Below are 111,148 nucleotides of genomic sequence, written 5' to 3'. Positions count from 1 at the left end.
TCCCTCTTTCCCACAGAAACTCCCCGTATAGAATCCCTACAGTGCAGAAGGAGGCCATTCGGCCCATCGAGCCTGCACAGACAGCAATTCCACCCAAGCCCTATCACCGTAACTCTACATATTTACCCTGCGAATCCCCCTGACACTAAGGCCACCTGATCCCGTCAGAATCCGGGCCGGTGAGGCTCGCAAAACGGACATCTCCATTGGCCTCAGGTGGGGTTTTACAAGCCCTTAGAGTCTAATTCTACCGTGCCGCCCACCACGGGAATCGGAGCGGGCAAGGGGTGGACAATGGGAAGGCCCATTGACCTAGGGTGGGATTTTCCAGTCTCAGGTCAAGCGAGACCATAAAATCCCGCCCCAGGAGACAATTTACCATGGTCAATCCACTTAACCTACACACCTTTCCCAGGGGGAAACTGGAGCACCCGGAGGAAACCCACGCAGGCATGGGGAGAACGTGCAGACTCTGCACAGTGATCCAAGCCGGGAATCGAACTCGGGTCCCTGGCGCTGTGAGGCAGCAGTGCTAACCACTGTGCCGCCATGCCACTCCATGCTATTGTTCTTTAATATGTTTGCGTATCATTCTCTGGCACAACAGGACCCGGATTCGATTCCCATCTTGGGTGACTATCTGTGCGGAGTCAGCACGTTCTCCCCGTGTCTGCGTGGGTTTCCTCCAGATGCTCAGGTTTCATCCCACAGTCCGAAAGATGTGCTGGTTAGGCGCATTGACCATGCTAAATCATAGAATCCCTACAGCGCAGAAGGAGGCCATTCGGCCCATCGACAGCAATCCCACCCCTGCTAATCTCCCCTGACACTAAGGGGCAATTTAGCATGCACAATCTACCTAACCCGCACATCTTTGGACAGTGGGAGGAAACCGGCACACCCAGAGGAAACCCAGGCAGGCATGGGGAGAATGTGCAAACTCCACACCAACAGTGACCCAAACCGGGAATCGAACCCAGGTCCCTGGCGCTGTGAGGTAGCAGTGCTAACCACTGTGCCACCGTGCCGCCCTTCTTCTTATGCAAACTATAGCGTCACTATAAATCAATGGCAGTTCCTGGCTGCCGTGTTTCTGGATTGAAGCCGTATAAAATAGTATAATCCTTAATCAGGGTACAGTAGTGCTGAGATGGCTCAATAGACTTAGCAGATGGGGGCTTGACTTTGAGTCACTGGTGAGTCACTCTCCCGAACGCCATCCAGTAAAAATACTATTAAAAGAAACAGCATTTTTTTAAAAAGGGATGGCTCACAACTGCACATGATTAACTGCATTTTAAAAAAAACATACCACGGTACAGTAACTCTGTAATTTATTTGATGTCAGCGACCACAAACTGAGTCACATGCAGTATGATGGAGTGAGGTTTACTATACTCACTGTGGGAGCCACTTCATCAACCCAGGGAGGGGTTTGCAACTGGAGTCTGAGTAACACACACAGTGGCACTTTGATTCATCGAATGGCTGATGGGGTAAGGGGGAAATTGGCAATGTAGCAATCTTAATTCCACTCATTGGAGTCAGCCCTGACAGCTGGAATGGAAAGGATGTGCTGGCAGCAGCCTCACTCTGGCCAACCCTTTCAGTCAGAGCTGGGAGCAGGAAGTGTCTCCAGTCTGTTCCTCCCTCTTGGCTAGAGTAACATACACAGCGCGCTGTCCGTACCTCCCCGGCAGCTGGAGTACCTCTGATTGCACAGCCCCCTTTCCCCAGAAAGCGATACACTGCTTTTGTGACTTTGGCATTCCTAACAAGTTGGGACTGGACAGTTCCGACAATAGGGGCAGCACAGTAGTTAGCACTGCTGCCTCACAGTGCCAGGGACCCAGGTTCGATTCCGGCCTTGGGTGACTGTCTGTGTGGAGTCTGCACATTGAATCATAGAGTCCCTATAGTACAGAAGGAGGCCGTTTGGCCCATCGACCACAATCCCACCCAGGCCCTATCCCCGTAACCCTACGTATTTACCCTGCTAGTCTTTTGATCAGTATGGACTCTGGATTTGTGTCCCAGGCTCTGTGTCAAAGGAGAGCTGGTGCCAGAAGAAAATGTGACAAAGCTGTTTTCCTGTCACACTTTATTTATTAGTGTCACAAATAAGGCTTACATTAACACTGTAATGAAGTTACTGTGAAAATCCCCTAGTCGCCACACTCTGGCACCTCTTTGGTCAATGCACCTAACCAGCACGTCTTCCGGAATGTGGGAGGAAACCGGAGCACCCGGAGGAAACCCATGCAGACATGGTTGACAATGTGCAAACTCCACACAGACAATGACCCGAGGCTGGAATTGAACCCGGGTCCCTGGGGCTGTGGAGCAGCAGTGCTAACCGCTGCGCCACTGTGCCGCCCCACAGTCTTCCCGTGTCTGCATGGGTTTCCTCCGGGTCCTCCGGTTTCCTCCCATAGTCCAAAGATGTGCATGTTGGGTGGATTGGCTATGCTAAATTGCCCTTTAATGTCCCAAGTTATGTAGGTTAGGAGGATTAATGGGCTAAATATGTGGGCATATGAGGATAGGACCTGAGTAAGATGCTCTGTCGGAGGGTCAGTGCAAACCTCGATGGGCCAAATGGCCTCCATCTGTACTGTAGGGATTCTATGATTCTATAATGATGCCCAGCAATCTAACCCAGCATGACCCAAGTTTTCAGCTTGTGGAAGAGCTGGGAATGGGGTGGGGATCTCTTGATCTTGTCAGCAAATGGGAATTCACCATGAATATCGATACCGGCCTTGACCTTCGCACGAGTACCACCACCTTCAGCAATAAACAACAGGAGGGTAAATAAACCTCTTCCAGGCCAGCTCCTTCCAATTGTTGCCTTTAGGCCCATTAGCATCTCTAACTAGCCTCTCATTCCCATTTATTTGACATCCCTGGAATCAGAAGCAGCAGCACCAACAGGAGCAGGTAGGGGACAAAGGCTTTGATGTGGCTAAAGGGATCCAAGGGGTATGGAGTGATAGCGGGAGTGTGATACTGAACGTGCCTGATCAACCATGATCATACTGAATGGTGATACAGGCTTGAAGGGCCGAATGGCCTACTCCTGCACCTATTTTTTATGTTCCTATGAGCAGGTAGGACACAAAGGTGCCTAGGTCCCACTACCATGTCATCGGGAGGTGGGATGCAATCACAGTCTTTACTGGTTGGGGTAAGGGGAGATGATGGCCCAGTGGTATTATTGCTAGGCTATTAATGGAGAAACTCAGCTAATGTTCTGGGGACCCAAGTTCAAAGCCCACCATGGCGGAAATTGAATTCAATTTTTAAAAATCTGGAATTAAGAATCAGCACTGTAACCAGTACCCCTCTGAAATGTGCACAGAATACCTGGAGTTGTTCCCAAAGGGTTTGAGGAACTTTCTAATACTGCGCCATGTTGCTCCAGTGTAATCAGTAACCAGTAGATAATCAATAACTAACCAATAGCAGGTGGTTAGCCTCAAATGAGGCATTTGGCACTTCTGAAGTTGTCACAGAATTCCAAATGCAAACACCAGAATCTGAAAGTTGGATTCTTTATTCTTATCTAGCTGAGATACGTTCATATGGTTCGGCAAACCTGGCACTTAATAAAAACCGAGCCTGTCATTACCTCAATATCTTTTGGATCATTCAGGCCAGGCAACATTCCTGTATCTGAACTGAATCATGGGGCTGAAGTTACCCTGCAGGAGAGTTTGGGTTTGCAGAGGAGGTGGCATGGTGATGCTATAAGTGACGCAACTGAAAGGGTCATGAAGTCAGCTCCAACCTGTTCACCTTAGTTAGGTCTTGTGCAACTAACATCCTCAGGAGAAGTAGGTTGGCAACCAATCTTTTGTTAATCACTCAATTACTCAAGTCCAAATATGTGCGGGTTAGGTTGATTGGCCATGATAAATTGCTCCTTAATGTCAGGGAGATTAGGAGGTTAAATATGTAGGCTTACATGGATAGGACAGGACCTAGGTGGGATTGTGGTCGGTGCTGGCTCAATGGGCCAAATGGCCTCCTTCTGCACTGTAGTTCTATGATTCTATGAATTACACACACTTATAACTTTGATGCTTAGCCCATGGATTTCCTGGGTTTGTATATAACTCACCAGTGAAAGCTAAAGTATCAGAGAATTATAGAATCCTTGCAGTGAAGAAGAGGCCATTCAGCCCATCGGGACTGCCTCTCTGACAGAGTGTTTTACTCTCCCCCGCTGTAACCCCATACATTTCCTGTGGCTAATCCATTTAAGTTACACATCTTGGGACACTATGGGTCAATTTAGCATGGCCAATCCAACCCAACCTGCACATCTTTGGACTGTGGGAGGCAACCGGAGCGCCCGGAGGAAACCCACGCAGACACGAGGAGAACGTGCAAACTCTACACGGACAGTGACCCGAGGCTGGAATCGAACCCGGGTCCCTGGTGTTGTGAGGCAGCAGGGCTAACCACTGTGCCGCCGTGCCACCCAGAAGTTGAGGAAAAAATGGAAAAAGATGATAGAGGAAACATTTGGCTAGTTCAGCTTGTTGGGCTAACACCCAGGGCCAGACTTGGTCCCATTTGAAACAAGAAAATGCTGGAAAAACTCAGCAGGTCTGCAAACATCTATTAGGAGAGAAGCAGAGTTAACGACCGGGATTTTCCAACCTTGCCCGCGGTTGGGAATCTCCAGTCTCGCCGCTGTGCATGGAGATTTGGCTGAACGCCAAATTGTCTGTTCTTGCTGGCAGCGGGGGTGGGGCGCGCAAGATCAGAGAATTCAGGCCAATGTTTCAAGTCCTTAGACTCTTGGTCAGAACTGAAGGGAGGGAGATAGCGTTCGACTGTAGAAACCGCAACAAAGGTAGCAAGGTTAAGAACAGAAGGTGTATAGCCTGGTGTGAGAAGGGGTGGGGGGAGGAAGTGGTGGATGGTGGGGATGCATTGAATATTCAGTTCTGACGAAGAGTATAAGGCCTTGAAATGTGGGGTGGGATTTTCCCGTCCCACCAGTCACGGGAATTGTCGTGGGCAGGACACAGACCATGCAAAGGTCTGTTGACTCGGGTGGGATTTTCCAGGCTTGGGGTGAGGGAGGCTGGAAAATCCCGCCCATTAACTCTGTTTCTCTCCTGCCCGACCTGCTGTTCCTGTTTCGATTCCAGCATCCGCAGGATTGGGTGCATTGACTCTTTGATCAGGACCTCAGTTTGAATTGGAGAAATACAGATTTTAGGCCGGAAGTAGAACGACGGAATCCTGGAGATGCAGCAGGCACCTGGGTCAGTCCGGAGATGGACACCAATGAGGTTTGGCTCAGATCTCAGGCGTCACGGTGTCATTTTGCAGAACTTTGTCTTGCAAAGTGACCTCCTTTCAGAGCCCTGGAAGATGAAGACACCGAAAGGTAGCTTCAGGATGAGCAAGAAGGGCATCGACCTGAACTGGGGCCTAGTGGACAAACCGTTGCCAGCTCGAATCATTGAGTCATTGAGTCCCTGCAGTGCAGAAAGAGGTCATTCGGCCCATCAAGCCTGCTCCCGACAACAATCCCATGCAGGCCCTAACCCCATAACCCCAAATAGTCCCCCTGACACTAAGGGGCAATTTAGCATTCCCAATCCACCTAACCCGCACATCTTTCGGACTGTGGGAGGAAACCGGAGAATCCGGAGGAAACTAGAATACTTGGTAATATGCAACCACAGTAAGAAGTCTCACAACACCAGGTTAAAATCCAACAGGTTTATTTGGTAGCACAAACTTTCGGAGTGTCTCTCCTTCTTCAGGTGAGTGAGGACTTGTGTTCACAAACAGGGCATATACAAACACAAACTCAATTTACAAGATAATGGTTAGAATGCGAGTCTTTACAGGTAATCAAGTCTTAAAGGTACAGACAATGTGAGCAGAGAGAGGTTTAAGCTCAGGTTAAAGAGATGTGTATTGTCTCCAGCCAGGACAGTTAGTGAGATTTTGCAAGCCCAGGCAAGTCATGGGGGCTACAGATAGTGTGACATGAACCCAAGATCCCGGTTGAGGCCGTCCTCATGTGTGCGGAACTTGGCTATCAGTTTCTGCTCAGCGATTCTGCGTTGTCATGTATCATGAAAGCTGCCTTGGAGAATGCTTACCCGAAGATATGCAACCAACCCAGGCCTAACTCAGCATCCCAGGACCTCCAAGCAATAAAAGGATAACACAGAAAAAGAGGAACATGAGGATACTGCCATTGGGACAGGATGGCGTGACAGAGTTTGTTCTCCTGTACAGGGAGCAATAAGCCAGAGATTCATAAACCTCGCCTCGGCTCACGATACAACAAAGCTCCCACTTCTTCACCCTTATCAAAGGCACCGATCAGACTCCCGGTCACTGCAGAATTTAAACCATATTTCACTTAGGAAACCCTCCCGACAAGGAGGAAAAGAAGAAGCATCAAGATGCCCATCAACAGGGTATCTTGGGGAGAGATACAACCCTCCTCCTCCCAACAAAACAAGGGAAACCTTCTAGGATTAACTGTAACAAATCAGAGCTGATATCAACACCCCACCCACTGCAAAGATCAAAGAGCTTCAGGATTATCCAATATACACCAGATGTATCATAGAATCCCTACAGTGCAAAAGGAGGCCATTCGGCCCATCTGCACTGACCACAATCTCACTCAGGCCCCAATCCCACCCAGGCCTCATTCCCGTAACCCCACATATTTACCCCACTAATCCCTCTGACACTGGGGTCAATTTAGCATGGCCAATCAACCTAAGCCACAGAGCTTTCAGACTGTGAGAGGAAACCGGAGCACCCGGAGGAAACCTACGCAGACTCGGGGAGAACGTGCAAACTCCACACAGACAGTGACCCGAGGCTGGAATTGAACCCGAGTCCCTGGCGCTGTGAGGCACAAGTGCTAACCACTGTGCCACCGTGCTTAATCTCCCAGCATGCACTTTGACAGGAAGGATACCAGGAAAAGAACATCACAACCTCACAAAGAGCAGGACACTGCCCAACTCCTCTCCCCTCTTCCCCCCCCCCCAGCACCCGCCCCCCCCCCCACCCCACCCACACCCCCTGCCAAGAATATCATCACTCTTATACATTGAGCAAAGCAAACTATTCCTTTATTTATGTATTCCAGAGGCACCGCTTAGGCCTGGTTATCAACATGATTTGATCCATTTCCCCACATCAGAAAAACCTTAACAACAGGATAATGTACCTAACATTCCATGGACCAACTAATCAAGTAACCACTGCCACTACCCGCACTGCCAAGTCAAAATAGAAGACCAGCCTAACAAGTCTCGATAGTCAAGGATTAATAAGCTATGCCCGGGTGTGTCCCAGTACATTTTCCCCCCCATTCCAACAACACCAGAGACACCAAAAACACAACCCCAATATTTGTAAAAACAGTGGATTCTCCTCACCCATAACAAAGTCTTAAGGCCACACCAACCATCTCTGTACCAGACCCCCCCCCCCCCCCACCAGCCTACCCTGCCCCTACTCATCTAATCTCAAAACTAAAGTGAATGGTTCTAAAAGTTGTACACCCTCGGTGTAAAGGTAAGGATTACAGTACATAGGAAAAACAAACCAGGTAAATACCACACAGCCCTCAGCTCACACAACCAACTCAGTACCCTCCCCGGGGAAAGGAAAGACACAACCTATGGCCTCCCTCGTTCCACCACCAGAGCAGGCCGGTGGATGAATAACATCAAAAAGCGAAAATAGACAACGCTGATAACAGGCGGCAAACACCCTTGTACTCATGCATCATACTCGGTTGTCAGGATAAAAGACAGGTGGCATGGTGGTACAGTGGTTAACACTGCTGCCTCATAATGCCAGGGACCCAGGTTCGATTCCCGACTTGGGTCACTGTGTGGAGCTTGCACATTCTCCCCGTGTCTGTGTGGGTTTCCTCCGGGTGCTCTGGTTTCCACCCACAGTCCTAAAGACATGCTGGTTAGGTGCATTGTCCATGCTAAATTCTCCCTCAGTGTACCCGAATTGTGCTACCTATTTATTAATTGTTTAGTTTATTTTTCACTTAGTTACAAATTTTATGACTTGCTTTATTTACTATTTGAATACAATTCAAATGAATTTTGTGGCATTTATTTCCTCTTTTGCATTTTTTTACTAACTAATAAAAAGTCAAAAGAAAAATAATGGGAGGCAGAGACATGATTGGCAGTCAGAATCTTTTTCTCAGAGTTGAAATGTCCAATACTAGGGGGCATGCACTTAAGGTGAGAGGGGGAAAGTTCAAAGGAGATGTGAAGGGCAAGTTTTTTACACAGAGAGGTGCCTGGAACCTGCTGCCAGGGCTGGTGGTGGAGGCAGATATGATAGGGGCGTTTAAAGAGCTTTTAAGGGGTGTCTTGACAAATACATGAATAGGATGGGAATGGAGGGATATGGTCCCCGGAAGGATAGGGGGTTTTAGTTCAGATGGGCAGCTTGGTCGGTGCAAGCTTGGAGGGTCGAAGGGCCTGGTCCTGTGCTGTAACTTTCTTTGCTCTTTGTTCTAGATAATCACATGAATATGCAAGGAACAGAGGGATATGGACTTAGGGCAGGCAGAAGGGATTAGTTGAATTTAGCGTAATGTTCAGCACAACACCATGGGCTAAAGGGCCTGTTCCTGTGCTGTACTGTTCTATGTTCTATCTTTTGAGATTACAGCTTTATTTCTGAAACTTTCACCAATACCACTGCACACTTAAATTCAGAGAAAAGAGGTCAGCGTAGAAGAGAATCAAGGGTGCCATTTTCCCTGAGGCTGGCCTTGAAACCAGTTCGCTCCTGTCAAGCGCCCGAAGGATCAGGTTAAGGTTGGGACATGGTGAGAAGGCAGGGAGGTTGGAGGGAGTAAGTTACTCTTCTCAATTTAACCGACAACACCCTCCCCTCCCCCACCACCCCTGTCAGATTTCCGAAATTGTAAAATAAAACAAGAATCCCAATCAGGCTGCTTTAAATTTGGATCATATTATAGGGACACCGTAGACACAACACCCAATCCAACACTCCTGTTGTTTCACAGAGATAACCACTTGTCAAGCCCTGGGCGGCACGGTGACGCTGCTTCCCCACAGCGCCAGGGACCCAGGTTCGATTCCGGCCTTGGGTGAGTGTCTGCGTGGAGTTTGCTAGTTCTCCCCATGTCTGCGTGGGTTTTATCGGGTGCTCCAGTTTCCTCCCACACTCCAAAGATGAGCAGAGCAGGTTAGATGGATTGGCCATGCTAAGTTGCCCCTTAGTGTCCAGAGATGAGCAGGTTAGATGGATTGACCATGATAAATTGCCCCTTAGTGCCCCAAGGTGTGCAGGTTAGGTGGATGGGCCATGCTAAATTGCCCCTTAGTGTCCCAAGATGTGTAGGTTACATAGATTGGCAGTGCTAAATTGCCCCTTAGTGTCCCAAGATGTGTAGGTTAGGTGGATTAGCCATGGGAAATCCATGGGATTACGGGGATAGGGTGGAGGGGAGGGCCTGATTGGGATGCTCTTTCGGAGGGATGGTGCAGACTAGATGGACCGGATGGCCTCTTTCTGCACTGTAGGGATTCTATGGTTCCGGTCCATACTGCCGCACTGATCCCTCTCCCTCATCAATTTACCCCCACCTGAAACCAATTTAAGCTGGAATGTCTGTTGCATTCTTCCCCCATTAACTCCCTTTGCCTTCCTCTTTCAGAAATCGCGCAGGTAGTTTATCCCCCGATCAACCCCCCCTCTCAACTTCCTCTCTCGATTACTGGTGGCACGCTCCTCCTCCATTACCCAAAGCACTGCTTCGAGTTCCTTTGCTTCTAGCTCAGTTTTCAGTTCCTTCACCTTTCCCTCGATTCACTTCCGTGCGTTCAAATTCCCTTTTCCCGCCTACTTCAGTTGCTCTCATCTCCCTTTCGCTGCCACCCATTCCTGCATTTTCCCTCTCCTCGTGCACTCTGCCCCTTCCCTATCCATGCACGTGGCCCCCCTCCCCCTGTCCATTGCTATGAATTTTGCCCATTTAGTTCCCATCGACAAACATTCTACCAACTCCCTGCACAATGTATTCCATTCCTCCCTACACTTTTGCTGTCTCTCACCCATTATCTTGCCCTTGCATTGTCTCCCTGTGGGGGAAACGCCCTGTCAATTGTCTGAGCTGTGTCTTTAAGAAAAGAATCTCATCTTAAAGGTGTCTAAGGAAATGAAGATGGCAGTTAAACAGAATGCGAGCAAGTGATTGTGAAATTGATACTCATTAAAACCAAGGCAGCTTATATAACAGAACATTTTTTACCTGTGTTAAGGACTTGGCTCGTGGACAGTTTAGTAATGGGATATGAATATGTTCCGACTTGGGTGGTCCTGTTGAATGCGGACCCTGTCTTAAAGAAACAATTGAGATTGCATGCCTAGGCATCTATGTTTCATTAGCTTAGGGGTCCTCCAGGTTACTTGTATGGCTGTCAGATATTATTGACACGATGGGAGGGGAAGTCTTCTGAGAAGTCACCCAGACTAGTCAACTGAATGGAAAATGGCATTTCCTTGAATTTGCAGTCTATAAGAAGTTTGTTAGCACATTTGATGAGACCTTTTATTTTTATGAGTTTCAGATTCAGACACTGGGAAGTTCCGAAGAACAAAGGGACCTTGGGGAGTTTGTCTATAGATCTCTGAAGGCGGGAAGGCAGGTAAATAGGGTGGTGAAAAAGGCATGTGGCACACTCGCCTTTATCAATCGGGGTATAGATTACAAAAGCAGAGAGGTCATGATGGAGTTGTATAGAACTTTGGTGAGGCCACAGCTGGAGTATTGTGCGCAGTTCTGGTCGCCACATTATTGGAAGGACGTGAACGCACTGGGGGGTGGGGGGAGTGGGTGCAGAGGCGATTCACCAGGATGCTGCCTGGGATGGAATATTTAAGTTATGAAGAGAGACTGGATAGGCTTGGGTTGTTTTCTCTGCAGCAGAGAAGACTGAGGGGCGACTTGATTGAGGCGTTCAAGATTATGAGAGACATGGTCAGAGTGGATAGGGAGCAGCTTTTTCCCTCAGTTGAAAGGTCAGTTATGAGGGGACACAAGTTAAAAGTGAGAGGTGGGAGGTTTAGGGGAGATTTGGGGAAAATCTTTTTTACCCAAAGGGTGGTGACAGTCTGGAATGCGCTGCCTGGGAGGGGGGTGGAGGCGGGATGCCTCACATCCTTTAAAGAGTATCTGGATGAGTACTTGGCACGTCATAACATTCAAGGCTATGGGCCAAGTGCTGGCAACTGGGATTAAGTGGGCAGGTCAGGGCCTTTCATGCATCGGTGCAAACTCGATGGGCCGAAGGGCCTCTTCTGCACTGTAGTATTCTGTGATTCATTTAATTTGTCAAAGATTTTTTTGCCTTCGTTGGACATGGGGTGGAAAGAAGATTCCACGGCTATATCAGCCAGTTACAAGCAAACATAAGTGCATTAATTATTTCTATCAGTCGTCTGACATCAAGGAAGATGGGAACTAAATGTCAACTAGCACAACTAAAGCCACTTGTGTGTAAGATGGGTTTAGCCAGAGCAGAGTGGAACAGGGAACTGCCACCAAATAAAGTTAAAAGTTAAGTTAAAGTTTATTTATTAGTTACAAGTAGGTTTACATTAACACTGCAATGAAGTTGCTGTGAAAATCCCCTAGTCGCCACACTTTGGTGCCTGCTCGGGTACACTGAGGCAAAATTTAGCATGGTCAATGCACCTAACCAGCATGTCTTGGAATGTGGGAGGAAACCCATGCAGACATGGGGAGAACATGCAGACTCCACACAGACAGTGACCCAATCCGGGAATCGAACAGGGGTCCCTGGCCCTGTGAGGCAGCAGTGCTAACCACTGTGCCACCCCAAATAAACTCATCGCCCCAAATAAACTGGAGCTATTATCCTAGAGGTGGAGAAGATAAACTCAATCATACGCTTGAAAACTCACACATTTTATGGGGAATTTAAAATGTTGATTCCAATTTAGCACTATAAAATGGCAGCTTGACATAAAAATGTTTTGCATTGTTTCCAATATGTACAGAGTAAATAATACGTTCTTTGGTCTTTTTAAATTGGGAAGCAGCCAGATTAGCCACCTGCCTTTACAGAGATTATGAATCGAGGTCACTCTCAGATGAGGATGATTATTTTTTCAGAAGCACAATAAACAATTGAAGTCATTTTCTTTAAAAATACTGACTATCAGCCGAACAGGCCAGTCAGCCACCTTTGGACACAAGGGAATGAGTTCCTTTGTTGGATCCCTCTCCCAGCATTTTGAGACAGAGGAAGATCAACACCTAACATTGGATTTGTGAGTATAATATCAATATTTGTTTAAAGATCCAAGATTTGCTGATAAGGTGGATTGAAAAATCGCATTAATTTTTACATTATTAGCATGTTACAATTAGCTTTAGTTACTATTTATAATCCTTACGTATAAGAAGGAACTTTCAATAAAAGACACGTATTAATGAAGCATATATTAGAGGATTGCATTCAATTCTGGCTGCCACATCACACAAAGGATGTGGAGGCTTTGGGGAGGATGCAGAAGAGGGTTACCAGGATGCTGCCAGGATTAGAGGACATGAGTTACAAGGAGAGGCTGGACAAGCACAGTGGTTAGCACTGCTGCTTCACAGCTCCAGGGACCTGGGTTCGATTCCCGGCTCGGGTCACTGTCTGTGTGGAGTTTGCACATTCTTCTCGTGCCTGCGTGGGTTTCCTCCGGGTGCTCCGGTTTCCTCCCACAGTCCAAAGATGTGTGGGTTAGGTTGATTGGCCATGCTAAAAATTGCCCTTAGTGTCCTGAGATGTGTAGGTTAGAGGGATTAGTGGGTAAATATGGAGGGATATGGGGGTAGGGCCTGGGTGGGATTGTGGTCGGTGCAGACTCGATGGGCTGAATGGCCTCTTTCTGTACTGTAGGGTTTCTATGATTCTATGAAACTAGGGTTATTTTCTCTGGAGCAACGGAGGCTGAGGGGAGACCTGTTAGAAGTCTACAAAATGATGAGAGACATCGATAGGGTTGACAGTCAGAATCTCTTTCGTAGAGTTGAAATATCTAATACTAGGGGGCATGCACTTAAAGGTGAGAGGGGGAAAGTTCAAAAGAGAGGTGAGGAGCATTTATTTTACACAGAGAGTGGTCAGCGTCTGGAACGCGCTGCCAGGGGTGGTGGTGCAGGCAGATGCAATATGAGCATTTAAGGGGCTTTTAGATAAGCACATGAATATGCAAGGAATAGAGGGATATGGACCAAGGGCAGGCAGAAGGGATTAGTTTAAATTGGCGTCATGTTCAGCACAATATTGTGGGCCGAAAGGCCCGTTCCTGTGCTGTACTGTTCTATGTTCTAGAGGGTTGTATTATATATTATCTCAGGGATCCACATATTCACAGAACTCTAGGAGTTTGAGTTAGACTCCTATGGGTTGGTATTGGTAAACTAGCAAAAAAGTTTGGTCTGCTAAGACATAGCTTGATGTCTGTCCCTTCCGAAGATTACTTGTTAGCTTGGAGACTCTTGGGGAGAAGAACTTTTATTTGAAGATCCAGCCCAAGACTAATGTTTGTTTAAATACCTAGAAATGTCTTTCAGTTGAGACTTTAAGCTAGCAATAAATTTGAGGGAATAGATTTAGTCCGCTTGGGGGGGGGGTGAGGGGTGGTAAAGATAGTAGAACCATTAACACACTTAAATGATAAGGTTCTTAAGAAACTTTACTGACCACCAGCACGCTGACTGCAACCTATTCAATAAACTGGCTGTCTAAGGCTGTTTCCTTGTCAGCTGTTTAAGAAATGTAATCCTAGATTATCCGATTGATTCATATCAATCTCAGACACTGATCTCAACTATAACTTAATCACCAAAGACCTCATTAATGCTGCATTATGGTGACTAAGCTGCTTTTGAAAACTCTGCTTTCCAGTTTTATAAGTAACGTTATCTATTATTTATTGTCCAAATTGCTATTACCCAGTTATATCTACCAATTATCTGTGTTCTTAATTTTGAAGTTTAAGTAATGGTAATTGTAATTTTTGAGACAATAAAATTGTTAGGACATGGGTTTGCTGTCAAACCTCTTTGATTTGGCATGGCGAGGTTAATTAGTTCACTCAATAGCCTGTGGGCATCTTAATTGAGGATCAGTAGATGAACACATATTCAGTCAGAACCGGGTGGAGTTCAGGCAGTTTGGTGAGCCAAATTTAAGCATCAGTAACCTTGGGCGTATGTTGGGCAGCGAACTTCAGACAAGCCCTTAATGAGGAGTTAATCTGATGCCATTAAATTGACATATATTTCTCAGGTTACTGAAGTCCAGTGTTCTTATAACCGATGAATTTATCCCATATTAACTCTTTTCTTTCCAGCACCTGTGCTCTCTTTCCCCTTACTTGATTTGATTTGATTTATTATTGTCACGTGTATTGGGATACAATGAAAAGTATTGTTTCTTGCGCGCTTTACAGACAAAGCATACCATTCACAGGGAAGGAAATGAGAGAGTGCAGAATGTAGAATTACAGTCATAGCTAGGGTGTAGAAATATATCAGATTAATATAAGGTAGGTCCATTCAAAAGTGTGATAGCAGTGGGGAAGAAGCTGTTCTTGAGTTAGTTAATACATGACCTCAGACTTTTGTATCTTTTATCCGATGGGAGAAGGTGGAAGAGAGTATGTCTGAGGTGCGTTGGGTTCTTGATTATGCTGGCTGCTTTTCCAAGGCCTTAATCCACTCGTGCTTTCTCCCCATTGTTTTTGCCTTGCAGCCTCTCACTCCCCCTCGTTAATATGTGCCGGTATTTTACGATTTCACTCGGGTGAGGCTCGTAAAATCCCGCCCGAGGCCAACGGAGAATTCCGTTCTGCGAGCCTCACCCGCCCCGCGGTAAAATTCCAGCTATGGTGCTCATATCCATCTCCATCACACAACGGATACGCTGCTAAAACTTATACATTTATTTGCTCGCTTCAGTGCAGCTGTTTTCTGCAGAGTTTAAATTAGTTTTTCATGAGTGGCATGTGCTTCTGTGAATTCTCTTTTGTTGCTGCCTGACATTTTAATGAACAAAGAACAAAGAAAATTGCAGCACAGGACCCTACGGCCCTCCAAGCCTTCACCGACCATGCTGCCCGACTGAACTAAAACCCCCTACCCTTCTGGGGACCATATCCCTCTATTCCCATCCTATTCATGTATTTGTCAAGACGCCCCTTAAAAGTCACTATCGTATCTGCTTCCACGACCTCCCCCGGCAACGAGTTCCAGGCACCCACCACCCTCTGTGTAAAGAACTTGCCTCGTACATCTCCTTTAAACCTTGCCCCTCACACCTTAAACCTATGCCCCCTAATAATTGGCTCTTCCACCCTGGGAAAAAGCTTCTGACTATCCACTCTGTCCATGCCCCTCATAATCTTGTAGACTTCTATCAGGTCGGCCCTCAACTTCCGTCGTTCCAGTGAGAACAAACCAAGTTTCTCCAAAATCTCCTCAGAGCTAATGCCTTCCATACCAGGCAACATCCTGGTAAATCTTTTCTGTACCCTCTCCAAAGCCTCCACATCCTTCTGGTAGTGTGGCGACCAAAATTGAACACTATATTCCAAGTGCGCCCTAACTAAGGTTCTATAAACATGACTTGCTAGTTTTTAAACTCAATGCCTCTGCTGATGAAGGCAAGCATGCCGTATGCAACCGTAATGGTTTGTGTACCTAAGACAGTGATTTGGAAACTGCACCAGAATATTGTTTCTGCCACAATGCGAACTCATTAGGATGTCAAGCATTCAGAATCAATTACTTTGAAAAATGCCCGATTATAACCAGATGTTGTGTATTTGTACTATGACCAAGTGCCTTCTTTTAAGCCACTTTCTTTTTATTCTGTAAGGACTTCATTCTGTGAATGCTTATCGTCTCGCTCCCTACCTGTTTGTCTCTGTCGGACTTGGGAATAATGTGCCCTTAGCTCGTACCCAGTTATTCATGGAAGTTAGAACCATACAGGAAAGGGTCTTGCAATTTACTCATTCATATTACGTGGAATTGCATGGCTATATGGAGCCAAAGGATTTTGCTACAATGAGATGTTCGAGGGTGACTGCTGTATTGAAGAATTTACACTTTATGTGAAGGTTTGGGTTTAGAGATCATAGCAGTGGTGACAAAGCTGGTTGAAAACCGGAAACTCTAGGTGGATACATTGAGTTCTGAGGCCACTGTCGTTGAAGAGTCCTTTGAGTGAAACCTCTTCAGATGGCATTCTCCAAAGTAAAGCAGTCTCAGTGAAGCTTGCAAGACGTAATCCTCACTGGTATCAGGTCAACTTTAATCCCTGGTACCTTCTGTGCAGAGGTCATAGGGTTTTACAGCACAGAAAGAGGCACCTCAGCCCCATGTCTACAGCAGCCATCGAGCACTTATCAATCCTAATCCCATTTTCCAGCACTTGGTCCGTATCCTTGTATGCCATGGCGTTTAAAGTGCTCATCTAAATGCTTCTTATTATCGTGAGGATTCCCATCTCTACCATCCTTCCAGGCAGTGAGTTCCAGATTCCCACCACCCTCTGGAATGTTTCCTCAAATCCCCTCTAAAGTGTGGCGGCTAGGGGATTTTCACAGAAGCTTCATTGCAGTGTTAATGTAAGCCTACTTGTGACCAATAAATAAACTTTTTTAAAAACTTTAAATCTCCTTAAAGTTTATTTATTAGTCACAAGTAAGGCTTACATTAACAGTGCAATGAAGTTATTGTGAAAATCCCCTAGTTGCCACAGTTTGGCACCTGTTCGGGTCAATGCACATACCCAGCACGTCTTTCAGATTGTGGGAGGAAACCGGAGCAACTGGAGCAAACCCATGTGCAGACTCCGCACAGACAGTGACCCAAGCCGGGAATCGAACCCAGATCCCTGGCGCTGTGAGGCAGCAGTGCTAACCACTGTGCCACCGTGCCGCCCACGTTGTTCATTTTGTTTAAACATTTCCTTGTGTTCCCTTGGCCCAGGAAAGGAATCCAAAGGCCCTGGATTTCCCTATCCTGTCCCTGACCGCCATCATCTGCCTACCCTTCCCAACAGCCCCATCCACACACAACTCCCCAACACCTACCAGACTGCTGGAGAAAATCCGCACCTTTCCCCAGGTTCAACCTCACGCCACGTTCTCCCCTCATGCCAATTCTCCATGGAATTGGGACAGGGTTCCAGCAAGACTTGGGACGGGTTTGTCAAAACAAAATCCCAGAATTAAAATGGCCTCCTGTTGGCAAGCTTGATGCTCATTCCATGGGCCAGTGCTCACCCTCACTCCACCCCCAGCACCCATTTAACATGGGGGGGAGGGTGGGATTATCCGGCCACGCTTGTCCCAAAACTGGAAAATCGGGTGGACGGGGCAGTAAAATTCACCTGGGGATCTTTTCTTGCTCACTGAGGAAACGATCAAGTCTTATTGGTAACTCAGTAGAACACTTGTGTTTGTAACCACTCACCTCATGTCTTGTAGCTAGCAGAGGTTTTTCAAGGGCAATTCGACGCTTAACCAAGTATCTATTGAATCAGCACCTGCTACATCCAATGTACCTTCAGGGATACCCTGTATTACTATGGTGACTCCTTGCAGCAGATGACACTGTTCTTCTACGTGAGGTAGATGTGCACCTTGGTCTATAGGCAAGGCTGCTGGGATAATGGGAGGAACAGACAACTCCTTTGTAACACCATCCCATTTCTATTTGTTTTTCTTTGTTCAGCGGTGGGGGGAAACCACTAAAAATAAACTCCATACTTCATCTACCTTGAGAACTCAACCCACCAAGTTTTTGATTTGATTATTTATTGTCACATGTATTAGTATACAGTGAAAAGTATTGTTTCTTGCATGCTATACAGACAAAGCATACCGAACATAGGGAAGGAAAGGAGAGAGTGCAGAATGTAGTGTTACCGTCATAGCTAGGGTGTAGAGAAAGATCAACATAAGATATGGTAGGTCCATTCAAAAGTCTGACGGCAGCAGAGAAGAAGCTGTTCTTGAGTCGGTTGGTACGTGACCTCAGACTTTTGTATCTTTTTCCCAACGGAAGAAGTTGAAAGAGAGTAAGTCTGGGGTGCGTCGGGTCCTTGATTATGCTGGCTGCTTTTCCAAGGCAGCAGGAAGTATAGACAGAGTCAATGGATGGGAGGTTGGTTTGCGTGATGGACTGGGCTTCATTCACGACCCTTTGTAGTTTCTTGCCATCTTGGGCAGAGCAGGAGCCATACCAAACTGTGATACAACCAGAAAGAATGCTTTCTATGCTGCATTTGTAAAAGTTGGTGAATCGTAACTGACATGCCAAATTTCCTTAGTCTTCTGAGAAAGTAGAGGCGTTGGTGGGCTTTCTTAATTATGTTGTTGGCATGGGGGGATCAGGACAGGTTGTTGGTGATCTGGACACCTAAAAACTTGAAGCTCTCGACCATTTTTACTTCGTCCCCATTGATATAGACAGGGGCAAGTGATAAACCCGATGGCTTTAATACCTCAAGAATGCCCTCCCCTGCTTCCATTCCTCTACCTATCCAGTCCCATCACCCTCTGAACTCTCTGCACTCCCCCAATTCTGTTCTACCAAGCATTCCGCACTCTAATCGCTCCGCCCACATAGCCATGCTTCAGCTGCCTCACCTCTAGGCTCTAGAGTTCCCTCTCTTAATTTCTCATCCTCTCCCCTTTAAGATGGTCTTTAAAACTTACCTCACCTGCCCTAAGGTAGCACAGCTGCCTCATAGCGCACAGGGACCTGGGTTCGATTCCTGGGTCACTGTCTGTGCGGAGTCTGCACGTTCTTCCCATATCTGCGTGGGTTTCCTCCGGGTGCTCCGGTTTCCTCCCACAGCCCGAGAGACGTGCTGGTTGGGTGCATTGGCCATGCTAAATTCACCCTCAGTGTACCCGAACAGGCGCCGGAGTGTGGCGACTAGGGGATTTTGCAGTGTTAATGTAAGCCTACGTGTGACACTAATAATTAGATAAATAAATATTTTTCAATGTGGCTCGCTGTTGCATCCTGTCTGATAATAATCCTGTGAACCACCTTGGAGGATTTGCTACGTTGAAGGTGCTATATAAATATAAGTTATTATTGTTTATTAAAGGGTGTGATTTACTGGCACCAACAGGCTACTCAAGGCTGCTTCATTATGCCCTCATTTATACTTCCTTCGAATCTCTCTTGCTTTCTGTGTCAGCGAGAGAGAGAGAGAGAGCCACTGCAGGCAACCACGGGCAGGAGTTTCCACCCTTGCCTGTGCCTTACTGTACTTGGATGGCTGAAAGGAATTCTAATTCGAAAACACTGAGGTGTTTGGAACAGAAAGCAGTCAGTTTTCAAACCAGCCAATTCCGACCCAGATGAACATAGCTTTGTCTCTACACAACAAAGCATTAGCAGTAACTCATGAACCGTTTGTTTTAAATCAACACGTTTCGCAAGGTAATCACACCAATTAAACAAACACAGATGCTCCACAGTTTTTGAGTTCTTCGGGGTTTTGTTAACAGCATCTGGATTGAGGTTTCACAGGTGGAGGCATTGCCAAGTCTAGGAGATTACACTGCCAGGAAATGAGTCATCTTTTCCTTTGGGCTAGAAGGCTTTCAGTATTGAGAGTCAGAAACCTATACCACCTCTCTTTGTGTGCATGCAAACACACAGACCTACATCTGTTACAGCAGCTTCAGTTTCCCACATCAACATAGAGGGGCCCAATTTTAACTCTTACATCGGTCTTTTGCTTTTGAATGCGTTAAAATTTGGACTGAGTATTTTGATTTGATTTATTGTGTCACATTTATTAGCAAACAGTGAAAAGTATTGTTTCTTGCACGCTATACAGACAAAGCATACCGTTCATAGAGAAGGAAAGGAGAGGGTGCGGAATGTAGTGTTACCGTCATAACTAGGGTATAGAGAAAGATCAACTTAATGCAAGGTAGGTCCATTCAAAAGTCTGACGGCAGCAGGGAAGAAGCTGTTCTTGAGTCAGTTGGTACGTGACCTCAGACTTTTGTATCTTTTTCCCAACGGAAGAAGGCGGAAGAGAGTATGTCCAGGGTGCATGGGGTCCTTAATTATGCTGGCTGCTTTGCCGAGGCAACGGGAAATGTAGACAGAGTCAATGGATGTGAGGCTCGTTTGTGTGATGGATTGGGCTGCATTCACGACCTTTTGTAGTTTCTTACGGTCTTGGGCAGAGCAGGAGCCATACCAAGCTGTGATACTCCCTTTTGTAGCCATGTTGTGGAGATGCTGGCGTTGGACTGGGGTGGGCACAGAAAGAAGTCTCACAACACCAGGTTAAAGTCCAACAGGTTTATTCGGAATCACAAGCTTTCAGCGCGCTGCTCCTTCGTCCCTTTTGTAGGGCAGCATTTAGAATGCCAGACAGTGCTTTAAGTGTGAGACAAATGGGTGAATTTTCCTATCCCGCCCACCAAGGGAATCGTAGTGGACGGGACACGGACCGTGCGAAGGTTGGGTGACCTCGGGTGGGGTTTTCTGGGCTTGGGGCTGGAAATTCCCGCCCAATGAGTTAAGGTTACCCAGCTGGGTTGCAAACACGACATCGACCTCGATTCCAGTCGGAAGCGAGGAATTGGGCGTGGTAGGATGCTGGTCGATATCTTCCCAGAGGCAACCAGTTAAGAAGCTACCTCGGGGAGCCCCATCCAGTTAAGCACGGCAAGTAGATCAGGCAAGATGGAGGCCTGAGCGGTGATCCTGCAGCGCTGTATTGCTGGCAGTCACACCAGATAGGAGGCTTCCTCTGGTTACCTGCTGGGCCCAAGCCTCAGCACGGAGACCGTCCACCATCAGGAAGCACCTTTATCTATCCCTCCATTGTCCCATTAATGGGACTAATTGGTTACCTGTCACTGGGAGCTCAACCACTTTGACCCCGCCTCTGGCAAGATCACACAGAGACCAGGAACACGTGTTGTGGCCAAACCAGCGGGACATTTTCCAACTTTGCTCCTGGTCACATGTCCTAACCCACTTCGCAGGGACTTGGAAAATCCACAATGAGAGATTGGCCTGGATTTCCGCCCAGTCGGGTTGATTCGAACATCCATTAAAATTGGGTTGGACCCAATTCTGGTATTCCCAATCCCATTCCCGGGCTGGGTGATTTTTGAGAATTCCTTTTAAGGGTGCAGGTTGGGTCCTGTCAAGAGTCGGCATCCGGCACTCCTGACCAGGCTGGCTCCATCGTGGAGATACGCATTTCCCACAATTTTCATGATGTCAGGATAGGTTACTAAAGAGTTAAGGTGCATTCCTCCTCAGAGGGGTTGTGAACCCCAATGTGTATCAGGGAATCTTTTAAAAGGTAAGTTAAAATGTTGTCCCTCGTGTTTCCTATATCAAGTTACAGCCTCCCACCCACCAGATATGTCCCCTCATGATGTATGTCAAGTTCTACCCTTCCACCTACCCCCTTAGGCCCCTCATGCCCCTATACCAAGTTCACAGGATCATAGATAATAGAATCCCTACAGTGCAGAAGGAGGCCAATCAGCCCATTGAGCCTGCGCCAACAACAATTCCACCCATATCCCCATAGTCCCACATATTTACCCTGCTAGTCTCCCTGATACTAAGGGGCAATTTTAGCATGGCCAATCTGTCTAACCCGTACACCTTTGGACTGTGGGAGCAAACCGGAGCACCCAGAGGAAACCCACGCAGACATGGGGAGAGTGTGCAAACTCTACACAGTCACCTAAGGCCTGAATTGAACCCGGGTCCCTGATGCGGTGAGGCAGCAGTGCTAACCACTGTGCCACCATGCCACATGCATGCCTATTGTTCTACTGTAAACTTTCTAGAACAAATTAGCCCCGGATGGGAGCGGGACTGATGTATGAGGAGAGATCGACTAGGTTAGGATTGTTTTCGCTGGAGTTCAGACAAATGAGGGGAGATTTCATAGAGACTTATAAAATTCTAACAGGACTAGACAGGGTAGATGCAGGGAGGATATCCCGATGGTGGGGGAATCCAGAACCAGGGGTCGCAGTCTGAGGATTCAGGGTAGACCATTTAGAACAGAGGTGAGGAGATATTTCTTCACCCAAAGAGTGGTGAGCCTGTGGAATTCATTACCACAGGAAGTAGTTGATGCTAAAATATTGAATGTATTCAAGAGGCGGCTGGACATAGCACTTGGGGCAAATAGGATCAAAGGTTATGGGGAGAAAGCAGGATTAGGCTATTGAGTTGGACGATCAGCCATGATCGTGATGAATGGCGGAGCAGGCTCGAAGGGCCAAATGGCCTCCTCTTGTTCCTATTTTCTATGTTTCTATAATGGATGTGTGATAACTGTGATTAAAAAGAAAAATCCATTGATAACTTTCTCCCATGCTTGACATAAAAGCTTTCACTGCAAGCCTCAAGTGTCCATCATCCAGGTCCTTTGATGTTTCATAAGCCACAAACCACAAGCCCTTGAAACCACTTAAACTGTATCAGCAAACATTCTGAAATTGACCGCAGAGATCGGAGAGCCTAAGCTGTCAATCAAACCATGTTTCCTCTGGGGAGCAGGTATTCTAGTATTCTAATAACTGCCTTGATTCTCAGCCAAGCATGCATAATGAGGCTTGGCTGATAGCCCAGTCATCAATTCCAATACAAGAATACCTGTGCCACACACACAGCAGCCAGAAGGAGGAGGGCAATGACACAGCACTGGTTAAGTGAGCACGTCACTTGATCTGACACTTGTAGCCACCAGTAAAAATAATGGGATTGCACGTAATTTTGAGGCAATTACAGAGTTGGGATCAGCACATGGTGTGTCATCCAGGCACGGGTGGACAGTGACCAGGCCGAGTAAAAAGGATGCTTCTTTTGCCAGCTCACCAGATGGCAAGTATGCGGACAAGTTGACGATTTGATTGATTTTTTCTTGAGGAGGTAACCAGGTGTGTGGATGAGGGTAGTGTAGGTGATGTAGTTTATATGGATTTCAGCAAAACCTTTGACAAGGTCCCATATGGGAAAGTTATAAAGAAGGCAAAAGTACACGGGATAGAGAGTAATTGATAAAGTGGTTTCAGAATAGGCTCAGCTGTAGGAGACAGAGAGTGATGACAGAATAATGTTTTACTGACTGGAAGCCAGTGTCCAGTGGGGTACCACAGGGATCTGTGCTAGGCCCCCTATTATTCATCATTTATATAAATGACATAGAAGGGGAATTTCACAGTAACTTCATTGCAGTCTTAATGTAAGCCTTACTTGTGACTAATAAATAATAAATAAATAAAATGACGATGTAGAGGGTAGGATTTGTACATTTGCAGATGACAAAGATTGGTTAACAGTGGGGTTGAGTGTCTTGGGCTTCAAGTAGAAATAGATGGAATGATCATTTGGGCAGATAAGTGGCAGGTGGAATTTAACCCAGAAAATATGAAGTGATACATTTTGGAAAGAGTAATTTGACAAGGAAGTACTCAATGAATGGTAGGACGCTAGGAAGTTCTGAGCAACAAAGGGACTTTGGTGTGTTTGTCCATAGATCCCTGAAGACAGAAGGGTATGTTAGTAGGATGGTGAAAAAGACAGATACGACACTTGACTTTATCAATCGAGGCATAGATTACAAAGGGCATCACGTTAGAGTTGTAAAGAACTTTGGTGAGTCCACAGCTGGAGTACTGTGCACAGTTCTGGTCGCCACATTATAGGAAGGATGTCATTGCACTGGAGGGAATGCAGAGGAGATTCACCAGGATGCTGCCTGGGATGGAATATTTAAGTTATGAAAAGAGGTGGGGTAGGCTTATGTTGTTTTCATTGGAGCAGAGAAGACTGAGGAGCGGCCTGATGCAGTTGTGATTATGAGGAACTTGGACAGAGTGGATAAGGAGCAGCTGATCCCTGTAGTTGAAGGGTCAGTCACAACCCTTCAAGGTTCAAGGTGAGGGGTAGAAGGTTTAGGGGGGGATTTGAGGAAAAACATTTTTATCCAGGGGCGTGGTGACAGTCTGGAATGCGCTGCCTAAGTCAGTAGAGATTGCAAGTTGTGTATATTTTATGAACAGGGTAATAGCTTGGAGCGAGTTACAGAGCTGGAGCACAATGCAGTAATTCCAGACCTGGAGATTTTGTTACCACCAGCTATTTACCAGGACTTTTGACAATGCAAAGGTGGCATTTTACACCCACTTGCGCTTTTCTTCAGTGTAAAGGCAGCCAAGCCAGTCATCTGGGACAGCGACTGTGTGAGTGTAAGAGATTAGACTGATTCCAGGTTGTCATATAAGAAGAGATTAAATCGGTTAGGATTATATTCACTGGAGTTTAGAAGAGTGAGAGGGGATCACATAGAAACTTATAAAATTCTAACAGGGTTAGACAGGGTAGATTCAGAAAGAATGGGCCCGATTCTCCCATTGCGACCTGCAACTTTTCTGGCGTGTAGGGTTGGGAGATGCCCGTGTTGGCCATTTCGCGGTTCCCCACGAATATTTACAATCCGCGCGCATCTCCCAACCAGGAGACAATGGCACTGCCGGGAACGCGCAGAAGTCCCGCGGGAAGCGAGGTTAATAATTTGAATATATTTTAAATGTAATTTAAATGTCATTTCAATGTGATTATCCATTCTGTGCCAGCCCCGAAAGCATCTCCCACCCCGCCAAGAGTACTTCATTCCGGTGGGGTTCCACGTTCGGGGAACTAGCGGGAGCCCGGGCCGGAATGAAGGGGGGGCCAATCGGAGCCCCCCAGGGGGTTGGGATGCGGCGGGGGGGGGGGGGGGGGTGCCCCCTTGGCATGGGCACCCTGGCAGTCCCAGCCTGTGCCTGCTGGCACTTCACAAGGGGCAAAGTGTCCATGCCCAGGGGGCACCTTGGCACTGCCCACCGGGTATTGGGCCTATTCAAGATGGGGCCTAGGGACGATTGGTAGCGGTCTCCCCTTGTTTGCATGCATTTCCTCCGGGTGCTCTGGTTTCCTCCCACAGTCCGAAAAACGCATTGGCCATGCTAAATTCTCCCTCAGTGTACCCGAACAGGCTCCGGAGTGTGGCGACGAGGGGATTTTCACAGTAACTTCATTGCAGTGTTAATAAACTGACGTCAAATGGCCACCAACGAGAGTGCTTACACTACAAAAGGCTCTTCCCCCAAGCTTCAAAAGAATCCAGCTTCCGTTACCTCATGTGTTGGAAGTGTTGGCTTCCAAAATAAGTGCTTTGGAGTAGATGGATATTGTATATTAAAGAGTAAGAAAATCCTGTGTATTGAAGATCATATTGGACAGTGCAAATCCCTGTGAGAAACGAAACTTAAAAAAGACACAGAAGAGGGTTCTATTAAATGATGATCATTGCAAATTAGTGTTCAAAATGTACTCCCTGGGTGAAAGTACAGAAAGAAAATCTTGGGCAATGTAACTCTGGAAATTGATTCTCCAGAGTGTAGTACAAATTAACTCAACCTGACTTTGTTTCACACATTTGGCAATCCCATAACGTCAAGATCTTGTCAAGAAAAACCATTGCGTAACTGACTGCACATCGTTTTGGCCAATAGTGAAATGGTCATGGCCTCAAATCTCTCTGTGACTACGGCGATCATAACTTACAATGATTTGTCAGAAATGATAGGGAGATTGCAGGTTGCGTATATTTTATGAACAGGGTAATAGTTAGCTTGGAGCGAGTTACAGAGCTGGAGCACAATGCAGTTATTCCAGATCTGGAGATTTTGTTACCACCAGCTATTTACCAGGACTTTTGACAATGCAAAGGTGGCATTTTACACCCACTTGCGCTTTTCTTCAGAGTAAAGGCAGCCAAGCTAGTCATCTGGGACAGTGACTGTGTTAGTGTAAGAGATTAGGCTGATTCCAGGTCTGTCATTTAAGAGAGTAAATCGGTTCGGATTATATTCACTGGGGTTTAGAAGAGTGAGAGGGGATCACATAGAAACTTATAAAATTCTAACAGGATTAGACAGGGTAGATTCAGAAAGAATGTTCCCAATGGTGGGGGAATCCAGAACTAGGGGTCATAGTTTGAAGTTAAGGGGTAAACCTTTTAATACTGAGGTGAGGAGAAATTTCTTCACCCAGAGGGTGGTGAATGTGTGGAAGGGGGGAGGGGGGGGGGGGTCAGGATATTGAATTTGATGATCAGCCATGATCAAAATGAATGGCAGAGCAGGCTCGAAGGGCCGAATGGCCTCCTCCTGCTTCTAGTTTCTATTTCTAAGAATGGTACTGGCACATATTTACAAACTGTGGATGGAGTTTTCCTCTGCCAAAAAAAACATCCGGGAGGGCTGATTTATGCCATCAGACTGGTGGCATGAAAGAGCTGGCAAGTTTGGCTCCATAGAGGTCAGGAAGCCATTTTAAAGATGGCGCCACAACTGGCACAAAAAATAAACTTCCACCACTGACATGGAGGACCCCCCCACAAGCATCAATCGAACCCCGCCCCCACAAACACTGAAGTGACTCCACCCCCCACACAAGCATGAGGGTGACCTCTCCACGACACAAATATAGGGGTGAACCCTCCTCACTCGCAAGCATAGTGGGGAACCCTCCCCCGCCCCCCCCAACAATGCAAGCATCAGGGCGAATCAGGGTGATCCCACCCCCACCCCTCCAGACATCTGGACACTCCCCCCCCTCCCCCGACACACACACAGGTATTGGGGCATGTGCCTCCTTCACAGGCAACAGAACTCACCCCCCTGCCCCACCACACGTAAGGGGAACCTCTCCCAATGGGGCACCCCAGAGGGACCAGTTAGGCAGAGACAGGGGGCTATGTCCCACACCACCAGGAGGTTATATTTACCCGTGTGCCCCTGCGGTGGTCTTCACATTGGGTTTTGATTTGGAAAACCGGGTGGTGATTGGTACCGTCATGGTGGCACGCCGGTGGGTGGGACGATATGTTGAGGGTGGAAGTAGCAGTGTTATTCTAATTTATTATAAAATATGCAAATCACACTGACACCATTCCTGGGCATGGGCCTGATCCCATCATCGGTGAGGGGCTGGGAAGATCGCCTCAGCAAATCTTGGCGGCACAAATCCCGTTTTGGCCTCTGGCGCGATTTAGCGGCCATTACGGGATTATGCCCACTGATGGTGTGGTCGCTAAATCGTGGCCTGCGTGTCGGCAGAAGGAGGGGGAGATAAAAGGGAGAAAATTAAGTGATGATAAAAACAAATGGATGTTGAGTTGGAGGATTCTCAATAAGTTATGAATACACGGGAACACCATCATCTCTGCAAGTTCCCCGCCAAGCCCCTCACCATCCTGGCTTGGAAATATATGGCCGTTCCTTCACAGTTGCTGGGTCAAAATCCTGGAATTCCCTCCCTAACAGCCCACAGCACGTGGACTGCAGCGTTTCAAGAAGGCAGCTCACGGTAGCACAGTGGTTAGCACTGCTGCTTCACAGCTCCAGGGTCCCGGGTTCGATTCCCGGCTCGGGTCACTGTCTGTGTGGAGTTTGCGCATTCTCCTTGTGTCTGCGTGGGTTTCCTCCGGGTGCGCCGGTTTCCTCCCACAGTCCAAAGATGTGCGGGTTAGGTTGATTGGCCAGGTTAAAAATTGCCCCTTAGAGTTCTGGGATGCGTGGATTAGCGGGTAAATTAGCGGGTAAAAAAAAGGGATTAACGGGTAGGGCCTGGGTGGGATTGTGGTCGGTGCAGACTCGATGGGCCGAATGGCCTCCTTCTGCACTGTAGGGTTTCTATGATTCTTTCTATGATCCACCTTCTCAAAAGGCAACTAGGGATGGACAATAAATACTGGCCTAGCCAGCGACGCCCATGTCGCACGAATGAATAAAAAAAAAATTCCTGAGGAGAGGGAGGGGGTAATGAATAAAGTTCATATGGGGACAGGTAAGGAAAATGGCAAGAGATTGTAACCTTGGCAAACAGGATCCACTGCATGAGAACATTTTGTTAAACCACCAATTTTCTTTATTTTATTTTTCCACTATATTCAAGCCTTGTTTCCTGAAACAGGCCAAAGCATGCACTTATCTGAAGCCTGGGGGCTCCATTGTTTTAATTTTCTTATCTTACTTTCTTTTTATTTTTGCAGCCACAATTGCACGGTTTCTTTTCAGGGGGTTGGGGGGCACAGTATGTGCCCGCATTAAGCTGAGTGCAACCAATCAGGCGCGGCGTGTTGGGAAGGGTTCGACGCATCCCCATGCATTTCTCCTGATCTATGAAGAGTGAGTTGGCCTTCACACCAATGTCGTACTCCAGGACTGACTTGGTTTGCACCAGCAGTTGCAGTGCATTCTGCGCCTCTTGTAGACGTTGTTTCAATGTCTGTATGGTTGCGTCGATGGTATAAACTTCACAGACCAACCTGCAGAGAGCAAAGAGAATCACTTATTACAAGCTGCATTCGAAGAGCCAGCCCCACTGGGTGGGATTTTTCAGTCTCTCTCCCCACAAGGCCAAAAGTCCCCACTGTAATAAGTCTTCGGAGGCAGAAGTCCAGCCCTTCACCAAAATCCCTTTATTTACAATTCCAACAGCAGTACGCAGAGTGCTATCAGTCAACAGTCTACCTTCGGGAGTGCCAGAGGAACTGACACTCCTGTTTAAATACAAGGAAAAGATTCCCTGATCAATTTACTCCTCAATCAGGGAGTTCATATTCCAATAGGCCAACCTCAATGGCCTGATTGAAGTCATTACCCCGCCCAACGCCAGCGGCCCTTTGCATAGTCCGCCCCCCTGCCCACTGCGATTCCCTTGGCACGCGGGATGGGAAAATCCCACCCACTATCTGTTTTGGGGAAGGAGGTATAAAGGTCTAGGGACGGGATTTCCCAGCCCCGCTTGCTAGTGGGATCTTCCCATTCCCCCCACCCCGAGGTCAAGGGGATTTAAATGTATCACTCCATCCACCATGGGAAAATGTGTCAGGGTGGAGCTTGAAGGTCTCGGCACGTTTAATCTTACTCTGGGAGATCTGGTAAATTTGATGCTCTGTGGAAACATTAAAAAAATGTGTTCATAAAACACCTTTCCCAACCTCAGGCCATCCCAGGACAGTCACTGATGTAGCAATTATGGCAGCCAATTTGCACACAGCAAGATCCTACAGGAAGCAGCAATGTGATAACGGCTCATAGCTGTTCATGTGATGTTGTGTGAGGGATAATTATTAGCCTGGACACTGGACACTGTCATTTATATTAATGATTTGGATGAGAATATAGGGGGCATGGTTAGTAAGTTTGCAGATGACACTAAGATTGGTGGCATAGTGGACAGTGAAGAAAGTTATCCCCAATTGCAACGGAATCTTGATCAATTGGGCCAGTGGGCTGACGAATGGCAGATGGAGTTTAATTTAGACAAATGCGAGGTGATGCATTTTGGTAGATTGAACCAGGGCAGGACTTACTCAATTAATGGTAGGGCATTGGGGAGAGTTACAGAACAAAGAGATCTAGGGGTACATGTTCATAGCTCCTTGAAAGTGGAGTCACAGGTAGACAGAGTGGTGAAGAAGGCATTCGGCATGCTTGGTTTCATCGGTCAGAACATTGAATACAGGGGTTGGGACGTCTTGTTGAAGTTGTACGAGACATTGGTAAGGCCACACTTGGAATACTGTGTGCAATTCTGGTCACCCTATTATAGAAAGGATATTATTAAACTAGAAAGAGTGCAGAAAAGATTTACTAGGATGCCGGGACTTGATGGATTGAGTTATAAGGAGAGGCTGAATAGACTGGGACTTTTTTCTCTGGAGCATAGGAGGCTGAGGGGTGACCTTATAAAATAATGAGGGGCATAGACAAGGTCGATACTCAATATATTTTCCTAAAGGTAGGGGAGTCTAAACTAGAGGCCATAGGTTTAAGGTGAGAGGGGAGAGATACAAAAGTGTCCAGAGGGGCAATCTTTTCACACAGAGGGTGGTGAGTGTCTGGAACAAGCTGCCAGAGGTAGTAGTAGAGGCGGGTACAATTTTATATTTTAAAAAGCATTTAGATAGTTACATGGGTAAGATGGGTATGGAGGGATATGGGCCAAATGCAGACAGTTGGGATTAGCTCAGGGGTTTAAAAAAAAGGGGCGGCATGGACAAGTTGGGCCGAAGGGCCTGTTTCCATGCTGTAAACCTCTATGACTCTGTGACTCTATGAGAGGGCCCCTGCTCTGGTTCAAAGTTGTCCTGTGGGAATGTTTACATCTGCCTCAGAGATGTAAATGATAGAGCCTCAACCTGCCATCTACTTTGAAGGACGCCACCAGCAATGAAAAACCATTAGGACTGTCAGCCTTCTGGAGTGGGGCCTGAACTCACAACCTTCTGGCTCAGAGGTGAAAGTGCTGCCACTGAGTCATGATAAAAAGCAGCAACTATAGCAGACAGGGTTACATCATGAGAGCCTTGATGCTCTGACCCATGCTCACTTGAATGCAGCTCCCTAGACAGGATATTCAGGAACCCTGAATTGGATGTCAGTATATTACATAAGCGCCGGAATTCTACCGCTCTGCCCTTCCACGGAACCGGAGTGGGGAAACTGGTGCACCTGGAGGAAACCCACGCAGACACGGGGAGAAGGTGGGTGGCACGGTGGCACAGTGGTTAACACTGCTGCCTCACAGCGCCAGGGACCCCGGCTTCGATTCCCGGCTTGGGTCACTGTCTGTGTGGAGTTTGCACATTCTCCCCATGTCTGCATGGGTTTCCTCTGTGTGTTCTGATTTCCTCCCACAGTCCACAGATGTGCGTGTTAGGTTGATTGGCCATGCTAAATTGCTCTTTAAAGTTGGGGGGCTAGCTAGGGTAAATATGGGGATAGGGCCTGGGTGGGATTGTGCCGACTCGATGGGCTGAATGGCCTCCTTCTACACTGTAGAGATTCTATGAACGTGCAAACTCCACACAGACAGTGACCCAAGTCCAGTTCGAACCCGGGTCCCTGACGCTGTGAGGCAGCAGTGCTAACCATTGTGCCACCGTTTTCTTGCCAGATAATCCAGCAAAAAAAATCTGCAGGTGAGGCATGACGAGGGAATTCCTAATTGGGGTGATAATACGGTGGGGAGTCTTGTAATTATATTTATATGTATGCAAATTAGGTTTCCAACTTTCCTTGATGGGAACCTCATTATATCATTAGCAAAGGGCAGGGAAAATTAGAAAGTGAGATCTCGCCGGCAACATTCTTGTTCTTTAACTCGACGCGGCATATTGCACCCATGTCACCGTTCACACTGACAGGCACAAAATCCCCGGCCCTTGTTTTTATACGAGGGTTGTATCAAGACTATCAGCTAATGGCCAACTTTGTCAAAAATAACATCCAGAGATTCTCCTGGCCATCTGAGATAGGTTCTTGATTGGTCAGGAGATCAAAGGTTACGGGGAAAAGGCAGGAGAATCGGATTGAGAAACATATCAACCATGATCAAATGGCAGAGCAGACTCGATGGGCCGAATGGCCTAATTCTGCTCCTACATCTTATGGTCTCTTTGTTCATTCTAGAAAAGAAGCACCTTGGAGGCCTAAAGCAAAGGTTTATTAGATTGGTCCCTGGGATGAGGGGTTACCCCCTGGTGAGCAGCTGAGTAAATGGCATCCATATTCTCTGGAGTTTGGAGATCAGAGGTGATCGCATCGAACCATGCAAGATTCTGAAGGGGTTTGACAGCACAGATACTGAGGGATTGTTTACCCTGGTTGGGGAATCTAGAATACTGGGACATGGTCACAGGGTAAGAGGCCAATCCTTTAGGACTGAGATGAGGAGAAGTTTCTTCACTCAAAGATGGTTGTGAATCTTTGGAATTCTTGACCCCAGAGGATTGTGGATGCCCCATCATTGAACATATTTAGTTTTTTAAAATTAATGTCACAAGTAGGCTTGCGTTAACATTGCAATGATGTTACTGTGAAAATCCACATGAGATTTTTGGTCTCAGGGAATCAGGGATCTGAGGAACAGGTAGGAAAGTGGAATTGAAGCCAAAGATCAGCCATGATCGTGTAAGGAAGCACTGCTGCCTCATAGTGCCAGGGACCCAGGTTCAATTCCTGGCTTGGGTCACTGTCTGTCCAGAGTTTGCCCATTCTCCCCGTGTCTGCGTGGGTTTCCTCCGGGTGCTCTGGTTTCCTCCCTCAGTCTGAAAGACGTGCTGGTTAGGTGCATTGGCCATGCTAAATTCTCCCTTAGTGTACCCAAACAGGCACCGGAGTGTGGCGGCTAGGGGGTTTTCACAGTAACTTCATTGCAGTGTTAATGTAAGCCTACTTGTGACACTAATAAACAAACTTAAATGGCGAAGCAGGCTAGATGAGCCTAACGATGCACTCCTGCCCCGATTGCTGCTGTTCGCCTACCTAATGAGAGGGAAAGTTGCCGGTAGACCTTTCTTAGATATTCCCAAGCAGCGATGGCTGGGTACTCACCTTCAAGGTCCACCCTCAGCTGGCACAGGAGTTTTTGTGCCTTCACCAGAATACTATCTAAGGGGGATATCACTTGTGGGTCACAATTATGTAAGATCGCTCAATCCCAGGGTAATATCTGAACGTGAAGGGTTGCAGTGAAGGCCATTTCTCTGAAATAAAAATAACTTGCATCTGGGTGGGAAGGTGGCACAGTGGTTGGCACTGCTGCCTCACAGCGCCAGGGACCCAGGTTCAATTCTGGCCTCGGATCGCTATCTGTGTAGAGTTTGCACATTCTCCTCGTGTCTGCGTGGGTTTCCTCTGGTTTCCTCCCACTCTCCAAAGATATGCGAGTTAGGTTGATTGGCCATGCTAAATTGCCTTTAGTGTCGGGGGATTAGCTAGGGTAAATACATGGGGTTACGGGGATAGGGTGGGATTGTGGCCATGCTAAATCCTCCCTCAGCGTACCCGAACAGGTGCCGGAGTGTGGCGGCTAGGGGGTTTTCACAGTAATTTCATGGCAGTGTTAATGTAAGCCTACTTGTGACACTAACAAACAAACTTAAATGGTGAAGCAGGCTGGATGAGCCTAATGATGCACTCCTGCAGGGAAGGATAATTTAGAAATGGTAATGACGCATGGATCGCACAGTCCATTGGCATTGAACTGTGATGAACAATCAGTTCTGAATGTTGGATATTTCAAGATTCTGGATTATCGCAGACTCGATTGGCCAAATGGCCTCCTTCTGCACTGTATGTATGTATGATTCTATGAAGTGCTTTCCTCCAAATCAACAAAGTGGTAATTGGTGTTTTCCATTCAGTGTTTGTGGTTTAATTCCCTCAACACTTCATCCCTCTGGACACATATTTCTGCGTGTTTGTGACTCATCCATTTTCCTCTGCTGTAAAAGTGCCAGCAAAGGAAGTGTCCAATTTTGGGATTTGAGATTTGGCCAAAGTGGAGGGATCACATCATTGTGCTGCAGAGTAACTGCTCCTTTCTCTCCCATTTGGGTTGACATCTCTTACTGTTAATGAGGGATAAAGATTCTGAGCCATTGTGTCCTTGGCTAAAGCGATAATCCAGAATCTTGAAATATCCAACATTCAGAACTGATTGTTCATCACAGTTCAGTGCCAATGGACTGTGTGATCCATGCGTCATTACCATTTCTAAATTACCCTTCCCTGTCACTGATCATTTTAGTCAATCTCTACTTGCAGCCAATTCTAATGCAGACCATTGTGGTACAACTAATTCTTGTCTAGCCATCACTAGGTGTGGTACAGACCTCCACCCGACAGCAAGTTCCATCAAGCCTTTCCTAGTCAATTCTACTTCAACCCACATCATGCGATTCTAATTCTAACAGATTGTAATTCTGGGGTAGCGCAGTGGTTAGCACTGCTGCCTCACAGCGAAAGGGACCCAGGCTCGATTCTAGGCTTGGGTCACTCTCTGTGTGGAGTTTGCATGTTCTCCCAGTGTCTGCGTGGGTTTCCTCCGGGTGCTCCAGTTTCCTCCCACACTCCAAAGATGAGTGGGTTAGGTTGATTGGCCATAGTAAATTGCCCCTTAGTGTCAGGGGGATCAGCAGGGTAGATAAATGGGGTTACAGGGATAAGGTAAAAGCAAATCACTGCAGATGCTGGAATCTGAAATCAAAAGAGAAAATGCTGGAAAATCTGAGCAGGTCTGGCAGCATCTGTAAGGAGAGAAAAGAGCTGACATTTCGAGTCCCGATAACCCTTTGTCAAAGCTTTGACAATTTTAGTCAACCTCTACTTGCAGCCAATTCTAATCTAGACCATTGTGGTACAGCCAATTCCTGCCTCGCCATCACTAGGTTACAGGGATAGGGCCTGGATGGAATTGTTGTTGGTGCAGACTCGATGGGCTGAATGGCCTCCTTCTGCACTGTAGGGATTCTATGATCATAGCCACTCCTGATTTGCAAACAGATTTTTTTCTGTGATCATACCCCACCTATCAAATCCATTGTTTAGTCCAGCCCTCCATATTTCTCAGTTAATTCTAGTCTAGTCTAATGATGGTTGAATCACTTTATATGTTGACTAAAAATGCATCCTATCTGGAGTCCAGCAAACAGGGTTAGAAGGAGGTGCAGGAAGCTGTAGAAAATCCTCCTCATTTATGGTCACACTTTAAAGTAAAGTCTATTTATTAGTCACAAGTAAGACTTACATTAACACTGCAATGAAGTTACTGTGAAATTCCCCTAGTCACCACACTCTGGCTCCTATTCGGGTCAATGCACCTAACCAGCACATCTTTCAGAATGTGGGAGGAAACCAGAGCACCTGGAGAAAACCCACACAGACACGGGGCGAACGTGCAGACTTCGTACAGACAGTGACCCAAGCCAGGAATTAAACCCAGGTCCCTGGCGCGATGAAGCAGCAGTGCTAACCACTTTGCTACCTTTAGACCCTCCTCCACTCACATTGTCTGTACCTTTAAGACTTGATTACCTGTAAAGACTCGCATTCCAACCATTATTTTGTAAATTGAGTTTGTGTCTTTATATGCCCTGTTTGTGAACTGAAATCCCACTCACCTGATGAAGGAGCAGCGCTCCAAAAGCTAGTGGCTTGTGCTTCCAAATAAACCTGTTGGACTTTAACCTGGTGTTGTGAGACTTCTTACTATCTTTAGAAGATCAGACAGTGTAAATGGATTAAACAAACACAACCTGCATTGAATGTTGGTCTCCTAACTTTTCATTGCTGGCTGGGAATAGATTGGGGAGAGCTACTGGAACATGCTAGTTTGTCACACATGTTAATGTCACTTTGAAGAAGCAGATTAATCACCTCTGCCTTGCTGACAAGTGTTAATTGCCAAGTACAGATAGTTGACAGATAATATTGATTACCCGCCTGCAACATTGAGGCAGAGCTAATTGTCTGTCCAATTAAAGCCTTCTGTAAATTGAGGCGTTCACAGTTTTGCCTTGTTCTGAAATGGAACAGTCGGCTGGAAACAGCTTTCTGGGAAACGAGACTAATACATCATTTAAGACACCTTTCTGTTGCTAAAGGGGTGGCTAATTTCTTAGCTGGGCTAGGCACCTGAGCAGTGAGAAATGAATGGACAACTGTTAGTTGGCAGCTCACTACACCTTCCCGATATAGATGCCACCACTGACAGGTATTAAAATAGGAGAACATCTAGGACTTCAAGATAAGAAAGAACACAAGTTATTCCTATGTAATATTAAAATTATGAAGACCTTTAGCTCTTAAGGTCAGCATGCGTTAGAAAGAAGGATGGGATTATCGTGGTAGAATTTGTGCTTTGTTTCTCTGGCTTTCCAGAGCAGTTAATTAGGCAGCAGTAACATAACCGGAGTATATGTGCTGGGGTCACTGTAAGTGGGAAGTCACAGGAAGATATTGACTGGCTTTAAGCAATTGACTTTCTTGTTTAAACCTCCCAACTCATTCCATCACTTCTGACACTACACTCAGCTCCTTTGTAAGGAGAAACAATGAAGAGGAAAAGAAGATTCAAGAAAAGAGAAAAAGAAAAAAGAACAGCATAAAGCTGGTGAAGGCTTTTGCTGCCATGGACCATTCATCATTAAGTTGACTTGCCTTCCCAAAGGTGTGATTAATAGTCTGATAGTGCTTAAACTCCCCCTGCATAGCAACAGGCAGACAACCCTCATCAGTGTGTACACCCCTACCAAGACCAATTCTCATCAGTGTGTACACACCTACCAAGACCAATTCTCATCAGTGTGTACACCCCTACCAAGACCAATTCTCATCAGTGTATATACACCTAACACCAGTTCTCATCAGAGTGTATGCCCCGACCAAGACCAATTCTCATCAGTGTGTACACCCCTAACAAGACCAATTCTCATCAGTGTGTACACCCCTACCAAGACCAATTCTCATCAGTGTATATACACCTAACACCAGTTCTCATCAGAGTGTATGCCCCGACCAAGACCAATTCTCATCAGTGTGTACACCCCTAACAACACCAATTCTCATCAGTGTGTACACACCTAACACCACCAATTCTCATCAGTGTGTACACCCCTACCAAGACCAATTCTCATCAGTGTGTACACCCCTAACAAGACCAATTCGCATCAGTGTGTACACACCTAAACAACACCAACTCTCATCAGTGTGTACACACCTAAACAACACCAATTCTCATCAGTGTGTACACACCTAAACAACACCAACTCTCATCAGTGTGTACACCCCTACCAAGACCAATTCTCATCAGTGTCTACACCCCTACCAAGACCAATTTTCCTCACTGTGTACACCCTGAACAAGACCAACTCTCATCAGTGTGTACATGCCTACCAAGACCAATTCTTATTAGTGTGTAAATGCCTACCAAGACCAACTGTCATCAGTGTGTACACCTCGAACAAGACCAACCCTGACAAAGTCAAGAATAAATTCTACAATGATTGCTGCTGTGTCAAAGTCAGACAAACTAATCATTCTAAGGTAAGATTTGCATAGGCACAGTCACGGCTACCAAAAGATGGACCTCCGAAAGGCACCCTCCGTGTTCGAGTGAAGGTAAGTGTCCAGGTGAAGGCAGCAGAGTGGTGAAGCTGATTGGCAGTTGCAGGTAAGATTTGCATAGGCGCGGTCCCTGCTACCAGAATGTGGTCTGTAGAGGAGCTGTTGTAAAGGGACAGTTAAACCCCAAACACTACTTCAGTGTTTCCCTTCCTACCTCCTCCTCTAACCAAAAAAAAGTCGTTGGGAGGACCACAAGCAAGGGAAAGGCGAGTTGAGAATCTTTTATCCTTTTATCTGTATAAGGTCAGTTTAGCAGCTAGGGCAGTGGTATGCTCCTCCTGCCAGATGTGGGAAATTAGGGAGCAATCTAATCTCCCTGACAACTTTGTCTGCAGGAAGTGTGTCCAGTTGCAGCTCCTCACAGACCGCATTGTTCGGTTGGAGCGGTAAGTGGATGCACTGCGGAGCATTCAGGAGGCAGAGAGTGTGATAGACACGAGTTACAGGGAGGTTGTCACACCACAGGTTCAGACAGGTTGATGGGTGACCGCCAGGAGAGGCAGGCAGGTAGTGCAGGAGTCTCCTGTGGCTATTCCCCTTTCAAACAGGTATACCGTTTTGGATACTGTTGAGGGAGATAGCCTGTCAGGGGGAGATACCAGCAGCAGCCAGGCCTGTGGCACCACACCTGGTTCTGCTGTAGAGCAGGGTCGGGCAAAAAGCAAGCGAGCAGTAGTAATACGGGACTCGCTAGTTTGAGGCTCAGGCAGGTGTTTCTGTGGCCGCGATCGAGACTCCAGGATGGTGTGTTGACTCCTTGCTGCCAGTGTCAAGGACGTCTCTGAGCGGTTGCAGGACATTAAGGGGGAGGGTGAGCAGCCAGAGGTCATTGTACATATTGGCACCAACAACATAGGTAGGAAAAGGGATGAGGTCCTGAAGGGTGAATATAGAGAGTTAGGCAGAAGGCTAAAGTGCAGGACCTCAAAGGTAGTAATTTCTGGACCACTCCCAGTACTACGTGCTAGTGAGAGTTGGAATAGGAAGATTAGGCAGATAAATGTGTGGCTTGAGAGTTGGTGCAGAGGGCAGGGATTTAGATTTTTGGATCATTGGGATCTCTTCTGGGGAAGGGGTGACCTGTTCAAGAGGGACGGGTTACACCTGAACTGGAGGGAGATTAATATCTGGCGGGGAGATTTGCTAGAGCCACTTGGGAGGGTTTGAACTAGTTTGGCAGGGGGGTGGGACCCAAAGCAATAGGGAGACAGAAGAGAAGGTTGAGGACAGCACAGAAGTTAAAGAGAGCACATTACGTGGTAAAGGCAGTGTCAGTAATCCTAGTACCAGACAGATCAGGCAAAAGCAAGACAGAGAGCAAAGGAAGTCCAGATTAAACTGCATTTATTTCAATGCAAGAGGCCCGACGGGCAAGGCAGATAAACCCAGGGTATGGATGGATACATGGGACTGGGATATTATAGCAATTACCGAAACATGGCTAAGGGAGGGACAGGACTGGCAGCTCAATGTTCCAGGGTACAGATGCTATAGGAAAGATAGAACAGGAGGTAAGAGAGGAGGGGGAGTTGCACTTTTGATTGGGGAAAACATCACGGCAGTACTGAGAGGGGATATATCCAAGGGTTCGGCCATTGAGTCTATATGGGTAGAACTGTGAAATAAGAAGGGGGAAATCACTTTGTTAGGGTTGTACTATAGGCCCCCAAATAGTCAGCAGGAAATTGAGGAGAAATATATAAGGAGATTACAGATAGCTCCAAGAATAATAGAGTGGTAATAGTAGGGGATTTTAACCTTCCCAACATTAACTGGACAGACATAGTATTAGAGGGTTGGATGGAGAGAAATTTGTTGAGTGTATTCAGGAGGAATTTCTCATTCAGTATGTGGATGGCCCGACTAGAGAGGGGGCAAAACTTGACCTCCTCTTGGGAAATAAGAAAGGGCAGGTGACAGAAGTGTTAGTGAGGGATCACTTTGGGACCAGGGACCATAATTCTATTAGTTTTAAGATAGCTATGGAGAATGATAGGTCTGGCCCAAAAGTTAAAATTCTAAATTGGGGCAAGGCCAATTTTGATGGCATCAGGCAGGAACTTTCAAAAGTTAATCGGGGGAGTCTGTGGGAAGGCAAAGGGACATCTGGTAAGTGGGAGGCTTTCAAAACCAGTGTTCAGGGTAAGCACATTCCTCTTAGAGTGAAGGGCAAGGTTGGTAGAAGTAGAAGGCTGGATGACTCGGGATATTGAGGCCCTGGTCAAGAAGAAGAAGGAGGTACATCACATGCATAGGCAGCTGGGATCAAGTGAATCCCTTGAAGAGTATAGGGGGTGTAGGAGTAGAGTTAAGAGAGAAATCAGGAGGGCAAAAAGGGGACACGAGATTGTTTTGGCAGATAAGGCAAAGGAGAATCCAAAGAGCTTCTACAAATACATAAAGGGCAAAAGAGTAACAAGGGAGAAAGTAGGGCCTCTTAAGGATCAACAAGGTCATCAATGTGCGGATCCACAAGAGATGGGCGAGATCCTAAATGAATATTTCTCATCAGAATTTACTATTGAGAAAAGCATGAATGTTAGGGAAATAAATAGTGATGTCTTGAGGAGTGTACATATTACAGAGAAGGAGGTGCTGGAAGTCTTAAAGCGTATCAAGGTAGATAAATCCCCGGGACCTGATAAAGTGATTCCCAGGACATTGTGGGAGGCTAGGGAGGAAATTGCAGGTCCCCTAGCAGAGATATTTGAATCATCAATAGTTACAGATGAGGTGCCTAAAGATTGGAGGGTGGCAAATGTTGTGCCTTTGTTTAAAAAGGGCTGCAGAGAAATACAGGCTGGTGAGCTTCACATCTGTGATGGGTAAGTTGTTGGAAGGTATTTTGAGAGACAGGATCTACAGGCATTTAGAGACACAAGGACTGATTAGGGACAGTCAGCATGGCTTTGTGAGTGGAAAATCATGTCTCACAAATTTGGTTGAGTTTTTTGAAGGAGTAATCAAGAAGGTAGATGACAGCAGTGCAGTTGATGTTGTCTACATGGACTTTAGCAAGGCCTTTGACAAGGTACCGCATGGTAGGTTGTTGCATAAGGTTAAATCTCATGGGATCCAGGGTGAGGTAGCTAATGGATACAAAATTGGCTTGATGACAGAAGCCAGAGGGTGGTTGTAGAGGGTTGTTTTTCAAATTGGAGACCTGTGACCAGCGGTGTGCCTCAGGGATCAGTGCTGGGTCCACTGTTATTTGTCATTTATATTAATGATTTGGATGAGAATATAGGAGGCATGGTTAGTAAGTTTGCAGATGACACCAAGATTGATGGCATAGTGGACAGTGAAGAAGATTATCTCGGATTGCAACGGGATCTTGATCAGTTGGGCCAGTGGGCTGATGAATGACAGATGAAGTTTAATTTAGATAAATGCGAGGTGATGCATTTTGGTAGATTGAACCAGGGCAGGACTTACTCAATTAATGGTAGGGCATTGGGGAGAGTTACAGAACAAAGAGATCTAGGGGTACATGTTCATAGCTCCTTGAAAGTGGAGTCACAGGTGGACAGAGTGGTGAAGAAGGCATTCAGCATGCTTGGTTTCATTGGTCAGAACATTGAATACAGGAGTTGGGACGTCTTGTTGAAGTTATACAAGACATTGGTAAGGCCACACTTGGAATACTGTGTACAGTTCTGGTCACCCTATTATAGAAAGGATATTATTAAACTAGAAAGAGTGCTGAAAAGATTTACTAGGATGCTCCTGGGACTTGATGGTTTGAGTTATAAGGAGAGGCTGGATAGACTAAGACTTTTTTATCTGGAGTGTAGGAAGCTGAGGGGTGATCTTATAGAGGTCTATAAAATAATGAGGGCACAGATCAGCTAGATAATCAGTATCTTTTCCCAAAGGTAGGGGAGTCTAAACTAGAGGGCATAGGTTTAAGGTGAGAGGGGAGAGATATAAAAGTGTCCAGAGGGGCAATTTTTTCACACAGAGGGTGGTGAGTGTCTGGAATGAGCTGCCAGAGGCAGTAGTAGAGGCGGGTACAATTTTGTCTTTTAAAAAGCATTTAGACAGTTACATGGATAAGATGGGTATAGAGGGATATGGGCCAAATGCGGGCAATTGGGACTAGCTTCGGGGGTTTAAAAAAAAAGGGCGGCATGGACAAGTTAGGCCAAAGGGCCTGTTTCCATGCTGTAAACCTCTATGACTCTGTGACTCTATGATAATATTCTTGGTGACTTCACTGCAAGAGTTGGCAAATATCACCAGGCATGGGAAGGGGTCATTGAGAAACACAAGGTTGGCAACTGTACCAGCAATGATCTTTTCTTGCTGGAGACATGTGCTGAACATGAGTTCTTAATCACCAACACAGCTTTCCATCTTCCTAATTGCAATAAACTGTCTTGGATGCGCTCCCAGTCCCATACATTAGCATCTAATTGACTGTGTCATCACTGGGCAGAGGGACAGGCAGGATGTGTGTGAAATGAAAGCTGTGTTAGGCACTGGCTGCTGAACTGTCTTATCATATCAAAGCTCAAGACCTATCCCATTAGGGCCCCCCCCCCACCCCCCGCCCCCCGAAGGGCCAGAGGTGCCTCCAATGCCTCAAGACAGTCACAAAGAAAACTCTCCGAGGAACTGTGTACAGCGAAACAGTGACTGTGTGCTCACTGCCTTAAGGATGACTGAGCACCCTTCAGGGATACAGAGCACTCCACTGCTTATGAGGCCTTTGGCCCTAACCCTCGTCAGCATCAAGATTGCTTTGGTCAAAATAATTCGGCAATCCAGAAACTACTGGAGGAAAAACATTGGCCAGAATTTTTGGCACGCCCGCCACGGGAATTGGAGCGGATGAAGGGCAGAGCACGGGAAGGTCTGTTGACCGAAGCAGGATTTTACAGTTTTGGGATGAACGAGGCCATAAAATTCCGACCATTGCCTCTGCCAGGCTTACTTCAATAACAAGTCATCATTATCCAAGCATGCTGCCAAATGAAGCATCCATAGGACTGTCCAGAGCAAGCTCAGAGAGATGCAAGATTCTTGGCTGAATCCCAAAGAAGATCAACTCTACTCATAAGCAGATCATAAAGAGATTTTATGATCCTCTGAAGTCTGTCTACAGGCCCCAGTCTACTAGAGTCTCACTATACTTGGTGCCAATGGGTCAACACTGCTCACAGATGAAGTTCTAGAAAGATGGGCAGAGCACGTTAAACACATCCTCAATCGGTCTTCATCCATCAATAAAGAAACAATAAACAAGCTGCTTCAGTTTGCTATCAACTGTACTCTTGATCATCTTCCCACACCGTTAGAAACAAGAAAAGCTATCAAACAAACTCTTGTCTAGTGGAACTGATGCTCTCCCCAACTGAGGTCCACAAGGTTGGAAGTCAATGCCTCGTCAGGAAGCTCACTCAACTCTCCCAATCTCTGTGAGGACAAAGCACCATCCCGGAATCATACAATGATGCCTCCATCGCACTTGGAGAGATCCAGGAAAAATGCCAAGAACAAAACATGGACTTCTGCACCACATTCGTTGGTCTGACCAAGGCCTTTGACACAGTCAGCCATGAGGGCCTTTGGAAGGTAATAGAGAAATCCAACTGCCCTGGGAAATTCATCACAACGGCACGACTGTTTCATGATGGCAGATTCGCACATGTCCTGGATGGTGAGTCTTCGGACCCATTCCCTGTGACTAACAGAGTCAAGCAGGGCTGCATGCTAATATCAACACTCTTCAGCATGGTTTTCTCTGCCATGTTCCCTAACGTCTTACATGAAGGTGAACTTGTCATCAAAAATCAGATATCGCTTGGACAGGAATCCCCTTTAGGAGGAGGCGATGGCCTAGTGATATTATCGCTAGACTATTAATCCAGAAACTCAGCTAAAGTTCTGGGGACCCGGGTTCAAATCCCGCTGCGGCAGATGTTGGAATTTGAATTCAATAAAAAAAATATGGAATGAAGAATCCACTGATAACCATGAAACCCTTGTCGATTGTCAGAAAAACCCATCCGGTTCACTAATGTCCTTTCGGGAAGGAAATCTGCCGTCCTTACCTGGTCTGGCCCACATGTGACTCCAGAACTACAACAATGTGGTTGACTTTCAACTGCCCTCCAAGGGCAACTAGGGATGGGCAATAAATGCTGGCCAGCCAGCATCGCCCATGTCCCACGAATGAATAAAAAATAATGAATCCATTCAATCTGAGATGACTCCGGGCAATAACTAAGGTCTCCAAGGATCCACTTTCCTATTTGCTGATGAGATTGTGCTAACTGTTGGTTGAGAACTGGATATGCAATCTAGCATGGACTTCTTCTCTAATGCAGGTGACAACTTCAGCCTTACGATCAGCACCAAGAAAACTAGAATAATCTACCAGCCTGCTGCGGGAAAGCCCTATCCCAATTCCCAGGTCTCAGTCCATGAGCCAGAACCTGTCAGCAATGGATATGGTATGGACCTAGCACTGGCAGATGGTAATAGGTGGGAGTTCAGGTGTTCATAATGTGTTGGTGCAGACTCGATGGACCGAATGGCCTCCTTCTGCACTGTAGAGATTCTATGATTCTAGCAGAAAGAGGCCATTCAGCCCATCGGATTGCCCCCGCCGTGGCGTGTTTTGCCGTGGTGGAGGTGGCCCATTAATGGCCGGCTGCAGGATCCTCTGGTCTTACCGCTGTCAATGAGATTTCCCATTGTCTGCACCATCTGCCGCCGGGATACACAGCGGGCATCACCTTCGGTGGTAACAGGCAGAAAACCCCAACTATTGTGTCTGTGCCTTTTATTCCATTGTGATTTTTGCTTGGGGCCCAAGTAAAGTATGAGTGTCAACTCCTTGCAAATATTAAAAGCCAACCCAGTGACTTTTAGCCGAACAAAACTGGTCTCAAAGTTGTGATTTTTACACATGTATATATGGTACTGATTTTGTAAAAGAAGCTTTTGTTCTTTTGAAGGACTTTTGTGTCAATAACTTGAAGAGTCATTAAAGTCGCTCCCTCAGACCCTCATTGGTAGGCATTTAGCCGAAAGGAGTTGAGTCATATTGTTGCGAAGTGGGATAGACTAATTGTAGATCGGTGTTTGTAGAATTGTAAGATGCCAGAGAAAGCATTGCATGGTCCCTTTAAGAAGGTGGTGCTTTTTTCTGTGCTTAGAAAGTTAAAAAAATGCAAGTATATAAGGAGCCCCAAAGTGAAACATTTGTATCAAAGGCCAAGCAGCAGGGTTACCAAGGTAACAGGCTTTCAGGCATTTGAATTAGAACATAGAACAGTACAGCACAGAACAGGCCCTTCGGCCCACGATGTTGTGCCGAGCTTTATCTGAAACCAAGATCAAGCTATCCCACTCCCTATCATCCTGGTGTGCTCCATGTGCCTATCTTATTTGAGTTCAGCCTGTCAAATGTGAATCAGGCACTTAGATTAAAATTTTAATGGTTTGGCAACCTAGGATCTATCATATTGTGGGGGATGTTGATGTGTCATCACAGATATAAAAGGAAGGGAGGCAGCAGGACAAAAGCAGAGAGCAACTGCCATCTGCCAGAGTAACAGCTCCTCTTATGTCTTAAGAGAAAGCCTCATCTCAATAGAAAAGGCACCAAAGAAGATCCATACAGAAGAATCAATGGAGAAAGCTCAGAATATTCCAGAAGACACAAAACCTGGTTGTAACTAAGAGAGTGACTAAAATTCTATTTTTTTGTTAATAATCATAGAATCTTTAGAGTGCAGGAGTCCACTCGGCCCATCAAGTCTGCACCGACCACAATCCCACCCAGGCCATATCCCCATAACCCCATATATTTACCCTGCTAATCCCCTTAAAACTAAGGAGCAATTTAACATGACCAATCAACCTTACTCGCACATCTTTGGACTGTGGGAGGAAACCGGAGCTCCCGGAGGAAACCCACGCAGACACGGGGAGAACATGCAAACTCCGCACAGGCAGTGACCCAAGGCCGGAATTGAGCCTGGGTCCCTGGCACTGTGAGACAGCAGTGCTAGCCATTGTGCCACCGTGCCGCTCCATGCAATGGGAATTGTATTTAGCTGAACAGCATGCCATTAGAATCGTGTTTTATTCGGTTTGTTAATAGTTTAGTTAACCTGTTCACCGTTAGTTAGATAAATAAATTGTTACTTGTTGACTTTAGAGAGAGTGTCAGGAGGTTATTTTGATTTAACCACTGAAAGTTGCTGAAGAGTAGATCGTACCATTTCACACTCATTTTTACAGATTATAGGCGAGATATTCCTCTTTGACTGTTTCGGTGTTATTTCTCAGAGGGGGGGTGTCCACCTCCACTTTATAACAATATAAAGCAGGAACATCCCAGTATTGATTTGTGACTTGTGGTGAGTTGGCTGTGGAGGGCACTAGAATTATTTTTCATGTCTCCTCACCTTCTCAAGGGCAACTGGGGATGGGCAATAAATGCTGGCCAGCCAGCCAGTGACGCCCAGGTCCCACGATTGAATAAAACAAAAATCTATGGAGGAAAGATTTAGCCTGGTCTCTTGCTCACTGTTCTGGAAAATGCGTGGGGCACGTGAGGTGAGGACAGGATTGAAAATCGCCGCAATGGCCAACTAGATGTCCCCTATCGGCACGGTAGCACAGTGGTTAGCACTGCTGCTTCACAGCTCCAGGGACCTGGGTTCGATTCCCGGCTTGGGTCACTGTCTGTGTGGAGTTTGCACATTCTCTTCGTGCCTGTGTGGGTTTCCTCCTGGTGCTCCGGTTTCCTCCCACAGTCCAAAGATGTGCGGGTTAGGTTGATTGGCCATGCTAAAATTGCCCTTAGTGTCCTGGGATGCGTAGGTTAGAGGGATTAGTGGGTAAATATGTAGGGATATGGGGGTGGGATTGTGGTCGGTGCAGACTCGATGGGCCGAATGGCCTTTCTCTGTGCTGTAGGGTTTCTAAGATTCTAAGATTCTAAGATTGTCTGCTGCCTCGAGCTCGCATCACCTGTGGAAGCTTAGGAGGAGTTTCAGCACAAACAGAAGCAATTGGATGAGGAAATTGGATGAGGGGTGGCATGGTGGCACAGTGCCACTGTGAGCACTACTGCCTCATAGCACCAGGGACCCGGGTTCAATTCTGGCCTCGGATCATTCCCTGTGTGGAGTTTACACGTTCTCCCCGTGTCTGCGTGGGTTTCCTCCGGGTGCTCCGGTCCAAAGATGTGCGGGTTAGGTGGATTAGCCGTGCTAAATTGCATCTTAGTGCCATAGGGATTAGTAGGGTAAATACGTGGGGTTATGGGAATAGGGCCTGGGTGGGATTGTGGTCGGTACAGACTCGATGGGTTGAATGGCCTCTTTCTGTACTGTAGGGATTCTACGATTCTATGGATTCTATGACAACAATGTAAAACTTATTTGAAAAAGGAGTTACGAGAATCTTCTATCTTCTTGTCCTCTCACTAGCATTTCCACTATTGACATTTCGATTCTGTGCCAAGATCTGACTAAAGTCCGGACATTTTTATGCTGTGTCAAATTGGCTGATTCTTTATCTGTGTTTTGTGATATGTGCACTGGCATAAGTTGAAAGGAGAGAATTTAATCCAGTGAGCCTTATTTTCAGTCGCGTTTCAGCAGCACACGCATGATATTTTTCATTTCCCACATAGGCCAACTAGTGCTAATTAAGGCAAGATTTTTCACTGAGGATCGGACCGGGACAGGCCAGTATTCATGAGTTTTTTTTCTGTTTCCCTCACAGACCATCTATCATCCTCAGCCTAGAATGAGTCCTGTGCCGTTGCCATTCCCAGTTCAATCCTGTGATCGGCCAATATGAAATACTTGGGAAATTTTGTGGGGAATGGCTTCTCTATGGAGGACATTTCGACTAAGCTGTCATATGGGTACCAACAGTGGGATTTGAAGACTGGGGCCTGTTTCCACCCTTTGTCCCCTTTGGTTAGCACCGGTAATATTTTTATTTAGGGCGTGGGCCTGTTTTGTAATTCATAAAGAGGTTAACTTCATTTCACATTATTAAGGCCCACCAACTAGAGAGGATGCGATATTGGATGCCAACTAGAGAGGATGCGATATTGGATCTCCTATTGGGAAATGAGTTAGGGCAGGTGATGGATGTGAGTGTGAGGGAACACTTTGGATCCAGTGATCATAATGCCATTAGTTTCAACCTGATCGTGGATAAGGATAGATCTGGTCCTCGAGTTGAAGTTCTGAACTGGAAAAAGGCCAAATTTGATGAAATGAGAAGGGATCTGGGAAGTGTGGATTGGCACAGGCTGTTCTCTGGTAAGGATGTAAATGGAAAGTGGGAGGCCTTCAAAGGAGAAATTTTGAGAGTGCAGAGTTTGTATGTTCCTGTCAGGATTAAAGGCAAAGTAAATAGGAATAAGGAACCTTGGTTCTCGAGGGAGATTGTCACACTGATTAAGAGGAAGAGAGAGTTGTATGAAATGTACAGGCAGCAAGGAACACATCAGATGCTCGAGGAGTATAAAAAGTGCAAGAAACTACTTAAGAAGGAAATCAGGAGGGCTAAAAGAAGACATGAGGTTGCTTTGGCAGACAGAGTGAAGGAAAATCCAAAGAGCTTCTATAGGTATGTTAGGAGCAAAAGGATAGTGAGGGATAAAATTGGTCCTCTTGAAGACCAGAGTGGTACACTGTGTATGGAACCAAAAGAGATGGGGGAGATACTAAATGGTTTTTTTGCATCCATATTTACTGAGGAAATGGGCATGGAGTCCACGGAAATAGGGCAAACTGGTAGGGAGGCCATGGAACCTTTACAGATTAAAGGGGAGGAGGTGCTCACTGTCTTGAGGCAAATCAGAGTGGATAAATCCCCAGGACCGGACAGGGTATTCCCACGGACCTTGAGGGAAGCTAGTGTTGAACTTGCAGGGGCCCTGGCAGACATATTTAAAATGTCAGTATTCACGGGGGAGGTGCCGGATGATTGGAGGGTGGCTCATGTTGTTCCGTTGTTTAAAAAAGGTTCCAAAAGAAATCCGGGAAATTATTGGCCAGTAAGTTTGACGTCGGTGGTGGGCAAGTTATTGGAAGGTGTGATAAGGGATAGGATCTACAAATATTTGGATAGACAGGGACTTATTAGGGAGAGTCAACATGGCTTTGTGCGTGGTAGGTCATGTTTGACCAATCTATTAGAGTTTTTCGAGGAGGTTACCAGGAAAGTGGATGAAGGGAAGGCGGTGGATGTTGTCTACCTGGATTTCAGCAAGGCCTTTGACAAGGTCCCTCATGGGAGGTTAGTTAGGAAGGTTCAGTCGCTGGGTATACATGGGGAGGTAGTAAATTGGATAAGACACTGGCTCAATGGAAGAAGCCAGAGAGTGGTTGTGGAGGATTGCTTCTCTGAGTGGAGGCCTGTGACTAGTGGTGTGCCGCAGGGATCAGTGTTGGGTCCATTGTTGTTTGTCATCTATATCAATGATCTGGATGATAATGTGGTAAATTGGATCAGCAAGCTTGCTGATGATACAAAGATTGGAGGTGTAGTGGACAGTGAGGAAGGTTTTCAAAGCTTGGAGAGGGATTTGGACCAACTAGAAAAATGGGCTGAAAAATGGCAAATGGAATTTAACGCAGACAAGTGTGACATATTGCACTTTGGAAGGACAAACCAAAGAAGAACGTACAGGGTAAATGGTAGGACTCTGAAGAGTGCAGTTGAACAGAGGGATCTGGGAATACAGGTACAGAGTTCCCTAAAAGTGACGTCACAGGTGGATAGGGTCGTAAAGAGTGCCTTTGGTACATTGGCCTTTATAAATCGGAGTATCGAGTATAAAAGTTGGAGTGTTATGGTAAGGTTATATAAGGCATTGGTGAGGCCAAATTTGGAGTATTGTGTACAGTTTTGGTCACCTAGTTACAGGAAGGATGTAAATAAGATTGAAAGAGTGCAGAGAAGGTTCACAAGGATGTTGCCGGGACTTGAGAAGCTGAGTTACAGAGAGAGATTAAATAGGTTGGGACTTTATTCCCTGGAGCGTAGAAGATTGAGGGGAGATTTGATAGAGGTGTATAAGATTTTGATGGGTATAGATAGAGTGAATGCAAGCAGGCTTTTTCCGCTGAGGCCTTGCTGAAATCCAGGTAGACAACATCCAGAGAAAAAAACCAGAGGGCATGGGTTAAGGGTGAAAGGAGAAAAGTTTAAAGGGAATATTAGGGGGGGCTTCTTCACGCAGAGAGTGGTGGGAGTGTGGAATGAGCTGCCGGATAAAGTGGTAAATGCGGGGTCACTTTTAATATTTAAGAAAAACTTGGACGGGTTCATGGATGAGAGGGGTGTGGAGGGATATGGTCCAAGTGCAGGTCAGTGGGACTAGGCATAAAATGGTTCGGCACAGACAAGAAGGGCCAAAAGGCCTGTTTCTGAGCTGTAATTTTCTATGGTTCTATGGTTCAAAGGCCTTCGCTGTTTGGCTGGAAACACCAGCGGGCATGAGCTCTGCCGACACGAAGTAAAATTCATTGGCACTTTGGGTTAATTTACCCTCTATGATTTTTGAGGACATGTTGTTTTTCCGAATTGGGCGAATGAGGGAATTGCTTCTCTTGACAAATAAACGGTCTCAATTACTATCAAAAGCAAACCAACTATAAAACTGACTCCTCCCAAAGTTTGGGCAGAAGAGGATAATTCTTCACAACAAGGTGTATAAATTGATATGTGAATATTCTTTCTGGCTCTAGAAAGTACTTTAGAAAAATGCATAAAAATTTGCTAGGATTCTACTGGGACTTGATGGTTTGAGTTATAAGGAGAGGCTGGATAGACAGGAACTCTTTTCTTTGGAGCGTAGAAGGCTGAGGGGTGAATTTATAGAGGTCTATAAAATAATGAGGGGCATAGATCAGTTAGATAGTCAACATCTTTTCCCAAATGTAGGGGAGTCTAAAACTAGAGGGCATAGGTTTAAGGTGAGAAGGGAGAGATACAAAAGGGTCCAGAGGGGCACTTTTTTCAGACAGAGGGTGGTGAGTGTCTGGAACAAGTTGCCAGAGGTAGTAGTAGAGGCGAGTACAATTTTGTCTTTTAAAAGCATTTAGACAGTTACATGGGTAAGATGGGTATAGAGGGATATGGGCCAAATACGGGCAATCGGGGCTAGCTTAGTGATAAAAAAAAGAGTGGCATGGACAAGTTGGGCCGAAGGGCCTATTTCCATGCTGTAAACCTCTATGACTCTAAGTAACACAATTAAATGGAAACCAAACAGGCCAGTGCCCTTTGCAGAACATAAAAGGATAGTTGTATTTCATGAACTATGCGTTGCTGTATTTAAACAGTACACAATGAACGAAGGAATTTGAATGCACCTCAATCTTCAGCAGAGGAAAGGAAATCACTGGACAGACTGGTTAGAAACTAAATTGGGTGCTTCTTATACCTGGCAGCCAATCATGCTCCACCAGATTACCAGCCATGATGGGAAGATGGAACTTTATCCCGAGAGTGGGACAAGGACATTTGGGCAAGATATCTTGTAAAAAGATTGAACGTTAAAGAACTCACAGTTTTCATATCAATCCAGGGGGAAAGTGTGTCTACTGTGTTGTAAAGCACACTATTTTTGATGCATATCATCATTTAACATTTTGGGCGGCACGGTAGCACAGTGGTTAGCACTGCTGTTTCACAGCTCCAGGGTCCCGGGTTCGATTCCCGGCTCGGGTCACTGTCTGTGTGGAGTTTGCACATTCTCCTCGTGTCTGCGTGGGTTTCCTCCGGGTGCTCCGGTTTCCTCCCACAGTCCAAAGATGTGCGGGTTAGGTTGATTGGCCAGGTTAAAAATTGCCCCTTAGAGTCCTGGGATGTGTAGGTTAGGGGGATTAGCGGGTAAATATGTGGGGGTAGGGCCTGGGCGGGATTGTGGTCGGTGCAGACTCGATGGGCCGAATGGCCTCCTTCTGCACTGTAGGGTTTCTATGATCTATGATTTAATCTGGAGCAGGATTTTGGTTGGAACCCTAGTGTCCGGGACAACTGAAGCTTTTAAGCCATGAAACCATTGTCAATTGTCGGAAAAACACATCTGGTTCACTAAGAACTAGGAGCAGGAGTAGGCCTCTGGCCCCACGAGCCTGCTCCACCATTCAATAAGATCATGGCTGATCTTTTTGTGGATTCAGCTCCATTTACCCACCCGCTCACCATAACCCTTAATTCCTTTACTGTTCAAAGATTTATCTATCCTTAAAAAACATTCAATGGTGTGAGCCTCAACTGCTTCACTGGGCAGGGAATTCCACAGATTCACAACCCTTTGGGTGGAGAAGTTCCTCCTCAACTCAGACCTAAATCTGTTCTCCCTTATTTTGAGGCCATGCCCCCTAGTTCTAGTTTCAGCCATCAGTGGAAACAACTTCCCTGCTTCTATCTTATCTATTCCCTTCATAATAGAGGTTTACAGCATGGAAACAGGTCCTTCAGCCCAACTTGTCCATGCCGCCCTTTTATCCTATATATAATCTTATATGTTTCTATAAGATGCCCCCTCATTCTTCTGAATTCCACTGAGTATCGTCCCAGTCTACTCAGCCTCTCCTCATAAGCCAACGCTCTCAACTCTGGAATCAACCTAGTGAATCTCCTCTGCACCCCCTCCACTGCCAGTATATCCTTTCTCAAGTAAGGAGACCAAAACTGTACATAGTACTCCAGGTGTGACCTCACCAGCACCTTATACAGCTGCAACATAACCTCCCTGTTTTTAAACTCCATCCCTCTAGCAATGAAGGACAAAATTCCATTTGCCTTCTTAATTACCTGCTGTACCTGCAAACCGAAGGAAATCTGCTGTCCTTACCTGGTCTGGCCTACATGTGACTTCAGAGCCACGGCAATGTGGTTGACTCTCAACTGCCCTCTGAAATGGCCGAGCAAGCCACTCAGTTCAAGGGCGACTAGGGTGGGGTAATAAATGCTGGCCAGCCAGCGACGCCGATGTCCCACGAATGAATAAAAAAAAGTGCACAAGTGGTCTATAAACTACAAAGAAAAACAGGAACAAAGAGTAATAATGCACAGAATCAGAGGCTGCTACTTTTGGCACACTAAATGGTAGTAGGATCTGGAAAGGTAGAGAGCCACAATAAGGAGATGGAATAGCAGACCATGTGAGGCTGAGAATAATGTAAAAGAGACGTCATTACTGAGAACGGAAGCCTCTCAAAGATGAAGAAAGATATCCCGGCCAAAATATTATCACATGGAATGCTAAAGTTGAGATGGTGAGAAATTGGGAAGATCCGAATGGAAAGATGTGAAACATACACACGTACAGGAGCTGAAAGGGAGGCCACACGGCCAAGTTCTTTTGGGCACATGGTCAGTTTTAAAATGGTTCCTGATTGCGTCCGTCCTTGGTTGGCTAATGACAAAAATAGGTCATCATGAATACAACAATGTTTAATCATAGATCCTGCAAAATATAATGGGCAACAGACACAATGCGAGTGGGAGCCACACGTCACTCACCGGTGCTGAGGCTGATCACAAACCAACTCCATGTTGGGCCTCTTGATTCTCTCCTCCAGACGGGTCTGCGCAACCTTCATGGGAGCTTCCTTTTGCCGTATGGCCATCTTCAGCTCCTCGATGGTGCATTCCGTTTGGAATATTTCTTGTAGAACCTTCAGAGCAAAACAGATGTTATGTATAATTCTATCAAAAGCTACTCCCTAAAATACCTCAGCCAGAAACAAATTATTGGCCTATCCGATCTCCAAGATGAATCACGGGGCGGGGAGAATGGGTGAAACAGCCGCTGACTCCATTTCCACATCTGTTTTCTTTATTTCCACATGCTCGCAAACTTAAGATGTTAGAACTCTTGCCCCTTGAGTCAGAAGGCCAGAGATTCAAGTTCCAATCCAGGGGCAAAAATCTAGAATCATAGAAACCCTACAGTGCAGAAGGAGGCCATTCGGCCCATCGAGTCTGCACCGACCACAATCCCACCCAGGCCCTCCTCCCACATATTTACCCGCTAATCCCTCTAACCTACGCATCTCAGGACTCTAAGGGACAATTTTTAACCCGGCCAATCAACCTAACCCGCACATCTTTGGACTGTGGGAGGAAACCGGAGCACCCGGAGGAAACCCGCGCAGACACGAGGAGAATGTGCAAACTCCACACAGACAGTGACCCGAGCCGGGAATCGAACCCAGGACCCTGGAGCTGTGAGGCAGCAGTGCTAACCACTGTGCTACCGTGCCGCCTGACATTTCAGTGCAGTGAGTTCTGTACTGCCAGGATGCCAGGGGTGATTCTTCCAGCCTGCTGCGCTGCTTTTGTAGTGCAGAGGGCTGGGAAACTCTAGTGGAGGCCGTTATGCGGGCTCCCCGCTGTGCCCCATGGCCTTCGCGTGTCTCCGGCAACCAGATTTCCAACGCCGTCAGCTCCGCGCTAGAAATCTCCGGGACTGAAATCTCCGGGCCTGCTAGCACCGCCCACCAGGAGTATTTGCAGGGAGCTGGTGGCCCAACCCCGCTAGAGCAAAGGGAGGGCATTCGAGGTCCTTCAGAGGGTCAGGCATCAGGGAGTGCCCCCGTGGGCATTGTCACCTTGGCATTGCCAGCCCGGGCCCCCTGGCACTGCCCAAGTGGCAAAGTGCCAATGCCGAAGGGACACCTTGGCACTGCCCATCGGACAGAGAGCAAGGCCAAGGGGGCGGGGCCTAATGGGGACAGGACCTGGTGGGGGTGGGGCCTCTGGGGGGTGATTGGTTGAGGGAGGGGGGTCCCGATGCCATTCTGCAGTCTGGCCATCGGGATGGGGGTTGGGTCAGCCCACTTGGGGGGGGAGGGGTTGGGTCAGCCCGCTTGGGGGGGGGGGGGGGGGGGATTAGTCCCTCCCACCCCACCTCCAGGGTATCGAGGCGGGCCCGGGGGGGGGGGGGGGTTACACAACCGGCGATGGGTGGGCCGCAGGGTTGGCCAGTGATCGGGATGGCTGGCAGTGCGGGGCCACTATGCATGCGCCAATCTCGGTACTGACAGATAAGCACATGCACAGTGGCTCACTCAGCGCTACGCTGCCGGCCTCTCCAGCGGGAATAGGCCTCACCCCCCCCCTGGTTTTTAGCGTGATTCATGCCAGTGCTCAGAGTGTGGGAGATTCTTTTTGAAACTCTCGCTGAAAAACCAGCGGGATTTATTCCAGTTTTCACGCCAATTCGACACTTAGGGTTTTTTGGCAGAATCGTCCCCGCCATCTTCGGGATGAGGTGTTAAACCAAGACAATGGAATTCTCTGGCTGTTCATGCGGCGGGATTCTCTGGTCCTGGCAGCAGCATGGCCCTGCCAGCATAGCGGCACGGAGTGGAAATAAGAGAACCCCGCTGCCAGTGGACAGCACCGTGCCTTCCACCACCGGGAAACACACGGCTGGGAGGCCAAGGAATCTCGACCATATCTTCATCCCACACAAACATCCCTTGCACTATTTCAGGCAGTTACTTGCTGACCAATATTTTGTCTGATCTAACATCGCAAATAAGCAGGTCCTGTTGCTACATTTTGGAATTTACTGCTGTAAAGTTATTTGGTGTCTTCCTGAAAAGGTCCAGTGGCCTGTGTGGTTAAACATAAACTGTTCATTCTTAACACACAACTATTCACATATCTTCACGGTATAGTCCATCTGAAACGATGGGCTGAATGGCATCTTCTGCATCTAGGTGCTATCTTCATGCCGACATTCCTCAGCCTCTCTCTCTGTACACAATCTCCTGTCATGAAACTGTCTAATGGTTAGCACTGCTAACTCTGGGGGGGTGATTGGTTGGGGGAGGGGGGGTCCCGATGCCATTCTGCAGTCTGGCCATCGGGATGGGGGTTGAATCAGCCCGCTGGTGGGGGGGGGGTTGAGTCAGCCCGCTGAGGGGGGGCGATTGGTCCCCCCACCCCACCTCCAGGGTATCGAGGCGGGCCTGACACATCGGGGGGGGGCCAGTGATTGGGACGTGGGAGGGGGGGGGGGGGGGTTACACGACCGGCGATGGGTGGGCGATGGGACCCAGGGACCCAGATTTGATTCTCGGCTTGGGTCACTGTCTGTGTGGAGTCTGCATGTTCTCCCCATGTCTGCATGGATTTCCTCCGATGCTCTGGTTTCCTCCCATAGTCCAACGATGTGTGGGTTAAGTGCAATGGCTGTGCTAAATTGCCCCTTACTGTCCCGGGATGCGTAGGTTAGAGGGATTAGTGGGGTAAATATGTGGGATTACGGGGATAGTGCCTAGGTAGGATTGTTGCTGGTGCAGACTCAATGGGCCGAATGGCTTTTTGCACTGTAGGGATTCTATGATTATAATGTGGACGGTACTATTTCCCCAGTTCCGCATTAATCCTTACTAAACCAAACACCCATATACTACACCTCCTCCACCCCACCCCAAGATCTTACCCAAATATATTTACCACATAGCATTTCCATTCTACCCCTTCTCCCAAGTCATTGACTTTACAATTTCAGACAGTCTGGGGACTTTATGACTCTTCCAGATCTTGTTCCCTTGGGGAAGGTAATGGCCTACTGGTATTATCACTGGACTATTCATCCAAAAACTCAGCTAAATGTTCCCGGGTTAGAATCCCGCTACAGCAGATGGTGGAATTTGAATTCAATAAAAAATATCTGGAATTAAGAATCTACCGATGACCATGAAACCATTGTTGATTGTTGGAAAAACCCATCTGGTTCATGAATGTCCTTTAGGGAAGGAAATCTGCCGCCCTTACCCGGCCTGGCATACATGTGACTCCAGAACCACAGCAATGTGGTTGACTGTCAACTGCCCTCGGGCAACTAGGGATGGGCAATAAATGCTGGCCCAGCCAGCGATGCCCATGTCCCATGAACAAATTTTAAAAAATATTCACAGGAGTGACAGTCCCAGGTGCGTTGGGCTAACTGTGTTGGTTGAGAATTGAAATTGTCGTACTTGCTGCTTCAAATACTCAGCTTTCAACACCTGGCTCATCCCTTGCGCTCTTTGTTGTGATGTTTTCCTCTGTCAACTCTCCGTCTTCTGTGATCAGGTACCATGGGTTTAACCCATTCCATCCAGGGGGAATGTTCACTCTGTTCATTTGTAGAGCGGACCTGTGTTTTACTTGGCCATGGGGTCCACCATGTTCTTCCTGGAAGTTGGTGTTTCAAAAATAGAACCTTCATTTCCACTCATTCCACAATTTTAGCCAACTATTTGTTTCCTCTCTCAAATTTCCAGCTCTTCATCAAGATGATTAATCTTTTCATTCAGCTCTTCAACTCCTCCGATGAGTTGTCTTTGCTTCAGAGTTATCTGCAGGATCCTAAAACAAGCTTAACAACTTCACCTTAATGTTCAGTTCATTTCTTCCCTGGCTCCTTAGACTCTTCCAATTGACTCATTACCTCCTCAGTCTGTTCCTCAGAATTTTCCTTATCTGCTTTTAAAGTCCCAATTTGCTCTTCCATGCTGAGCGTCACACCATTCATTTTCTTCAGATCGGATCAAAGTTCAAGAATTTCATTTCTTTTTTCCCAAGTTCCAGCATTTCATCGGTTTTGCTTGTTAATTTTGCATTTGACCAACTGCATTCGGCACGGTGGCACAGTGGTTAGCACTGCTGCCTCACAGCGCCAGGGACCCGGGTTCAATTCCAGCCTCGAGGCACTATCTGTGTGGAGTCTGCACTTTCTCCCCGTGTCTGCGTGAGTTTCCTCCGGGTGCTCCGGTTTCCTCCCACATGCCAAAGATGTGCGGGTTAGGTGGATTGGCCATGCTAAATTAACCTTAGTGTCAGAGGATTAGCAGGATAAATATGTGGGGTTACGGGAATAGGGCCTGGGTGGGATTGTGGTCAGTGCAGGCTCGATGGGCTGAACGGCCTCCTTCCGCACTATAGGGATTCTATGATTCTAACTGTTCTGATTTATCAGCAATTCCTTCTCCTGCTCCAGGCATTTTTCACAGTACTTCATGGAGTCTTTTGATACTTGAAGTTATCAAGTTCTGATTTTTAATTAGCAAACTTATCTATGTATGTGAAATTTAGTTCTCTACGCTGAACAGTTTCTCCATAGCAGAGCCTAATTCCTCTGTGCTATCCTTTAAGTAAAGAACAAAGAGAACAAAGAACAGGGGTGGCACAATGGTTAGCACTGCTGCCTCACAGCGCCAGAGACCCAGATTCGATTCCCGGCTTGGGTCACTGTTCGTGTGGAGTTTGTACATTCTCCCCATGTCCGCGTGGGTTTCCTCCGGGTGCTCCGGTTTCCTCCCACTGTCCAAAAATGTGCGGGTTAGGTGGATTGGCCATGCTAAATTGCCCCTTAGTGTCAGGGGGACTAGCAAGGTAAATATGTGTGGTTACAGGGAAAAGGCCTGGGTGGCAAACCCGATGGGCTGAATGGTCTTCTGCGCTGTAGGGATTCTACGAACAGTGCAGCACAAAAACAGGCCCTTCGGCCAACCAGGCCTGCGCCAATACATGACATCTTTCTAAACTAAACCTTTTGTCTCTACGCGGTCCGTATCCCTCGATTCTCTGCCTTTTAAAAGAACAAACAACAAAGAAAAGTACAGCACAGGAACAGGCCCTTCGGCCCTCCAAGCCCGTGCTGATCATGATGCCCTAACTAAACTAAAAAGAAATCTCCTGCCTTTACTCGGTCCGTATCCCTCTATTCCCTTCCTATTCATGTACCCATCCAGATGCCTCTTAAATGTTGTTAATGTGCCTGCTTCCACCACCTCCTCTGGCAGTGCATTCCAGGCACCCACCACTCTTTTCTGCATGAAAAACGTCCCCCGCACATCTCCCTTAAACTTTCCCCCTCTCACCTTGAACCTGTGCCCCCCTTGTAACTGACACTTCCACCCTGGAAGATGTCTCTGACCATATTCATCCTGTCTATGCCTCTCATTATTTTGTAGTCTTCTATCAGGTTTCCCTCAGCCCCCATCTTTCCAGTGAAAACAATCCTAGTTTATTGAACCTCCCCTCATAGCCAACACCCTTGAGACCAGGCAACATCCTGGTGAACCATCTTTGTTTCATATCAAGATGCCTCTCAAATGTTGCTATTGCATCTGTGTAAAAAACTTGCCTCTCACATCTCCTTTAAACTTTCCCCCTTTTACCTTAAACCTATGTCCCCTAATAATTGACATTTCCACTCTGGGAAAAAGACTCTGGCTGTCCATTCTATCCATGCCCCAAATAATTTTGCAAACTTTAAATGCGGTCTGACTGTGACTGTTTATTTGGCTGCTTTTACTAGACAAGGTAAACCACAAATCAGTTAGAGAATTCTGGCATGGTGGCACAGTGGTTAGCATTGATGCCTCAAAGCGCCAGGGACCCAGGTTCAATTCCGGCCTTGGATGACTATCTGGGCAGGATTTCCCAGCCGCGCTCGCCCCAAGGCCAGAAAACCCCACCCGAGATCAACGCTACAATTCCCGTGACGGGTGGGATAGGAAAATTCTACCCGCTGTGTGAAGTTTGCACCTTCTCCCCATGTCTGAATGGGTCTCTTCCGGGTGCTCCGGTTTCCTCCCACAATCCAAAGATGTGCAGGTTAGATGAATTGGCCATGCTAAATTGCCTCTGATGTTCAGAGATGTGCAGGTTAGGGGGATTAGCGGGATAGCTGTGTGGGGTTGCAGGATAGGGTAGGGGGTGGGTCTGGATGAGATGCTCTGGGGGAGAATCGGTGCAGACCCAATGACCTCCTTCTGCACTGTAGGGATTCTATTAAACATTACATTCTGCACTTTCCTTCTCTATGTACGATGTGCTTTGTCTGTAGAACATGCAAGAAACAATACTTTTCACTGTATACAAATACATATGACAATAATAAATCAAATTAAAACAAATGATTATTCCACGATCTAGCTAGTGCTTGTTTTTGAATTCCTCCACAGCCTTCTCCCTCCTGACCTCCCTCCTAGCGCACGGTGGCACAGTGGTTAGCACTGCTGCCTCACAGCGCCAGGGACCCAGGTTCAATTCCGGCCTCGGGTCACTGTCTGTGTGGAATTTGCACATTCTCCCTATGTCTGCGTGGGTTTCCTCCGGGTGCTCCGGTTTCCTCCCACACTCCAAAGATGTGCAGGTTAGGTGCATTGGCCGTGCTAAATTGCCCCTTGGTGTCCCAAGGTTAGGGGAATTAGCAGGGTAAATCCTTGGGGTTACAGGGAACAGGTCTGGGTGGGATTGCCCCTCAGTGTCAGGGGGATTACATGGAGTTACGGAGATAGGGCATGAGTGGGATTGTTGACTTGATGGGCTGAATGGCCTCCTTCTGCATTGTGTGGGGATTCTATGATGATATCTGGAATATCCTCCAACTCCATAACCCCCTGAGATATCTGTGCTCCTCGAATTCTGGCCTCTTGTGCATACCTGATTTTAATTTCTCCTCCAGTGGTGGCCGTGCCTTCAGTTGCCTCGGTCCCCAGCTCTGGAATTCTTTCTCTGCACCTCGGTGCCTCTCGAGCTCACTTCCCCCTTTAAGACACTGCTTAAAACCTACCTCTATGAACGAACTTTTGACCATTTGACCTAATATCTCCTTAAGAGGCTTGGTGTCATATTTGCTTTGTTACTGCTCCTGTGAATTTCCTTGGGGCAGTTTATTACGTTAAAGGTGCTCTATAAATATAAGTTGTTCACAGAATCCCTACAGTGCAGAAGGAGGCCATTCGACCCTTCGAGTCTGCACCGACTCCCTGACAGAGCAACTTATCCAGGCCCTGTCCCCATAACCCCACGTATTTACCCCGCTATGCCCCTAACCTACACACCTTGGAACACTAAGGGGCAAACCAGCTAACCTGCACATCTTTGGACTGTGGGAAGAAACCGGAGCACCCGGAGGAAACCCACGCAGACACGGGGAAAATGTGCAGACTCCACACAGACGGTCACCCGAGGCCAGAATTGCTTTCTTTTCTAATAAGTATAAACAGACCCATCTTCAGGAAAGCTGCCTGCTGCTAAGTTGCGGCTAGACTTGAGTAAAACTCTGATGCCAGTTTTCCTCCCCTCAGTTGCACCTACTTGTGGCTGGCAATTTGGATGAAAATGGGATGAAGTACCTTCAAGTTGGCAGCTCCCCCTATTTGTGTTTCCGGCACATTGCCAGTAACAGGTCAGTTAACGGCAGCTCCATTGCGTCTGTAACAAGTGTCTCATTTAGATTTTGATTTAAGGTAGCTGAATTGACACAGTTATGGACTGCTGCTAAGTTAGTTCCAGCGCCGCTGGCCTGTGGCCAGGTACAGGCTGTTCTTCTGTGTGTAAACTGCACATTCAATTCAAACGTTGCCAAGTTTAAAGAGACGAACAGCAATCTGATGGGAAATGTGTGCGTGGGCATTCGGTTGCTGGGTAAGGGGGGGGATTAATGCCACCACAAAGAGTGGCTGTAGGTAATTTTCAACGTTGTTACCTGGATGGTAAGCTGGCATAGCTGAACACCCACCCACTGTGGGAACGGCCATACTTTTAAACACACTGTGTCCTCTCTATGGGTAATTTTAATTGTATTACAGCTAAAACTAGATGGCAAATTATGGATACAGTGGACTGTTCTGGCATTCTGCGGTAAACAGCCACTGGACCCTAAACCACAAGCCAGTATTTACTTTTCACTGCCCCTCCATTCTTCTGATATTCCAGCAAGAACAGCTTCTGCCCTGCTGCCATCAGACTTCTGAATGGACCAACCTCGCATTAAGTTGATCTTTCTCTACACCCTAGCTATGACTGTAACACGACATTCTGCACTCTCTCCTTTCCTTCTCTATGAATGGTGTGCTTTGTCTGTATTGAAACAATACTTTTCACTGTATGCAAATACATGTGATAATAATAAATCAAATCAAATCAAAATCAAATCAATACAGCTCCCGACTTGTTTCCAGTCATTAGATTATATTAGCAACAGCTCAGGCAGTGTAATGAAATCTCTTGCACACATACTGATCTCACCATCCTTGCCCTGCTGCACTGGATGAAAGCAAATTACTGCAGATGCTGGGAATCTGAAACCAAAAGGGAAAACGCTGGAAAATCTCAGCAGGTCTGGCAGCATCTGTAAGGAGAGAAAAGAGCTGACGTTTCGAGTCCAGTCGACCCTTTGTCAAAGCTGCACCTGTTCCAGTGAATCTCAATGTAAATCTAAGGAACAGCATCTCATCTTTCAGTTAAGCACTTTACAACCTTCCAGGCTCAATATTGAGTTTAACTCTTTCACATCACCATCCCTGTTCCTTTTTTCCCTCTTTTCTTTGAATGTTTTGATTTTTACTCATATTTTTACTTCCAGTCAGCAGCTAGTCATACACTGACCGGGATTCTCCCAAACAAATTCTAAGCTACCAACGTGCGGGAAAATGGGAGTAAATCCCAGCGTTTTTTTTTTAGTGTGACTTCCAGAATAAATCTCTGACTCTGTGCATCCCTGGCGTGTTTCCCTCCGGAAATCTGGGGGCGGGGCCTATTCCCAGCAGCATAGCGCTGAGCGGGCCACTGCACATGCGCCAAGATTAGCACATGCACAGTGGCCCCCCATTGCCAGCCTCCAGATCGCTGGCCAGCTGGAATACTGGCCAGCCTCGCAACACCCCCCATCATGGGTAGCCCGGTGGCACAGTGGTTAGCACTGCTGCCTCACAGTGCCAGGGACCTGGGTTTGATTCCCAGCTTGGGCCACTGACTGTGTGGAGTTTGCACGTTCTCCAAAAGTCTGTGTGGGTTTCCTCCGGGTGCTCCGGTTTCCTCCCACTGTCTGAAAGACGTACTGGTTAGGGTGCATTGACCCGAACAGGCACCAAAGCGTGGCGACTAGGGGAATTTCACAGTAACTTCGTTGCAGTGTTAATGTAAGCCTTACTTGTAACTAATAAATAAACTTTAACTTTACTGTCACTGGCCTTCCGACACACACACCCTTCCCTTGATCGCTGGGCTCCTGGACCTCCCCGGGTCAGCCATCTGTCCCCATCTCTACCCCCCCGCCCCACCCCCACCCGATCTCCCCACCACCCCTCATGGAGAGTCCTGACCGAAAGTAGAAATGTCCCACTGAAACCTTTCCCCCCATACCCAAGACACAGACCACTCCACCAACCCCGCCAACAGAAATCCATCCCCACCACAGAACCAATCCCCCCTGCAATGACCATAGGACCCCCAGCACCTCCCCCACCCGAATTCACCCCCGCGCCTCTCCGGCACTGCCCCCCGCATGCCCCATGGTGCTGCCCTAGCATGATCCCCAGCCCCCTGTGAATCACTGGAAGGTACCGTCCAGCAGGTGCACAGGGTGGGGAACCTGTCCTGATCGACATCGCCATGGGAATGGACAGTGGGGGGGCGAAAGCAGGCATAAACGCCTAATGTGCAACCCCAATTAGATACGAATGGAGATCCCAACTTTTAAAGTCAGGATCCCCGTTACGTCACTGGCCGGGGGCGAGGGGGTGGGAGGGGGGGTGTGGTTATCGAGTAGGGAAACCCTGCTGGAGTAAAAGGTGTTTGGGTTTCCCGCTCAAATCTCCTTCCTCTCCCCCATCCCGCCCCTGTAAACAGGGGCAGAAATCTCCCCCATTGTCTGTGATCTGAGCCCACATATTTAAAAGCTGTTGATGAATGAGTAGCGTTCTAGGAGAGGTGAGATGAAACCGGCTGAAAGGCTTTTAACCGCCTTCAGCACCTTTCCCTTCTCCCAGAATAAACATGTCCAAAAGCAGAAAGTCGCTAATCAGGTTTTTGGCATCGAAGGGATCGAACGCTGCCGCACCCTTGGAAGCCTTATGAATGTTACACTGGCCACACCCCTCCTCATTTGCATTGCAAAGTAAGAAATGACAGTCTTTATACTGCATCTTCCAGCCAGCCAACCTGCTGCTGGATCACAGAAATAATTTTCAGTTCTTAGAATCCCTACAGTGCAGAAGGAGGCCATTTGGCCCATTCAGTCTGCCCGGCTCTCCAAAAGGGCACCCTACCTGGGCCCACACCCCCACCCTATCCCCATAACCCCATGCATTGATCCTAACCCACTCGCACATCTTTTGGACACTAAGGGGCAATTTAGCATGGCCAATTCCACCTAACCTGCACATCTTTGGGCTCTGGGGGGGTAACTGGAGCACCCAGAAGCAACCCGCGCAGACACAGGGAAAATGTGCAGACTCCACACAGACAGACATTGATTCATAGAGTTGAAAATCAGGCAGGAAATGTAACAGGCAACGAGTTGATTGATAATTGTCATTTCAAGGTCTGTGCCAAAAGGTGAAACTGGACACTTAAATTAGTTGTAACTTGAAAGTTCTCTTGACATATCTGTCTGGCGTGCAAGAAACAATACTTTTCACTGTATACTAATACATGTCACAATAATAAATCAAATCAAATTGGCATTCAGATCTCTGGTGGTGACAAGGATTTGTACCTGGAATTTCTACGGGCAACCAAGGTTCCCCATGGTAAGCTTTTGCAGAAAATACGGACACATGGGATTGAGGGTGATTTAGTGGTTTGGATCAGGAATTGGCTAGCTGTAAGAAAACAAAGGGTGGTCGTTGATGGGAAATATTCATCCTGGAGTTCAGTTACTAGTGGTGTACCGCAAGGATCTGTTTTGGGGCCACTGCTGTTTGTCATTTTTATTAATGACTTGGATGAGGGCGTGGAAGGATGGATTAGTAAATTTGCGGATGACACTAAAGTCGGAGTTGTAGACAGTGCGGAGGGAAGTGGCAGGTTACAGAGGGACATAGATAAGCTGCAGAGCTGGGCTGAGAGGTGGCAAATGGAGTTTAATGCGGAAAAGTGTGAGGTGATTCACTTTGGAAGGAGTAACAGGAATACAGAGTACTGGGCTAATGGTAAGATACTTGGTAATGTGGATGAACAGAGGGATCTGGGTGTCCAGGTGCATAGATCCCTGAAAGTTGGCACCCAGGTTGATAGGGTTGTTAAGAAGGCGTACGGTGTGTTAGCTTTTATTGGTAGAGGGATTGAGTTTCGGAGCCAGGAGGTCATGCTGCAACTGTACAAAACTCTGGTGCGGCCGCATTTGGAGTATTGCGTACAGTTCTGGTCGCCGTATTATAGGAAAGATGTGGAAGTGTTGGAAAGGGTGCAGAGGAGATTCACCAGGATGTTGCCTGGTATGGTGGGAAAATCGTATGAGGAAAGGCTGAGGGGCTTGAGGTTGTTTTCGTTAGAGAGAAGAAGGTTAAGAGGTGACTTAATAGAGGCATACAAGATGATCAGAGGATTAGATAGGGTGGATAGTGAGAGCCTTTTTCCTCGGATGGTGTTGGCTAGCATGAGGGGACATAGCTTTAAATTGAGGGGTGAGAGATATAGGACAGATGTTAGAGGTAGGTTCTTTACTCAGAGAGTAGTAAGGGCGTGGAATGCCCTGCCTGCAGCAGTAGTGGACTCGTCAACGTTGAGAGCGTTCAAGTGGTTATTGGATAAACATATGGATGATATTGGAATAGTGTAGATTAGAGAGGCTTTAGATTGGTACCACTGGTTGGCGCAACATCGAGGGCCGAAGGGCCTGTACTGCGCTGTAATGTTCTATGTTCTAATTCTCTGGTGAGCAATAGGTGGAAGACAGAAAGATGGAAGGAGCAAGCAGTAAAAATCGCGCGAGAGCCAAGACATCAGGATCACGCCCGATTTCTCGGCTGTCGCGGTTTTACGGGAGCCGGATTCCCGGCACGGTCAGCCTCTCATTGAAAATGGGTGAGAGGCAAAATAATTTATTCAAATTTATTTAAATACTGATTTACATGTGTTTAGCGAGCCCGGCGCTCAGTTGTCGGGGCTCGCTTTGCCTTTATGATCTCGCCAGGAGAGGTTCCCTCCGGCGAGGAAAACACCCGCTCCCGATGAACGGGGAACAGTCGTGTTGGCCTCGCCGGTGGAACCGGAAACCATTGTGGCTCCCCGGGAAGGCCAAAGGCAATGGGCGGTGGCCCCTTGGGCAGTGCCAGCTTGGCAGTGCCACCCTGGCACCTGGGCAATGCCCACTGGGCACTTTAGCACTGTCCACCGGGCAGTACCAGGAGATGGGACCTACAGGGGCAGGGCCTATGGGGGTGGGGCCTATGAGGGGCAGCCCGATTGGGGGGAAGGGGGCCCGCTGCCATTCTGCAATGCAATTGGATGAGGGGGAGAGGGGGGCCACTGCCTCTCTGAAATGCAATCGGATGGAGGGGCTGGGTGGGCAGGGGGGCCCGCTGGCACTCTGCAACATGATCGAATCGGTCGGGGGGGGGAGGGGAGGGAGACGTGATCAGTCTGGGCAGTGCGGGAGACAGCGGGGGCTGTATTTTGGGTATGTGCGGCTTGCACTTTGCCAAGGGCCACTGTGATTTTGGTGAGGGAGTGGAGAGTTTGTGAGGCTGCCTGCAACAGCAGGGGCCTGACATCTCTCTTTCTGCTGTTGAAAGTGCGCATGTGCAGCATCAGAGGTCTGCACATGCGCAATAGATTGGGACGTGTCAGCTGTGGCTCAGTTGGTACCACTTTCACCTCTGGGTTCAAGTCCCACTCCAGGCCGAGTCCTGAAAAACAAAATTGACACCCCACTGCAGTACGGAGGGAGTGCTGCACCGTTGGTGGTGCCACCTCTCAGAGGAGATGTTAAACTGAGGTCTTATCTGCTGATGTAGTTGGATGCAAAAGATCCCATGGCACTATTTCGAAGAACAGTAGGAGAGTTATCCACGGTGTCCTGTACAATTTTCATTCCTCGATCAACATTGAAAAAACTGATTATCATCATGTTCTTGTTTGTGGGAGCTTGCTGCGTGCGTATGGCGTTTCCAACATGATAGAAAAGAATACACTTTGAAAGTACTTAATTGGCCGTACTTTGAGACTGGTGATAGTTGTCAAAAGCGCTATATAAATGCAAGTCTTTCTTCTTCTTTGATCTTCATTTAAAACAAGATTTAATTCAGATGGTGAAATCTGATTTCAATTGAAATCTCAAATTAGAAAGTCTAATAATGACCATGAAACCATTGTTGAATGTCATAAAAAACCATCTGGTTCACTAAAGTCCTTCTGAGTACACGGTGGCACAGTGGTTAGCACTGCTGCTTCACAGTGTCAGGGACCTGGGTTCGATTCCCGCCTCGGGTGATTATCTGTGTGAAGTTTGTACATTTCCCCGTGTCTGCGTGGGTTGCCTCCGGGTGCTCCGGTTTCCTCCCACGCTCCAAAGATGTGCAGGTTAGGTGAATTGGGCATGGCAAAATGGCCCCTTAGTGTCCCAAGCTGTGTAGGTTAGGGGGATTAATGGAGTAAATGTGTGGAGCTACGGGAATGGGCCTGGGTAGGATCCTCTGTTGCAGAGCCGATGCAGACTCGATGGGCCAGATGGCCTCCTTCTGCACTGTAGGGATTCTATAGAATCCCATTCGGCCCATCGAGTCTGCACTGACAACAATCCCACCCATGCCCTATTCCCGTAACTCCACATATATACCCTGCTAATCCCCTGACACTGGGATCAATTTTAATGTGGCCAATCCACCTAACCCGCATATCTTTGGACTGTGGGAGGAAACCGGAGCACCCGGAGGAAACCCATGCAGACACGGGGAGAATGTGCAAATTCCACACAGACAGTGACCCAAGCCGGGAATTGAACCCGGGCCCCTGCCGCCGTGAGGCAACAGTGCTAACCACTGTGCCACCATGCTACCCCAAAAGTTTACAAGGCTGATTCCTGGAATGGCAGGAATATGAGGGGATCTCTTTTTTTAATTAGTTCATGGGATGTGGCCATTGCTGGCTGGGCCAGTTGCCCATCCCTGAAGGCATTTAGGAGTCAACCACATTGCTGTGGATCTGGAGTCACATGTAGGCCAGATTTCCTTCCCTAAAGGACATTTATGAACCAGATGGGTTTTTACAATAATAGACAATGGTTTCCTGGTCATCATTAGACTTTTAATTTCAGATGTTTACATTGAATTCAAATTTAACCATCTGCTATGGTGGGATTTGAACCCAGAACATTACCCTATGTCACTGGATTACTAGTCCAGTGACAATACCACTACGCCACTGCCTCCCTATGATTTGGTTTACCGGTTACAGCTGATTACAACAAGCTCACTCATGCCAAAAACAAATACTGACAAGAGTTCAATTTGTAGCACTAAGTAATAATAGCTCATTCTTATAAAAGTAATGGAAATTGTTGCTCTCAGGACATCAGGTTTGCTGAGATGAATGGGGTGGTGCACAGGGGTCTGCATTTGCAGTGAATCTGGGTTTTAAAACAATCAGATTTGAGTTTAGTTTAAGCTGTATTCCCGATAAAGAAAAAAAAAGCATTTTCACTGGCAAAGGTATAGGAGCAAGGACCCTCCCTGCTGCTCACCAGCCAACATTCAAACTAAAGGCATCCTTAAATTTAGCAGGACAATCAAATCAATCTAAAAATCGTTCAGTCTCATTAACAAGTGAGTGTCTTAAACAGAAATAATGGCAGTAAAAGCAAAATACTGCGGACGCTGGAATCTGAAACAGAAAATGCTGGAAAATCTCAGCAGGTCTGACAGCATCTGTGGAGAGAGAATAGAGTCCGGGTGACCCTTCGTCAGAACTAACGGTGGGGGTCACTCAACAAGAACCCTGTCCGAACCAAATACAGGGAATGCACCGAGGAAAGCGATTTGAAGGAAAGGCAGGATGGATAGTGGGGATTTTCTAAATACAAACAGGATGGAAAATGTTCTTCAGAAGTTGTGCCAAACCAACTCATTGCAAATCCACAGCCTGCTTTACACCACTTTTCCATAAGGATGGTTTACAAGAGGAGGGAATGATCAGATTGGGTGGGGAGAGGGGGGTTAACTGGGATGGCGATCGATGGAGTGATTTGGTGCGGGGGTGACTGATTCTGAGAGTCGGGGTCAAGGCAGCGATTACCAGGGGGAGGACAGTGACCATCAGCAGCCCATGTTTTTCGTATGGAGCCAGGAGGATCAATCCTGCACCTCCAGAATCTACAATCAGTAAGTAATATTTTTAATCGTATCTTTTTGATGGTGGTCTTTAAGAAGTCACTTTAAGGACAGCGATGGCCGAGTGGTATTGCACACTAGACCATTAATCCAGAAACGCAGCTAATGTTCTGGGGACCCGAGTTGGAATCCTGTCACGGCAGATGGCGGAATTTGAATTCAATAAAAAAAATCTGGAATTAAGAATCTACTGATGACTATGAAACTATTGCTGATTGTCAGAAAAGCCCATCTGGTTCACTAGTGCCCTTTAGGGAAGGAAATCTACTGTCCTTACCTGGTCTGGCCTACATGTGATTCCAGAGCCACAGCAATGTGGTTGACTCTCAACTGCCCTCCAAGGGCAACTAGGGATGGACAATAAATGCTGACTAGCCAGCGATGCCCATGTCCCGTGAACGAATAAAAAAAAGTCAGACCACATTGGGGAGACTGTGGTGTAGTGGTCGACTCTTAAGTGCCCTCAGGGATGGGCAATAAATGCTGGCCCAGCCAGCGATGCCCACATCCCATGAATGAATAAAAAAAATGTAGAGATTGTTCCCTGAATGTAGCTGGCCTGATATCAGCTATCTTACTCAAAGCAAACTATTTTTTACTTATATATGTAAAAGTGCACCTGTTTTAAGAACCCATACTAATATGGTGGGTAGCAAAATTTTAGCTCAGCATTTCTGCATGTACACTGCCCCAATAGTGGATGCGTTGCCTGCCCATTTTAAAACAAGCAGCATCATCGCATTCCTACACTAATATGTTCATCATATCCGAGCTCAAATCCCAGAAGAGAAAGGTGAAAGTGTCCTAGTTAATTGTGCCATTTATCACCACGGGTGTGATACTTAACTGCAAAGTGACAGAGAGAGGACACATAAACTGTGTCACCTATTCAGCTATGCTAAAGTTAGAAAATTAAGACTCAAGTTAGGAGTGTAATGGGAAATGCTTCACTTGACGGGATGGGTCTCGATGGAAATTTCCCATCCCACAGGAATCGTAGCGGGCGGGACATGAACCATGTAAAGGTCTGTTGACCACGGACAGGATCTTCCGGCCATGGGGCAAGTGCGGCCAGAAAATCCCGCCCTTGGGATGGCATGGTGGCACAGTGGATTGGCCATGTTAAATTGCCCTTTAGTGTCAGGGGCACTAGTTAGGGTAAATGCATGGGGTTATGGGTATAGAGCCTGGGTGGGATTGCGGTTGGTGCAGACTGGATGGGCCGAATGGCCTCCTCCTGCACTGTAGGGATTCTATGATTTGAGAAGCTCAATTCCATCCAGAACAGAGCAAGTCGGTATCTGCTAACAAATGCCATTCCCCTCCCCTTTTCCCATTAGTTCACTGGGATCACAGCATATGTTATCTACAGGATGTACAGCAGCAACTCACCAAGCTTACCACAATAGTACCTTCCCAGCCTCATGATCTCTGCAACCAAAGAGGACAATAGCGGCCATGTAGCGAAAACACCATCATTCACCCATTCCCATCCAAGTTACATTCTGGCTTGGACATATACCACCAGCCCTTCATTGTTGCTCAGTCACCAGGCTTCCCAGGGTGACACTGCTGCCTCACAGCACCAGGGACCCGGGTTCGATTCCCGGCTTGGGCCACAGTCTGTGCAGAGTCTGCAAGTTCTCCCCGTGCCTGTGTGGGTTTTCTCCGGGTGCTCCAGTTCCCTCCTACAGTCTGAAAGACGTGCGGGTTAGGTGCATTGGCCATGCTAAATTCTCCCTCAGGGTACCCAAACAGGCGCTGAAGTCTGGCGACTAGGCGATTTTCACAGTAATTTCATCGCAGTGTTAATGTAAGCCTACTTATGACGCTAATAAAAAACTTTAAGCAAAATCTTGGAAGTCTCCAACCAACGCCATTGTAACAACAGATGCAACAATTTAGGAAGAAGGTCTTGCCCTCTCTGCTCAGGGACGGTAGCGATGGGGGATAAATGGATTCGTGTGCAAGCTGCCTATAGGTGTAGTGCCTTACCTTGGACAGGTGCATCTGTAGCTTTTTCTTGGCATCTCCAATTTCAAAGATGCGATGTGTAAATGCGAGATTGACATTGTTAAACTGTTTCCACAGCTCCTCGGATGTAGCAGCTAGAAGCTTTTCAAGCTCATCTCGCAGTCTTGCTGAGGCAGCCCGCTCACACTGTGAACGTAGAATGTTGTCTTCCGTATACTTTAACCAGGAGTCAGGAGTCGAGATTCTAACAAAATATTTGAATAGATCAATAATAAGTACATTAACATAGGTTTGATCATTTAAAACCACGCTGAAAATTAAGAGGAGGTCTAGTGGCAGTCGGTTGTGTCACTGCCTTGGAGCTCTGGCTTCAAGTAGAATCATAGAATCCTACAGTGCAGAAAGAGGCCATTCAGCCCATCGAGTCTGCACCGACCACAATCCCACCCAGACCCTATCCCCATAGCTCCACATATTTGCCCTGCTCATCCCGTGACGCGAGGGCCAATGTGGCATGGCCAATCAATCTGACCCACACATCTTTGACTGTAGAAGGAAACTGGAGCACCCGGAGGAAACCCACGCAGACATGGGGAGAACGTGCAAACTCCAGACAGACAGTGACCCAAGCCGGGAATCGAACCCAGGTCCCGGGCACTGCGAAGCAGCAGTGCTATCCACTGGGCCACCCACAAGTAGGACTCGATGGCCAAGGGAGATCTGTTCCTTGGGTTCGATTCCCGGTTAGGGTAAGTGTATTTGGGGTGGTACGGTGGCACAATGTTTAGCACTGCTGCTTCACAGCGCCAGGGACCCGGGTTCTAATTCCGGCCTCGGGTCACTGTCTGAGTGGAGTCTGCAAGTTCTCCTCATGTCTGCGTGGGTTTCCTCCGGGTGCTCCAGTTTCCTCTGACAGTCCAAAGATGTATGGGTTAGGTTGATTGGCCGTGTTACATTGGCCCTTGTGTCACGGGATGAGCAGGGCAAATATGTGGGGTTACGGGGATAGAGCCTGGGTGGGATTGTAGTCGTTGCAGACCCAATGGGTCGAATGGTCTCCTTCTGCACTGTAGGGATTCTATAATTCATAATTCAGCCAAACAGCTTGAGTATCAACTTGTAAATCCTTTAAACACACACTGATGGCAGGCAGTAGGAGCAGGTGAGATTCCTGGTCAGCCATGTGACAGAAAGAAATTGGAGGTTCTACCATCACTATCCATAGCTCCAGGCTACAACATAGAATATTACAGCGCAGTACAGGCCCTTCGGCCCTCGATGTTGCACCGACCTGTGAAACCAATATAAAGCCCATTTAACCCACACTATTCCAATATCATCCATATGTTTATCCAATGACGATTTAAATGCCCTTAATGTTAACGTGCTCTTAAAATTGTATGTTGCCACAGCAACTCAGACCCAGTTGGCTGGGTGGCTGGTGTGGAACAGATTATTGCCAAATGCACAGGGTTCAATTTTTGTTCTGGCCAGGGGTGGATTGGGGGCTTGCCTCGCTGCCCTACCCACGGCGGAGGTTGTGTGGTGCTGTGGGTCAGAGAACTCAAGAGGAAGATTAGAAAAAGAGGCATCGTTAAAATTTCCAACATCTGCACAGAATTATGACCTGTTATATCCATAAAGCCCATTTCATCATTTAGCAAGTTTTCCCTTTCTCGTTTTGCATGTATTTGGCTGAAAATGACCAAGTGGAATTGGTATTTTGCAAACAACCAAAACGCGTTGAAGTGAAGTGCGCCACTTCAAACTATTTCTGCCTTGGAACCTTTGAATCAGCAGGCTCAGTAGCAGACGGAAATATTGTTTGCTGAGTGGGAAAGAAATGTAAGTTTGCAAACCGCCCGTCTCCACACCCACAGTTAGTGGTTCAGGATGTTAGAAAGGAGGCAGGGGTGTTCGCCCAAACAGCCTCTTTGTAACCCATCCTGTGTAACAGAATGATGTGCAAGTACACTTGGATCTACCTCTTGTGGTTTGTTCCATACTAAGCCAAACTAGAAGAATAGGCAGTGGATTGTACTCTTATTGGCAGGATCACTTCATTGTTTTACTTACAGAAAAAAGATGCAAGGATGGAAAAAGTTAACAGATTGATTTCCTCTTGTACAGAAAGCCCTTGGTATTTCCTCTGGTGTACCAGCAAAGACTGGGAGCAGAACATGTTGAGCATTTTAGAAGGTAAACATGAACTCCACAACTCCTTTCAGCAGAGGAGTGGAATGGCTATCGAGTTAAGCAACATATTGATGCTGGATATCATTGCCAAACGTCTGAGGATCAAGCCAGCTGCTCTTGATTGGAAAATGATGTTCGGGGCAGGAAATATGTAAAAAAAGTTATTGCATTCCCTCTGTGGTTTCATCTTCAAAAACATGACACCACATGCTTGTTGATTCTTTCATCTGGGAAGTCAAAGGCTACGGTTATTCCACGGCCAATAACAATGCCAAGCTCATTGGACAAGAGGTAAACATGCAATTTACCCAAGGCTACAATCAGTTTACAGTTTGCAGAACTAACAAAACGCATGCATGTATGATTAAAAAGTCACTTCGACAATCAGCAATGGAAAGCCAGTTTGAGACCATCAAATGGAGAAACAACCATTCTACCCACTGTACAATTGGATTTTTAAAAAACAAAATAGTATGTTTGCTCACAGCTCCTTCCAGCGCCAAATGATCTAATGTTTTTATTGGAGCAGAGAAGCCATAGCCGATGGAAAGAGTTATCTGGTTGTAATACCTGAACCAGACGGATAGAACATGGTTCAGTTTATTCCTTCCTTTTTCCTCTTTCCGAATACAAATGCACTGCTCCAGGGTAAATTCCAGAGAAAAATGCATCTTTATTTTCTGTGGAATCCCTCACCCAAGTAGCGTGCCTTAATGACTATCGGCTGATGGCTCTGACATCCACCATTATGAAGTGCTTCGAAAAGTTAGTCATGGCACAAATCAATTCCAGCCTCCCGGACTACCTGGATCCACTACAGTTTGCCTATCACCGCAACAGGTCCACAGCAAATGCCATCTCCCTGGTCTTGCACTCAACCCCTGGAACAAGATAACAAGGATACCTAAGTCAGGCTCCTATTTATTGACTACAGCTCAACACCATTATTCCCACGAAACTCATCTCCAAATTCGGTGGCCTGAGGCTCAGCACCTCCCTCTGTGACTGGATCCTGAACTTCCTAACTCACAGACCACAATCAGTAAGGATCGGCAACAACACCTCCTCCACGGTCATCCTCAACACCGGTGCCCCACAAGGCTGTGTTCTCAGCTCCCGATTATACTCCTTACACACTTATGACTGTGTGGCCAAATTCCCCTCCAATTCCATTTTCAAGTTTGCTGACAACACCACCGTAGTGGGTTGGATCTCAAACAATGACAAGACAGAGTACAGGAAGGAGATAGAGAATCTGGTGAACTGGTGCAGCAACAATAATCTCTCCCTCAATGTCAACAAAACAAAGGAGATCGTCATCGACTGCAGGAAGCGTAAAGAAGAACATGCCCCTGTCTACATCAACGGGGACGAAGTAGAAAGGGTCGAGAGCTTCAAGTTTTTAGGTGTCTAGATCACCAACAACTAGTCTTGGTCCCCCCATGCTTAACTATAGTTAAGAAAGCCCACCATGGTCTCTACTTTCTCAGAAAATTAAGGAAATTTGGTATGTCAGCTACGACTCTCACCAACCTTGACAGATGCACCACAGAAAGCATTCTTTCTGGTTGTATCACAGCTTGGTATGGCTCCTGCTCTGCCCAAGACCGCAAGAAACTACAAAAGGTCGTGAATGAACCCCAATCCATCACGCAAACCAGTCTCCCACCCATTGACTCTGTCTACACTTCCCACTGCCTCGGCAAAGAAGACAGCCTAATTAAGGACACCACACAGCCCAGACATTCTCTCTTCCACCTCCTTCCCTCGGGAAAAAGATACTAAAGTATGAAGTCATGTACCAACCGACTCAAGAACAGCTTCTTCCTTGCTGCTGCCAGACTTTTGAATGGACTTCCCTTGCATTAAGTTCATCTTTCCCTACACCCTAGCTATGAGTGTAACACTACATTCTGCATTCTCTCGTTTCCTTCTCTATGAATGGTATGCTTTGTCTGTATAGCACGCCAAGAAACAATACTTTTCACTGTATACTAATACATGTGACAATAATAAATCAAATCAAATCATGTAGGAACCAGCAAGCTATCGCATCAGATATACACAGAGAACAATGCAGTCAGCAGTGGATGGATTACCACTGCTTTCAGATTGTGCTACAGACTCCACAGAAGATGCAAGAGAGAGGCGATGGCCTAGTGGTATTATCGGTCGACTATTAATCCAGAAATCCGGGTTCTAATCCCGCCATGGCAAATGGTGGAATGTGCATTTGATAAAAAGAAAAATCGGGAATTAAGAGTCTATTGATGACCATGAAACCATTGTCGGAATAACCCATCTGATTCACTAATGTCCTTTAGGGAGCGAAATCTGGTCTGGCCTACATGTGACTCCAGAGCCACAGCAATGTGGTTGACTCTCAACTGCTCTCCAAGGGCAACCAGGGATAGAAAATAAATGCTGGCCAGCCAGCGAAGCGATGCCCATGTCCCACGAATGAACAAGAAAATCAATTTTGTTTATTCATTTTTTTGTTGCCAATTTTAACTAATGTCCTTTGCTCCTTCCCTGAAGGTACTGACCCCACTGCACTTGCCACCCAGTTCAGTATGTTTGCACAGGCACCATCTGACACCCAGTACATCCTCCACAAATCCTTTCTTTATGAGTGGTCTTGGGAAGCGAGTGCTGGTCGACTGGTCAATGCTGAGGTTTAAGGAACATCGACAGACCATGCGGCTCTGAGGCAATGCGTAGGGATGAGGACTCCCAGCAGGAGTAACAATCATCAATGGGAATCCTGGCTGGACGGTTCCAGGACTTACAAGACCTATAAAGCTCAGCTAGTCACACAATTGAATTTAGTTACAAATGCATCTTAAAGTTGTGGGGCGGCACAATGGCGCTGTGGTTAGCACTGCTCCCTCACAGCTCCAGGGATCTGGGTTCGATTGCCGGCTGGGTCACTGTCGGTGTGGAGTTTGCACATTCTCCCCGTGTCTGCGTGGGTTTCCTCCAGGTGCTCCGGTTTCCTCCCACAGTCCAAAGATGTGTGTGTTAGGTTGATTAGCCATGCTAAATTGCCCTTTAGTGTCCCAGGATGCATAGGTTAGAGGGATTAGCGGGGCAAATATGTGGGGTTATGGGGATAGGGCCTGGGTGGGATTGTTGTTGGTGCAGACTCGATGGGCCGAATGGCCTCCTTCTGCACTGTAGGGATTCTATGAAAATGAGAGTAATTCACATACTCTTGTACATTCTAGAACATGTTATCATTGGTAGGACAATCTTTAATATCCTAATAACCACAGCCGGTGAACAAGATTCTTCACGATAATAACGCAAGATGACTCAACGCGACAAACGATTAACTAAAAGGGTTTGTTAATAACAAGAAATACATACACAAAGGGGGGAGTTTTCCCATCCCGCTTACCATGGGAATCGTACCGGGCAGGACGGGATTTCTGGTCTGGGGTGAGCGCAGCCGAAAAAACCCACCAAAGGGTCCAATAGGACAATTAATACAGGTCCACTCCTAAACACCCTAACTCCAACTAAAGTCCTCCAGCCCTGGGATGATGGTTCACCCTTCACTCCCGATTGGCTCAGGGTTGCATGGTCGTGTTACATGACCCACGAAGGCTCACCCCTCCCCCCCTCTCAAAGGGCTACCACACTCACTATTACTATAGTCAAAAAACTTCATATAACTATATTTTGTCCCAGATGACTATAGGTTATTCTCCTCTTTGAGGGAGAGAGCTGACTGGTGGCAATTTAACCTGAGGATCACCACATCTCAGGTGAGGGGCAAAGTTGAGAAGGCAGGGCCTTCATGAAGAACCTCAGTTGGTACAGGAATTGAACCCGTGCTGTTGCCGTAGCTCTGCATCACAAACCAGCCATCCAGCCAACTGAACTAAACCGACCCCACAAAAGACAAACTATAGGAACTTGGAGAAGGAGTTTGTAAATTAGTGCATAACTATTCTCTTAATGTGAACAAAATAAGATGGAGGAACTAGTTGCAGACTTTATGAAAATGCCAGTTAATTAAGTAGTTACTAACTACAAGTATCTAGGTATCAAAGTAGATGATAAGTTGAATTGGAGGCAACAGAATACAGAATACAAGGGGCAGCATGGTGGCACAGTGGTTGGCACTACTGCCTCACTGTGCCAGGGACCCGGGTTCAATTCCAGCCTTGGGTAACTGTCTGTGAAGTTTACATCTTCCCTCCATGTCTGCATGGGTTTCCTTTGGGTGCTCGAGTTTCCTCTCACACTCCAAAGATGAGCGGGTTAGGTAGATTGGCCATGGTAAATGTGTGGGGTTACAGGGATTGGGCAAGGGATAGGGCCTGGGTAAAATACTCTGTCAGAGAGTTGGTGCAGACTTGATGGGCTGAATGGCCTCCTTCTGCACTGTAGGAATTCTATGGATGTGGTGGCCGAGGAGCGTGTGGGATTATACTTCCTCAGAAAACTAAAATCCTTTTGAATGGAACATGAAACGCTTCTGTACAGCTGTAGCTGAGAGTGTTATCAACCCTTTTTGGATGTCTGTCCTGGTATTGTCCTAGGAAAGTTCAGGTGCAGAGATGATTGAACCAGGCAGGAAGGGTATTTGATGAGAAGATCTCTCTTGACAAAATCTGCCCTTGAAGAATTTGGATGAAAGTGATGAGTCCCATGAACAACGAGAATCACCCCCTTGTCTCAGTATTACTGCCGGTCGTATTGAGGGAAAAGGCTCCAATCCCTCAGATGCAGGACAAATCGGTTCCTATCGGCACGGTGGCACAGTGGTTAGCACTGCTGCCTCACAATGCCAGGGACCCGGGTTCGATTCCCGGCTTGGGTCATGTCTGTGCGGAGTCTGCACATTCTCCCCGTGTCTGCGTGGGTTTCCTCCGGGTGCTCCGGTTTCCTCCCACAGTCCGAAAGAGGTGCTGGTTAGGGTGCATTGGCCATGCTAAATTCTCCCTCAGTGTACCTGAACAGGCGCTGGAGTGTGGCGACTAGGGGATTTTCACAGTAACTTAATTGCTGTGTTAATGTAAGCCTACTTGTGACACTAATAGATAAACTATTACTGAACTTGTTTGCGGTCTTCTTGATAAGAACTTTTAAAATTAGATAAATGGATGAGATATACACTCAAGGTGGGACTCAATTATTTTAATCTAATGGAATAGTTTTAATACATATTGTAATTAAAGTTAGATCTCTCTGATAAGGTAGTTTCTTTATTTTATTGTCTATCATTTATTTGTAATTTTGTATACAAATGAGCAATATACCCGCAATAAATTTCCCTACAGACAATAAAGTGAATTGATGAGTTCTACCATCTGCTGCAGGACAGCCAGCAGACAACGATGGAACTGGATGGCTTCCAACGAAGTGAAGGATTACGCTTGTGAAACTTTCATAACATCGGATCTAAGAGACATCTGCCACAGGAGGCAGTTTTGCAGTGCACACACATCAGACATATATTTTACAGGAGACAAGTCCATCCGGAAAGGAAGCATCGACTGGACAGATTGGGTGGATGCGTTGGGGGAGGGGGGCAGGGGGGTGGCGGTGGTGGGGGGTTGGTGTGAGAGCTGTTTGCCTGGTTTGGACATGAAGGTGGCAATGTGGCCCCCACAATGTGTGCCAAACTGGGCGGTTCAGATGCAGGCCAATTGGCCTTAAACTCACAATCTAGCCAAACAAACGTCCCCTGTAACACCATGTGGCTGAATCTCAGCCGGAGTGGCCTCAGGTGCATTCTGGGATGAGGGTGGTGGAGGACAGTAGGTGTGAGGGCCAATGGCACAAATAAGAATTCCTAGCGAACTGGAAGAGGCATTCCTCCTTCTCCAAATGCCACATTAATTTTTTTTTTGACACACAGGACACCTCCTCACCAAAGCCCGGACACCAGTTCCTTGAGGGAGTCCTCACACAAAATTTAGGCTCCTCATTGACAACGGCACATTTTCAGCAGCTGCCGTGGATTTTTCTTGAGGCAAAGAATGTTGCTCCCCAAACTTGCGCTTTGCCCATTAACAGAGGGAACAAGATCCAGTTTCTACCCAGAGTTTTAACTCAGTAGCAGAGCTCCTTCAAGTGCTGAAATAGCCTCATCATTCTGCCCATTACCTCCCTGACCTACTTCAATAAAAATGGTTTATATTCACATAAAATTGAAGTGATAATAGAGAATTCTCTTTATGCACATCATTGAGCATCAACGCGAAACAAACATTTTACCCTCAACATGTGGCAGTCAAGAGTGGTTGCATCTGTAACAGAAGGAGCACTGGGGTATTTCCCCTTGGGGTCTAGGAGGACGACAAGGTGGCACAGTGGTTAGCACTGCTGCTTCACAGGGCCAGGGACCCGGGTTCAATTCTGGCCTTGGGTGACTGTGTGGAGTTTGCACATTATCCCCGTGTCTGCATGGGTTTCCTTCGGATGCTACGGTTTCCTCCCACACTCCAAAGATGTGCAGGATAGATGGATTGGTCATGCTAAATTATTCCTCAGTGTCAGGGGGACTAGCAGGGTAAATAAGTGGGGTTACAGAGATAAGGCCTGGGTGGGATTGTGGTTGGTGCAGACTCAATGGGCCAAATGGCCTCCTTCTGCAGTGTAGGGATTCCATGTCTCTTTTGATTGGAAGCCCAACAGGTTTATTTGGGAGCAGTGCTCCGAAAGCTCGTGCTACCAAATAAACCTGTTGGACTTTAACCTGGTGTTGTGAGACTTCTTACTGTGCCCACCCCAGTCCAACGTCGGCATCTCCACATCTTGATTGGAAGCCTGAGCTTCTGTTTAGTATTCCATATGTGCCAACCCCAGCTGCAAGAAGCACACCTTTCAGCTCTGACACAATGAGAAAAGCAAGTGCAAAGTGGAAGTGACTTGACAGTGCTTGAAATGCCAGAATGTGCGGGAGTTCCCAAGTTGGATTAGTCCATTGCTGACTTGCACCCACATGCACAGAAAGAGAGGAGAATAGGAAAATTCCTCCTCAGATGTAGGCAGGTGCTTAGGGATGGTATCAGCAAGATGGTTTCAGAATAATTGGAGTTCATCCCATCTTCAAACATTGGATAGAGGAATGTCACATGAACTCACTGTGGGGGTGGGGGGAGTTGTTTGTCACTTTGTGTGATGGTGCAAATGGGCTTTTGTGAGTCAACAAACTGTTTTACAATTTTTTGCCCTAATTTTGAATCGCGATTGAACCTGAGAGTCATTTCCTCAAAGTCAGTGGGGAAAAAATGGAGAGAGATGCAAACTGGATTGCTACTTCGCTATTAACCAACTTGTACGGCGCGGTGGCACAGTGGTGGGTGGCACGGTGGCACAGCGGTTAGCAATGCTGCCTCACGGCGCCAGGGACTCGGGATTCCGGCCTCATGGAGTCTGCACATTCTCCCCATGTCGGTGTAGGTTTCCTCCCACACTCCAAAGATGTGCAGGTTGGATGGATTGGCCATGCTAAATTGCCCCTTAGTGTCAAGGGGATTAGCGGGGTAAATATGTGGAGTTACGGGGATAGGACCTGGATGGGATTGTTGTTGGTGCAGACTCGATGGGCTGAATAGCCTCCTTCTGCACTGTAGGGATTCTATGATTGTATTAGCATGCAAAATTAAGGGCTATCCAATGTTGCATTTGTCCATCAATATCAGCAAAACAATTCTCGGATATGGTGCTCTGTCTTATCTCAACCTCAGAATTGCTCCCCTATTGGTTTAATAAAGGTAAAGTCGCCATAATCCCAGATGACCATAGGCTGCTCTCTACTTAGATGGGGGAGAGCTGACTGGTGGTGATTTAACCTCAGGGTCACCACACTTCAGGCGAGGGGGCAAGGTTGAGAAGGCGGGGCTTCACGAATAACCTCAGCTGGTACGGGAATTGAACCTGAGCTGTTGGCGTTGCTCTGCATCATGAATCAGTGCCGAAACCTTTCTAGTATTCATGCCTGTGGCAGTGTATGGTACTGCCAATGGTGCCCCCCCTGCTGCGGGTTTCCCAGCGGCAAGGAGGGGGCAATGAACAGGAAACCCCGTTGACAATGGCGGGACCGTGAGATCTTGCCACCAGTGAGCAGTGCACCATTTCCCGTCGTGGCGAAACTCACCACAACAGGGAAATCCCCCTCCCCACAGCTGTCCAGCCAATCAAACTAAACCGAGCTAACATAATAAAGGCCATGACGGCAATCACCCATCAGAGCGAAGAGTTTTGAAAAACAAAAGCAACCAATCTAATGAATCCCACTGTGCTTGCCATACTGATGACCCTCGATGTTAACCTTTGAATGTCTTTCACCTTAGATTTAACATTGTAACAGGACAGAAAATGATGTCGGGCTAAGGGTTGGCCCGGCACTTACGTGGCATTCACTTGTTCAATTCCGCAGTAATAGCTGATACCATCAGAGGTGTTCTTCAGTTGGTGAGCCTTATCATCAATCCAGTACGCTGCACATTTGTCACACAGATCCCGTTCCAGTTCGTGCTGAGCTGCTCTGTTGTTTCTGTTTTGATAGGAAAATAGAGTGTTCATATTTGCAAGGTTACTTCACAAAAGCGTGTACGTGACTCAACACCATTTCTGTCAGAGAACACTACACAGTTGCACTCTTGTGTACCCGTTGGCTAAAAGCTGGTCGACGGGTTTGGCTCTCAGCTGCATGGGTCGTTCAGCTTGGTTACTGGAGGCCAATTTTAATAGAATCACCGTCGGCATCAACATAGATGGATAAACTGACCTAAGGGGAAGGGGAGAATGACCAGACATGCCAATGGAATATTTCCCTCCTGTCTATTTCTTTTATAAAGGCGGCACTGTGGTTAGCACTGCTGCCTCACAGCGCCAGGGACCCGGGTTGGGTTACTGTCTGTGTGGAGTTTGTACATTCTCCCCGTGTCTGCGTGGGTTTCCTCCAGGTGTTCCGGTTTCCTCCCACAGTCTATAAGACGTGCTGGTTAGGTGCACTGACCCGAATAGGCACCGGGCTATGGCGACTAGGGAAATTTCACACTAACTTCATTGCAGTGTTAATGTAAGCCTTACTTGAGACTAATATTAAAAATGGTTTTTTTCAATTAATAAAGGATGCTAAAGGCTTTGTCTAGTGCGGGGGAAGCCACGGCATTGAAAAAGTCAAATATTTGGCATACCCCCATGCAACCTGCCCCATCCCCCAAAAAAAAAACACACACACAAGCAGAAGGAAAATACTGATCATGGCGTCATTATTCTGGACTGAAAGAGAGGTTTGGATTTGATTAATGCCGACTGCTATTTTTCATCCTCCCAGCCAAAAGTTGGAAAAAACCACATGTTCCACTATTCTCATAAAGCTCTGCTCATTCACAGCTCATTGCAACCTCTTTGTGAGTCAAAATGAAAGATTAAAGAAATAAAAGTGGCATAGTGGTTAGCACTGCTGCCTCACAGCGCCGGGGACCCAGGTTCGATTCCAGCCTCAGGTCACTGTCTGTGTGGAGTTTGCACGTTCTCACCTTGTCTGCGTGGGTTTCCTCCGGGTGCTCTGGTTTCCTCCCACATTCCAAAGATGAGCAGATCAGATGGATTGTTCATGCTAAATTGCCCCTTAGTGTCCCGAGATGTGCAAGTTAGGTGAATTGGCCATGCTAAATTAACATAGAAACTAGAAGCAGGAGGAGGCCATTCGGCCCTTCGAGCCTGCTCCGCCATTCATATTGATCATGGCTGATAATTGAATTCGATATCCTGACCCCTCCTTCCCCCCATATGCCTTGATCCCTTTAGCCCCAAGAGCTATATCTAATTTCTTCTTGAAATCAAACAACGTTTTGGCTTCAACCACATTCCATGGTAGTGAATTCCACACATTCACCACCCTCTGGACGAAGAAATTTCTTCTCACCTCAGTTCTAAAAGGTTTACCCCTTATCCTCAAACAATGATCCTTAGTTCTGGACTCCCCCACCATTGGAAACATTCTTACTGAATCTACCTTGTCTAACCCTGAAAGAATTTTATAAGTTTCTATGAGATCCCTTCTCACTCTTCTAAACTCCAGTGAATATAATCCAAACTGAGTTAATCTGTCCTCATATGACAATCCTGCCATCCCAGGAATCAGCCTGATAACTCTCGCTGTATTCCCTCTATCGCAAGGACATCCTTCCTCAGATAAGGACACCAAGAACCAAAACAAAATTGCCCCTTAGTGCCCTAAAATCACAGATTAGGTGGTTTGGTCATGCTAAATTGTCTCTTAGTGTCCAAGGATATGTAGGTCAGATGGATTAGACATAGTAAATGTGTGTGGGGTTACGGGGATAGGGCAGGGGAGAGGCCTGGGTAAGATACTCTGTCAGAGAGTCGGTGTGGACTCGATGGGCCCAATGGCCTCCTTCTGCACAGTAAGAAGTCTCACAACACCAGGTTAAAGTCCAACAGGTTTATTTGGTAGCAAACGCCACTAGCATTCGGAGCGCTGCTCCTTTGTCAGGTGGAGTGGGAGATCTGCTCACAAACAGGGCATAGAGAGACACAAACTCAATTTACAGAATAATGATTGGAATGCGATTCTTTACAGCTAATCAAGTCTTAAAGGTACAGACAATGTGAGTCATTGTGAGACATTGTCTGTACCTTTAAGACTTGATTAGCTGTAAAGAATCGCATTCCAATCATTATTCTGTAAATTGAGTTTGTGTCTCTGTATGCCCTGTTTGTGAGCACATTTCCCACTCCACCTGACGAAGGAGCAGCACGCTCCGAAAGCTAGTGGCATTTGCTACCAAATAAACCTGTTGGACTTTAACCTGATGTTGTTAGACTCCTTACTGTGTTTACCCCAGTCCAACACCGGCACCTCCACTTCACTCCTTCTGCACTGCAGGGATTCAATGATTCTATGATTCTGAAGCTCTTCAGTCAAATAATGAGCAGGATGTTTATGCATTTGGATGTATTACTCTGATACAAGACAAAACCAAACAGGAAAATATGTTCGAGTGTGGTGAGGCCCCATTACATGGACGCCCACAAGATTGCCATTGCATCCCACGCCCCACTTACTCACTCCCAGGCATCAGGAAGAGCAGCAGTGCCAGTAATGGCAGAATAGGCTAATAGTCAACAGTTCGAAACCCAAGGCTGGATCTTAATTTCAGCTACTTGTGGGGAATGGGGTGCCTTAAAATGATGGTGCGACATTCATTGCCCCATTCCCTCTCTGACCCTGTCTTCTGGCATTTCTTTTTGGGGAAGGGGGGGCGGTTGTTGGTAGATGTTTTTTGCAAGTTGGTCCAGGCACCAACCTGAGATTGCATAAGGGATCCCATGTACATCATTGGGTCTCATCTACATACAAGGACCCCATACACACAATCGGGAAATCCTGCTCCATGTAATTTGGCTTGTAGCTTCATTGACTCTGCCGCACTTGGGAAGCCAAGGATTTCCAGAGTTGACGTTTGTCAGGGACTATGAGGCAATCTCCTCACTGTTAGTCTCCACTTTATGTGCCATGAATCAACAACTACGCTGGCAGTTGATAGATGTAATTAACATTGTCGATTAATTCTGCCAACTCAAGCGTTCACAGTACTGGACTCCATGCTCGGTGCAGACTCGAACCCCCAACCCCCTCCGTCCCCAGCCCAACCGAAAATAAAATTGGCCAAACATATCAAACAATTAACCCCCCCCCCAAATGCATCACTGTCAACAACTATTTTGTCAAACTTGTGGCTTTTTTCAGTCAGTTAAATTGATTCATGCGCCCATTCATTCATTCACTCCCAGTTCCAATGGAATTAATCAGCACACACTGATCCACTCAATGCCAGAAAGGAATTGTATTGTGTCGGTTACACTGTTGCCAGGTTAAATAAAGCCAAATGGAAATTTGCATTTCAGCACTTTCGAAGCCAACAGGGTCCCAAGCTACCCGCTGAAGGAAAATGATTCTCCCTCCTCCCCCTCCGCACAAAATTTGTATTAAGTCTCGTCTTTCCAGCATTTTTATCAAAATGATTTCCTGCATTATTTCCTCTTGGTCTTCATCCCTTCTTGGCAGAAGGTTCCAAGCGTTCCCAGCTGTGGACCTCATATCCCAAATATCAGATACTCAGTACTAATCCTCATATTCCTCGATCCTGTTCCTAAGCTTACAAATATCAATCTCATTTTTTGAAAAAATACATCAACAATAACAGGTCCATAAAACAATGAGGGGCATAGATCAGCTAGATAGTCAATATCTTTTCTCAAAAGTACGGGAGTCTAAATCTAGAGGGCATAGGTTTAAGGTGAGAGGGGAGAGAAACAAAAGGTGTCCAGAGTGGCAATTTTTTCACACAGAGGGTGGTGAGTGTCTGGAACGAGCTGCCAGAGGTAGTAATAGAGGCGAGGACAATTTTGTCTTTTAAAAAGCATTTAGACAGTTACATGGGTAAGACGGGTATAGAGGGATATGGGCCAAATGCGGGCAATTGGGACTAGCTTAGTGATTTAAAAAAAGGGGCGGCATGGACAAGTTGGGCCAAAGGGCCTGTTTCCATGCTGTAAACCTCTATGACTCTACAAACAATTATTTCATATCTGATTGTCTATTCGGCCATAAGTCCACATTCCCTTCTACCCCGAATAATGACTCCCTCATTAGTCAAGAATCTATCTACCTCTGCCTTAAAACTATTCAATGACCCTGACTCCAATGGTCTCTGTGGAAGAGAGTTCCAAAGATTCATGATCCTCCAAGAGAAAAAAATTCTCCTCATCTCGGTCTTAAATAGGAGACCCCTTATTTTCAAACTGTGTCCCCTCGTTCCAACCGCTCTCACAAAGGGAAACATCCTCTCAGCATCCACCATGTCAACTCCCCTCAGGATCTAACATGTTTCAATAAGTCACCTTTCATCTAAACACCAATTGACACGGGCCCAGTCTTTCTAACCTTACCTCGTAAGATAACCCTCATCCCAGGAATCAGTTGAGTGAACTTTCATTGAACTGCCTCTAACACATTCACATCCTTTCTTAAATAAGGAGATCAAAACAATACACAGCACTCCAGATGTGGCCTCATCAACACCCTGTGCAAGTGTAGTAAATCACCTCAACTTTTATATTCCGTTCACCTTGTAATAAACAACAATGTTCCGCTGGCCTTCTAATCACTTGTTGTACCTGCATACAAACCTTTGGTGACTCAGGCAACCAGATCCCTCTCCACCTCAGAATTGTGTAATCCCTCTCCATTTAAATAATATGTTGCCTTTCTATCCTTCCTGCCAAAGTGGACATGTTCACCTTTTCCCACATTATACTCCATCTGCTAAATGTTCTACCCATTCACTTAACCAACATCTGGCCAATATTTGACTCCTTCTTCTTAAGGTATGGATGAGATCAGAAATTGTACAAAATCGCCTGTAGTATGTAAGGGTCAATAGTTGTGTAATACTGTGCATTGGAGGTTCAATATGGAATCAATCTCTCTTCATGTAGTGTCTTTGTCAACCAAGGGTTATTAATCATGGTTTACGCCATGATATCACCATGGACAGGAGAAGGAGATAGGCCCCAAGAACCACCTCAGTAGGTAGAGGGATTGAAACCGCACCGCACACATTAGCCATTCAGTCAAATGAGCCATCGACAGAATTAATCTTCGAATCAAGTATCATGAAGTGCATTTTCTAAAATCTTGTTTGCATACCCACGGTTTTCCTTCCAGGGGCGGCACGGTGGCACAGTGGTTAGCACTGCTTCCTCACAGCACCAGGGACCAGGGTTCGATTCCCGGCTTGGGCCACTGTCTGTGTGGAGTTTGCACGTTCTCCCCGTGTCCGTGTGGGTTTTCTCCGGGTGCTCCGGTTTCCTCCCACACTCCAAAGATGTGCGGGTTAGGTGGATTGGCTGTGCTAAATTGCCCCTTAATGTCAGGAGGGCTAGCTAGGGTAAATGCACGGGGATATGAGGATAGGGCCTGGGTGGGATTGTGGTTGGTGCAGACTCGATGAGCCGAATAGCCTCCTTCTGCACTCTAGGGGTTCTCTGATTCCAACGCATACTCACAGTGTGCAAGACATCTGAAAATATACCCTCAAGGCGAAAGCATCCAGTAAAGTTTCATTCTATTCCATAGTGCAGTGGCAGGATTTAAAAGAAAAGATTTACTTACGCAAGTTGTGCAGTAGCTCGCTCAATGCCTCTCTTCAGTCGTTCTTGAACACATTTGATTATTCTCATTTCCTTTGAAGAGACAGAAACAGAAAGCTAGGAGTATTTTCTGGTAAAACGGGACAACTTTTGTGTGGTTACAGAATAACCAGGGAGCGCACCGTAGCGGATTCCCAGCACAATTTCAAGCGAGAGTGAGGGGGGACGGACTCGGTGATAGGTCAGCCCCTAGCCTTGATCTGGGAAGGGACTGAGACTGTCCGACCCCTTCACAGGGCCAGTGGTATAAAGGGAGAGAAGCAAAGGACAGGGACTCCCAGGTGCCGTGATCCCACCGCCAGATGTGTGCTGGAAGCTTGCAGCCTCACAAGATTAGGATCACTAGTCTTCAAAGCAGCAGAATTGGACCTCTGGGTCCAGGACAGCAAAGCAACTTGGGACTCTTGAAGAGTAAAGAAGTATTTAACAATTTGTTATTTAGTCCTGGCCCTCTTACAGTTTAAAAGATGTTTCTCTGAGGGTGTGAGATGAAGCATCCTGTGATAACTTCAGCCAGGCTAATGAGGTTGACTTGCTAGAGTATGAACTACCTGGTGAGTCCTTTGCCTGGTGCAGAGGGGGGGGGGGGGGGGGGGGGGGGCGGCGGGTTGGGAGGACGACCTCCTCGTCAACCTGCTCCTGGGCCTGGCAAGGCGTGCCATCAACAGGTCCAGGCAGCGGCCGATCGATGAGGTCGTCCATCCTGACTGTCTACCCCTCGACTGCAGCTATATTCGTGGCCAGGTGTCCCTAGAGAGGGAGCATGCGGTGTCCACGGGCACAGTTGATGCCTTCCATGCCCGCTGGGCACCGCAGGGGCTGGGGTGTATTATCGACCCCAATAATCACCTTTTGATTTAATGTTTTAAGTTTCCTTTCAACTTTGTTTTTTGTTCGGGCTGTCCCCCCTCCTTTTGGGGAGCTGCCCCTTTTAATTTGTCCCTAAGTTAATTTGAGTTTGTTTAATTTGTTGGTACCTTAAAAGAGATGCCTGATGAGTCCTTCGCCTGGTGCGGAGGGGGGGGGGGGTGCAGGTCGGGAGGACGACCTCCTTGTGAACCTGTTCCTGGGCCTGGTGAGGCAAGCCAACAACAGGTCCAGGCAGCGGGCGATCGATGGGGTCGTCCATCCTGACTGTCTGCCCCTCTACCGCGGCTATATTCGCGGCCAGATGTCCCTCGAGAGGGAGCATGCAGTGTCCGCGGGTGCAGTTGATGCCTTCCGTGCCCACTGGGCACCGCAGGGGCTGGGGTGTATTATCAACCCCAATAATCACATTTTAATTTCATGTTTTAAGTTTCCTTTCGACTTTGTTTTTTGTTCGGGCGGTTCCCCCTCCTTTTAGGGAACTGTCCTTTTTCATTTGCCCCTCAGTTAATTTGATTTAGTTTAATTAGTTGGTACCAGAAAAGAAATATCTGATGAGTTCTAATTGATGGTTAAATCAGGGAGTCTCATGCTCCCTATTTAAAGCAGGTGTGTCAGACTCCCTGCCTGCATTCAGCAGGGAGCAACTGGAGAGCTGGCTGTGTACAGATGTATGGTGTAAATAAAGTAACTTGGTGACGGGACTTTCACCTCCGTGGAGTTACTACACATCCACCAAGGGTGACAGGAAGCTCTGGAGTTTTTGCCACTTCATTGCCCCAGCCAGGATTTGTCACCTCCCACTGTGCTGGAACTTCTTCACCTGAGTGTGTGCAAATGGTGGTGGGGTGATCAGTCCCTGAATATCCAGTGGATTTCCCTCTCACCCATGATGGGGGTGGACCCGCCTGCACAAACGCCAGCAAGATTTCGGCACCGGTTCGTGATGCAGTGACACCAACAGTGCAGGTTCAATTCCCGTATCGGCTGAGGTTATCCATGAAGCCTTCTCAACCTTGCCCCTCACCTGAGGTGTGGTGACCCTCAGGTTAAATCACCACCGTTCAGCTCTGCCCCTCAAAGCGGAGAGCAGCCTATGAGCAGTTGGAACAATGGTGACTTTACCTTACTTTACTTTATATGGGCATTGGGGAGCATCACACATACGAGCCTTCCAATATGATGTACTCTCTTAAGAATGGTGCAATGGGTGGGATATTCAATAAGAGGGGAGGGAAAATCTCAGCAATGGTCAGTTTAACACACATCGTCATCATGCAAAACATGGAAACCCTCCACAACATTAACACAACGGGTCAATAAACAGTCAGACTGTTTACATTAACGCATCATTACATGGCTGTTGGAGCCAATGCCCACAGCACTGAGCTGGCTTTAGAAGCCAGAACTCCGTGTGACTTTCACGTCACCTCAGTTAGATTGGAGACTTTCCAAAACCAATGTTCAACATTAACCATCAGATCTGAAAATCAAAGCCAATGTTTTGAAAGGAATGCTAAAGGCATTACCAGTCTGCCCAAGTCTGTGTGTCGCTATGTTAAGAACTGCAAAGTGGTCTGGCTTTTCACTTCACACATGCAACGAGACTCAGTCTCAGCTTTACACCGCACTGGTGTCAATGCAAGCCAAAACAGAACATTGATGATAAATTTCCACCAGTCAATGGATATGGCTGAGTTACAAGATGCATGTACTAGCTAATGGGTTCATATGACATTTATAACTGTTCAGGCAGTTCCCATCATTGAAATACAAGCTGCAATAATCAGATAGTTAATGAGGAGTTAAAGGCTTTAATCTCAGGGCTCCTTGTCTCATTTATGATATCACGTAGACTCCTCGTGTTACTGCCCTTTAAGCCATCCATTATCATCGCCTGTCACATAACTGACTCATACAATAGTGGGAAGACTAGAATTCACGTTCATTTCCCCAAATATTTGCATTTTGGTTCAACAAAAAAGCAGTTTAGCCAACTCTCAGGATTACATTCTGATGCAGACGCCGCACTTACATCTGGGGTTTGAAATCTCTCACTGATTTATCAATGAACTCTTGTTGCGAGTGGCTAAGCATAAGGTTTTGCACAATTGGTACCCGGTGGACAGTGATTTGATTTGATTTATTATTGTCACATGCATTAGTATACAGTGAAAAGTATTGTTTCTTGCGCGCTATACAGACAAAATATACCGTTCATAGAGAAGGAAAGGAGAGAGTGCAGAATGTAGTGTTACAGTCATAGCTAAGGTGTAGAGAAAGATCAACTTAATGCAAAGCAAGTCCATTCAAAAGTCTAACAGCAGCAGGGAAGAAGCTGTTCTTGAGTCGGTTGGTACGTGACCTCAGACTTTTGTATCTTTTTCCCGAAGGAAGAAGATGGAAGAGAGAATGTCCGGGGTGCGTGGGGTCCTTAATTATGCTGGCTGCTTTGCCAAGGCAGCGGGAAGTGTAGACAGAGTCAATGGTTTGCGTGATGGATTGGACTACATTCACGACCTTTTATAGTTCCTTGTGGTCTTGGGCAAAGCAGGAGCCATACCAGGCTGTGATATAACCAGGAAGAATGCTTTCTATGGTGCATCTGTAAAAGTTGGTGAGAGTCGCAGCTGACATGCGAAATTGAAGTGAAGGTTTTCAAGGCTTTCTCCCGTCTGCTGGTGAAACTGCAATGGATACTACTGCAAATATTGCAAAGACACTGCAGTCTGTCCTGACCTGAGCTTGTTCATGTGCCCACTGTGACGCTACTGTGCCTTTAAGAAATATATTTTTAATCATGTTCTCTGCATGTTGTTGGCATGTCTTTTCTTTTGTTATTGGGACATCTTTTATTGCTGCTTAAATGGGGTTTTGTTTATTTTTGCTCTGGGCCTAATGCAGTGTCCGGCATTTTTATGACCCTGAATCATTGGAGAAAGAATGATGGATAGGTCAGGTGCCCTTGGACAGTTTTTTAAAGTTTTATTTTTAGTTTGGTTCAGTTTAGAAGAGGCTGTCCCAGTTTATAAGCTGGAAGCAGGCTTTGTCTCTCTCTCTCTCTGGCGTTTTGGGAAGCTGTTATGATTTCAAGCTTGTCTGTGTATGTTTCAGGAAAATTGCAGAATCCAACAACATGTGAGCATTGGAGCTTTCTGTTCTAATCCCAAAAAGGGTGTTTGCTTATAGGATTTGTTTGTTTGGAGCAGTGCATTTAGCTGTTAAGGTTTTATACAATATCATGGTTGGTTATTTTTTGTGTGTGTAATTGGTACAAGCTGTTGCTAATTTTCTTTATTATATGTTAACCGTATTCCTAAATAAACTTAGCTTGATAAAAGCTCCCCGGTGGGTCGTTTGAATCATACCCGAAGTAAAACGTCTTATGCTTACCCACGTCAACGTCAGGTTATGGTTATAAACTTATGGTTTAGGCTGACTTCATAAAACACCTTAGAGTTTCTGACCTGGATTATAAAACCACTGGTGTCTCTGTGTGCAATCTGGAACAAGCTGCCAGAGGCCGTAGTAGAGGCGGGTACAACTTTGTCTTTTAAAAAGCATTTAGACAGTTACATGGGTAAGATGGGTATAGAGGGATATGGGCCAAATGCGGGCAATTGGGACTAGCTTAGGGGTTAAAAAAAAGGCGGCATGGACGGGTTGGGCCGAAGGGCCTGTTTCCATGCTGTAAACCTCTATGACTCTATAACTCACCTCAAGTAGCTGTGTCTCCACTTCATCATGGACCAGATCGATGCCTATTCTCTTTTCACGATGATATAAACATTCTTGAACCATCTGAAATCAGCAAAAAAACAGCAGTTACAAAAATAAAATCCGTATATTCACGTTATGCATGAAGGGCATTGAGTACGAACTTCAGCTGACAATATGTGGAAAAACTTTTTAATCGGTTTTTGGAGTGCTTTGGGATGTTCAAAGAAGTGCATTGTATATGAATTCTTTCTTTCCTGCAGATCTATGGTAATGAGGATTCACAGCTAATCCACAGAGATAAAAATTGGCACGCATTGCTTCTTGGGGGTCAGGCAGGTTGTGAAGTAGAGGTAGGCAGCATGCCAATCTGGTGGTGACTCCTCATTTACCTGAGTGTAATGCTGAGCTGAGATGCTCCCAAACCACTGGCTGTCTGAACAAGGGGTCAAGCAGCGTGTGCTAATAACCTGTACTGCAATCAGCCTTCCATTCTTAAAGGCAGTCTATCCCCAAGCTACACTAAATGATAGAAGGCAATCACTGAATACTATTGCTGCAATTGTAAATAAGAAAATTGGTACAGCAGAGCAGAGAAAGGGTTCCAGGGTCACAGATGTGGTGGAGGTGGATTGGAGGAACGATGTCCTGTTTCCCGAGGGAGCTAGGAGGCTCCCAAGCTGCACATTCAGAAGGTAATGGAAGCAGGATTGAGGGATTGGTCAATTCCTGGTGTCTGGAGCTCAGAACCCGGTGGCGGAGTTACAAGAAATCCAGTGATTGGCACCTTGCTAGGGACCCAGGTTCGATTCTGGACTTGGATGACTGCACGTTCTCCCCGTGTCTGCGTGGGTTTCCTGCAGGTGCTCCGGTTTTCTCCTACAGTCCAAAGATGGGTATGTCAGGTGGCTTGGCCAGTCTAAATTGCCTTTAGTGTCCCAACATGCGTAGGTTAGGGGGATTAGTCATTGTAAATGTGTGGGGGGAGAGGACCTGGGTAAGATGCTCTGTCAGAGAGTCAAAGTAGATGGTCCGAATGGCCTCCTTAGGGACTCTATAATTCTATGCTCTCATGCAGATGATCAAGGTCAGGGAATGCACCTCCTCTCCTACCCACAATAACACCAATGCACCAAACACCCCCAACACTCACCCATCAGCAGTCGCTGGCACTCAGGACTCAGACTCAACATCCAGATACTCCACCCCACTCTGACTCCGAATGCTAGCCTCAAACCCAGCTCTTCCTGCCTCTGCACACCTGGAATCTTCAATGGTGGCAGGACCATCACAGTGGAACACAATCACTGACCTACACACATGGGAACGAGGAGCTGGATCAGGCCACTCGGCCCCTCAAGCCTGCTCTGCCATTTAATAGGATCATGGCTGATCTGATAATAACCTCAAATCTGCATCCTGCCTACTCCTAATGACCTATCACCATCTTGCTTAACAATTATTGCCATTCTTTTCTCTCTTGCAGGCCACACAATAGAAGGAAGCAGAGCAAAACTGGAGAAGGACAAGGTCACCTAAACAGGTGTAGGCCATTCAGCCCATCGAGCCTGCTCCACCATTCAATACAATCGTGCGGGATCAGACATTTCAATGCCTTTTTTCACACTATCCCCATAATCCATGACCCTTATTCGATAACTGAGTTTCCACATCCCTCTGGAGTAAAGAATTCCAAAAATTCACCATCCTCTGTGTAAAGAAACATCTTGGTCCTAAGTGGCTTCCCCCTCATTTTGAAATTGTGCCCCCTGGTTCTAGACTCCCCAACCAAGGAAAGAATCTCACCTACATCTACCCTGTCTATTCCTTTCAGTACCTTAAGGTTTCAATGAGATTACATCTCATTCTCCGAAACTCCAGAGAATAAAGGCCCAGTTTGCCCCAATCTCTCTTCATAGGACAGTCCCACCATCGCCGGAACAAGTCTGGTGAACCTTTGTTGCTTTCCCTCTGTGGCAATAATATCCTTTCAGCTTCACCAGGTTGGCACCTCATTTTTAGGTATCTGTGTTGCTGTCCTGCACTGGTGGCTACAAGTACCTTAAAGGCAAGATTGGAGTCGGGGTTGTTGGAGTGAAATCAAAGTTAAAGGATACAAAATGGTTACCTGATACAAAATGGACTCTGGGAAAAGACATTAAGAGGCACTGACTTTGGGCACAGACATTACACAAAGAGTTAAAACCTGTAGTGTTTAAATTACTGCAGGAAACAGGTCAGACCTTGAGGCACCTTAAACTTGAGATAAAAGCAGACCCAGAACAATGAGTTTGATAACGAGATCAGCCACTGATGGGGACATAAATGCATAAATGTATATAACAAGATCACCCATTGATAGAGGACATAACTACATAAATGTATCTACTCTATGTACAATGATGTGATAACTATCAATGTCCGTACTTGTCTATGTATAACGATGTGTTAACTGTCGATGTCTGTACCTGTCTACTCAACTTGTAACGATGTGCTAACGGCTAATGTCCACACTGTCTATTATCTAAAAAGTATAAAAGATGCTCAACTACCATTGTGTAGTTGAGAAGGTGACTGCCTTGGAGTGCCAGCACTTCTCCCAAAGCTTTGTCCAAATAAAACTGTTTGTTGAACCTCGAAGTCTGACTCCGAAGTGGTGAATTTCCCACAACAGGGTCTATAGATGGTAAGTCATCAGGCATGAGCAGCCTGCACCCAGACTGAGGGTAAAGATTCTGAAATAGCTCCACAGAGGCCGGTGTCCCTTCACTTGATTCCCTTTATTTACAAACCTATCTCTACTCCGAGGAGTGCTTCAGGTACAAAGTCAGAGTCTGGAGTGTCAGTAGCCCTGACACTCTTCAATATATATATATTTACAGGTGAGACTCCCTGATTGGGTAGGCAATCATCATCGCTCTTTTTGGCCAACCACATAGATTAAATCAAATTAATGAAGGGGCAATCATTAGCTCAATCAGGGAGCTCATACTCAAAGAGGCCAACCTCATAGGCCTCATTGAGGTCATTACAGATTGTTTGAGTGCCAGTGGGGGTGGGGGCCAATTCACTGGGGGTGAATTCTCAGGGTAGTTCTGCTGCAGAGGACACAGGTGAGGACTGCAATCGGACTCTGTACAAGAGCATGCCGATGTACGTGCTTGCTGAGAATTAGCGAGCATGAGTGGAGCTGCCAGAAAGTTCCCTCTCTCTCAAGAAGCATGGAGAAGTCCAAGTTGGCAGAAGGCAAAGCTTGCCCTCTCCGTACCCTCTCTCTCGGTCATGTTGCTGCGCCAGAGGCACTGCAGACCCCCCCCCCCCCCCTCCCCCCGCCCCCATACCTATTGCAGCTTTTATGTTCACAGGTTACCAAATCCTCTGCCCTCTTTGTGAACACTCACTGAAACTCAAAATTATCATCTGTACTCTGTATGTTGGGTGCCTGGCACTTTAAGGAAGGCTAATACTGGGCCCTTCTAGCAGCTGAACATTCTTTGGTGATGGCAAATTCACCGACTGGACCTGTGTGGTCTAAAGTTGGAAGTTGGGCATCACATCAGCTAATATGGTTTTTTTATTTCTTTATTATTTATTAGTCACAAGTAGGCTTACATTCACACTGCAATGAAGTTACTGTGAAAATCCCCTAGTCGCCATGCTCCGGTGCCTGTTTGGTTATACCAGGGGAGAATTTAGCATGGCCAATGCACCTAACCTGCACATCTTTCGCCTGTGGGAGGAAACCGGAGCACCCGGAGGAAACCCACGCGGACACAGGGAGAATGTACAAACTCCACATGGACAGAGACCCAAGCTGGGAATTGAACCTGGGTCTCTGGTGCTGCGAGGCAGCAGCGCTAACCACTGTGCCACCGTGCCCCTACGGCTGAGCAATGTCATGATAGCTCCACTCCACAGGCTTCTGGCACATGCAGGGGTACCCTGCTCAGGAGGAAGTACCAGGAAGGTCACACCAAAAGCAGCTGGAGGCACAGCATGTCCCACGAGGGAGCATTTGGCTTCTTATAAGCTCATAAAATATAGGAGCAGAATGAGGCCATTCAGCCCATCGAGTCCGCTCCGCCATTCGATCATGGCTGATATGCTCCTCATCCCCATTTTCCTGCCTTCTCTCCATAACCCTCCAACCCATTACCAATTAAAAATCTGTCTAACTCCTCCTTAAATTTACTCACTGTCCCAGCACCCACCGCACTTTGGGGTCGCAAATTCCACAGATTCACAACCCTTTGGGAGAAGTAGTTTCTCCTCAACTCTGTTTTAAATTTGCTGCCCCTTATCCTAAGACTATAGCCTCTCGTCTGTGTAGCCATCTCCAGCAGTGCTACAGACCTGAATGTAATGCCTCTAATCTTTATATTTATTTATGCCTGGTCTACACTGCAGCATTCTGAATTTGTAACCTTAGTCCATGAGGGACACAAATGGAATGTATTTAACCATGTTTTATTGATATACACACAGATTCTGTCCAGCACACGGAAGATTTACTAACTTACGCGTCGCCAAGGCTCAGTGGCAGCACAAAGGATCGTGGGTTCAAGCAACCCCCCCCCCCTCCAGAGACCCAAGCACACAATCTAGATTAACACTCTAGAGCAGTACCAAGGGAATGCTGCCCTGTCAGAGGTATCATCCTTTGGCTGAGACATTATTCCAAAAAGAACTCTGCCCTCAATCGAGTGGAAATGGCCTATACCGTCTGGAGTTCAGAAGAGTGCAAGGTGATCTTGAAGCTGAAACGTTTCGAGGGAGATATTTGTCCGTGTGGCACATGCACAGTTACAACAATTTCCCCAGGGTAAGCACTCACTACCTGTATGGTTCACACAGATTTGTCTATTGATCTTATAACTGAGTGTGGCACAAACCACATGGGGAGCGACCCACTTATAACTGTCCCCAGGAAATTGATGTAATCTGCGTAACGCCGCCTATGAAAATGATAAAATTCATATCAGAAAACAGGGGAATGTAGTCATTAGTATTATCTGTACACATTCGCTGAAGGAAATACTACCCACTCGAATGGACTCTATTTTTGTAAAACACCAAATACCCTGGAGAATTTTATAGCTCAAGGTGCGAGCTAGAACTGAGATCTGTTAAATTGTGGACAAATGGGTTGATTCGTACGATATGGATTCTGTAAATGAGCCATTGGCTGCCCCTCAGTAGGTGGATGATTCCCACTTAGGGTCATGAGTTTCTGCCATGGGTCTAAACAGGCCAATTCTCGACCCACCGCAGATCTTTGGACATATGGGGCAGAATGTCCCACGAGGTAGTGGGATCCAGAGTGCAGGATCAAACATTGAAAATAAAGTAAGAAGTCTCACAACATCAGGTTAAAGTCCAACAGGTTTATTTGGTATCACGAGCTTTCGGAGCGCTGGTCCTTCATCAGGTGAGTGAGCCACTCACCTGATAAAGGAGCAGCGCTCCGAAAGCTCGTGATACCAAATAGACCTGTCGGACTTTAACCTGATGTTGTGGGACTTCTTACTGTGCCCACCCCAGTCCAACGCTGGCATCTCCACATCATCGAAAATAAAAGTAGGAGAGGCCTTTCGGATCTTCGAACCTGCTCCGCCATTCATTTTGACCAGGACTGATCATCAAATTCAATATCCTGATCCCACCTTCCTCCCCATATCCCTTAATCCCTTTAGCCTCAAGAGCTATATCTAATTTCTTCTCGAAGTCAAACAATGATTTGGCCTCAAATACTTTCCATGGTAGTGAATTCCACAGATTCGCCACTCTCTGGGTGAAGAAATTTCTCCTCACCTCAGTCCTAAAAGGTTTAACCTTTGTCCTCAAACTATGACCTCTAGTTCTTGGATTCCCCCACCATCGGGAACATTCCTTCTCTGCCGCTGTTCTGCCTCATCATTAAGATAAGGTGACTCAAAGCGCAAGGACATTTTGGAAGACAATTTATATCAAGGCCCCTGTCATTGTGACATAGCTTCCAGCAGAAAAGCAAAGAGTTTAGTGCACAACGGGCATCCTGTCCACCATTGGACTAATTGATACCTTTTAATTTTAGCTTCTGATAAATGCCTGATTATTTGAATTTCACCTTGGCCATTTTGAATTGGTAACTAATGGTGCCTGAAACGAGATTCGCTTGGGGATTATAAATGTGTTGAAGATTACACTTTACCCATCCTGAGATTTGAAGGTTTCTATAAAGGAGGGAAAGGTATGAAGAACTGAACTTACTTGAAAAACTAAGCATGTGTCTAACTGAGGAGAAATGAAATGTGTAGGACCCTAAATTTCCACACACATAATGGACAACAGATCAGAGAAGCACAAGTGCTTTGTCCAGTCATTGATATTACATTGAAAATAAGAGCAGGAGGAGGCCATTCGGCCCTTCGAGCCTGCTCCGTTATTCATTATGATTAATACACCTGTGGTTTTTTTTCTAAGGAACTTACTGCTACATTCCAAAGATGTGCGGGTTAGGTTGATTGGCCATGCTAAAAATGGCCCCTTAGAGTCCTGAAATGCGTAGGTTAGAGGGATTAGCGGGTAAATATGTAGGGATATGGGGGTAGGGCCTGGGTGGGATTGTGGGGTCGGTGCAGACTCGATGGGCCGAATGGCCTCCTTCTGCACTGTAGGGTTTCTATGATTTCTATGATGATTCACGACCCTGTTTATGCTGCAGGGCCTGAAAACTCTCCACCCTATAAATTACATCAATGGTGTTAGCTGATATCGGCACAGTGGTTAGCACTGCTGCCTCACAGCGCCAGGGACCCGGGTTCGATTCTCAGCTTGGGTCACTTTCTGTGGTGGAGTTTGCACGTTCTCCCCGTGTCTGCGTGGGTTTCCTCCGGGTGCTCCGGTTTCCTCCCACACTCCAAAACTGTACAGGTTAGGTGGATTGGCTGTGCTAAATTGCCCCTTAGTGTCAGGGGGACTAGCAGGGGTTATGGGGATAGGACCTCGGTGGGATTGTTGTTGGTGCAGGCACGATGGGCCGAATGGCCTCTTTCTGCACTGTAGGGATTCTATGATCCTATCTTAAGGCTGTGATTCCACACAGTAAATAAATTGTATGATAATAAAAACTGGATAATGAAATAGAGCTGGAGAACAAACTGCAGAGAGTTGACATACTCCAGCAGCTGCTACACTCCAACAAGTTATACCTGTCTGCAATGATTAAGAATCTATCAGTGGTAATAATCTCCACCTAAATGCTGTAAATTCAATGCCCAACTTAATGCTGACGTTGAATTGAATGTTTAACTGAATATCTGATACAGCATCCAGGCAATGTCAGCTTCACTCGATAGTAGCATCCACATCTATGTTAGAAATGCTGTTATTATGCAGCACCTAAGCGCATAATTTAGACTGACACGTTTACTTCACTCTCAATCTCCAACATCCCCATCTCTGACTCACACGTCCCTCCCCCCGCCTCCTCCGCCCCCACGATTCAACATTACTCTCTGCTTTCTGTCTCTTACCAATTTCACACTCATGCTGCCATTGTACCTCTCATCCCACGGGCTTCAATTTTGCTAATCAGTCTATTCTGTGGTACTTTAGAATGGAATCACAGAATCCCTGCAGTGCAGAAGGATGCCATGCACCGAGCCTGCACCGACAACAATCCCACCCAGGTCCTATCCCCATAACCCCTGCTGATCCCCCTGACAATAAAGATCAATTTAGCATGGTCAATCAACCTAACCCGCATCTCTTTGGAGTGTGGGAGGAAACCGGAGCACCCGGGGAGAACATGCAAACTCCACACAGACGGTGACCCGAGGCCGGAATTGAACCCAGGTCTCTGGTGCTGTGAGGCAGCAGTGCTAACCACTGTGCCACCTTTATAGAACATATTTTTAAAGTCCATAGACACATCGATGATACTACCTTAATCAACACCCTCATCAAAGAATTCAAATCATATTTATAAGACCTGATTTACCAGTAACTAAATCCATGTTGCCTGTCATTTATTAACCCAGATCTTTTGCAAGAGACCATTTTGTCCAAGATTATAGTTTCTCCAGCACCACCATTAGGCTGTAAATAGAAGGTTTAGCTATTTTCCCTTTTTCGGATCTTTGCTAATGTCCAGTCCTGTGGCACCACTCCCATATTTGAAGAGGGTCGATAGACTGGAGCAAAACTTCCAGAGTGGGAAGCTAAGGTTCTAATGAGAGCGAGGAATTTAAAGCAATTAATATCAATGAAGGAAATGTACTGGAGAAACTAATCAGTATAGGAATTAACAAATCCCCGAGGCCAGACGACCTATAGCCTAGAGTTCCAAGAGGTGCATTGATTGTGGACACAGCGATTGGGATCTTCCAAAATTCCCTAGATTCTAAAATGGTTCCAGCATATTGGAAGATGGCAAATGTAACACCACTATCCAAGAGAAGAGGGAGGAAGAAAACAAGAAACTACTGGTCAATTAGCCTGACATCAGTCACTGCAAAATGCTGCAATCCATTATTAGGGACGTTTTGGTTAACACGGCACTTAGAAAATCACAGGCTCAGTCAACATGGTTTTGTGAAAGAGGGCTGATATCTGGAAAAGGTTCTGCAGATGGGTCATTTAGATCCAAAACATTTTTTTTGCTCATGGGATGAGGGCATCACTGGCTGGGCCAGCATTTATTGCCCATCCCTGAGGGCATTTAAGGTTAACCGCATTGCTGTGGCTTTGGAGTCACATGTAGGCCAGACCGGGTAGGGACGGCAAATTTCCTTCCCTTAAGGTCATTCATGAACCAGGTGGGTTTTTCCGACAATCGACAATGGTTTCATGATCATTAGATTCTTAATTCCTGATTTTGATTGAATTCAAATTTCACCATCTGCTGTGGTGGGATACGCACCCGGGTCCCCAGAACATTACCATGGGTCTCTGGATTACCAGTCCAATGGCAATATCACTACGCCACTGCCTCCCCCTAACTGTGTTTCCCTCTCCACAGGTTCTGCCAGATCTGTTGAGTTTATCCAATGTTTTCTGTTTTTATATCCCCTTTGCTAGCACATATTGAACACTCCAATGTCAACAAAGAAAACACCCTCCTCAAAGAACACCACGTCTGACAGTTCACAAAGCACTCCTATTAACACAGGGCCTTAAAAAGCAACTTCACACGCTCAAATGAAGTTCCGCAGTCTTGATCAGAACACAACCTACACCCTGCTGTATGATGACAGCCCCACCTCTTAATGGCGTACCTCCTGCTTGACTGTTATCACCAAGATCAACCTGGTAGCTGACCCGAGTGGTGAAGTCTCAGGTTTCAAACTTAGAATCATAGAATCTATGGCATGGAGACAGGCTCTTTGGCTCAAACTGGTCCATGCTGACGTAAAAGCCCTTCTAAGCTAACCCCATTTGCCTGTATTTGGCCCATGTCCCTCTAAACCTTTCCTATCCATGTATCTGTCCAAATGCCTTTTAAATGTTGTCAATGTCCCTGCCTCAACCACTTCCTCCGGCAGCTCATTCCACACACGCACCACCCTCTGTGTAAAAAAGTTGCTCCTCAAGTTCCCATTAATTCTTTCCCCTCTTATCTTAAACCTATGCCCTCTAGCTCTCGATTCCCCAACCCAAGGAAAAAGACTGAGTGCATTCACCCTATCCATGCTTCTCATGATCTCATACAACTCTATAAGATCACCACTCAGTTTCCTAGCCTGTTCAATCTCTCCCTATAACTCAGTCCCTTGATTCCTGGCTACATCCTTGTAAATCTCTTCTGCACTCGCTCTAGTTTAATAACATCATTCCTATAGCAAGGCGACCAACTTCTATGGAAAATACAGACAAATTTCAACCTCTTGAAGATGGGCCAGAGAAGGTATGGGCCACTTGGTCCACAAGTAGAACTGCTTAAATTGTAACTTTTCTTTTTATTCATTCATGGGACATGGGAGTCGCCGGCTGGCCAGCATTTATTGCCTATTCTTAGTTGCCCGAGGGCAGTTGAGAGTCAACCACATTGCTGTGGCTCTGGAATCGCACGTAGGCCAGACCGGGTAAGGATGGCAGATTTCCTTCCCTAAAGGACATTAGTGAACAAGATGGGTTTTTAGAACAATCAACAATGGTTTCATGGTCATCAGTAGGTTCTTAATTCCAGATAATTTTTATTGAATTCAAATTGCACCATCTGCCGTGGTGGGATTCGAACCCGGGTCCCCAGAACATTAGCTGAGTTTCTGGTAATAATCGAGTGATAATACCACTAGGCCACCACCTCCCCTGTGGCTGTCCAAGTCAGACCATCGCCCAATACTGAACGTCTGCCTTTGGAGATCCATTTCTGATGGCATCACAACCATTCACACTGCCTCAGCTGAAGCCACTGAATGGTTGTTAACCACCCATATGAATGAAAAAAGTGGAGGAAGCATATATGGATTTCCAGAAGGCAATCAGCAAGGTGCAATGTAAAAATGATTACACAAGATAAGGGCCCATGGGATTCAAGGTAATATATTAGCAAGGATAGATAATTGGTTAACAGACAGAAGCAGAAAGTAAGGATAAACACAGCATATTCAAGTTAGCAGGTTGTAATCAGTGAGGTTATTACAGGGATCAGTGTTTGGCTATTTACAATCTATATTAATGACATGGGATTGATGTACTGGTATTCAAGGAATCACAGAATCCCCTACAGAAGGAGGCCATTTTGCCCATCGAGTCTGCACCAACTCTTACCCAGGCTTACTCCATAACCCCACCTATTTATTCCACAAAACTCTCGAAACCTATATATCTTGGTACACTAAGGGGCAATTTAGCACAGCCAATCAATCTAACCTGCACATCTTTGCACTGTGGGAGGAAACCGGAGCACCCTGAGGAAAACCACACAGACACGAGGAGAATGTACAAACTCCATACAGGCAGTCACCCAAGGATGAATTTGAACCCTGGTGCTATGAGGCAGCAGTGCTAACCACTGTGCCACCATCCTGCCCTATTGTCACTGGACTAGTAATCTAGTGACTTAGGGCAATGCTTTGGGAACCCGGGTTCAAATCCCACCACGGCTAATGGTGAAATTTGAATTCAATAAAAAATTCTGGAATTAAAAGTCTAATGATGGCCATGGAACCATTGTCGATTGTTGTAAACACAAATATTCCACCTTTACCTGGTCTTACCAGACCCACAGCAATGTGGTTGATTCTTAAAAGCCTTCAGCGATGGGCAATAAATGCTGGCCTAGTCAGCGGTGCCCACATCCCATGAATGAATTTTTAAGAAACTTACACGAAGGGAGTCAGAAAGTTTACTGTTGATGTAGTAAGGACACAAAGAGGCTGTAAAAGGATGGGGACAGGGGGCAATGAAATGGTAGATGGAGTATATGGGAAAACATGAGGTTATTCACTTTTGTCGGAACTATAGAAAAGCAGAATTTTTAAAAATAGTGATAAACTTTTGAATGTTGATGCTCAGGGAGGTTTGAGGTCTTCACACAAGAACCATGGAGTTAGCATGCAGGTACAGCAACCAATTAGGAAGACAAATGTTTGCATTTATTGCAAGGAAGTTGCAGTACAAGAATAAGGAAGTTTTGATAACATTGTACAGGGCTTTGGTGAGACTACACCTGGAGTACTGCGTATAGTTTTGGTCTCCTTATCAAGGGAAGGATATACTTGCTTTGGAGGCTGTGCAATGGAAGTTCACTAGATAGATTAGATAGATTCCTGGGATGAGAGTAAAAAGTAAAGGTTTATTAGTCACAAGTAGGCTTACATTAACACTGCAATGAAGTTACTGTGAAAATCCCCTAGTCGCCACACTCCGGCGCCTGTTCGGGTACACTGGGGGAGAATTTAGCATGGCCAATGTGCCTAACCAGCACGTCTTTCAGACTGTGGGAGGAAACCGCAGCACCTGGAGGAAACCCATGTAGACATGGGGAGAACATGCAAACTCCACACAGACAGTGACCCAAGCTGGGAATCGAACCCAAGTCCATGGCGCTGTGAGGCAGCAGTGTTAACCTCTGTGCCACCGTGGCCCTCCCATTGTCCTGTGATGAGTAGTTAAGCAGATGGGCCATATATTCTCTGGATTGGAAGAGTGAGAGGTGATCTTACTGAAAAGTAGAAGATTCTCTGGAGTATTGGCAGGGTAAATGCTGAGAGGTTGTTTTCCCTCATGGGAGAGAGTGGAACTAGAAGGCTCAGGTTAAAGATCAATTATTTAAGACTGAAATGAGGAGGAATTTCTTCACTCAGAGGGCTGTGAATCTTTGGAATTCGCAAACATCGAGCGTATTCAAGGATCAAGACAATAGCTTTTTGGACTGCAGGGGAATCAAGTAGAATGGGTATAGAATGGAGAAGTGGAATTGAGGACAAAGATCAGCAAATATTTTATTGAATGGTGGAGCAGGCTTTGCTTTCTGAATTTGTTTGATTCCCTACTGTATCATGAGAAATGGTTTGGGGGAAATTGATGGAATTGAAGGTGGATAAATCTCCAGGTCCTGCTAATCTTCAACCCAGAGTACTTAAGGAAGATGCCCTGGAAATAGTAGATCCATCAGTGATTATTTTCCAAAATTCTTTGGACTCTGGACTAGTTCCTACAGATTGGAGGGTAGCTAATGTAAGCCCGCTATTCAAAAAGGGAGGTAGAGAGAAAACAGGGGACTATAAACCAGTGAGCCTAATGTCAGTACTGGGGAAGTTGCTAGAGTCCATTATCAAGGATTTCATAACTCGGCATTTGGAAGGCAGTGGTATAATCAGACGAAGTCAGCACAGATTTACAAAAGGGAAATCATGCTTGATAAATCTATTGGAATTTTTTGAGGATGTAACTAGTAGAGTTGACTGAGGAGAACCAGTGGATGTGGTTTATTTAGACTTTCAGAGGGCTTTCGACAAGGTCTCACATAACAGACTACTATGTAAAGTTAAAGCACATGGGATTGCAGGTAATGTCTTGAGATGGATAGAAAGCTGGCTAGCAGATCGGAAGCAAAGAGTTGGCAGTTTTCTGATTGGGAGTCAGTGACTAGTGGGGTTCCGCACAGTGAAAGGAAACCGGAGCACTCCGGAGGAAACCCATGGAGACACGGGGAGAATATGCAGACTGCACACAGAGTCCCAAGCCAGGAATCAAACCCGTGTCCCTGGCGCTGTGAGGCAGCAATGCTAAGTACTGTGCCACCATGCTGTAAAATAATAAGTAAATCAGTGATAATAAGTAAAAGAATCATGTTAATCACAGAATAATGAAGAGATTGAAAACTGAGTCCAATAGGGTTCAGACACTATTACACATCCAAAGATGTACGGGTGAGGTTGATTGGCCATGCTAAATTGCCACTTAGTGTCAGGTGGACTAGCTGGGGTTATGGGGACAGGGGATTATTGTCAGTGCAGACTATTTGGCCCAAATGGCCTCCTTCTGCACTTGTAGGGATTCTCTGATTCTATAATTCTATGAAATGGAAAAGAGAAACCAAAGCAGTTTAAATTAACATCAGAAGCTAGAAATAGCATCTTGTAATGACTTCCAGCTACATTTAAAAACAATAATACAACCAGACCTAAAGCTCTTCCTACAAAATCAAACTTATTTTTTAAAAGTCAATAATTTTTTCTGTCAAAAGTGGGTATCAGTGATGGTATGCTCCTTGGCAAAGGGTCATCCAGACTCAAAATGTTGGCCTCCCTCTATTCTCTCCCACAGCTGCTGTCAGACCCGCTGGAATTTTCCAGCATTTTCTGCTTGTGTGTGCTCCATGCTGCAGATATGTAATAGTGTTTAGAGAGAAGGATTAATGATTGTGATGTCATTGCCGAACACTTGGTCAAGAAATAATCTACAGCAAACATGCTTATCTCTCTGACCTGTAGGTGCGCATCTGTCTCTTCCAGTGCTTTCTCCACTCTTTTCTTGACTTGGTTGAGAGCGTGAGTCTCCATGATGATCTGGTCCAGTTCATGGTCGAGCTCCGACTTCCAGAAGCTGATGTCCTGCACCCTCTCTCCAATGTTGTTGCTGGTGTCATTCTGGACTTTCCTTGTCAGCTGGGCCTTGTCCTGGATAAGTCGCGAGGTGTCCTCCCTGAGCTTCCCGGCGTTATGCCTGGAGCAATCTGACTGCTTGTAGTTGTTGTGGTTGGATTCCACCCATTCCCCCGGGGTGTATCTGCTGAAAAGGGCAATACGGTTAGAGGTACCCGGGGCGCACGGATCCATCGCAGGGCATGGATCTATCACGGAGCAAGGATTCACTACGGGGCAGTTTATTGGTGGTCGTGGGGTTATTGCTGGGCATGAGTGCATCACAGGATACGAAGGCACGGGGCAGTTGATGATGGGGCCGCCACTCACTGATGGGCAGGAGGTCATTGGTGGATACGATGTCATCACAGGGTACTGCCTCCCACACAAATTCCTAGTATAAGGTCCAAGGGTGGTATTGACGCCTGCAACCTTGTAATAGGTGCTCGGTCTCCATGGCAAGTTGACACTGTTGCACCTTGTTTCCACACCTGCTGTACAACATCTGCCATACATGGTGATTACAGATCCTATAAAATAAACGGTATCCTATTAGTTTGGGATGAATGGCTATCTCTGCAGACAGACTGAGGCAACTAAGCCCTCAAATTAAGAAGAGAGGGAGAGAAAGGATCCCGACAACGTCAACCTACAAAACGCTATGCAATATCTGGTCAACCCCACTAAAAGGTTAGTGCAACAGATCCTGACCACATCTAATTATAGTAATGACATAGCACAGTTATCATAAAACTTTCTTACGACGCATTGTGACACACGCAACATCATAAAGCTGTCCATTAAAAAGCAGTTCATTGTGCAAGCTTTCTAAATAACCATAACATAACGTTACTGACATTCTTGCAATTAGCCAAGATCCGGTGTTTAAAACGGTGCCAGGAGTCTGGTCTTAATGGGTGTGAACGGCACCTAGTTTGCAGGTGTATTATTATATATTTTTTAAAAAACATATATATCATTAACACATTACAAACATAAAAAAGGGGGGCGTCCGTGCCTCATAGCGAACCACTTCCGAGTTAACGGGCTTATTATAACCCCATGAGCTCACACGCAGAGGTAAACGGGAGCGCTGCTGCATCTTTTTTCAGCTCTATCCCCCCGCTGTATGGAATAGCTGTGTGCCTGATGCTGTGTGTGCGTCTCTCTCTCTGCACTCAGTGCAGTGCTGCTCTGGATCGCAGTTGCTACGGACGCTGTTGCAACATCCTCGACCTTAGCAACTGCAGAGGCGCAAAAGGGTTGGGAAGGGGGGGGGGAGGTTGGAGGGAAACAAAAAGGAGCAAACCCCCCCCTCCAAATAAAAAAATCAGCACATTCCCCTACTCCAGTCGGAGGGTCCAATTCACTCATCCATGTTGACGCCTGCTGCTGCTTGCAGCCTATAAGAAATGACTTGATTCCAATCCAGTAAGGGAGGGGAGGAGGGGGCCACCCACATCCAAATCAAATCCCCTACCTTCAGGCTGAAGCTTTTTTCTTTTTTTAAAAATAGTGCTGCAGCCAAACACATTTCAGACCGTGCTGGGATGAAGTCGCTGAAATACTTATCCAGCAGGGGTTTTGACCTTTCTCCCTGTCATGTAAACATGTACACACAAACTCAGCCTGGGGTGCTTTCCTGTTTATTCCCTCCCCCCCTCTCCTCCTCATTCTAATCCCCCCCTCCCCCCCCCCCCCCCCCCAAACCAATCTGACTGTCATCTCTCTCTCTCTCCTCCTCCCTCACTCATGCTGCTTGCTTGCTGCTGCTCTCACACAGTTCAATCCAGAGTTCAATTAAAAAGCTGACCCCATCCCAGACTCCCCTGTAACGTGAAACTGCTCTATTCGCTTCTAGGAGGTTGATCTCAAGCGAGGATCTCAACCTCCTTCACTTGCCCTGAGGAGACTGAAGGCCGGTTGAGAGAGAGAAAGAGAGATTGAACGCAAGCTGTAAAAGCCATCTATCTACAACAGGGCCAGAATCATTAAAGTAAAATGTGTTAAAATTTGCATATGATAGTGCAGTGTAATAATAGAAATCATAGAACCCTACAGTGCAGAAGGAGGCCATTCGGCCCATCGAGTCTGCACCGACCACAATCCCACCCAGGCCCTACCCCCACATATTTACCCACTAATCCCTCTAACCTACACATCCCAGGACTCTAAGGGGCAATTTTTAACCTGGCCAATCAACCTAACCCGCACATCTTTGGACTGTGGGAGGAAACCGGAGCACCCGGAGGAAACCCACGCAGACACAAGGAGAATGTGCAAACTCCACACAGACAGTGACCCGAGCCGGGAATCGAACCCGGGACCCTGGAGCTGTGAAGCAGCAGTGCTAACCACTGTGCTACCGTGCCGCCCATAAGGTTCACAGTTGGTGGTTATTGTGGAATGAAAAATCAATAAATATTTAGACTATTTGCCTCATTTCCAGAGCAATAGGCAGCTCTGAACAATCACCCATTAACCTCTCATCAAATGATATTTTTTCTTTCAAAAAACTTACAGTTACCTCATTTTTGCTGAAAAAGGAAACATGTTGCGGAATCTTTTCATCACGCACTCATCAGGACAAATGCCAGAATGCCAAATTTCAAACTATCACAACAATTTACACCACAGGGAGAAAAAAGGTGCTGATTGGTTGGCAAGTTGGCTTTGATTGAACAGCACATTGACTTTGAGAAAGCAACGGGGTCTCCAAGTTTCCGGGTAATTCAATAAAGGAGCAAGGCATGAACATGTTTTGCAGAGAACGGATCCCTGCGTAATGAATGTGTGTCATGACTGGCAGAAATGAGCCAGCTTGACTGATTATTTTAAATTAGTTGCTAGTGTGGGTTCGATTCCCGGCTTGGGTCACTGTCTGTGCGGATTCTGCATGTTCTCCCCGTGTCTGCGTGGGTTTCCTCCGGGTACTCCGGTTTCCTCCCACAGTCCGAAAGACCTGCTGGTTAGGTGCATTGGCCATGTTAAATTCTCTCTCAGCGTACCTGAACAGATTTTCACAGTAACTTCATTGCAGTGTTAATGTAAGCCTACTTGTGACACCAATAGATAAACTTAAACTGTAGCTATTACAGCCCTCTCAGGATTGTTCAGCTTAAATTGTTTACCCCGTTACTTTGTTAACTGGTGTCTTGGTCAGATTAAAATAAGGCTTGTGACATGATGCCCACTTTTAGTGTCAGTGGAGCTAAGAATACAAACCCACTGATTGCTATTGCTCCTGATCATTAACTCTGGCCCCTTCTCTACTTCCCCCATTACCTTTCAAATAGACAATCAAGCAGGAGCAACACATCAGAGGGGTTGACGGAGCTGACATTTCCAAAAAAAGGCCAGCACAAAAGTGCTGAGGTGAAATGCAAATACTCAATTCATGATCAGCGCGTAAGAAAGATCGTGGAAGTTGGATCCAGTAAAGACAGCGACTGTGCAAGACTTTCACGCAGTGAGAGTGGAGGGATAGTTACAGAGCAGAGGCCCAGAAATATCTCAACTTGCACACTAGATCATCAAGAACCCAAAGCTTCTGGGTGGCAAAAATGCTTTTCCTAAAGCTTAGCTAATTCGGTGATGGTTATTTGGGTTGAGCCTTTACTGCAGAAATGTATTCTGCTACAGGTAGACATTCTGAGCACGGAAATGTCTTCTGTGGTTGAAAGGTCCACCCGCAGCATTGCAGGTGAAGTGGGAATAGTTCATCTTCTCTTATTAAGATCGCCTCAAGATACAAAAGTACCAACCGACTCAAGAACAGCTTCTTCCCTGCTCCCATCAGACCTTTGAAGGGCCCTACTTCGCATTAAGCTGATCTTTATCTACACCTTAGCTATGACTGTAACACTACATTCTGCACCCTCTCCTTTCTTTCTCTATGAACGGTATGCTTTGTCCGTAAAGCGCGCAGGAAACAATACTTTTCACTGTATACTAACACATGTGACAATAATAAATCAAATCAAATCAAGCTTCCTGCCCCAATCAGTGCAAGGCAGCAGGTATACAGTTTCCAGATTTGCACATAATCTAATTTCAGTGTGGAAGACTATGTTAAGTTTTGCCAGATCCTGCATGACCATATGGCTCCAATTGCTTGGCCTTGAATTCTATGCCAATCTGGAGGGAGCCTTGAGTGTTGTGTCACAGGGTTCCCTACATACCAGAGCCCTAACTGATTAAACAAAATGCCCAAATAGTCACAATGGTCAGGGACTGATGATTTCAAAAACAGAGGGTTTTGCCGTGCATCTTGTTTGATCTCGACTTTCCTGACAATAGTTGTCGTATTTATTAGTGGACTCCAAATGTTTATTAGGTGAGTCGTCAGTTGAACGCATCCAGTTCTGGTTGATCATGAACTATATCAAGTCATATGTTTGTCAGGACTGGAATAGCTTAAACTGGACAGAGTGGAGGTGGGGAAGATGTTTCCATTATTAGGAGAGACTAGGATCCAAGGGCACAGCCTCAGAATAAACAGACGACCCTTTAGAACCGAGATGAGGAAGAAATTTCTTCAGCCAGAGGATGGTGAAGCTGTGGAATTCATTGTACAGAAGGCTGTGGAGGCCAGGTCATTGAGTGCATTTAAGACAGAGACAGATAGGTTCTTGATTGGTAAGGGGATCAGGGGTTACGGGGAAAAGGCAGGAAAACAGGGTTGAGCAACGTATCAAGCATGATTGAATGGCGGAGCAGATGTGATGGGCCGAATGGCCTAATTCTGCTCCTATATCTTATGGTCCTAAATGTTGTTGCTAATTGGATCCTGGGATTCTATATGTTCTGATGGAGAAATCACAAAATAGTCCCAGTGATCTCTACTTATTAATACATCTTTTCATCAGGGGTACTTAGACTGTGCTGACCCTCACAGAATCATAGAATACTACAGTGCAGCAGGAGGCCATTTGAACCGACCACAATCCCACCCAGGCCCTATCCCCATCCACTTACCCTAGCTAATCCCCCTGTCACTAAGGGGCAATTTAGCATGGCCAATCAACCTAACCCACACATCTTTTGAGTGTGGGAGGAAACCGAAGCATCCGGAGGAAACCCACGCGGGCACGGGGAGAAAGTGCAGACTCCACACAGACAGTGATGCAAGCCGGGAATCGAACCTGGGCCCCTGGCGCTGTGAGGCAGCAGAGCTAACCACTGTGCCACCGTGCTGCCTGCTCTCATGGTGGTTGGAGTGGTCAAGTATCTATAGTCTTGGTGGTGGAGGAATATGGGGTGGGGCAAATGGAGCATTTGCCAATCTGAAGTGCTGTACATTGGTTGGTGGTTTGAGAGCTGCACTCAAGTGGTTCAGCCTCAGCTTTGAGAATCCTGGGCGGCTGATTCATTAACTCTAGCATTGCTGGTCTGGCCCAGCGGTGCCCACATCCTGTGAAAAGAAAAACAAAACTGAACAAAAATCTGCAGACATGGAGAGAATGTGCAAACTCCACACAGACAGTCACCCGAGGCCAGAATCAAACTCGGGTCCCTGGCGCTGTGAGGCAGCAGTGCTAACCACTGTGCCACGCTAGCCAATGCTTCCCCAATCACAATTCCTCACAATTCATCCTTTAAGCAACAGTCAAGGCAAATGCTGCTGAATTCAGTGTAGGTTACCCAGAGGCACTTTTGGTATCACCCACTTGTCTTCCTGCTGAAGCAAAGCCCCAATATGTAGCCATGGTGGACTTGTCACGTTGCAGTGGTCTATCTTTAATTCTTCTCAGAATTGTGTGTGTTAAGGCCGTTCCTGACAGAGAGGGGTTGTTTCCACTGAAGTTTCCCTGCCTGTTCTGAATTGAAGCCTTCACTCTCTGGACA

At 46.6% G+C, this 111,148-nt stretch overlaps 1 protein-coding gene across 2 annotated transcripts; it reads right to left on the bottom strand.

The window, feature by feature from the left end:
* Positions 1-28,074: 28,074 nt before the first annotated feature.
* Positions 28,075-106,380, bottom strand: LOC144487075 (tektin-3-like). 2 transcript variants are annotated; one of them, XM_078205134.1, is made up of 8 exons: positions 106,159-106,380; positions 105,146-105,831; positions 91,230-91,313; positions 86,608-86,678; positions 80,809-80,952; positions 70,263-70,485; positions 52,666-52,820; positions 28,075-28,490 (listed from the first exon to the last, which is right to left on the bottom strand). In XM_078205134.1, the coding sequence occupies exons 2-8, from the start codon at positions 105,815-105,817 to the stop codon at positions 28,187-28,189; spliced, it is 1,653 nt and encodes a 550-aa protein (XP_078061260.1). In that variant the 5' UTR covers positions 105,818-105,831; positions 106,159-106,380; the 3' UTR covers positions 28,075-28,186. The 2 variants fall into 2 exon arrangements, with proteins under 2 accessions (XP_078061260.1, XP_078061261.1); XM_078205135.1 differs by having other exon boundaries at positions 106,293-106,331.
* Between the last annotated feature and the right edge of the window lie 4,768 nt (positions 106,381-111,148).

The sequence above is a fragment of the Mustelus asterias genome, unplaced genomic scaffold (assembly GCF_964213995.1).
Source record: "Mustelus asterias unplaced genomic scaffold, sMusAst1.hap1.1 HAP1_SCAFFOLD_581, whole genome shotgun sequence".
Classification (NCBI taxonomy): Eukaryota; Metazoa; Chordata; class Chondrichthyes; order Carcharhiniformes; family Triakidae; genus Mustelus; species Mustelus asterias.
The sequence above is the reverse complement of the archived record's forward strand: the minus strand, read 5'-3'. Positions and strand labels throughout refer to the sequence as shown.

What these genes read in the sequence shown, in the direction of transcription:
- LOC144487075 (XM_078205134.1), bottom strand. Translation starts at nt 105,817, where the DNA reads ATGTATGGCAGATGTTGTACAGCAGGTGTGGAAACAAGGTGCAACAGT. An exon ending in ATTGAACAAGTGAATGCCAC is followed by an intron (nt 70,486 to 80,808) that starts GTAAGTGCCGGG and finishes ATATTTTGTTAG; the next exon opens with AATCTCGACTCCTGACTCCT. An exon ending in TACAGATGCACCTGTCCAAG is followed by an intron (nt 52,821 to 70,262) that starts GTAAGGCACTAC and finishes TTTGCTCTGAAG; the next exon opens with GTTCTACAAGAAATATTCCA.